The sequence below is a fragment of the Homalodisca vitripennis genome, chromosome 5, assembly GCF_021130785.1.
Source record: "Homalodisca vitripennis isolate AUS2020 chromosome 5, UT_GWSS_2.1, whole genome shotgun sequence".
Taxonomy (NCBI): Eukaryota; Metazoa; Arthropoda; class Insecta; order Hemiptera; family Cicadellidae; genus Homalodisca; species Homalodisca vitripennis.
Window position 1 is genome coordinate 177,912,237 of NC_060211.1, and position 120,474 is coordinate 178,032,710.

At 35.7% G+C, this 120,474-nt stretch overlaps 1 protein-coding gene across 3 annotated transcripts; it reads right to left on the minus strand.

Moving 5' to 3' along the window:
- Positions 1-15,711: 15,711 nt before the first annotated feature.
- Positions 15,712-113,569, minus strand: LOC124363235 (protein artichoke-like). 3 transcript variants are annotated; one of them, XM_046818405.1, is made up of 5 exons: positions 54,065-54,149; positions 47,857-47,861; positions 41,362-41,643; positions 39,099-39,229; positions 15,712-18,092 (listed from the first exon to the last, which is right to left on the minus strand). In XM_046818405.1, exons 3-5 carry the CDS (start codon positions 41,632-41,634, stop codon positions 16,154-16,156), a joined length of 2,343 nt encoding a protein of 780 aa, XP_046674361.1. In that variant the 5' UTR covers positions 41,635-41,643; positions 47,857-47,861; positions 54,065-54,149; the 3' UTR covers positions 15,712-16,153. The 3 variants fall into 3 exon arrangements, with proteins under 3 accessions (XP_046674361.1, XP_046674362.1, XP_046674363.1); XM_046818406.1 differs by lacking the exons at positions 47,857-47,861; positions 54,065-54,149 and adding an exon at positions 113,509-113,569; XM_046818407.1 differs by lacking the exons at positions 47,857-47,861; positions 54,065-54,149 and adding an exon at positions 103,403-103,425.
- Between the last annotated feature and the right edge of the window lie 6,905 nt (positions 113,570-120,474).

Genomic DNA, 120,474 nt, shown 5'->3' on the forward strand with positions numbered 1-120,474 from the left:
AATCTTCTTAGTTTTAACAAATTTTTGCATTTCTTCCTTAGACAAAGGAGGCCAGTAGATGTTATTTATACAGATTTCTCGAAAGCCTTTGATAAGGTTAATCATTTAAAATTGCTAAAAAAGTTGAATCACTTTGGGTTTTCAACACGACCTGGTAACAGTTTCTTTTCATCTTATCTTCACAATAGAAGACAACAGGTAAAATATTCTGATTGTTTTATCTGAAGAGTTTTTTAGTCCAATCGGGTGTACCCCAGGGTTCAAATTTGGTCCCGTTCCATTATGTATTGTTTCTGTTACAGTATTTATTTAACGATGTCGGAGTTAGTTGTGTTTCAAATTAAGTCGGATTCTTCTTTATGCCGACGATATGAAAATAAAAACGAACGTGTTTCATGAAATTAACTCTCTTTTGACTGTATTAGGCTTCAGAGTGACCTGTGATCGCGTAGTGGTGTGGAGTCACGCGAATAATTTGCAATTTAATGTTAATAAGTTTACTGCGAAGTCATGCGGTACACCAGGCGTATGCCCAGAGATCTATTGATTTTCGCTATCATCAGTATATTGGACATAATTCTTCTTGATTTCACTTCTAAAAATCCCATACTTAAGATCTATGGAGTTATCATTTGGTACTGAAAAATTGTACTGTTTCGTCAACACAATCATTGATAAAATCATGCAAATCATCGGCCTATAGACCCCTGGGATTTGTATGTAGAAATGATGCACCCATTTTAGGCATATTGTACATTCAAACTTCTATACTATCTCTCTGATTAGGTCTAAACTGGAATTTGGATTTAGTGTTTGGTATCCTCATCAACATTACACGTGTCTCATATGATTGAACATATTCAACGATGAAGTTCGTTGAGGTTCTTGTATTTCAAAAGGTCTGGAGATGTACACTTTTTTTTAATACCTTTATTCTCAACTACTATCGCTTTTTGAACATTCACAAGCCTCCATAAACGCAGTGACTTGGGTATGCTTGTCTTCTTACACAATTTAATTAATGTTCGCATAAATTGTGGAGAACTCCTGTCTAATCCAGACATCTAACTTCCTTGTGCCTCCGGACCCGCGCGTCCAGAGTCCAAATTAAAGCGTTATTCAGTCAACACATCAGTTTGCACGCACCAGTCTCGGGCTCACGCTCCTGGGTCAATGTCATGTAGATGCGGCTGGGTAATACTCTACCTCAAACATTGATTTGTGCTCTTCGAACTTGATCTAGGTCTTCTTTTGTCAGCAGAATTAGTGTTTGGTAATGCCTCATCAACATTACCTGTATGTTGAATAAGCTTCAATTGAAGTTCTTGTAGGTTCTTGAATCATAAGGTCTGGATAAGCTTCAAGTTATACAATTAATTTACTACAAAGAATTTTTTTTTGTGCACAATAATATTGAAATTTTGCTTTTATAAAACTAATTTAAATTTTGCTTGGTTTGACTATGTCATAATTAACTTAATGCCTCGCCCGCGTATAAATTCGTATTCTTATATTATGTTACCATTTATTTAAAATGTCCTTCAATAATGCACGCATGATTTATTTGATGCTCTTAATATTGCTTAAAATAATTGTTATATGTACAAGCTTAATAATAATATTGTAAATTGAAATTATTTGTATTTAAATGCTGCAATGTTATTGGATTTATATCTGTTTTGTAGCATCAATATAGAATTATTGAATTATTATATTGAATTATTGAATATATTAATATTGCCACTTCAAAAAAATGTTTTCAAAAATGAGTTTTTTGAATTATTATTGTTTATTGAATATACTCACTTCAAAAAATTTTGAAAAATGAGTTTTCAAAAGGTCTATTATAGTTTTTTATTTACTTCAAACATCTTCAATCTCTATTAATGTAATATTACAATTAGCACACACACACAATAATTACCACGATGTTTGTAACAACACACAAATTTGATACCACCACAAACTGTGGGTAAAACCTGGAATTAAAATAGAAAAACATTTGAAACTGTGATTGTAGCGCATTCTACTGGATCCAATGTAAAACATTCCAAGATGGTCCACCCCTTTAGGAGGAGTTAAGTTCCATACACACGCTCACAAGAAATATAAATATAAAGATAATGAAATTCGGTAGTTTTAAATATGCTAATTAGAAATATCTGTAATTTGATTGTGATAGTGGCCGCTTATTATACTGCAGCCTTTAAATAAATATAATCTAATTCGAATCGTCGTTTTAGTAGTTTAGATAGGTTGTTCAGAAATATCAATAATTCGATTGTGATGGTGGCCACTTATTATACTTCAGCCATATAGGGAATACTTATTTAGTATTTTAGGTAAATTAAATTCTGTTGGCCAGTTCCGATACTATACTGTAATTTTGAATAACTATAATGAAATTCGGTAGTTTAGATAGACTAATCAGAAATATCAATAATTCAATTGTGATGGTGGCCGCTTATTATACTTCTGCCTTTACTTAAATATAATCTAATTCGGGTAGTAGTTTAGATAGGCTATTCAGAAATATCAATAATTCGATTGTGACGGAGGCCACTTATTATACTTCAGCCCTATCGGAAAACCATCTACTTTGTGTATACTCCTGAAGGATTAACAAAAAATATTGTACATTCAATGGCATTTCGAAAAATTAAGTTGTATGTTGAAAAAATATACCTGTTATAAAATAGTTTGTTTCAACTTTTTTACCTTCAGATTAAGTAAGTTTTTATTTCAAACATCCTCTACATTTCACATCACTCATGTTATACTCACACATTATCGGTTGGTCGAAGTGTGATTCGATGTACATGTAATGAAGTTAGATATTGTAATATGTAACTTTTTAATAGACATTTTTATCAAAACACCCCAGATTGTTACAGATTAATCAAAGTTTAAAATTTTCGAATTAAAGACGTGTGTACAGGACAACGTCTGTCGGGTCTGCTAGTAATACTATAAAATATTACAGCAAATAAGCAGTTTATTGTAATATATTGTATTACACCTAAGGAAACGCATGGAAACTATATGAAAATTTTTTTAAGAGATAAATACTTTTTGATTTGATTTCATAATCATGAAACACTCTGCAATGAATGAGGTAGATACACAGCCAAATGACAACCATAGTGCAGATCACATGATATCTCTTGTCAACTCAATCAATTTTGGAACTCTCTGCGATGAAGGAGGCAGATACACGGCCAAATGACAACCATAGTGCAGATCACATGATATATCTTGTCAAGTCAATCAATTTTGGAACTCTCTGCGATGAAGGAGGCAGATATACACGGCCAAATGACAACCATAGTGCAGATCACATGATATATCTTGTCAAGTCAATCAATTTTGGAACTCTCTGCGATGAAGGAGGCAGATACACGGCCAAATGACAACCATAGTGCAGATCACATGATATATCTTGTCAAGTCAATCAATTTTGGAACTCTCTGCGATGAAGGAGGCAGATACACGGCCAAATGACAACCATAGTGCAGATCACATGATATCTCTTGTCAACTCAATCAATTTTGGAACTCTCTGCGATGAAGGAGGCAGATACACGGCCAAATGACAACCATAGTGCAGATCACATGATATATCTTGTCAAGTCAATCAATTTTGGAACTCTCTGCGATGAAGGAGGCAGATACACGGCCAAATGACAACCATAGTGCAGATCACATGATATCTCTTGTCAAGTCAATCAATTTTGAAATTCTCTGCGATGAAGGAGGCAGATACACGGCCAAATGACAACCATAGTGCAGATCACATGATATCTCTTGTCAAGTCAATCAATTTTGGAACTCTGCGATGAACGAGATAGGTAGGCATTCAGATGACAACCAGCATGTATCGGAAAAAATGCTCGTACCCGTCAAGGATCAAAATATTTGAATTGCATTCGATTTGATTTGTACACCACTGATTTTACTACTATTATATGAATAGCAAAGTCAATTACGGTACGTATTTAAGTTTGTAGCAGTCTGGGACTGTGACAGTTATTAGCTGATCATTTTAGATTTAAAGTTTTATAACTGCATGAAATATTGCTTACTCGTAATTAAAAATAGATCTCTTCAATAATATTTAAACCATTGAACGGAGATTTAAAATCCTTTAATCCATCCAGGGAAACGAACGTAATAAAGCAGTGATTCATATATAAAACCTGTTTCACGCCGTCGCTGTTTTGTCAAGATAAAAGTGACAAAAGGTCAGCCTGACAAATGCTCTTTCCTAAATCAGCTCACTCTGATGAAAGCGGACTTTATGTACTGTAATTTAGCATTCGTCAGTTTCCATCACTGAAATTGGATCCGATATAAAACTGCAACATATAAACCTTTTACTACTATTGATTTTAAACTACATTTAGCTATACTTAAATTTAATCTATATAGAGGTATAATAGTTCCTGGAAATTACGAAAACTATAGGGAATCATTTAATTTTGTTTAAGTTGTTTAAGTAATATACGCAATTTTTATTTAGGCTGGTAATTTAATTTCCTACGTTGTTGTATTCAAATTAAAACTCTTATTTTTGGCTAAAGGTAGAGAACCTAACACTCGTCTAGCAGCGATCATTTTTAGTTTGTCCCTACTTGTGTCTGTCTGGAAACATTTTGTAGACCAACTTGATGGTCCAAATTTTCAATATTTACATTATAATTTCACTATTACACCCAATAGACCCGATATTTAGCGTAATGATTCTGTAGATAGATCCCAAAAATATGGCACGATGTCAATCTCATGTGAACAGAGAGTGGTAGGGGGGATAAAGCCTTCGATTGCTCATATTTAGCATGAATATTCTTTAACATAGATGATTCGGATTGGTATTAAACACGTTTTTAGCCAAGGGAGCAGATATTTAAGGTGAAATTTACCATAAATAAAACTGTAATTATGTTATTTATAGAATTTACATAACGTAACACAGTAGTTGACACATAGCATAATACCATAAGGGTTACCGGGGTATACGATGGGATTTCAAACATCATTAATGACAAGACGGCTTCCTCATGTCGGCCTGCCGTTGTGTATTTAGAGGGAGTCGAACAAACTGATTAAATAGAGGCACAGGAACGGCGAGTGTTGGAGTTAGAGTATTATGTCACGCGGATTACTGCTGTTACCGTAAGGGTTACCATGTATATATTGGGAAGTTAATCGTTGTAAAATCCAGACCGTGATTAAGTGTTTATAGGGAGTCGAACAAACTGATTACATAGAGGCACAGGAACGACGAGTGTTGGAGTTAGAGTATTATATCACGCGGATTACTGCTGTTACCGTAAGGTTTACCATGTATACATTGGAAAGTTAATCATTTTTAAAACCAGTCAGTGATTGAGTATTTATAGGGAGTCGAACAAACTGATTACATAGAGGCACAGGAACGACGAGTGTTGGCTGTAGTTTCTGTGACGTTGTTTACTGCTGCTGCTACACGGGACAACAATTTGAATGGCTTTAGATAGGCTCATTTTACCAGACAATGGTAATGTCATTTGATGATAATGTTGACACACTAATTAAATTAGTTCTTGTTACCTGTAAGCTGTAAGTAATTTTTTTTATCAAATAAATTGTACCAATTAAAAAAATATTATTGTTAGGTAATTCTTCTTTATTTCTCTTATATTTGCAGATATAATCATTAAGAAACAAATGTATCATCTGTATGTTTTTTGAGGATTTCTCAGTCGGAGACTGCCGTCTGTTCCGGACAGTAAGGAAACAAATAACTCAGTGTTGACAGGCACGCAGTAACTCAGGGGACAATGCGGGGTCGTCGACAGAGATGAGCCATACTTCCCTCTCACATTTAGCGGAAGAAGGGGAGTGTGACACCAATCTTCAGTAGGTGAGAGCTTTTATAAATAAGACCACTAAATCCATACAGTCTTATTTCAGCTTCCTGTAAGTTATATCATCTGTCCTTGTAATAATAATGACTTTATTAAGAACGCGTTTCGTCAAAGGACGCTACTCTATTTTTTAAAGGCAAAAACTTTCACTAGTAATAAAATAAATAAAACATTTAATCATGTTAGATCACAAACTATTTGTCTACAACTGTCTTAAACGAGGATGCTTTTTTTGTTTTTATAGTTGAGGTAAACCATTGTACTGTTATGGGCCAAATAATAAAAAGCCCTTTTCCGAATTTGTAAGTGGGGGCCTCTGACAAGTGCAATAGACCATTCTGACCAGTAATGCGTGCATGAAAGTTTAATTAATTTCTCTCAGATATTTAGATCTTCTAGTCAAAAGAGTTTTCTGAGCAAGTTTGCTGAGTTTGCCCATCACAGCACTCGTTAATAGACAGCACCTCAACATCTTCCCTGCAAGCGCTAACGAACTTCCTAAAATTTTAAATAAACCACAGAGCACCATTTCGCAATCTAGTAATGGTAGCCTTGCAGTCTTGAGTCAATCTGAAAGCGAAGGTCGGCAAAGCATAATATATGTTTAAACAAATCGTACCACGAGCCACCTCCAACTCTGCAGTCACTGGTAAGATTACATTTAATCCATATAATATTTTTTTATTTATTATATAACCATTTTCTATACATTCCCAACATGGTACATAAAAGAAAATTGAGAATCAATGGTGACTCAATGGTTTTTGATGAAGTGCAAGTAACAAAAGGCTTTCCAATAATAAATATTTTTCTAATCCATTCAGCTGCCTCCCGATCGACGAGTTATAAGGAAGAACTTATCAAAACGAAACATTTATTATTGTATAGTTAGAGCCCACGATCATCCAACCATTTCTCTGTGTTCTCAAGGTCCGAGTTTAGATGCCGAACAAGCTTCACCTGATGGACAAGTTCAAGAACGGTAACTCTGGGGGATGGAGCAGGACCTTACTTGATCGTTCAAGTGTACACCAGAAAAATCTCAGGTAACCTCATTTAACAATACTGTCAGTTCGGTGTAGCGCATCTTACAAACGCCATTTAATTAAATTTGAGCTAACCTAAACAAATAGGATGTAAATAATCTAAAAAAAGCCACCTTCATATTTGTAATATCCACATTTAGCCGACATCAGTACAAAACTGATTGAATCGAAAAACCTGAGTACTGTGGGCGTCCCACGTTCTGACCCCCGTTGAACAGCCGTGTATGGAGGTGGTAGTAGTAAGATTATGAAGGGCGTTTCATTTTTACCGCAATAACAATAATACTATTGAAAAATATTGATAATACATTTCAACACAAATAAATGTGTTAAATATTTATTTTTTTAATAAACGGCACAAAGAGAGCTGTTTTTTTAAAGAATTATGGCATAGTGACACTTATAGACGTTAATATAACAAGTTTCTGTATAATTGTTTTTTACAGTATGGATATTTTAAGCTTATTTAGTTTACAGCTGTAATTTGGAAACACACACAAACAAAATAACAATCTTATTAGTTTTTAAAGATGTAGTACCGTAATATTCTTTAGCATTGTTAACATTCTTCGCGCAATTTTCTTTCTTCTTGCAATTTTGTTTCAAGTTTTGTATTTCTATTTATAAATATATTTTCATGTGTTTCATAAGATTTTAATTAATATCACAAAGCAGTGCTAAAAATAATAATACATTTTTAATAATAAGATGTTAATTTTATTCATACTACTGTAAATTTACACGTACATTAAATTAAATTTTATTATTAAATTTTACAATTGCATAAGTTTTTTACTTATTAAAGAATAGTAATTATGTTTATTTAATTCACATTGCTGTTAACTAATATTACTGCAAATAAAATTTGAATAATTTTCAAATGTCGTGTTTTTTTATTTGTATCCCTCGTACACTAAGCCTTCAAGCGATTGCATTGTAAAATGTTCAGTCTGTATGTAGAATTTTTACTGTAAACATTGAAAGCAGCAGACTGAGTGTGTTGTTTGCGTGGCGTATAATTCGCGAAGTAGCGCCTTCAACTCCCAGGTAGGCCAAGGCTCAGAGGTCAGGACGTGGGACGCTAACAGTATAATCTAGAGCAGTCAAAACGATTTAATAATCTTCATCCTTAGCAATTTAATTTAATTTAATTATATTCCCCCCCCCCCCCCCCCCCCCCCAATATCCCCCCCCCCCCCCCCCCCCCCCCCCCCCACCCCCCCCCCCCCCCCCCCCCCCCACCCCCCCCCCCCCCCCCCCCCCCATTTTGTGTCGATCCGCGTACAGTTATGCTTATAAAACACAATTTTAGATTCGTTCTAGATAGTATTTAGAATTTTTGTACTATTACGTATATAAATTACATTTGACGTTGATAATTTTGTATTCTAACTAAAAAGTAATTAGCTACTGAACGTTTAATTACAGTTATCTGCTTTGTTTGATATATAAAATACGCAAAACTTATGTTGCCAAGTTTAAAAGTATACAAAATTTATATAAAACACACTAACCCAGAACTGGTAATTGCAAGTATCACACAGCATCTGCTATGCTTATTTGATTTAGAGAGCAAAAATCAGTAATGTAGAAAGCCAATAAAAAGCACTAAACTGTATTATATAAATTAAGATTATAAATTTCAGGGATATGGAATGCAGCACAGTTATAAAAAAACCTCTCAATGAATACGATGTATTTAATTACGAAAATATCCTCAGATGCACATCCATATTTAGTTTTAAAAATTCCTGTTAATCAATTAATAATTTAATATTAAAAATAAATTATAGTTTTAATCAGATTGTAAGTAATTATAATGCTTCAGCAGCTAAATGATAAAACACGTAAATTAATGAACTTGCAAAAATAACTTTGTTTCAAAAAACATTTATGCCGTGAATATTAAAACGGCCTAAAGCCAGATGAACTCTGCAGCACGGCTCTTAGACATCTCTCATTTACCAGATTATGGCCCCGGGCTAAATTGTTCATTTGGTCCTTTCAAAGAACTTCCTTTGCCTAACGTTTCTTACATCTTGTTTTACTAAATTTGCCCAACTCCACAAACACTCCGCAAATGTAACTATTTAAAAGTAAACAAACTGTGTTCAGTTACAAAGCGTCCAACTGAGATTCAATAAAAAAACACAATTCATCATGTTGGTAGGATATTGAAACAACTAATAGCAACACAACTAACTTATACTCGTACATTTTATTTTCACATTACTTTTAGGATTTTTTTTATATTTATACAATACTAGGCCTAGTTATGTTGTTAATTAAACTGTTTTAATCCGGTATTCCCATTTGTTATATTAGTCTAAAATTTAATTTCTTAAGTTTTAGAGAAGAATACAGCAATTAACGAGTTATATTATACAGGTACAGTATATTGCAATCCACTTTCCAAAGTGTGAAGTGACACACTTATTTAATTACAAGATATAATACACAAGAGTTTTAAATATAGCAGAGTGTCCTGTAATTTAAAAAATGTATTTTTATCTATTCTTCACGTCTCTTAAAGAGATAAACTGCGAGATACAGATTCATATACGAATATTTTGAGATTGAAATCACTTACCTGAGATTTTTGGTAATATATGTTTTACATACAAATATTATATATATATATAAATAAAATATAATATTATAGAGACAATAAAAAATATAATTATATATATATATATATGTGTGTGTGTGTGTGTGTGTGTGTGTCTTCTAAGAATATACATGTGGGGGTGCCTATTGCGATTAAACTATCTAAGACGTTGGAGTTTGGATCTGAGTTAGAGATAGCGCAGGTTCAAATCATGTCTGTGGCCGTTACACTTCTTATCAGTACCATCGACCTTGTACTGTATCGATTCTCCTCCCTATTCTGTTTAATAACATCACCACAAAGGCCAGTGGCCCATGAGGACGGCCCGAATAAGGCTTAAAAGTAGACTCCTCCTTTATAAATAAAGAATTATTGTATCCTCTATACAATTTAAAGGGTTGTAAAGTCACTTTAATGTTTTTTGACAAATATTGCAGTTATCACAAATTTTAATCAGTTCACACAAAACTCTACGTTGAATAGTTACGGCAGGAAATACGTCGCAGATTTGGCCTTTTGATGTTTTGTTAGTGTCTGGATTGGTTAATGAATGTCATGAAAAGAAGACTTAGCTTTATAATTCTCGTTTTTATCTTATTTTATGCCAATGACTGATTTCAATCACCAAACATCATCATCATTAGTAAAGTTTTAGTAAGATATAAATTATTTATCTCCTATACAGATTGGTCAATAGTGAAAACAGCGTTTAAACACACATGTTAACAAACTTATGTTTGTAATTCATCGAAATTTAAACTGAATACTTCACTGGTTCAACCAATTATGCCTCACATAACTCACTGATGTTTGAAGTTGAAGTTTGCAGACAAATCGTTTCCTTTTGATGAATAAGTACATTATGTCTCTCTTCCCCTTATTAGAAATCTGTCATATTATTTCCAGTTCTTTATCTAATTAAATGACAAATACTCGTATAATCAATAATATAACGTAACATTTGTTATCGTATCAAATATAACTTGGTTTTGGAAATGATTTTGTTCATTAAGAACTAATGATTGTGATAAATATATGGATTCATAAATTTTACATTTCAATACATCTTTATAGTCTACCTCTACTTCTACGTCTGGGCCTCGTATGATTTCTATGTCTTTCTTTATATTTGTATATTCGATGATTATTTGTTTTGAAAAACTAGTGAGGGATATTTTGTTTATGGTTGGGTATTATATACATGGTACGAAAACTCCATCCTGCCTTATCCATATAGAATTTGGGCCAACTGCAGATTTGATTTTGCACACTCATATTATATTCATATATCCTTCATATTCGTGCGTTAGTTTTAGTTTAAGTTTGTGAAGCATTTTGCTCAGGCTATTTTTTCTTACGAGGTTTATTTATCCCTTGTGTTTTAATTACATTATAAATTGAATCCCTGATTTTAAGATAATATGACTTACGATAGTACTAGCTATGTTACGTTTCTGATTAATTGACAATACGTGTGGAGTAACTAGTTTCCTTTCTTCATTGGAATGCTGAGTAGACTATGAATCAGAGTTTTAAAGGCTGCAGATTTATGCGTATGTGGATGCTTGATTGCCATTATTGTCTGTTGTGTTGGGTTTTCTGTATACAGTGTTTAAAACTAAAATGCCGGTTTCTGTAATGGTGATTAGCACACTTACCATAATATTTACTGTAACTATTGGTAATTATAGCTCTATTGCTGTATTATATTATCATCAGTAAATTAATAGTTGGCTAGAAGTTTAGTCAGAAATCTAATACATTATTAAAAGTTTTCCTGTGAGGAAAAGTTAACATAATATTACCTATTGTCTGTATTATGGTATAGGGTTTGTATTTGCATGTTTAAAGTGCCACAGAACATTTATAGGATGTTTCCAGGAAAGCATATCAGTCATTATCACGAAGAAATATTTGTTTTTTTTTTTAGCAGAAATACCTGATGAAGGAAGTCAATTACATTAGTGATGCAAGGAGCTTTCAGTTCCAAAGTCCAGTTGTGACATAATCCCATTATTGGCAATACTTATCGAACTGCTACTCGTATATTCTGTTCCATTGTACTATGGAATAAGTTGAAATATCTTAAAATGTAATCGATATTAAATTTGGGTAACTCAATTGTTCTTTATTTTTATTATACGAGTACTTACTTAAAGTGTTTCAAACATAGATCTGAAATCAGCTGTCAACTAACGCATTATCCTATGATATTAACCAAGCCGGTTTTACCAAGAACAAATCTTTGAAAACATTTTAAGAATATTTGTACGAACATTTAAGTAAACTAGAATGTATCATTACATTTGGTATCACTTTATTAATTCTCAAATTTTTCAAACGTGAAAATGTATACAAGGAAATGTTTTATTTAAATTTCAGATGTATCCAAAAAAAGCGTCAAACGTGATTTTATGTATCAATTCATATTGATTGCAGTTATAAAAATAAAACGTCCTTAAATTCGTATGTTCTTTCATATGAAAGTGAAGGTAATGTTTACATAACTGTTTTCTCAAAGATATTTTATTTCATTCCAGGGCTACATTTTAACAAATTCTGCTTGGAGCAATCATAATTGTTTTCAAAATGTAATCACGACAGAATGATGCTAAAATGTCTCTGTTCTTAACATGAATAATATTAATTGTTACGTTACGTAAATAGTAACTTATATCAGCCAAAAAGTATTCTAAAAAAAATAGTTTAACTTTTATAGTTCTAATATTCCAGACTGCAACTCATAATATGTAAGTTTTGTGACTAATAACTATGCTATATCTCTAGCTAGAGAATACGCTGTTGAACTAACTACAGGGTGGTGCATATGTCAGTTTCCCCATAAGAGGAATTTAAAGGGGTTACAAGTTAATTGGATAAATCACTTTTAGGCAAGTAAACAAATTCATGATATGAAATTACTTACATATTACCAAACAATGTTATAGCAGTTGTGCGAAATGTCCACCTTGATTTTGTATACATTTCATACTACGTCTAAGAACATAATCATAATATATTTTTATATCATTTTAATATCAATAAAGTTTTATCGTTATTAACAAATTCAAATAAATTTCTAATTAGGTTTCTGAGTTCGTCAAGATTTTGCGCTTTTGAAGCATACACAGTCTCCTTTGTAATAGCCACAGTGAAAAATCACATGGGTTCAGATCTGCCCAATCGTTAATCGAATTCATTAAATGTGTTATTTAAAAATATTGAACTGGGATACCGAAATATGCTGGGGCACCATCTTTTTGCTGTCTGACATAGTCTGCAAAATATGGTTAGAAAACTAAATGTTTCTAAAAAGTATTTTAAGAAGATCAATTTTGTTCTTTGGCCAAAACTTCTAAATGATTTACCACAACACATAACAAATAAAACCATTATAACTATATTTAAAATTTAAAAAAAATTGGTTACTTCAACACGAAGTCATAATGCAATTATCAAATATCTCAAAATGAAATACTGCAAATATTTGAGAGCTCTGTTTATGTTATAAGTGTTTTGCTTATAATTAATTTCAGTAATATAAAACAGGATTGGATGAAAGTTTACTAAAAAACATTGTAATTTTTGTTTTTAATTATGCTAGTAATTTTAGAAGTGTTAAAACTCGTTTTTGTTATTTATTTTTGTTATGTATTTGTTTATATTTATTATTGTTATTTCGTATCAGATATTTTTCACTATCTTTTTAAAAATATTTAGGGTAGTGTATGTGTATTTCCGATATATATTTGTATGAAATGTATAAAAGGTGGACTCTGATATTTTAAATTTTTTTTCTGTATTACTAGCCTTCAAAACTGGTTAAGGAAGGCGAGTATTTTTAATAATTGCAAACTGTAAAAATTGTATGATTTTGAGATGGAAATAAATCATATTATCATGGAGTAATCAGATTGATTATGTTTGCGCCAAATTACCCTCAGGAATCTGTCCTGAGGTCCTTGGCGAAATACTGCCCAAGTCAAGGACCGTGAATTATGGATTAAATTGTCCCAACATTCCTCTGGTGTGCTATTATGGAAACCCTGAACAATATATAAGAATGTTCATTAATGCTAAATTAAAATTCAGTGAGTCATGCAGGACAGTTTTCAAAAATAGGCAACTATTTTTTTGTTTGTCTAAATGTGCCTAACAAGAGGCTAAGACATGCATAGGTTTAAGCTATGAGGCTAAGATAACAACCAATCTGGTACGCACAGAACTGTGGTTTACAAAGATTTCCCGTCATAGTCTAGTGTTCTTTTTTATAAACCGAAGCTGTCTCCCACGGCTTCGAACGCTTTATTTAAGATTTGCTCGTTTATGAACACCTTTATTTCAAGTGAATTATATTTCCAATGCCGATGTAGAGTTTGCCTTGTTGCTGCGATTTAAAAAATCTGCCAAAAGTGTATGTGTACAGAAATTGAACACACACGTGTACTTTATTATAAAGTAGTAACAGTCATGCTTTAAGTTCAGCCAGAACTTTATTTTAAATACAAATGTACACCATAGCGCCTTAAAATAGTGTTGGGCTATTAACATACGTAACTGTCTCTTAATTGCAGTTTATAATGTGCAGGCGGTTTGATAACTTTAATTTTTTGCAGTGTCGTCTGGTGGCTAGTTACATCAATAGGCATAGCATTCTAACCTTTTCCGTGGAAAAATACATATACATACAAATTTTCATAATGATCGGTCAAATAGTGTACGATTCTCCAAAAAGTATACAGACAAATATTCATTTGTTTATATTAACCAAATATAGATGGACCAATTCAGTTAAACATTCCTTGACGCCTAAGGTGTTAAAACCTCGACTCAAACTCTTCTTGGCGTAAAATGCTTATTATAGTGTTGCCGAGTTTCTAGTATTTTACTGGAAGACAATGAAATGGCAAAAATAACTCCAGCAGCACTAAGAGTGGAATGTACATGGCTCTGGATGAATGGAACATGATTGATGGATGTTCTATGTTTGAATGTAGTCTTGATATGTGGGATGAATGTAAAATTTGTATTTTAACTAATGTTGTTAGTTGAGCAATTTATTTTGTAGATTATAAACTAATTATTTGATTTGAAAAAAAATCTTTATTTTTATTGTTTTATTAGATGGTGTAGAAGATTGACGTTTAACCTAACTTAAAACTCGTTGTTAATTTTTTAACGAGTTTCTACCATTAAACTGTTTGACGACCCAGTGAGAAGACTGACTCTGAAATTAGCGTAGGATGACTCACGTATGTAAGAGTGACTGTTCATAACTTAAATGTGGTCTTAATGAGGAATGTAGCTTTATATTTTAAAATAAAAAATTAAGTTTGACTTGAAACGTTTATTTTTTACAGCATATAAAAGATATGCTTAGTTTTATTTTATGACCACATGATCTAGATCTCAAAATGCCCTATTAAAAATAAATAGTGATTGACTATTTAATACAGTGATGATTCAATGATAATCCAAACCTGCACCACAAACCTTGCCTCTAGGGGACAATAATGATCTGGAGGTTGTTGATGTAGGTGACGATAATTGGTTGGAGCCGGAAACAACTAGGAGATTATGTGTGAGAAGCAAACGGTTGTGAGAAGTTTAAGGTCATCTGAGGCATATCTAGGGTCAATAGTTTTATAATGGACACGACGTTCACACTGCAATGGGAATATAATTTTTACACACTATTGATCAACTATTTCATAAACATTAATTAATCAGATCTTTAAAAAAATCTAAATTGCAAAATGGATATATTTACAGCTTAAAAGAATTTAAATGAGAAATTTGTCTTTTCCCTATGTCTCGTATTTCGTAAAAGAAGGATTATTTTAAAAAAGAATTACCGCTTTCTACTAGGGGGATTTGTAAGGGTAAGATATGTTTTTAAAAGTAATACCCTTTTACCTTCAGGACCTTGTAGAAATAATGAATTATAGGTCTTAAGTTGAATCAATACAAAACAGTTTCCAGTAGATGCAATAATTTTACCTTATGTTCAAAGGGGCGCAAAGTGGTCAAAATTTGGATTTCTGACTTCGTTGTTTTTGTCTCATACTTTATTTTTAAGTTACTTTTGATGATGATTCTTGTACAAACTGATCCAAACAAGTGGAGAAAGAAAAATGGAATAACTTCCTAAGTATAAAAGAAACCACGTTTAATTTCTTTACAAATAATCTTAAAATACAAACTGCACATTTTATATATGTGTGCACACAGGAAGCTTTACATAAACATTCCATTTCATCCAATATAGTAAATTATAAAGAGTATGTAGGAAAATTTGTAAACATAACTCTTAAATACAAGTAAATGAGTAACGAAAAAAATAGTTACAAATGACAAATCTAAGGGTGACAAACAGGATTAAAATAATATAAAATGTAACAGGAGTAAAACTTTGTGTTAAAAAGGTATTCGCACTAAAACTTTCATAAATAATATCAATTTGTTAGTGTAGGTTACTTCGTTCTTTGTAATATACGATAATTTTAAATTTTAGTTTAACAAATGGTGTGGGTTACAAAAAAATACACTGTTTCAACACGTTATACTACTTACAAAATAAATCAATCTGCGTTTTCAAATATCACTGCTTTTAACGTTGGGAACATTCACTGCCGAATTAGACGGAGGGAAAACATCTTCACTCACACTAGATTGCATTTTAACCAAAGGACCATTAGAGATTCTATTCCATTTATTCATCAAGAATCCTGCAATAACGATTAGAGTAAATATTGCCATACCGACAGCTGCACATATTGAGGGAGAGGGATAGCGCGATTCTTCTTCAGGTATATAACAATCTACAACTAACGGGGCATTCTCAGGTATTTGAAGATCCTGAGTTCTATTCTCTGGAGATACTTTGGACAAAACATTACAGTCCGACTCTCTCACATAGCGGAACCACGTTCTGTTAACGTTATCCCCAAAGTCGGTTCTTCCATGTTTGCGATGAACGATGTGCTTGACAGGTGCTGTCTTCTTGTCAAAATGGCACCACAGACCTTTCTTGCGCTTGCCACCTCTACTCGCGATGTCTTCTGGCATAGTTCTGGAGCCGATGAGAACACTCAAATCTCCCTTCTCCAGCATCGCCCATCTCCACATCTCCGCGATGTTACATCCACATTTCCAAGGATTACCGGCCAACCTGACTCCTTTCAGGTCGCGATTGTTTTTGAATACTCCGGGTGTGATGTAGTTTAACTTGTTAGAACTCAAATCTAAATACTGCAAGTCCGGTAGATTCCCCAGGAATTCCAAGGAGTCCTCTTTATTAACCGTTAGACTGTTGCCTGACAAGAGAAGTTTGGTTATGTTACTAAAAGCATTCAGAGCTGTCGGTCTGATATATGTAAGGTTACAATGGCTGAGATCCAGAGTTTTTAGTCTCTTGAGCTGTCGAGGTAAGATTGATCCCGCGGCCGGGAGGATCAGTGGGTTGTGGGCGAGTCTCAGCTCTTCCAGGTCTGGATACGTGAAGTTGTCCGGGAACACAGTTGCACCTAGGCGTCTCAAGCTGCAGTTGTTGAGTTCCAGTACTTCTAGATTTGTTAGATTTTGAAATAGCCCTGATTCCAAGACTTCTACAGGATTCCCAGACAGAATAAGAGTCTTTAATGACGTCATTTTTGAAAAAGTAGTTTTTGATATTCTTTGAAGATTACTGTTGCTCATATTTAAGTATTCTAAGGTGTCTAAAGGGGAGAGTAGCGCGGTGAACGCATTATTTAGTGGATTTTCAGAAATATCTAGCTCCTGTAGGCCGATGAACCTGTGAAATGTATTTGCCGGTAATCTGGTCAGGCTGCAATTTTTTAGTGATAATTTCTGCAAGCGCGTCAATGGCGCCAAAGCTGCAGATAAGTCGGCAGCCGAGAGACGATTGCTAGACAGTAAAAGAGTTCTTAGGTTGGTCGCATTAGCAAAGGCCGCCTCCGACAGAGGTCCATCCAATTTACACTTTGATAAATCCAAATAATCGAGGTATTGCAAATTATTGCTTAGTGTAGAGGACAACTCTAGATCGCGCAGTTCATTTTCAGCAAGGATAAGACTACGTAGAAACGTGTTATTTATAAACAAATTTTCTGGAAGATTGAAGATTCCTGACCGGCGAAGATCTAAGTATTCCAGTCTTGTAAGCGGTCCCAACACCATACTCCAGTCGATCGGTCCAATTAAATTGTTCTGAGAGAGTTCCAGTCTTTTAAGATGTTCCGTATAAGCAAACACTGCTAGTTCAATGTGTGTGAGATTGCAATTGTTCAGCATGAGGATCTCAAGGCTTATCAAGCTGTCAAAGACCTCTGCCTCTAAGTCTGTCAGCGGGTTGCCAGAGAGGTCCAGCCTGGTGATAGCGGTCATGTTCTGGAAGAACTGATTGTTCAAGCTCGTCAGTCGGCAGTAGCTGAGGTCGAGGTAGTGGAGGGACCGGGAGAATATAAAGGGTCCGTCCACAGGTTCCAATGGATTCCTCTGCAGATCAAGAGTGATGAGGCCATAGTTATTTCTGAAAAAAGAAGAAATTTTGGAAACTTCCTTCAATTAATTACAATAAAAAAGATCAAAACTAGTACAAAAAACAGAAAAGTTAAAATAATGTAAGAGCAAAGTCTCTAATATAGTTCCAAAAAGCATTTTTTTCCACCAGTATTTGATTGTAGTACTTTATTTCGCTTAAAGAAAACTAACGATTTGGGAGGTACTAACACATAGTTTGTTAAATAAAATATTTAGTCAACTTAATAACCTAAACGGAATCTGAAAGAAATACTATTATTATGAACCATAATTTGACCTGCCTATAATATATTATGTAAAAAGAGTAAATAATTGCTGTGAATTAAATGTATATTACTTATCAATACTCAAAACATTTTAATGTATTTGTTCGTAGCATCCTTTATGATTTCCTTCAGTCTGTTTTGCACGACCCTGTATTCTTTCCATATTATACAATCTTTAAATTAAACATAACGATTTTACAATTTTTTGTTTATCAATCACCCTATTTATAGTTAATCATACATTATTTTCATTTTACCAAGGACATATATTTCTTTTGCTACATATTCTCCTTTAGAACTTACATAGTAAACAAATACAACAACTTCTCTACCAAACACTTGACTTTCTCGTTCATGGTGTCAAAACATACAAAATATACCACAATAATGCAACACACTCTTTCCTAAATTATATGTACCTGTACGTGTACATCCTTGACATTTCTTTTAACGATGCTATTCGATTAAAATTAAATAATGATTTCAATTTTAACTCAAAGTACATAAAATCTTGATAAGACATACCGATATGTATCTATATATCTCAGTATGTCTTATCAAGATATATATATATATATATATATATATATATATATATATATCATGGCACTCAAGTGGCGGTCCGTTAATAGGAGGTAAGTGTGCGGGTTCGTGACGGATTGGAGATCCGGGTAACCTATGGTTTGGGCCCTTCCCCTATACTTTGATCGGGGTGATTGGGAACGCTTCGTAGGTAAGCTATAGGCCACGCAACGCGGAAAGAAGTGCTTCAAAATCCGGCAAAAGAAGGAGTTGTTTTGTGGGTTTTAGAGAACTTATTAAATTGTAAATCCGGTAATTCTGAGCAAGTTGGAGGCAAGTAGGAAACTTTTGGATTGTTGGCTAATTTGTTACATTCAATCGTTGCAAGGTTTTAATGAAGAGAGAAAAGGGATTTTTGGAAAATTGGTATGGAAAAGGCATAAATAATTTTGAAAAAGAAGAGGACAAAATCGCGGTAGAAAGGGAGGTCTTAGAAAATCATGAAAGAGAAAGGAAACTAAGAACCTGGAGGTCTGTTCTTGTACCTGAGTTAGAACAGGACAGAAAAAAGCTGTGGAGGACTAAGGCCAAACCGGAGGGCAGAGATACAAAAATCTCAAAAGGATAAATAAGGATTTTGAGAGGGACCAAGATGTTAAGGTTGATAGCGGCAAATACGCGCTACTGAATCTGACAATCATTTTGAAGAGGATGTGAGACTAGTCTAAAGAGCTTACGATCATAAAGGTGTTTAAAAAATCCAATTGGAATATTTGGAAGGTACTTGAATTGGTACCAGGCAGTGATTGATAGAGCTAAAGATGAGTGAGTCATATTGGAGACCCAAGCTGAAGAGAAGGACGCTATCGTTGTGCTTGTACGGTAAGAGAATTAGGCGGAGAAATAGAGAAGGAGTCTCTTAGTTACGGATTCAGCTGGGCAAAAGGTGCTGAAAGTGAAAGGAGTTGGGGGCCTGGTGTTGCCTCCACTCAACATCAAACAAAAAATATTAATGTGAAGAGATTAAAAAATAACTTAAATAATCAGTGAAACAATCAGAATTAGGTCAAACAGTTAAATATGATAAGGAATGGATTCATTGCTGAGACAGATACCAAAAAGGGGATAGAGAAACTTTTGAAGAACGAGGCTCTGTATAAAACAGAAATAAAAGTAGTAACGTCAAACATCAGAAAACCATTTGTCGTGTATTTTTTACGTTTAAGGAGGTGTAAGACGATAATATTACAGAAGAGGTATCCACCAGGAACGTGGAAGGCAGCGATATCCTAGACTAAGATTTCAGGGAGAAATTTTGAGTACGACATTGAATATAAGTAAGGAAGAGAAGGGCCAAAGTGCAAGAAAGAGAAGCCATCTATTGGTTGAGTGTTCAGTTAGATTGAGAAATCAGCTGAGGAGAAAATGAAAGGTGTTCATAGAATGGAAATCTGTAGGATGAAAGATTTTATGCTACTAACGCCAAAGATATGTCGAGTATTCGAATTCGGAGAAGTCCAGTGTCTGTTACTTTTTATAACATATTTACCAGCTTTGCATGTGCCTATACGCTACTGTTAACTAATTATTTACATTGTATTATTTACCATCTAATTTTCACATTATTGTAAAATGGTTTGTACTGTTGGAATAAATAAATAAATAAAAGGAAGGCCCATGCGTTAATTGCAAACGCGAAGGAAGTGTAACAACGAAACATACTACAACATGGTAGGGATGTTAATTGCAAACGCGAAGGAAGTGTAACAACGAAACATACTACAACATGGTAGGGATGTTAATTGCAAACGCGAAGGAAGTGTAACAACGAAACATACTACAACATGGTAGGGATGTTTACTGAACAGTCTAAGAGAGAGAGGAAAAGAGGTACAAGCAACAGATTGACTGTGGAGTGTAGAGTGAGACAAACAAACGTAGGCCACGGAAAATCGTTATGGAGGAAATTTTAAGAATATGTAGGAATATGTAAGGATAAGAAGGAATAGACTTAAAATTGGGGTTGAAATTTGTCAGGAGGAACTCAGGAAAGGAGATCATCATAGCAGGGGAAAAAGATTCGTTTAGTTAGATTTCTAATACAGATGAAAATTTGGCATGAATCATCTATTTTTTGTATTTCTCTTGCTTCTATAAGAATTATATTTTCATCAGAGATTCAAATCATTGAAAATTACGCAATACATAACGATTTATCTAGTGTTGAAATAGTAGTTTAACAAATCTTTTAGTACTGTAAAACGTCAGTGTTACAGATGAAAACTGTAAGTTGAACTTTTATAACTAACATAGTAAAAACGTGTATCAGTTGAAACAAGTGACGTGTGCAGGATTGTTGAAAACTCGTTATTACGTTTCAGAAGTTTGTTGGCGCGGGTAAGGTGTGGTGAACATCACTGCTTAATTAACCAGCTGTTGTACGGAACAGTGCAGACGACATCTGGCTCGACGGTGCTAATTGTGAATACCAGATTGTGTAAGCGCTTAACTCCGCCTGTGTTGGTCTTGCGGCGTTTAATTGTGTTCGGTGATTGTGTCTATGTTTAATTTGTGGGATTGAGACGCCAAAACGTCTCGCCTTCAGCCTCCCCCCCCCCTCCCGCTCATCAAGTATATTGACGAAACGGTTATTCGGTGTGAATGCATCGTAGGCTGTTCGAATATATATAAATTATGAGTTTTATAACAAGATTTGCTCTTTTTAACCTAAATTAGTTGTCTGATTATAAATAAATCACTCTGCGTGTCTTAATTCGTAATAAATCGCGAGACTTGCCAATAAACAAACCAAATGGATTCTGAACCGTCATAAACGTAGGAACAGAGATCTTTTATTCTTCATCAATATTCCTCACATAAATGTATTTGCTTAAATCGAATTTCACCGTGACTCGTGTAATAGGCTGAAAGAAGAACATAAGTATACGTCATTTGTTTATAATATTGTGTCTGTTTAAGTACAATAAGAGTTTCCTCCCGTTGAATGCCATAGTGCAAGACATTATTATTTCAATCGCTGACAGAGTTTCGCAGGATCATGTTGGACTGTTATATTTCAGTTAGATTTATTAAAACCCATAAAAAATCTCAGATTTGACTAATATTTCTTTAAAATTTCTTCAAAACCAAAACGGTGCTACGGATAATTTTGCTCCAAACCTCATTAAGCAATCCTAGGTCCCAATAATGATATCAAAACTATTTATTTTCATTTAAAGGATCCGTGGAATAAATTATATACAAAGAGCAATTAATTTCTATATTTTCTCATTTTAGCCACTGCACTCCTCCCTTTTTATATTCGAAAGAAATTGGCTTTTCTAAATTTTCAGTTAAATATACATGTATTAAATAATATTAATAAGTATATAATAATAATAATTAGCTCGTTACAATAGTTTTAATGTACCAATAATAAATTATTACTGTCATGTAATATAGTTCTTTTCCCTTGGGTCTAATGGTCTTATATAACAAACCAACGTACTGCATTGATAATACAAACTGTAGTCGAAGATATTGTAAAAAAAACTCTCAGCACATATTCAAGGACGTGAAAACTGTGATATTTCCGCTGCGTATCAAATATAGCTTTTAATATCGAAAATTTAATTTATATATCTATATATATTATATATATATATATATATATACATTAATTAAATTTGTATGAATGGCAATAGTCGAATTTGATTTCAATAAACATTGAATCACGAAAAGTACTTACTCCGCCGGGACTCGAACCCGGATCTCTCACTTGCCAATACCAACCATTGCTTACTTTTACATCAATTTACAGTTATTACAGAAGTAATAAAAATATCAAGATTTGTAACAGCCAAATTATAAATATAAAAATTAACAAAATAAAACTCCCCCAACAACAACAAAAGAGAAAAACAACGCAGTAATTTAGTTATTTCTTTAAATGCACATGAAATCAAATAAACACACTCTCTCTCTCTCTCTCTCTCTCTCTCTCTCTCTCTCACACACACACACACACACACACACACACACACACACACACACACACGCACGCACGCACGCACGCACACACATACACACACACACAGCCATTTATTCATAGATTAACTTAATTAAATCGATCACTTTAAATCATTTCCTACCACTCCCATTTTGTTTTTTTTTTTATCTCTTTCTATCATTAATTAATTCCTACAATTCATTGAAAGTCTTTGGTATAAAAAGTTTTCTACTGCCATATTTGTTGTTAAATCTAGCAACAATATAAAAAGTTACGCCTAACACTGTAATTATGTAAGTTTACAACTTTAACTTTATTATTACATAAATGATCTTTAAAAATCAGGTACACTTACAGTTTCTATACTGGTAGATTATTTGTGAACTAGAAATATTCTAAATCACTGTTTAGTTTCATTTCTCTAGGAACAATATTTATAAAAGTTTCAATTTGCAAATGTTCTATTCTTTTAAGAAAGCAGATAGAAGCTTTACCTCAGTGTCTAAATCCATAACTGATTCAAATAAGGCTCAATAAGTTACAAGTAAGACATTGTGTGGCAACACGTTTCTTAAATGGTGTAATTTATATGAATAAATTCTTACTTTTTTACACCCACGATCTATGTGCTTACCCCATTTCAATGTTTGGTCTACCTGAATCCCTAAACATTTAAAACGAGTAATATTTTCTAGATCCTTTCAATTGCACTAGTTTAAAATGTAACTCCCTGTATACAAGCAGTTATTATCATGTTGCTTAATTATACTATTTTGCATGCATATGCTGGTGAATGTACATGCATAACTTTGGACATGCTGACATTGATAATAACGTCATTGGCATGGCACCATGTTGTTGAAATCATGCTGCATATCACTTGCTGCTGCATATAAATATGTTTGTGTATTTGCAGTGTAATCTGCATACCTGTATATTTGGCACATTGGGATTTGAAAAGCCAGTGAGTTAACATATACAGTGTGAGTTAAAAGTATGGATACACTCTGTTATGTGATGAATAAAGATGGAAGGATGGAACTCGGAATATCTTTCTAGGAAATAGAAGTTGTAGTAGTCACTGTTACATTTTTTCCCATTTCCCCAAAATGAGATTTGAAAGCTGTTGATAAAATATGAAGAACAGTTAACACTAGAGCTTTGATACTCGACGTTGAAATGAAGAGTGTTTAAGTGAACAAGAGCGTATTATAACCCTGATCATGCGAGGCTACGGAGATCAGATGAGATCTTAAGGTGAAGTAAGGTATTTATTTAATGACACTTATCCCAATTGATAACCTGTATCAAAATCAGGAGTTCAAAGAACAATCCAAAGTTTCCAGGGAACAGGCAGCGTTAATGACCGCCCCAAATCTGAACTACCAAAATCGGCCACAAACAAAGCATTGTTACTTGACGAACAGTCTGTTGTAGAAGATTTTCATGTCTCAATAAGAAAGTTTCTCTAATATTAGGTACATCTCAAACATCAGTTTGTAAATATTTACATGATAGTGGTTTCAGAGAGTACAAAATTCGTTTATTTCATGAAGTAAGTCAGACCGATTTTGATCTTCGAGTAGAATTTTGTGAAATAATGACCCATAACATTGATAATAATACAATTATATTAAACAACATTGCTTTCTGATATGAAGCAACATTCATGTTAAACGGTAACGACTTTAACAGACACAATGCTCGTTATTAGGTTGATATTAACCATCATTGGACGACAGAGCAACAAGCCGAGCACCCTGAAACTTAAACGTGTGGCTTGTAATTGTAAAGGATCAGTTTGTTAGACCCTATTTTATTGATGGAGACCTTAATACCGAGAAATATACCAAGAAATTAAAAAAAATCATTCAAAACACGTACAAACAAATATGTCACTTATAAAACAACAAGTAACATGAAGAATAAATTAAAAAATCCAAAAAGATAACGAAGAAATTATTAATAAAACGATATTAAATAAATTGATCACTTTATCACATTTCAAAAATACTATTTATGTTATACATTTTTGCCTAATAATCAATGAAAGACCGTCTTTTTTATAATTGCTTGAAGGACATTTCCATTACAATTTTCGGATGGTTGGTAAACCTGACTGATATTTTACTGCACTTAGTATTGGCCTCAGTTGTTTGGTGATACATGTACGAGTAAATTATGCGACAAGGTCACATAATTAAGGATTTTTACTGTGTTTAGATATTAGTGTTTACATAACAAATGACAATTTTTAACGACAACTTTTTATGCGTACGATATACGGTTACGTGTTAAATAAATAATTTTACAATGAGGTAGCACATAAAATATAAATGGACAATTTCTTTGTTTAAAGTTTGTTACTGACGATGGAAGGTTTGACAGAATACTCTGTACGAGTATCCCACTGTAGCCTGTGCTGGTGTGATGTGTGCTTGTGATTATCGTACTCCTGAATTGTGCTGGGACTGACAGAATACTCTGTACGAGTATTCCCACTGTAGCCTGTGCTGGTGTGATGTGTGCTTGTGATTATCGTACTCCTGAATTGTGCTGGGACTGACAGAATACTCTGTACGAGTATCCCAATGTAGCCTGTGCTGGTGTGATGTGTGCTTGTGATTATCGTACTCCTGAATTGTGCTGGGACTCACATTCCTGTGAAGTGGCCTGTGAACACCTGAACTGGGCAGCTTTTGGGTATGTTTGAAGCCTTTTCTGTCCCTTCTTTTTTTATTTCTGTTCTTTATTTTTGTATGTTTTAATACCTCTTTCACTTGACGGAGAGGATAGATTCCAATCTTCAAAACGTTTTGTTATACCTTTTTTAACATATAACGGTGGCAACTGTCCGAAATCCTGTTATCCTTTCATAAACGATTCAGTTAATCATTATTACTAACTATCTGTAAAGATTTTTCACGTTCCATGTTAAAACGCACTGTAGTATTTACAATCACGTAGAATGTATAATATAAGACAATCATTTCAATTCCTTAATGGCTATTTTTATTTATTTTTATGTTTCATGAAAAACTAGTACTTAAATAATTAAAGGCTACAAACATATTGATATGTTTCTTGCCGACAAAATTTAAGATTTTGAACATAATGTTTATTCTTGAATGAAAAATAATGTTTGTATAACATTTTTAAATGAACAATATTAAAAATGTGTTTAATTTTATATAAGTGATTTGTTAAGTATATTTTTTTAAATGAAAGAAAAGATATTATTTAATAAACATAAATGAAGAGGCGCTTCAGACATTTTATTTTGGGTGGGCACACACACACACACACACACACACACACACACGCACACACATATGATGGACAGATTTGTAAAGTTTATACTCAAAATGGTGAGTTTTAAGACCTTCCTGGGGTCAAATTTAGTTTTCTGATGTTTTAGAAAAATTGCTATAATTATAAACATTTTTGAAAAATTAAGATTTGTTCGTTACTTATATATTATTCATATTGATATATCTACATCATCTTTACATCTAGTTCAGAACTTGAAATGGATAAATAAACGCAAACTATAAATTAGGTTTTTATAATTGAATCCAATATTATTAAAGTACCGTAATATAAATCAAACATATTTACAATAACCAGTGGTCAAAAATAGTTTTACAATGTTTTAAGTTAAGAATATGGTAAGAAGGGGAGTTCAGTTCATTTCGAAACAAATTGGAGTCGTCTTCCTTTTTTAGCTGCAAACTCATTTACAACTGGTTTTGAATCCATCAATAAAGGGAAACTTAACTTCTTTTGTATTGAGATAATTGCAAGATTACTCAGTCGTTGACCTGTCATTGATGCTCTTAAGTGGTTATACGTATCATTGTTAAGAAGCTCCTTTCTGCCGTGGCTGTACTTACAGGTATTACTAAAAATGTAGCAAAGAGATCCTTGAGTTCTTTGAAACATGGCCCATGCTGCATATTTCGCTGTAGGCACTATAAGGATCCTTACAACTTGAAAACCTTGTTTTTCCAAGCTCACATTGTGTATGTGTAGTACCCTGTCTCTTCTATATGAAGAAGCAGCTGCATACAGTACTTCTGCGTTTAAAAAAGTTTCAGAAGTTGGATCACACGAAGACATGGCCGAAATAAAAGAAATTTTTTCTGAAAACCTTCTTTTCATTTCATTTGAAATATTGTCTAGAATGGCAAAAAATTAGCTCTCATCTTTGTTTTTTTCAGTATTTGCATCTTTTGCGGCACTTCTGCCATTGCCAATAGTCTTCATTGTTGAATAGTCATCTAGTCAGCTTGAAACTTTCTGTGTCCATGAACGAAATGCACTTCCCGTTACTTCATCTGGTTTCATATTTGCAATTTTAACTGCTTATTCGTAGCACTCTTCAAACTGGTTGTCAGTCCGGAAGGATGACAGGGTTGACATGGTAGATTCAATAAGTTTAAGGCTTTTCCGATGCTAACTGTTGAAGATTGGAGTTGGATAGATCATTGAAGTATTTTGTCTAGACAGATTAAAATGATAATGTTACCAAAAGACGCAAGGTGGCATAAAAGTACTTTTGCCTATGCAGACTCCTTTTTTTTGTCGCTTGCGACACATTTTGTAAAGAACTTACAACAGAGGTGATTTCAGTTTAAAAAATGTACTCCCTCATATCTGGAAACCCATCTTGTGTCTCATTACTGGAGTACAGTGAGTGTTTATTACTAGTTGCTGTTTTCTTCTTTAAATAAAATATTTTCTGCCGTAAAACAGATGAAGACTGAAAAGGATAAATAGGAAAATAAAGGAAAATAGATTGAAGGAGCCCAATCGTTTCATCGACGCTACGAACATTTTTGGCAACATCTACAAGGACGAATTTCAGTCTGTGAGCATGTCAATGAATGTATGGACAAGGGATTTTGGATGGCTGTCGAATCAGAGCTTGTAGGCCATTAAATTCACCTGACATGACACTGGCTCCTTCAAATAATCAATTGGCTAACACAGTTTTCAATTTTAAGCTGCAAAAGTACTAAAAACTTTCTAATTTTGTTAGCCAAGTACTATGCATTTAGTTCGTGCACTTGAACTCAAGAAATCGTTCTTTTACTTTAGAATCGTGAATATATCTGAAGCAGACACTCATCTGTTCGCAGTGACCCTCATCATTATTAAACTGTTGCTGCATGATTTAATTTCAGAAATAATTTGATCAGTAATTACTTTGCTAGTAGCCAATAATCACTACCAGCATAACTGTCTACTTAGCCAGTGCATCATTTTGTATAATTTGTGATGTATATGCTTCATTTGGGAAGCTTTTAATATTTTTGTCTAAGATTTCATTTTCAATGCAGAGAAGTCTTATCAGTTCTTTTAAATTTACTTTGTTTAGTTTCTTACTTCCATTGTTAGACCTTTTGGTTTTAATATTAATTTCGGAATCAGCTTCTCTATCTGACACAATAGAGTCACTATTTTCTTCTCTATCGTCGTGATGAATTTAACTTTTTTTTCTCGAGTTGCTTTGAATATAAACAAAACATTGACGCTTGCCGGGTTAAGACTAGAAATAGTATAGTTGTTTAATCTACATGTGCCTTTCCTGCACTCTTGTGATAAAACTGTTCACCGATGATTTAGATCGAGTTTGGGCAAGAAATAAAAACTATGCAACACTAATGCACTGTTTATAATGTACGGTATTTATTAATAATAATATAATGTAATTATATAGTATTGCGTGTCTCTTACAAAGTATCACATGGAAATATTGTAATGTAAGATACTTGGTAATTTGGTACTAATACACTGTATAAAACAAAACCAAACTATGAATTTGTGTTAAATACCAGTGAAATTGCACAAGAATGTACATAGTTTCTTTGACCTTAATAACCTGATGAAGAAAAAAATCGTAATTTATACGTAAAATTTACACTCATACGTAAACCACACGATCTAGGTTAGACGACAATCGCCACTAGGACGCGCCCCTCCATCCCAACAATCGACAATGTCAAGAGCGGAACTTGTACTTGCTACGCCTGGTTCATAGAAAAGCGGCTAGAAGACTACAATCCCATTATCGATAAAGAGTGTTGAGTTTAGGGTATTCTATTAAAAAATGCCATTGGCGTAGAAATAACTCACTTACAAAATAAAATAAAGAGAGAACAACTTTAAAAACCATTCACTTAAGGATTTATTCCCTAGATGAATACAACTTTTTGGAACTCAAATAGGCGCAATCAGTAATTTCAGTAGAAAGAGGGGCTTTGGCCATTTAAAAATATCCGCGGGTGGGGGTCTCGTGGAAGTACATTAAATAAAAATACCATTTTACGCTAATCTAATAGTTTATTAAATACATTTGAAGTATTACAGGGTCTGAGACCTGTGGTAGCGGCAAGCGCTCAATAGCACTTGGGCTTTTCTAAATCATAAATCATGTTTTTGGCTTGTTCAACACAGCTACTATCACTATTCATCAACAAAAGAACGAAAAATGGATTATTTCTATAAAGATTTCAACAATCAAATTTTATATAATTAGCATGAACGACATCTACAATTCTTTTTTACTTAGAAGTTTGCTGAAACAACATTCTTGACCTGCTATGTTCTAACCGGCAAGGATAGGAGATATTTCAGTTTTTTTTTTTATTATTGATTGGTTAAGTAAAAAATTAATTCCTTATAAGTGGAGGACTGGGTCGACCCGTTATTCTGTCTATGATGTTTGAGAGTAAGCCTTACTACAGTTGAGATAAGATACAGTATTTCACAATATTGTATACAACTGTCACACGCATACGTGTGTTTTTACCTGCCACTTTCTAAAATTACATGTGTTATCGTGTTTATTACGTTGTTTATTGTTTAATAATTAAAAAATTAAAAGAGAACCACTGTAAGCATCTGGATCGCGAGTCTGATCCTAAACTGAGTATTAGGATAGGCAGTATTTCTACCAATTTAGTCACTTATTCCACTTCCCCAATCCAAACCCAGATTATTATGGTATTTTAAATTTCTTCCCACCTTAAATCGTATATAAAGATTGAAAACATCGTCAACACAATAATACCGAACAAATTGTCATGGACTGAAATTAATTTTAGAGAGAGAAATCAATAGACAGACACCTAAGGCTAGGCTGGCCACATTCCTGTGCGCTCATCAGTATGGGGGTTTAGCCGCTCTCCCTAATTAATAATGGTATAAACTGCCATTATTTAATTTTATATTGGTAATATACATAATAAACGTCAAGGATCGTAAAACTACATTATAAATAAGTAAAACTTTTAAATACATAAAGGTGTGAAAATTTAAATTGTTTTCCAAACATTTTCATTAGGTACCGGTCACAGCAGACTTCACGTGATCTGGAACGGAAACATCATCATCCACCAGCCCGTCATCATCCATCAGCCCGTCATCATCTATCAGCCCGTCATCATTCATCAGTCCGTCATCACCCACCTTGCGTTATACAGTATCAGCCAATATTCCACCGTTAACTTTACTGACGCCACGTGTTGCGGCTTTGCGGTTTGTATGTGAAATTCTTGGCTTATTAAAAGGTGTTTTATGGTTAACGACATTCATGGCTTCCTCACGAGTATCACGGCCTCATGGGAATCCTGCATTAGTTACAAAATTTGCTTACCCATAAAATATAAATTATCTCTGAGCTCTAGGAGTGGAGATTGTAACCTCCAGAACCCTCTAGCAGCGCCACCGTGAACTGACTCACAACACAGGGACAGGACACAAGATTGACTTGGCTACAGGAGACAAATGTATGTAGTACCACCTTTATACATATTTAGCCGTTTAAACATAATTCTTACTGTTCTTAAAATTCTTTTAATAAGAGCTTAAATGATCTGTGCTATTTGTAACTACGATGCGTAAACATGATTTTACAAACAAAATTTTGATTTTACAAACATCACAAAAACACCAAAATCATGATGAAGAACTGTGGTGTAAAACAATGATTTGTCGTTTAGCGGCCTTCACTGATTGGGAAATGGAATTAGAAATCCATAATAGTTAAAACCTTTTTCCTGTTATCTTGAATGCCAATGTAAAGTGTTAAACATCTGTTTAGTGAGTATATTTCATTTAGATACAATGGTTTTTTTACTCTGTAGGTAGGCTTATTTTCTTGCTTTAAACACGTACAAAATTACTTATTTTTTGTATTGCTTAGTTATAAACCAGTTTTATTCTTATAAATGTTTCTATATCTCCTAAGGTTTCATGATGGCGGGTGGCCAATGTCTTGGAAAAAATGGTTATATCTTGTTATTAACGGGTGCCCCTTGCGCTGAGAATGGGGCAACCGTTGATGTCTGTCCCGGGGCAAAAATAGTACATATTAAGCAAAAGCTTTCGGGGTATATGTGGCTTCCCAGTCGAAGCTTATCTTCATTCATGCTGGGACAAATAATCTGGTAAATGGGTACAATGGGGGTGCTGGATATAATGGTGGATGGGCAAAGAAGGCTGCTCTCCACAGCATGGCTGATCTGCTGAGTGTTGCTAAGGGTCAGTTCCCTGAATCTAAGGATCATCTTGAGTGGAGTCCTGAAAGCGAGGAGACCATCAGCAACTCCATCCATTTATCTTTTTAACGAGCAATTAGATCTCATGGTGCAATAACTTCGGTGTGTGGTTTTTGTTGACGCCAATGACTCAATAAAAAGATATCACTTGGCTCGTGATGGTCGTCATCTTAACAGAACGGGGAACCATCTTCTCGGCAACTTTATTTTCTTCTCATATTCAGGAGGGAGTGGATGTAGTGCCTCCGGTGGTTAGCTCTGTACCTCTTCCTCTAGCGCCTACTTCTTCGGAGACCGCAAGCCTTGGACGGTCATCCCTCTTTGAATGTTTTGCCTTCAGTGGCCAGCTCTGTACAACCACCAGCTCTCTATCTCCCACCTTGTCGGGAAACGCCGTCATAGGCCGCCATCTCTCTGCAGATTAGCCCATGTGAACATTCGTTCAATTAACACGGGTTCGGTGAGCTCTGCTCTGTGGTTGAGGATTTTAACTTTGATTTCCTGGGTATTCTCAGAAACCTGGCTTACTCCTGATATGTCTTCGGATTGTTACAGTTTGAAGGACTATTCATATTTGGCGTTTTGATAGGACTGCGGCCCTGGCTTGCCTTCAAATGGCGGAGTGTCGCCGTCTACTTCAGGAAAGATTCGATATGAAGCGGATCTATCTTGATCATATTGATGGCCGGCTGGAATACATATGCGTGTTGGGAAAAGTTTCAGGGATTACGCTTTGTGTCTGTGTTGTCCTACAAGCCTCCGAATATCCCTTACTCATGCTTTGCTTCTCTGTTCCCACGCCCTCTTCATTGACATGCTCTCTCAAGTTGATGAGGTGATTTTGATGGGCGACTTTAATGTTGATCTTCTTGGGAACAATAAGCCGGAGTTCAAGTATTTCAGGAATCTCTTGGCATCGATGAACCTTGCTCAGATCGTCAATGAGCCAACCCGCGAAAACAGACAATACCGCAGCCTTGAATTGATCATATCATCGTTAGGAATTCCCTGAGCAACATGACTGTTTGGTGTGGTTGACAACGTCTAAGATCTTGGATGGTCGAGGCAAACGTATCACTGACCACAAGTTGGTTTTCTGTGACTGCCCTTGCAAGACTAAAGAAAGAATGAAGGCCAAAGTTCATTTCCTACAGAGAACTGTCAAAAGTGGATCTGCAAAGGTTTTTCCTCAAGCTTTCCCTCCATTGAATGGCATGGGATTGAACTTCAGAGTGATGTTGACGATGCTGTGCATATGTTAACCGCGGGAATTATGCAGGTATTTGATGCATGTGCTCCATTGGTAAAAAAGCGTGTGACCAAAAGGAAGTCGCCCTGGCGAAATTCAGAAATAATGCTTCTGACATGCACAAAAAACCAATTAAAAAAAGATTTACTTTGTCGTAATGATGCACGTGCGAAAGCGGCATACTGTAGCGCACGCAATAAACTCAATTTACGCCGTTAGAAAGGCGAAAAAAGATTATTTTGCGGCAAAGTTAAAGTGCAGTGACTCAAAATCTTTCTGGGCAACCTTGCGCGCAGGAGATCTAAAGGTGGGCACTGCTGGCGGTTCTGTATCGGTTAATATTTCCCCGGATGAAATTAACCGCTACTTTTGCTGGCTTGGGCGGCGATAACAGTGTAAACCCGGAAAGGCTCGGTTTTTATAAGCACGCTACTTTCGAAAAGGTGCAAGATAAATTTCAGTTTCGGCAGGTGAGTGAGAGTGGAGGTAAAACACATTATCAACAGTATCTCCACAGCGGCTTTTGGCATTGACGGAATTTCAATCATCACGGTCAGAGCAGTTAGTCCTTTCTGTATCGGGGCTATCACCCATATCATTAATCTCTCTCTCTCCTCTGGCCGATTCCCCTCTGGATGGAAAAAAAAGCCAGGTCATCCCTCTTCCCAAAAATAGTAATCCTGCTAGTGTGTCCGAGCTTAGGCCCATTTCCATTTTGCCAGTTCTGTCTAAGGTATTGGAAAGAATTGTGACAAATCATTGGTTTCCTTCCTGGAGTGCAGCGGTGTTTTGCCCGATAGTCAGTCTGGTTTTCAGGAAGGATTTCAGTACGACATCTGCTCTACTAAGTTTGACAAGCCAACTGTTTTTCCGCCAGGGATAAGAATTTATGTAGTAGTTTTAGCTGCTCTTGATTTCTCACATGCATTCGATTCAGTGAATTTTGATATGTTTTTTGGCTAAGCTGCATTACTACGGTTTTTGATCAGGTTTCAACAATGTGGTTTCGCTCTTATCTGATCGACAGAACCCAGGTAACCAGGGTGAATGATCGTCTTTCAGGGATTGCTCTCAAGGAGTCAGGGGTTCCTCAGGTAGCTGCTTAGGTCCTATTATGTTTCTATTGTATACTGCGGATCTTAATCTTGAGTTATCCTTCTGTTCCCTTTACTCCTACGCTGATGACACTCAGCTTGTGTGTGTCATATCCTCCATTACAGTCTTCCTTGGCAATGCAGCAGATTAATGCTGATTTGTCGAGGGTCAGGCTCTGGGCTGACGATCACGGGCTTCAGTTGAATCCAAGAAAGTGTTCACTTGTTAATTTTTATACCCCTCTTCAAATGCAGTCTCTCTTGGCAATGGACCCTTGGGGAGTTTCCTTGGGAGGTTGTTTTACTTTGTAGGTTTCAGACACAGTAACAATCCTTGGCGTTACTTTTTGACAAGCAGTTAACCTTCTTGAACCATGTTCAAAATATCAATCGTGGTGTAATGCATAGGTTAAGAGTGTTGTTTAGGTTTAAGGGTTGCTCCAGGAGGAATTGAAACTGAAGATTGTCAAAGCTGTGGTTTTCCCCCAGTTATTGTTTTATGCTCTTCCTGTATTATTGGGGGAAGATTGACCCTTGAGGGTGCGGTCCTGATTGATAGGTTACAGAACTCTGCTATAAGATTTGTGTACGGCCTGAGAAAATTTGATCACGTTAGCCAGTATCGCCGTACAGCAAGATCCTCCCGATAAAGTACATTTTCAAACTCCAGTGGCTTGCCTTGTTCACAAGGTGTTGCTGACGGGAAAACCCTCTTACCCTCAGGGGGATGCTACTGACCCTGGCTGAGATTAGGGACTGCCACACTCGGCAGGACGCCACGCTGGAGGTGCCCAGGGTCAGGCTGGAGATGGGGAGGAATGGATGGATTTCGATACTTTGGCCCCCCAGATATACAACAGTGTCCCTCACAGTCTAAAGGATTATGGATATTCCTCGCTTAAGGACAATCTCAGACTGGCTTTGGAGGAGAGTGTTTCACCTCTAAATAGGTGTGTAATGTATTAGAGGTTAGATTAGTTTAATTTTATATTTCTAGATGATGATATAGATTTGTATGTGCCTTAATTAAAAATGTATGACTTCAGTTATTTTGAAAAACAACAATGTAATGTTTGAAAATCGCTGCAAATAAAGACGTTATTATTATTATGCACCGTAGCGCACGCAAAACCAAAGAGTATTTTATAATCCATTAGTCAGCATCTAGAAAGCGCCATAGCAAACTTGGGAAGAACAGAAGCCACAAAAAGAACCCGATTACGCTAGCGATGCTTGATGGTTATCAGGCCTTTGAAGCTATCAGTTATTGCCTTAGATGTTGGAAACATTTATCATGATGGATATAGATAAGAGGATATCGAGTGGATTTCATCATATCTGGAGGACTTATGCGACGCCAGGTTATAAACCTTGGGATTGAAACATCCGAGTTCTATTTAAGAGGCGTGGGATGCCTCAAGGTATCTGCCTTGGACCTATTTTGTTAAATCTGTACACTTCTGTACTTCCCTAAAATATGTAGAGAATTGCCCACTTCATCTCTAAAATCAAAATATTTTTTATTGCAGCGATAATATGAACATTGTATTGTCAAACGTCAATACGAGGTTTCTAAACTTCCAGGCATTCCTACACACAATACACATTCATACATACAATTTTACATTCACGCCTCTTTCATTCATCGCCAATGCAACCCACTTAGTACAGCAGAGTCAGTCTTCTAATTGGGCGGTCTCCCAGTAGAATGCCAAAAACTCACCCGCATTATAGAGTGCTTGAGACACCAAGAAGCGTTCGAGGCGAGTCTTTTAACACCTTAGGCATTGGGGCATCTTTAACTGAATTGGGCAGTCTGTTGAGGAAATGCACACCCGCTTGCAAGGATAGGTGTTCATAAACTACCGTTCTGTGTCTCCCAGTAGAGTAGTTTGCTCTGCCACGCGTCTCATACATGTTTATGTCTTGGCCTCTGGTTAAAGCATATTTACTCATACAAAAGAAAGTTGTTTCCAAAATGTAGAGGCACGGCAGAGTCAACAGCTGCTATTTCTTGAAAGATTTCCTGCACAACTCTCTAAATTTGATTTTGACGATTACTCGAATTGCTTTTTTTAGTCTGAATACTCTTTGAAACTGAGTGTTTGCACAAGCTCCCCAAAGGACCACTCAGTAGGCCAGATGGGGGTAAATTAAGCAGTAATACGCCGTAATCAGTACCTGAATCGGAGAGTATTTGGCTAAAGATTTCAAAACGACATGCCTGAGCAGATATTTGCGCAAACATGGTCAATATGCTCAATCCAATTCAGCCCTCGATTAAGGTGCATTCCTAGGAATTTTGAAGAGCTGACTTCTTCCAGTGTGTAGTCATCTATCAAAATGGCAGGCCTACACTGGTTGCCCGCAGTGCGTAAGGCAAAATTCAAAACGTTGTTTTTTCAAGAGTTTGTTGTTAGATTGAGGTTGTGGAAGTATTGGACACAAATTGTTGATGTCAAAAAAAGCCTGTTGTTCCAAAACTTCGCTTGAGATTGCATTGAAAAAGAGAGTCGTATCATCGGTAAACTGCATCAATTTTCCATGCAGAAGCGATGATTTTATGTCGTTCACGTAAAGCAGGAAAAGCAAAGGCCCGAGGATAGACCCTTGAGGGACTCCATATCTCAGGTCTATTGGTTTAGATGATTTATTTGATATTTGGACAACTCAAACTCAAGAAAACAACTCTAGACAGATGACTGCCAATTACTCCTGTCTTGTAAACCAAAGCCAACAGCGGATGCTATATTTCTGGTCATTGCTGACCTGCACAACATTTAAAAAAGCTCTGAAACCTAATATAGCCAAATGCTGTGTCCATCATCTAGCACCTCATAACCCGATGTTTGCTCTTACCGTGACTGATATCGAGGTTAAGCTTGATAATAAGAGTTTGTCCGTTTGCGACAAAGTGAAGACACTCGGAGTCTTCTTAGGTAAAGATCTGTCTTTCTCTGATCATGTTACTCATCACGGTGTACAGAGGCCAATGGGAGGACTGAGTGTCTGTGCAGGTCTCATAAATCTGCTACAAGAGTGAACATTTACTGGACAATTAGGCATTGCTCCAAGTAGTAGTTTATTATTGCTATCCTGCATATAACAATAACTACAGGTATTTCTAGGGAGGACGATCAAAGAAAACAACGTCTACAAAACACAGTCGTCCGCTTTATTTTCTTATTGCAAATATATGATCACGTATAGAGACGCTGTCGAAGTGTTCCAAATAGGTACTATCTCCAATATTTTGACTAGTTGCTTACAAATGTCTGATTATGGTGAATAATTGCGTTGTCAAATACTGATTTGTCATTTAGCGGCCTTCACTGATTGGGAAAAATAAATAAAACTCCAAAATAATTGAAACCTTTTTCCTGTTATCTTAAATGCCAAAGTCAAATTTAGCTCTGCTTACACACGTTCATAGGAACCACAATACCTTTGTAAAAAGCTAACGTTTCGGGATTAGGTCTCAGAACATAGCACCCGTAACGACGATCAGCTCCACTTTCCGCGAGTAAGATTGAAGCTGGCAAGAAAGTCTTCTCTTACTTTGATCCGATCATGTATAATAAATTCGTTGTGTGTCTAAAAACACTGACCCAAGAATCATTTAAACGTAAGTTAAGGGAGTTTGGTTTTTATTACAATGTTTTAGCTTAATAAGTAACGACACTACTATATTTACGTAACTATATTTAAAAGAAAATAGTAGGATGTCGGATATTTGCTATTGTTATACTCATATGTTGCAAAAAAGTATAACATTAAGTTCCAAAGATTGAAATATGCCTCCTTATAATATTTCAAAATACTCTAATACACTAATGAAACTAAAAATTGTGGCAAAGAACTTTAGTCCGGTAAAATAAGGATGCAACCTCGGAATGAAAGATAATAAGCTACAAATTTGCATACGTCTTTATTTTGATGGTATAAACCTTACCTCAAAAGTCTCATATAATCACGTGTACGCGACTAAGATATTTAAGGTCAAAGGTCACGAAAATCATATATATATATATAATACATATATTAAATAATAAATAATCATAAAAATGTAATAATAAAGATAATAATAATAACAATAATAATAGTAATATGTAATAATAATAATAGTAAGTGAATAATTAACAATATAACTCATTTATTTATTGTATTCTACTGGCTGACCTCGCATTATCGTATATACAGGTAAGCGGTCTCTTTGCGCTGTATCTCAAAAATGGTTGAACGTACATAAAATTACTTCAGACAAAAGTTGAAGAGAATTTTTCGTTCTACAATGTCTCTAACAACCTTCAAAGTCATTTAGCGTAAGGGAAACGAGATATTTGCAAAAAACTGATTTTCGTGACCTTTGACCTTAAATATCTTAAGTCGCGTACATGTGATTATATGAGCCTTTTGAGGTAAGTTTTATATTATCAAAATAAAGACGTATGAAAATATTTAGCTTATTATCTTTCATTCCGAGGTTGCATCCTTATTTTGCCTTATTTTACTGAGTTATGACACTCAGAAGTATACGATACCTGATAGATGAACGACGTAATGGCTAGACTGGTGAGAATGGTCACAAGCGATGGCACTAAACATTTAAAGCCAAAAAACGCAGTGTCATACTTTTTTGTAAAATATTAGGCCTACTTAGACTTTTACTTAAAACCAGTTAAAAATGACAAGTGGTCAAAATAAAAGGCATTTCTTCTCTGAACATTTAAATTATTATTACTCTTTTAATAGTGTGCTTTTAATATCTCGTAACATGTCCAGAAAGTCGCCGAAACAAATTTTTACAGTCTACATCAACATTGTGAAAATAATTGTGAGCATGATAACTGCTGAAATATTATATATATAAATATTATATCATATCTATATTTTTAATCTAAACACTGTACAGATAAATTGAATGAGTTTGCTACCCATTTTTAAAGACTAGTGAACAATATAATTAATTGCAGTAATTTGTAGCCACCTCAAACTAAACTTGTTACTAGCTTAGTACTTACACATTGTTTTAGTAAATTTGTTAGTAATACTCAACCATAAATTGTTCCAAGATGTAGATACACATTATTGCAAATTTTAATCTCTATTATTCCACGATATAACTCAAAAGTGAAACATTTTATAAATTAATAGTTCATTTCAAGCAACGTTTATTCTTACTCACTTTTAATACTCATTATTAATTAAGTATTAGTTAAAACAGTGATACTTTGCTTCCCATGCCACAAAGATATTTTCAACATATTTATGTTGAATGCTATATGACTTACATAAAAGCATCCGGATGTATCGTGCGAATATTGTTGGAGGACAGGTCAAGGTCTATGAGGTACAACAGACTGGAAAAGTTCTCTTTGTCGACCATAGAGAGCGTGTTCTCAGCCAGCAGGAGACTCCGAACCTTTGCAGAAGTCAATATTATAAGACAAGAATACAAGGTCTTTAATGCCAATAAAGTGGACATTAAAAAGTATATTTTTAACAAAAAGGAGCCTGGAAATCTCTATGTTAAAACTTTACCAGAACCGGACAGTGACTACACCACACCACCACCAGACTGGAAATGTTGTCTTTGCCAATTTTACAGAGCATATGTTTAACCAACAGCAAGCTCAAAACCTGTAAAATTTAATTTTTAACTTTTCATTTCAACTCAAAAACTATGAGGTACACCAGACTGGTTGTTTCTCTTTGTCTGTCAAATAAAGCATATTCTTATCCAACAAGAGGTTCCCAAATCCATCCCGGGTATAGTATCCTATATTTTCAACTAACAGAAGACTCCAAGTCTATAATATAAAGGTGAATAATCAACTGTAAACCACATCAAAACAGAGTGATCGGGTTGACTTTGTAATTCGATAACACTTTATAAAATAAACATCTCTTTTTGACATTTCTCAGATTGTATAAAAATTTTTACGAAAATAAATGTATATAAATAAATAATAATAATGCATTGTGCAGTGTGCAAGCTTGGTTTGCTACAACACTGATATTCTAAAGCTGCTACTCGTACTTTAATACTTGTATATGCTTACAATCATTCATGATGACTTCAGTGCTTACACAGAAATAGTATGTTTTACCTGAGGCATGGTAAATGCAATTGTAGGGGTTCAATTTTATACCCCGTTTTTTTTTTGTTCTTAAATGATAAAACGTTTATTTTGACAAGTAGGTGTGTCGATTTATTTTTTTCGTCGATAGTCGTCGTCGTCATTCCATTAGAAGGAGTCGATTTGAGGTTAGGGAACCTCTCTACTCGGGGCAATGCAGTTAGCCGGAGCTCCGATGTGACCGCTGCAGCGTCTGGCGACGACTGACGAAAACGCGTCTCTGCGCATGACCGGCTGGCGGTCTACTTATACAGCCGATCCGGCAAGGGACAGAGAGTTTTTGCTTGCTAACGTCGTGGAGTGAAGCCAATTCGAGGAGAAGAGTTTTCGCTTGCGGACGTCGGTTTATGAAGTCTGAAGTCGAGTCGAGGAATACGAGAGCCCTGTACGAGAGAATACGCAGTCGGCATATATCGTCTTTTGGTGAGTCACCCCGAATTGTAATCATTAATTTAAAAACAGTACGAATATTGAATGTTGAATATAAAAAACTAGTGCTGATTCGTTAACCTTGAATTCTACGGAATCTTTGAAAAATTAATAATTCGGTGCGTAGTATAGGTTATTTCGTTTAGTGACAGTAGTGTATCTATTAAATATAGATTCTATTACCTTTCACTACCTGCCCTAGTTTGCAAACGCGTATTTTGCATCCTATAAGCCGCGTAGGTTTTATTTCTAAACGTCACATTTTAGAACGGAGCATTGACAGTTCTAATCGACATTTATTTACGTGAAATCGCGAGACATAGAACAGAAAACTGTGATGATATCGTTCTATTGAGGAGTGCGAATAACTGAATTCGCTCTGAACGAGTCTGAGATTTTCTGTTCACTCACGTTTAACCTTGTGTATCATATCGATCTCTACCAGCGTACGGTGAGGGCGCGGGTAAGATATAAATAGCTATAAGTCGATATCACAACCCTGGAATAGAACCCAGCACGACTGCAACTATCAGGGCAGACGATATAAAAAGCGATTTCACCGAAACACCTCACACAATGACAAATATAATGTGTCTGAGTGACAGTTGCAATGAATAATAAAAATAATTTGTTTTACCTAATCTAGACCGAGGATCTCAGTCTTCAACCCCTAGGGCATTAACCATACCAACCGAATACACTGTAGGGCACGTTTTACCTAATCTAGACCGAGGATCTCAGTCTTCAACCCCTAGGGCATTAACCATCCCAACCGAATACACTGTAGGGCACGTTTTATCTAATCTAGACCGAGGATCTCAGTCTTCAACCTCTAGGGCATTAACCATCCCAACCGAATACACTGTAGGGCACGTTTTATCTAATCTAGACCGAGGATCTCAGTCTTCAACCTCTACGGCATTAACCATACCAACCGAATACACTGTAGGGCACGTTTTACCAGATTAGATAAATTTAAATTTACCTTAAGTTCTGCAGGAAATGGCTGCAGCTCATCCAAATTGTTTGCATTCATATTTAGCACATAGACGTTGAGGCTAAGACCTTCTTCCACGGTCGGAATGCTAGTTAGGTTGCTCTCGGAGCAATCTGTGACCCAGTTGATCCTGAAGTAGTGACAGTCACAGTCATCAGGACAGTCCTGGTCAGGTAGGTCGGTTGACACCAGGACTGTCATTAAACTCACCATCCACAACACTCCCCACATCTTTGTTTTGTCCTGCGAGTGTGTCGTCATCACATCTTTCTGCAACATGTCAGATTTTAGATGAGTGATATACCTGACGCTTCGATGGATTAGACGGTTATGATGAGTTAATTTAAATCTTTCCTTCATAAATGGTACTCATATATTACGTGAGATGTGAAGAAAAACTGGAACAAATTATAAAAATATCATGCAAACAATAATGGAGTTTAAAGAATTTTATAAAAATGTGCTGAATCCTATACTATACAGAGTTATAATTCATAAAAACTTGATTCGTAATTCTTTCTTAATAAATAGAGATAGCGCAAATGCACTCACCGTTTGATCCTTATATACTAAAGAGATTTAAAAAAAGGAACATTGGGGTGATATTAATAAAAAACTTATGAAGTATCTGAAGATATGATAAGATTTTTCATTAATAAGCTAAATTGGATTAACATTAAAAAAAATCCAAACCCTCTTCAGAATTCATCAGGGAAAAAATTTACTATAAACTGATTTGTCGTAATCAATACTTGAGTTCAGAGTTTTTGGAAGAATTTAAAGATTCAGTTGATTGGAATAGTATTATGGATCGTGGAAATTATCCTATACAATTCTCTTTTGAAATATGTTGCTGATATTGCAAAATTTAAAGAAGGAAATCCTGAATATAATGAAGTTGATCAATAATGCGATAATCTTAACAAATGTTATTACAGTCTTTATAAAACTTACAGTTCTCTTAAATTTGTTTAAAACATTTTGAAATTGTTTATGAATAAATGATGGTATGAATAAGGGTATTTAGGCGATATTGAAAGGGATATTAAAAAGTGTTCACCAAATAGGAAGCCAAATTTCAACGAGCTAAATAGAAAGATTGAGTTTAATATAGATTTTTGAAATAATTTTTACTTGTTTCAATTCCAGTTTTATATTTGTGGAACTTTAACAAAACAAGATGGTTAAACATATCTTGGAACAAATGGTGTTAGATTAACTGATGGTTTTTTACCATTTTTACTCTCTAAATTGAAGTAAGAAAACACAATAAATTGTTAGAATAAATTAATATAACTAATGACAGTGACTTATAAAAAAATATAAATTTTGTGGTTTAACTTTGCAACTAAACAAAAAATAAATGTGATTAATACTGTCGGCAAGGGCACATAATTTCAGGTGTTATCAACTTCAAATATAGAAAAAATGTTTAAACTGCAAAAATTAAGCTCTGCTACACCAAGAGCTGTTACTGCAATAACTAAGTAACACTGCTGGTGCGTTTTGAACAGTTTTAATTTATTTATTTATAATTTGTTTACTACATCATATTTGCTCTCAATTTTAAATAACCCTTACAGGAATAGGGTGTCAAGAATGAAATTGTGCAGCAGTGTCGCCTGAGAGAGCGGTCCAGTCTCTATACAATAACAAGATAAGCAGCCCAGAGAGAGTGGAAATAAGGCTGTGTCCCCCTGGGATTAGAAATCAGATTCCAGAAATATTGACCTGGAAAGTATGGGTAATAGTCTGGAACCTTTTTACGTTTCTTTGCGTTATCTCTGTATTATTTTAAAATATTTAAGTTGACTTTTTGCACATATTTCTTTATATAAGGCTCGTTTGTAAATTATTTGGAAAACTACGTATCTTTTTAAAGGCCTACACAAATAATGCTTTGCGTCAACAACAATAGCAGCTTATACAAAAAAGACAACATGAAGACTTTTTGTTTTGTATAGACTACTCGGCGAGGGCACTAATCAGTTGTTTGGAAGTCAGATAATGTAGAACATTTAATTGGATAATATCAGATGCATCATAATCGCATACACTATTTATTTATTGTTATATATGACAGCGTTATAAAGATAAGATAACCCATCGAATAGCTTATCGAATTAGCCAGTCAATCATCTGATTGTAGTAAAAAATTAAAACCGTATCAAATTATACAAACACACACACACACACACACACACACACACACACACACACACACACACACACACACACACACACACACTCACACACACACACACACATAACAACTACATAACTTGTTACATAAATCACAACAAAATAATCATAGTAGTTACGAAATTTAATAATTGTTCCTATGAAATGGAGTTGTAAAACAAAAATTGCTATGCAATTTTCAAAATGTAATACGTCTATTATGCAACATATAAATATCTGACCACTTTTGTTTGGTATGAACTATTACTTCTACTGCTATGAAAAGATATTTTCGATGATAATTATAATAATAAACCTACTTGCTGTAATTTATTATTAAACCGTAAATACGTTACCGTTTATTGAACACTGAACAGGTAAGCATATTGAAAATAATTTCGGAGGGAACACACACACTTGGTTAAGTATGTTAAAATACACAAAAAACAGGGGATCGGTGATATTCTCCCGGGAAGTTATTGAAAATTAAGACGTCATAAATGTGATCTACATTTTGTGTTTGGGCTATATTATATATTCATGTTTAAATTTCTGTAGCACTGTAATGGTAGTGTGACAGTGCTACAAGCAATGGCCTGTAGCTATCTATTCAGTAGCCCACTTACTTACTCTGGGGCATTATGATAAGTACTTTTCAACATATTAAGCCAACAAGCCAAAACGGTCCGAAACTTTATCACTTTTTTACATTCAAGTGTTTAAAAAAGCAGGTTTTAACAATGCTCTTCGAATGGAAATGGTCACTGAATCTACTAAAGAGTGATGAGGAGTTCATCAAGAATTCATTTGACCGATCATGATTACATCAGCCTACAGCCAGTCTTTTTTTTATTTTTTAAACATAATTAATTATATTAGTAGTGTAGTCTCCAAAAGTGTATAGTTATTTATATTCGTAACAGTCCCTTTTAGTATAAAATTTCTTATCACATTGAAGGAGGAGCTCTTCTTATTGGGAATACTATTTTCTATTATTACCTATAAAAGAAAACTTAAAATTGTCTATTAACAGTTTTATGTATTGGTGTGTTCAGCTCAAATATAGAAAACTAAAAATAGAATATCTCTCTATTCGTCAAATCAAATCCGTCAAAATAAAATTTTCCTCGTGGTAGCAATTGAAAATGTTGTGCATGACTTTTTGAACCCGACCTACAGAATACAAAACCACCCTCTGTTCAGGATATGTATATACAGTATAATACGCAGTCGCTTAACAAGGACAGAACGCCATGAACTTATGGACCAGTTATTAAACTAAACCGTTGCGATGTAGGGTAGGCTGGGGAATTCCGCGAACTTAAGGGAGGACAAATTTTCTGATTATATTTTACCTGATATAGTCTCTAAAATATATTTTCTAAGGAGTGACATACATTAGCTTCGATATGAAAACTCCACAAGCTCTCATTGGGTAATGGGGTTGGGGAACATGAATAAGTGTTAAAAATAAAATTAAACCCCAAAAGTAGCTTGACATATTTTATTTACAAAACTTATATTTTTATTTTTACTATTATTTATAAATAATAATCTAAATAAAATAATTTGTAAATTGTAGAAAAATATAAAACATACAAAAGATTGGTGTTAAAGTTAAGAAGTGTAATATACGAACATTATTTGCACAATGTTATCTTCTTCGTTTCTTTTTTTATGCTCACATCGCATTCATAGTCTTCAGGACTTTACCAGCCGCTACACAAGAAGTGTGCTTGAAAACCACACTTTACCCATCGGAACAGCTTTTCATTATCTTTTCCAAATTCGTCTCAGAAAATGCATTTTTTCGTTACTTTTTCAATAAATTTAAAATCAATGTTATCGAGCTCGTTGTTGTAACACACTTAATTCAATGATAATTCAGACTTTTTTTATTCCAGGAAGGATTGAAACTTTACTTCTGCTTCTTGTGTGAACGGTTATGTCTGTCTTCCTGTTTTAAACTCAACTTCCGTGTTAATTTCTGCTTTGCTGGATGATTTGGTAGACATTTCTTTTTGTTTAGCTTCTTTTTAATTTTTCTAGCTTCTTTTTGCAGATTCTTATTCTCGCTTTGTTTATTCTTTTCTTACAAAACCTTCTAGATTAGAGGGCGGGTACGAAATTCGAGTCCATTTTTCGATTTGTGCCCTTTTTGGTTTTATTGATGCATTTTGGGATCGGAGCCATTTTGTACCTTGAATGGTACAAAGTCAGTACAAATTTTTGAAGTAGAGGGAACTGGTGAGATAACACGTACCTTCTATTAATGATCCAGAATCACCACAATTGGTTGAGTAGAAACAGCGGGTGAAGCATCAGAGCACGTGCCTGTAAAAAAAGATTTAGTATCGTCAATTACAACGAGTTCTTGATTTTCTTCTGCTGGAGCAAGTCCTCGTCAGAACATTTATCTGGGTCAAACGGCACGATACCTGCACTCTTAAAGTCAGGGATCGCATTGCGTATTGTGGCTACTTTAGGAATATGCTTTGTTGAACAAACTATTAATATCTGCAATAGTAGTTTTTCTGTGGGCGTTTTTAACTATGAATAATTCAAACTCCCTTGAGAGCGCTTCTTTTAATGGGCAAAAGAAGCTAATATCTAAGGGTTGAAAACACTGACTGGTGTGAGGCGGGGTTGAAACCACTGTTATGTGATTTTTTCTACAGAAGTCGTAAGCCTCTAAGGAGATGTGACTTCCATAATTGTCACAATCAAAAATACTTGGTCATTTGGGATTCGTTGAACGTAGTCTATGAAATAACAGGAACAATGGTATACTGCTCCAACAGGACGACCTATCTGGAAATGAGCTACCATTCTTTGTCGAGAATAGATTATCATAGATGACACACAGCTGCCAGCTGCGTTAAGGGGAGCGGGTCGTTCCTATCCCGCGCATGTTAAATTTACAAACTTTAGGTAACATGTATTGTCAAAACTAAGTAAGTTACAACCTTCAAATTTTTTGTAGGCAAAGAGTACTCCTTTATAAACATCTCTTGCAACTTTAGTAAAAAAAATCTTTTAAAAAAATTTTTTTAGGAATTTTTTAAATATTGTGTGTAAAAAAATTATTTGTTTTTTTAGATAGAATGATAAAAGATGCAACACCATTTGGAATTGCACTGTTCTATATGCATACCAAATTTCAATTCTCTAGCATTTATAGTTTTTGAGATACATGTACCTTTATATGAAAAAAAAACCAAGTTTCCGGGAAATGTCCGGTAAAGGCAAAAAATGACTGCTAAACTAACCTTTTGCTGCTAAAACATCCCAGCTCCGTACTCAGGGTAATCTGGGTCTTCATTTTCCTCTTCTAATGCAAGTTTTCTTTTCCTCCTAGCAACTCTAGCCTCCTTGGTTATGTCTAAAGCAGATTTTTCTGCCTTTTTCAATCGTATTGTATCAAAATTTCGCAATGCGGCAACAGACTTCTCGCTCAGTTTGATTCCTAGCTTGTTATACACATCCAATTTGCTGGTGAATCCATTATTAAAAGTTAAAACTGCATCATATATGCCAAGTTTTAGAGTGTTTAGCCTTACAAAAACATTTTAGGCCACCTTAGACCAGACGGCATTGTTTGAAACTTTCGTTCTGGTTTTGAGTCTTTTGGTCAAGGCATTTTTTTAGAAGATCCGGATTGGCTAAATCTCTATAAATTTGTTTGATCTGTACCATCACTTCATATGGCAAATTGTGTGACTTATGGCTGAAAGTCTGATGTAGGGCTTCGGCTTTATTATAACCGCACCACGACTCCGGCCCCTTTGGACATAGGCCTTGTTGCGGAGTGTCATCATTCGATATTTTGTGGAAATAAGTTGCCCACACATTTTTAACCATTTGTTGAAGATCTGATCCACCTATTTTTTATAGCTAGGCCATAATATTCTTGCAGCTTGTCTATGTCATTATTTGTTAGCCTATTCTTGCCCCCTATTGCTCTATTATCTTTTAGTTTTTGTTTTTCCCAACCGTTTCTTCAATTCCCTTAGTCTGCTCCCCATTCTCTATCTTGACATGATTGACGCATTCCAGTTTTCTTACTTCTACTTCATCTCCATATGGCTTATCGTCAACCACCTTTTTAAAACCATTGCTGTCACCATCTCCTAAGTATCGTACATACCGTACATTTCGATCTCTGGACTTTTCGGAAAACATCTAGGGCACCCGCAACTTCCATGCCGCCACTTGACCCTTCGTAGTTTTTGGAACATATATGATCAGGTACTATTTTTTTTTTTATTTTCATGTACAGTGCAGATTTGACAGTATTTGGACATTATGGAAACATCCAACACCTTGCCAGTATCTAATGATGTTACGCTGACAACCCCATTCAGTGACTTGTGTCCCCTCCTTTGCCAAGACCCATCTAAACAAACCGTAAAATCTCTTTTTGACGTTTCTTCACACTCATTTACAGACACAGCTTCCTCAATTGCCTGCTTCATACTTTCACTAGCACAATTTTCAACAGCCTGATATAATTATGTTACTACAAGGTCCTATTTTTTTGAGGTGGTAAAGGTAAGTCTAATAATGAACACAGAATGTTACCTGCACTGATACCTTTTCCGATCGTTCTCATGCCGTAAATAAATTTCAAGTTTACCTCATATTTTTCCATTCTCATTTTTTTTTAGAGTTGTAAAAATTAGTTGATTCCAAACAAACACACAAAATTTCAGTTCAATATTCACAGCCAATCCAAATCTTTTCTATCCGTAGTACAAAGTTCTATGCAGTCTTCGCTAATCGCAGAATTTACATTTTACAAATTTTTTTAATTGCTCACTAAATAAACTAAGATCCAAAATAACACTACCCATTCCAGTTCCTTCATAATTGTCATATTTATCAAAGGACAGTTTTTTTAGAAGCAGAGCTAATGTTTGCATTAGTAGTAGGCCTAGGGCTAGGGCTAGCAGAATCTGTTTGGGTAGGCCTAGATTTAGAGTCCAACTTACGGTACTTGTTTCCTCTAAACTCACGTTTAGATTTAGTTTTGTAACTAACCTTTGCTCTTGGCATGGTTATAAGAAGTTGTAAAAACACTTCAAGAAACAATACACACTCCTAATCTACCACTAACTATGAAATAAAGTGCAACACTTTTAGTAAAACACAATTATCCGACACAAACACATATAACATAAACCTCCTAAGCATATCAAAACAAATAAAGCAATATTCTTTCTGTCATCTGTATTCCCAGTTGTCAGTACCAGGTTGACCAACAGAGCAAAGCCATAACATACTTATAACTAACACACATGATATATATGATTGTGTCAGCCAACATCTTACGAACTGCTGCAAAAAACTAGTGAACATCTTTTGTTTGTGAATTTTTTTTGGTAATTTATAAATTTATTTGAGGATTAATACTTACATATTTTTAAAATACACACTTTAAACTATTAAAAAATGCAATAAAAAATTTTTCAAATTTTTTTTTAATTTTCATCGACCTGCTCCCCTTAACTGTGATAGTTTCCCCTTTCTCCACCGAAGTCGCACAGCCTGCCCTTTTTTGCCCCTTTTATCATAAATTTTGGCAGACTGTTTGGACATTTGAAATCCCTGTTTCATTCATACTGTATATTCGGTGAGGGAGGTAAAATTTTAATTTGGAAAAATAAAAAGACCTCCTCCCAACAGAGAGCTCGAATTCTGTTAATGCTAGTATTTTCGGTATCTCTAAGCTTTACTGCGGGATTTCTTTTAGTGATCAAGTAAAGCTAATCGTATCCAACTACGCCTTGGTCTGTATTAAAATTGTGTCTAATATGATTCATTTTGGCGAACTCAAAATTCAGACGGCTCAATTCTATGCGGGTAAACCCGTAAAAAAGATTGGTTTAAAATTGATTTTCGTCCTAATGCTGGAACTAAATCTCTATTGTCAGCTATTTTTAATTTGGTACGTAATGTGGATCCTCGAATCACAAATTTCTGCCCCGCTTTTCTTATGGCACTTCCATTTTTAATGGCTTTCAAGACAGATTTTAGTTGATCATGAGTCCAGCTTTGAACCTGCGTTGTTCTAAGACACGTCCTCGGCATCCATAATGATTAAGAAAATTGTAAACAAAATGTGTGCATCTTGAAGCATTCGGGGGAATATTGCACATGGCGGCAACGTGCGCGAAATTCCCCAAGACAAGTGCGCGGAATAATACCGCGTCAACACTGCTAACCTAAAACCTTTTAAAGTGAATAGTACATAAGCTAAACGTACAAGTGCAAGATTATGTACAACTTACTTTATATGAAGATCATCTCACTTTCAGTGATAGGACTGAGTAATCACACTTCGAATAATTTGAGAAATTAACAACGAAGTAGTGAAAAATGCGTACACTTGCAATAGCTAAAATGTTCAACTACAAAAAAGGCGTCCCGCTGGTGTCTGTCTGGTGGTGGTTGGTACATCATCTAGGCGCTAGGTTGCAGTACAAAACAGAGCTCATAAACTGTTATCGCAGCTCTTTATGCGCGATATTCCCCCAGCATCCCCTACATCTCTACCTTCCAGATCCTGGCGATCATCCGAGTGCCCAGACCACTCTTGAAAGAAGACAGTGTTGGTCCGGGTTAAGTTTGCGATTATCTTGACGTGTGATCAAATCTAACCTAGTAATCTAACCTGTTTAGAGCACATGCGATCTAGTTACTAGGAATTACGGCCCCCAGCACCGATTGCTCTCCCATAACCCCGCGCATGGAGCACAAGTATAGCAGCTCATGTGGCTGTAGGCCAAGTCAATCAATAAAACAGGCAATTAAATTCTACTTGGCTTGGAGTAACAAAATCATTTACTTCTGTTAGTCTATTAAAAGTTTTACAGCATTATAATAACTTATCAAAATTTATACTTTCTCATCATGCCTAAAACCATGTTTAGAGGTTGTATTTAAAAAACATTTTTGCGATAGGATTCCCGGGTAAGCGTACACTCCTGCTAAGAACTGTGGCTATATCATTGTAAAAGGAATAATTACGTACTTTTCTCGTGTTTCAGAGGTTGTGGCCCAATGGCTCTCCAGAATTTCCACTAATTCACTACATAGACTGTTCCTTACAAACAATATATGATGTAAAGAACTTAATTTCTATTATTTATTAGATATGCAAACAATAAAAATTATTGATGTATTGATTCATATTCTCTAAAATGACATACAATTCCTAGCTTATGCTTATGAAGAACCAGCGTAGTCTGTTTTACAATATTCACGAAGCAACGGCGTACCGAATTAGTTATAAATAACAATTATATAATGTGTTATACCCATCACCAACATAGCGCCATGTAAAGTACAAAATTTAACAGATGCTATATAGCAGTGTTTTCCCTGACTACTGGTGCTTTAAGCCAACGCGAGCTTGTAGTTACAAATCGGAGACGATAATCCTCTTAACTCAGCGCTCGCGTTGCATTGCCATCGCCGCGGTCTTGCCGGTAATACTCGTGTGACAGCCTTGAAACTCCCGATCGCTTGATGTCCTCTTGGCCAAATTAAATGTGGTATTTCTATAATTTTCCGAGTGTATTTATATTATAAATTTAAATCTATATGGAATAAAGTTTCAGTTTTAATTGTAAATATATGTTATAGAGGTTATAATATTAGGAGACCAAGTATGCATTAATATTTCTCCTTTTTGTATGCAATTTACAAAACTTCCTTAAATATATTTCTTGAAATGTTCAAGAATTCTTTTGCTTATTTATCTCCTTGCATCGATACCGTTCAACTTTTTCTCAGGTCAGTCTAGCGTCCTAGACGAGTATTACCGTTAGCTGTATCATACATAAATATCATGTCAGCTCCTGAAGTCAGTGGAACACCGCAGGAAATGTTGAATGGGTAGGTTGTTGTCGACTTGGAAATGATTTGTAATACAGACAGGACGCTAGACGAGTATTACCGTTAGCTGTATCATACATAAATATCATGTCAGCTCCTGAAGTGAGTGGAACACCGCAGGAAATGTTGAATGGGTAGGTTGTTGTCGACTTGGAAATTATTTGTAATACAGACAGGACGCTAGACGAGTATTACCGTTAGCTGTATCATACATAAATATTATGTCAGCTCCTGAAGTCAGTGGAACACCGCAGGAAATGTTGAATGGGTAGGTTGTTGTCGACTTGGAAATTATTTGTAATACAGACAGGACGCTAGACGATTATTACCGTTAGCTGTATCATACATAAATATCATGTCAGCTCCTGAAGTGAGTGGAACACCGCAGGAAATGTTGAATGGGTAGGTTGTTGTCGACTTGGAAATGATTTATAATACAGACAGGACGCTAGACGAGTATTACCGTTCGCTGTATCATACATAAATATCATGTCAGCTCCTGAAGTCAGTGGAACACCGCAGGAAATGTTGAATGGGTAGGTTGTTGTCGACATGGAAATGATTTGTAATACAGACAGGACGCTAGACGAGTATTACCGTTATCATACATAAATATCATGTCAGCTCCTGAAGTAGTGGAACACCGCAGGAAACGTTGAATGGGTAGGTTTTTGTCGACATGGAAATGATTTTTAATACAGACAGGACGCTAGACGAGTATTACCGTTAGCTGTATCATACATAAATATCATGTCAGCTCCTGAAGTGAGTGGAACACCGCAGGAAATGTTGAATGGGTAGGTTGTTGTCGACATGGAAATGATTTGTAATACAGACAGGACGCTAGACGAGTATTACCGTTAGCTGTATCATACATAAATATCATGTCAGCTCCTGAAGTGAGTGGAACACCGCAGGAAACGTTGAATGGGTAGGTTGTTGTCGACATGGAAATGATTTGTAATACAGACAGGACGCTAGACGATTATTACCGTTAGCTGTATCATACATAAATATCATGTCAGCTCCTGAAGTGAGTGGAACACCGCCGGAAACGTTGAATGGGTAGGTTGTTGTCGACATGGAAATGATTTGTAATACAGACAGGACGCTAGACGAGTATTACCGTTAGCTGTATCATACATAAATATCATGTCAGCCCTGAAGTCAGTGGAACACCGCAGGAAATGTTGAATGGGTAGGTTGTTGTCGACATGGAAATGATTTGTAATACAGACAGGACGCTAGACGATTATTACCGTTAGCTGTATCATACATAAATATCATGTCAGCTCCTGAAGTGAGTGGAACACCGCAGGAAACGTTGAATGGGCAGGTTGTTGTCGACATGGAAATGATTTGTAATACAGACAGGACGCTAGACGAGTATTACCGTTAGCTGTATCATACATAAATATCATGTCAGCTCCTGAAGTGAGTGGAACACCGCAGGAAACGTTGAATGGGTAGGTTGTTGTCGACATGGAAATGATTTGTAATACAGACAGGACGCTAGACGAGTATTACCGTTAGCTGTATCATACATAAATATCATGTCAGCCCTGAAGTCAGTGGAACACCGCAGGAAATGTTGAATGGGTAGGTTGTTGTCGACATGGAAATGATTTGTAATACAGACAGGACGCTAGACGATTATTACCGTTAGCTGTATCATACATAAATATCATGTCAGCTCCTGAAGTGAGTGGAACACCGCAGGAAACGTTGAATGGGTAGGTTGTTGTCGACATGGAAATGATTTGTAATACAGACAGGACGCTAGACGAGTATTACCGTTAGCTGTATCATACATAAATATCATGTCAGCTCCTGAAGTCAGTGGAACACCGCAGGAAACGTTGAATGGGTAGGTTGTTGTCGACATGGAAATGATTTGTAATACAGACAGGACGCTAGACGAGTATTACCGTTAGCTGTATCATACATAAATATCATGTCAGCTTGATGGTTAAATGGGTTACCTGCCATCTTAAATAGAATAAGATCAATTTTGACTAATTGTGTTCGTACTACTGAAAGTAACAGACGATAACTTGCCAAAAATATAAGGAAGTGACTTACTTATCTGACTTGATTGTTGTTCTAATCAGCTGAGTCTTAATATGAAAGCAGATTTAAACTGTTTACATGAAAGTTAAGCCATGCAGATTGTTTATTATAATATTTTTAATATTTAATAATTTATAATATTACTTGATTTTTTTTTTTTCAACCCAAAATATTTTTTTATACTACCTAAATACTTATATCAACTTTTGAAACTAGAGAAATACTGTAATTTTTGAAAATTGGAAAAACTTGATATGTTACTAGGCAAAGAAAAATTCTACAACTTTTGTATCTCTTGAGCGATGTCAGTAAATGATGTACCGTTTGGTTTTTAATAAAATGTTTAATTTTTTTGTAATTCTAGTACACTTTTATACAGGAATTAGTTTTTAAGAAATTTATCATAAAATATTGTTTCAAGCCGCCGTTTTGAATTTTGTTGACTAACAATTTTCAATTATTTAAAAATTGACGATATTTAATAGATTGACTTATTGTTAAAATTGTAATTTTCTAACTGTAATAGTTGTTTAGAAAAACATGGAACTTTTTGGTTTTTAGGCCCCAGGAACAACTTCCTGAAATTTTTCGGTGTATTTCAGTTTCACCCTGTACAGATATATATATTATATAAAATTTTATTAGTAGATTGGCTATTATCTTATTAGTAATAAGAAACGTTCAAAGCGAACTTGAGTAGGTAGTACTGCAAGATGTGACACCGAAAATATTTAAAACATGTTATTGCCTTTGCATCACTTAACTTTCTGAGACACGAATAGGGTATCCTTTACTTCTCTGTTACTAAATGGAGTTTAAAAGATCCAGTAAACTTTACGATTTTTAATTCACCACATTTCAAGCAAAAAAATATCAGAAATTATGAGGAAATATTTAATATGTAGAAAGCGAAGAAAACGATAGAAAAGGCGCTAACAAAACTGATCTTCACATTAAGAGATCGCCCTTTAACGTATATTTGTTTGACTGGAGTAATGCTAGAGAAGTTTCCCACAAGATGACGGGTTATTGGATTTTAAACGCACCGTGAAACCACACAATGACTTTCATCAGGTCTAGTACCAAACATTCCCTACTAATTCAGAATTCGAATGCTAGTTACTTTCAACCTAAAGTGTTATTACGAGTTGAAGGACGTTAGAGACGTGCAATAATTGTCGAGTAAGAGTTCTATTGAAGGTTAAAAATATATGAGTCGTTTCCTAACGCTAGGTACTTTCAACATAAAGTGTTATTGCGAGTTGAAGGAGGTTAGAGACGTGCAATAATTGTCGAGTAAGTCGTTGTATTAAGGTTAAAAATATGTAAAAGTCATATTCTAGCGCTTCTATACCATTAGAATACATAAGGTAACTACAAAAACCAGTCGCAATAAAAGGAACTGCTATGAGAACAGACCATGAGTATTTTAACTATCTATCTATCTATATTAAATCTTTATATACATATACATTACATACGATTGTATTAGTCAAATTACAATTATCTTATTAGTTAATAGATAACAATTTAAATGTGTTATTATTAAAACCATTGATGCAGAAAACATGCGGTTATACAAGGTCCGCGAAGGTTTGCGGCGGCGGCAGTTACAACGGGTTAAGCTAGACACATAGCGGATTATTGTTGCGCAGATGTTTCGGATTATCGGATAACTTTGCTTATTTGCCAAAAACGTACACTAGACGTCGGTATAGTGTCCACCAAACAAACTACACCTCATTTCAAAATAATATTTGGATTTGTTCCTTTACAAGCAGTAAAATGTTACCATTAAAAATACATAACCTTAAAAAAAGTATATCATTTTATACAATTATCATAGAATGCAATTATTACGATTAGTATTCAATACAACCCCTCTATAACCATTCTCATACAATCCCTACAAATGTATATAGAAAAAACTAAAAAACCCTCTCCTACCCAAACTTTTCCACCTTAATAACCTAAATAAATAATAAATAAAAATATATTTTTGTTATAAAGCGTACTTCTGCATCCTTTTGTTTTGCAGGAAAACTTTTCATAGACCTAAACTATTACTAACTATAACTAAAATAATAACCTTAACTATGAAACTGAAAAAAATAATCTTAAGAATAAAATAATTTATGATAATAAAAGCTTCCATCAGATACTGAGTACATATTCTTTCTGTAGCTTTAAATTTCGAGCATTTAGGCACTTTTAAATTACAGGATAAGTCATTGAACAATTTGTTGAAAAATAGGAAACAATTTTGCTACCAATTTTCACCGTTAACCATGCAGCAGGCTGCACCCTGCAGACGGCTTCCATTGGCATCAAATTGGCAGCATTAAATAATCTCGATAGGCTTATACATTCTCTTCTCTTCCTATATTGTAGACAAATCGCATGGAGGTTTTTTAAACTTTTGTATGAGGGCCAATATCCTCCCTCGAGAGACTGTTGCTGGATGCAGGGAAGCAATAGTAAAAACAGGAAAACCCAAAGAGCGTGCTTTTAGCAAATTTTGCTTTCTGTGTTAAAATACATTTATACCTGTAAAAACTTCTAAGTCTCTCCAGAGCTTTCTGACTAGCGTACGTGACGTGGTCAGTACATGTGAGACTACTATATAATATTAACACAAGCGTTTTGACAACACTGTTCACTTTCAATTATGTGTCTTCGAGAGAGAGAGAGAGAGAGAGATAGAGAGAGAGAGAGAGAGAGAGGGAGAGGGAGAGAGAGAGAGAGAGAGAGAGAGAGAGAGAGAGAGAGAGAGAGAGAGAGGTGGTTGGCCGAAGCCCAGCGGTCCCTCCTCCACCCCTGGTTTAAGTCGGAGACTTATTCACCAAGCCGCTTTCCTGAGTTCCTCTTGAGCCTTCCTCTTGATTACTCTTGATCCTCTTCCGGGCACTCTTGTTGTGCCTATCCAACACACCTCTCCCCTCACCTAGCACTTATGTACTAGGATCATCGGAATTTTGAATTCTTCTTTCGTTTTGTTTTTATCAGCCTATGTTCTTATGCTCCTCTTCAAGCTGCTTGCTGTCTTCCGGCATTTTCTAGGTCATGCTTCTTACTCCCTATCCGTCTACACATACGTGAAAACTCCAGTGCTGATACTTTACTTCTAAAAAAGTTTATCTTTTCCCAAGCCCACATCTTCCGTCGGAGGAGTTCCTTCAAATCTCTCCGTTCTTCTTCGTAGAACCAGCACTCCATCAGCACATGCTGAGATGTCTCCAGCTCTCCGCAGTGGGTGCAGCGGTCATCTTCCACGAGGTTAAAGCTCTTCAGTTTGGCCTTAAAGTTGCCATGTCCACTCACGAACTGTGTGGTGTAGTGGTCCGTCTCCCAGTGCACCTTCTTCCTGATCCTCACATCCGGGACGAACGCAAATGTCTCTCTTCCTTTAGTGCTTCTTTCCCACAACCTCTGCCATTCGTCAAGTGTTTCTTCTCTTCTAATCCCCCTGCTCTAATCCTCTCCCCGCTGTCTAACCCTTCCTCCTTGTCCCTTCTTCGCTTGATTCTTTCTTCTACCATCAGGTCTAGCGGGATCACTCCGGCAATCACTCTCACAGCTTCGTGGGATATTGTGCTGTAACACTTGATCACTCCCAATAGCATCTTCCTCTGCAGGCTCATCAGCTTCGACCTCTCTCCTCGTCCTCTCATTCTTTGCCCCCACATTTCACAGCCGTACAGGACCATGGGCTCCAGCGCTCCGATGTACAGTCTCCTTAAGTTTTCACACTTCATTCCATGATTTTTTTTGCCAGTCCTTTCAATTTTCCAAAGACTTTCATAGACTTGTCGATCACCTGGTCATAATGCCCTGCAAACTTCATCCTGCTTCCCACTACTACTCCTAGATATTTTGTCTCGTTCGAGCACCGGATTGTCACATCTCCCATGTTCACACGGATAAACCTTTCAACTAACTTTCCTTTGAGTAATACCATCACAGTCTTCTCCTTCGAGAACGTCATCTTCCTTTCTTCTCCCCATCCTGTAATAAGCTCTAGGGCTCTTGTCGCCTTCCCCATGAGATCTGGGCTCGTGTTGGACTTCACCAGCAGCAGTCCGTCATCCGCATAAGCTCTCGCCGAAATACCCTCCTCAAATGGCAGCCGTAGGAACCCATCGAACAGGATATTCCAGAACAGAGGGCCCACCACTGATCCTTGGGGGCAGCCTTTTGTGATGCTCTTGCTCACCTCACCGTTGCCAGCTCTCAGCGTCACTGTCCTCCCCCTAAAGTAGTCCCTCACCAGACGGTAGATGTTGTTGGGGCACCGCCATCTTACCAGCACCCTCAGGATCTCTGGTCACCAAGCGGAGTCGAAAGCTCCGGAGATGTCCAGGAACAATCCAACGACGTATTTTTCCTCAGATTCTTCTACCTCTCTTCTCATGTCCAGCAATGCATCGACTGTTCCCACACCTTCCGTGAAACCATACTGAGCAGCATTCGTCCTATTTTCTCTCTCCATCCAATCCTTCATCCTCTTCACGACCAGTCTTTCCCCTAACTTTCCCAACACGGGTAGGAGGGTCACCGGCCTGTAGGATTTGACTTTGCTCGGGTCTTTATCTTCGCTTTTCAAGAATACTTTCACTATTCCTTTCTTCCAGACGTCCGGAAACCTGCCTTCTCTCAGCATCTTGTTGTACAAGTTCAGCAGCGTACCTTTGATTCGTCCGTACATCCTCTTGACGACTTCGCCCTTTATTCCGTCATATCCCGGTGCCTTCCGGTCTTTCATTTGTTTGACACATGCGGTCAGCTCTTCCTCCGTGAAGTCTTCCTCATTTGCTCCAGTGCTCTCCTCCATCATCCCCCCTCTAACTTCTCTTTGTTGCTCAGTGTCTTCATCCTCCCTATCGTCCGGTAGCAGACCTTCGATCAATCTCCGTAGAGTGTCTTCCACTGTTTCTGTCATCGTTCCATCTTCCTTCTCTAAGCTGACCAATTCGATATCCTTCTTTATCTTCTCCGCAACGATCTTGTAAACCTTTCCCCATGGATCACCTTCTTCGTCTGCGATGAGCTTTTCCCACATCTTCCTCTTCTGCTTCCTGATTTCCCAGATGTATTCTGTTCTTGATCCGGTAAACGCTCTCCTGTCAACCTCCCTTCCTGTTCTTCTCCAAATCCTGCTCTTCCCCCTCATCTTCACTCGTAATTTCTCCAGATCTTCCGACCACCAATAGACCTTCTTCATTCCTTTAGTTGCCTTGGGAAACTGGTCCTCCATCAGGTTCAACGTCATTTCCGTGATTTTCTCCGCATGAACCTCTGCTGTAGTCATTTCCAGTTCCATGTCTTCGATACTTCTACGTAGCGCCTCGTCAAATCTCGTCCAGTTCACCTTCCTCAAGCAGTACGTTCCTAGTCTCTGCTCGTTTTGGTTACCCCGATTCTCCTGATCTGATATCACCTTCATTGTGATAAGTCTGTGGTCACTCAAGGTCTCTTCCTGTACTGTCCAGTCTTTAATCCTGCTTGAGATATCCCTCGTCGCTATCGTCACATCTATGTTCGACTTGCCTCCCTGTGTGTTCTCAAAGGTCATCCACCTACTAAATTTGTTCAGCACCTGAAGATCCCAAGCCGAGACAACGTCTTCTACCTTGGACCCTTTTTCATCTGTAGAACCACTGCGCCACAGTCCTGACCTCGCATTCAGATCCCCTCCACATAAGACTTCCTTGTTTCCTTTCTTCCTAATTATGTCCACTAACCATGTTAAATGCCCATCAATAGGTTCTGATGGCCTGCAGTATAGACTAATCACTTGCATCGACTTTCCTCCTTGTTCCAACCTTACACTGACGCACGTTCCGCTTGTTTCACCTGCGTTCATGATTGCTCCGATCTTCTCATTCATCACACAAATTGCACTCCAGATATCTTCTCTTCCACTCCGGTCATGAAAAACTCTGCATCCAGAAATCCTCACTCTCCCACCCACTATGTATGGCTCTTGGACCAGGAGAACATCAATCTTATCTAGTAAACATCTCCTAATGGCTTCATCCATAGCTACCTTACTCCTACCTAAATTCCACTGGGCAATCCTACAGTCCATAATCAATCTTATCATTATTCCTCTTAACGGCCTTCTCGTACACAGGACACCTCCTTGAGCCTGCATCATGATTTAGGTCCCCTCGACCTTCTCTTTTGCAGTTGGCACAACACACTGCTTCTTTCTTCTTCTTATTAGGGCAGTCTTTATAGTCGTGTTCCTCCGCACAGTATGAGCAACTAGGTTTCAGCGAAGTGCAATGCCTAGCAATGTGCCCAAATCTCTGACACTTGAAACACCTGGCTATGTCCACGTAGTCCTTCACCCTGCAGCACTGCCACTCCACAAAGATCTTGTCTTTCATCCTTAGCAAGTTCCTAACTCTCACGGAGCATTCCACTACAATATGATTTTTCTTCCCTCCAGATCTTGCATCCTTGTACTTGTGTCTCACCTCGAACTCCTGTCTGAACTGTTCCTGCTCGATTTCACTGCCATGCATATTCCTGCTGAACACTTCTTCTTTCACCTCCTCTTCGGTCAGTTCAGCGTTCACATCATAAATCATTATGACGGGCTTCTTCTTTGTCGGTTTCTCAACCTTCAACCCTGCCTCCAAGAGCGATTTCTGCTTTATCAGGTTCTCCACTCCTTCTTCGTTCTCTGCCTCCACGATCACTCCGTTCCTGATGTTAATCAGTCTCCTAACCTTTAGGCCGATTTCTTGTGGCTTAACCAGTCTCATTAGAGTGCTTTTAACTTCTTCACTCTCCTTATTCTCACTCTTCACGATCACCAGTTTAGGTGCTGGCAAAACAGGACCTTTCGTTCCTGAGATTTTTGGCACTTCTTTCCTTCCCAGTGCTTGAGCAAAGGTTGCCCGGTTCTTTGGCTCACACGTTTCTTCTCTCACCTTTAGCTCCTCCCTGACCACTGTCCTTAAGAGCTCTGCCATGCTTTTTCCTTTTTCTTCTACTCTTGTTTCCAAAATTACTCTATCTTCTCTAGCCCTTACGATCTGCTCCTGGAGTTCACTCAAGTACCCCTGAAAACTATTGGCATAGGTTTTCTTCACCATCTTAACAATTTGCGGTTGTTTAAACCAGTTCTGCATTTTCAACAAGATCTTTCCCATATTTTCTAAGGGGTCTCTTCCAAGTTCCGACTTCTCCTCGTCTTCATCCTCATCCTCGTCTTCCGTATCCTCGACTCTCCTGTTCTTCGACTGTCTATTATCTGCTTCATTAGGACTCCTCCTTGTCCTTTTCTCCATTCTTCTCTTCCCAGCATCTAGTTCTGAATCTGACTCCTGTTGGCTGCTGGTTGCCGAGATCCCTCCTCCCTTATCCAACTTGCTCAGTTTCCTCTCTCTTGCATGCTTCTCCAAGAACTCCCTCTCCACAGCTGCAATCCTCTGCGCCTCCTCCCTTCGTCTGTTCTCCTCCTCCTCCTCCTTCTTTTGTTGGTTTTTTTATATTCTTCCATAATCGTTCCCACGAGTAGCTAGGGAATAACAGTCCGCTCCTCCAGAGCCCCGCTTAGAGAAGTAAGGCTACATTTTGTGAAGGGTCGCCTGGTCCCTCACAGTGTTCCACTAGCGACACTTGTCTTCCCAGTGCCATTCATCCCCTCGGCATGGTCCTTAGGATTAGGAATGTAGACGGATTTGAAAAGGCTCCCCTTTTCGCCGACCGCCCAGCGTCGAGGCTACTTGCGCCAACCTCTACTTCAGTCTCCTTCAGAGTGCCACGCCCATTACCCCGCTCAACTGGATACGGGGATAGGGTAGTGACACCCCGTTCTAGGGGTACAGCGCCTGAAGTACGAGCTGTACCCGCCTCCTTCCCCAGTTAGTCGCCTCTTACGACAAGCAGGGGACCGCTCCAGGCCTATTCTCCAGATCCTCCCCGAACCTGGTGGGGGCAGAGAGAGAGAGAGAGAGAGAATCTTTATTTACAAATTCCTTAAGATTTTAAATGACGTTATATTACAAAATGTAAAAATATTTGAAGATTTTCATTCAGATTAAAGCTTCTCCAATTCAGAAATTCAGCAGCTATGTAGAATCGCCGCCTTTTTGAGAAGTCTTCAATTTGAACCGGATCAGGCAGCTTCTTGAGCTCCTCGGGGAGTGTATTGAAGAACTTTACTCCAAGGTTGGTAAGGGAGATTGTAATTATCTCGTGTTGCGGCCATGTATGTTAACATTTTAGGCAATCCCCTTTTCATTGATAAAATAATAACTTCATACACAAATAAAGACACCGCGGTGAGAAAATTTCCTTCTCCGGAAAAACTATCCTACAGCTTTCTCTCGCTTCCAGCCCCGCCATGAGTCTCAGATTCCTTTTCTGGAGAATCATTACTCTTTCGAGATTGTTTATTGAATAGCTAACACACAACACAATTCCATATCTCACACTGCTCTCAAACAGTGCATTGTAAGCAACCATCACAGTCCCCGGAGTAACTATTGTAGTAGTCCTCCTGATTGCAGAAATGGCACGGTTAAGATGGTGGCAGATGGAATCTACATGTTCTCGCCAGGTAATATCATCATCAATTACTAAACCAAGATGTAAGATTGAATTATGTATTTGAAGATTAGGAAATTCACCTGTATCACCCTTTCAAGAGCATTATTCAGTGCTATAAAAGAATAAACTTCCAATCTTTCCAGACATTTGCTAGCTGAAACTACGACTGTGTCGTCAGCGTACATGAATTAGCTCCCGTAAGGACTGATTTGGGAAGGAAGATTGTTTGTGAAAAAGGTGAAAATCACAAGCCCAAGCACTGAGCCTTGGGGCACTCCTCTTGATATTGAACGTTGGCTGGATCTTATGAAGGTCATTTCACTTTTTGCCACACGCTGTAATTCAACGGCTTGATATCTGTCCTTCAGATAAATGGAGAACCACTGCAAAGCTGCTTTCTTTATTACCAATGACGATACACTCAACAGGATGAGATCATAGTCCGATGCAATCGAATGTTTTAATAAGCTCTAGAAAGAAACTAGTTACATTGCTTCCACTTCGAAGTCTCTCACATCATTCGCCAATAGGTAAAGCTCGCAAGTATTCCTCCTTCAGCTTTCTGGCCTCTGAGTCATAGATGATCTTTCTTGATTTCATATATCTTCTCGTCTTCTTCCTTGGATAGGTTGAATCAAGTACCAGACTGACAAAGTATGTAAATAGGTTGTAGGCCTCCTCAAAATCGTTAATACTCAACAAGTCATGTCAGGATTGATCAGACAACAGTTGTTTTAATTGGAGAAGATTATTGGCGCTTAAGTGTCGCCTGGTGATCAGAGATCCCAGTGTTGATGATCTAGACGTCCGTTTCGTCAGAGGTTTGTGCAGACTGCATCAATTGAAGTGTCAGTTATTCTTCTCGTTGGAGATGAATAGCTGGTAGACTGATTTCTTACGGTGACAGCTATTCTAGTCGCAGGTAGATGTACCCTCCTGATGTCAAATGAAGTAAGTAGCTCATCAAACACAAGCTAGTTTGTTGATTGTTCTAAATGGTTGATGTTAATATCACCCATTAAAACAGTAGATGGACCACCTGCGGTAACTGAGCCAAGTCTTCTCAATGACAGAAAGTGCCCGCTTTGTAGCACCCATACCATTCGAATGTGGACGGTAAACTCCAACCAAGATCAAACTTATTTTGTTACTTAAACTTATTCTGACAGCAGCTATCTCACATATAAGGGGGTGCTTATTATTTATATTTCTAAGTTAATAGTTTCGCTTTGCAGACTGTAAATTTTGTAGATTGCTCCACCCTCCATGTTGCATTCTCTTCCATAAGCAGCAATTAGACTGTAATTAATGAGCCTAGTATTTTTTATTTCTTCTGGTGATTGTCCATGCTCTGCTATTATAATAAAATGTGGACCGATGGGTTGTAGAATATGGTTGAACTTTCAATCTCATTCTTGATTCTATCTATGTTTTAATGAAGCACGGTTATGCTTCTCGTTTTCTCCGTGACCGGTTTACGAATATTCTTCGTTGTTGGGGTTTCCATTTGTGCTTTTTCATTTTATTGAATCCTAAAAATTATGAATTTTAGGAAAATTCAGGATTTCTGGAGGTGAGGTAGAGGAATTTTGTGAATCGAGGTCGAGTTTAGCCAAGTTATCATCACCAGCCGTGTTATTTAAGCTTGCAAGGGAAGCCCTCTCGAGTCCGCTATACGCTTTACTAAAAGGAGTCTGAGGGTCTTCACGGTTGATATAGAACTCTATGTAGTTGAAGAATTATTCAATAGTTTCTTCAGGTTTGCGTAGGAAGGCACCAACTGGAAACCCTCCATCTCGTCGACGAGCAGATATGGAGGTAATATTAGGTGTCAAGGGATAAGATTCTGAGATTTCCGTATGTGCGCAGGGATCCATAATCTGATATGAAATGTTAGTGTCAGATACATTATTGTCTCTCTTCATTTTTCTTGAGGTATACTAATTCTGGAATAAACCATGTCTTCCAGAATTCTTAATCTATTTTTTAAAGAAATAATTTCATCTAGGCTCACCAAAATTTTATTTATTTGGGAGGTTTCTTCAAATGGTAAGTCTATGTAACATGTATGGGTATCGTCCTCATATTTTGCGTCATTTTTGTGTTTCTTGGGTGAGGATATTTCCTTTTCCAAAGCCTGAATGGTTTGCTCAGACGCGTTTATCAAACTCATTTGTTCTTTAATGTCTGTCTTAATGACATTTCTCTCTCTCTATTTGTTTTTCAGATTCATTCAATTTGGAAACAAGTTCTTCTTGTTTTTCTGTCAAACTATTTATGTCAGTTAAAAGATGTTCTATTTCCGCTTCCTTAATGAGAAGTTGAATTCTAAATTTGCTATTTCTCTTTTTAACTCGTCATTCTGGTTCTGAGTTAGATGAAGCTGACAGTAGTCGGCGTATTCATACACTCTATGTGTAGCCCTTGATTGTGTATCCTCCTTCATTCATAATTATGGATTTACCGGTGCAACGTGGACTACCCTCCCCCACACTGCACTATGTAAGTTTTATTGTATTTGGTAGCCTTACCCCGGCGACACGACAGAGCGGCATCGTCATCTGCCTTAGTCTCCGTCAGGTGATCTACGGTGTGAGTTTTTCTGGTGATGTCTAGTGAATATCAGAGGTGCAAGGCTGATATCACCAATGATGTTAACTACCACAACAGACCGATGAATGATCGACTGTGGGCCTCAGTGGGCGAGGTAGTGAATTGATTATATCAGAGGTGCAAGGCTGATATCATCAATGATGTTAACTACCAAAACAGACTGATGAATGATCGACTTATCCTGACTTATCAAACTAACAAACTCTTCAATATTGTAACAGCAGAAATCCAACAAAAAACATTTAATTTTCAATTTAAAAGGTATTAAGCTAAGTTGTTGGATATGGTTTGGTAACAAATTATACAGTTTTTTGCCTATTTCTAAAAAGTTTGATTTAGTGGAATGATAGTTGTACTGATCTAATCTAAGCATATTACAGTTTCTTGTGAAATAACCATGTACAGAACTATTAGTTGGCACAGAATTTAAATAAGTTTTTACATACAACAAACATTCCAATATAAAAATAGAATAAACAGTTAAAATCTTAAGCTGTCTAAAATATGGTTTACAGTGAGTTCTATTCCCCACCTGACATATAACTCTCACAGTCCTTTTTTGTAATACAAGTACCCATTTTACATTCCCATCATTACCCCATACTAAAATTCCATAGGTTAAATGGCTATGTATATGTGCATAATAAACAGCTATTAACACTTCTCTATTAACAATTGATCTTAACCTACACAACATAAAAATTCCTTTAGCCATCTTTTTACATAACATTTCAATATGAACATTCCATTTCATATTAGACTGTACATAAACACCAAGAAATTTAATATTATATATATCAACATCATTTCTTAAACTAAACATAAGATTTTGGGTTTTACTCTGGTTCAAACATAAAGAATTTGCTGCACACCAATCATTTACTATTTGGTCAACACTTAACAGCACACTATCAGGTAACAAATTGGTATCTCTTTCAATACTTATCTGTAAAGCAAGATCATCAGCAAAAACAAATGATCTCACACAATCCATTTCAAGAGAAGCAGACAAATCATTAATATATATTATGAATAAAACCGGGCCCAAAATTGAACCTTGGGGCACGCCAGAAGCTACAGGAAGATACTGATAGTAACAGTTATTGTAACGTACTGCTTGATGCCTTAGAGAAAGGTATGATTCTACAAGTTTTACAGAACTGTTATCAAAACCATAGAAAGTTAACTTATTTAATAGTTTAGCATGTGATACAGTATCGAAAGCCTTAGACATGTCATAAAACCTACCATACATTTTGTTTTTCATATCTATACCATATATACAGTCCCTCATAAACTCTACAATACCTTTACAAGTCCCTTTATTAGATCTGTAACCGTACTGACAATCAGAAAACAATAAATTACCCTCAAAATACTTAACAATTTGACTATTTAACAGTACCTCCAAGACTTTGGATATAACTGAGACTATTGACACTGGCCTATAGTTATTACAATCTGAAACTGCGCCAGACTTATACAATGGCACCACTTTAACCCACTTCATACACAGCGGAAAGGTTGAACTTTGTATACACAAATTAAACAAATAGCTAAGGACTTCAACAATGAACGGAGCAGCTAATTTTAAAACTAAAGAATTCAGACAGTAAACATCCAAGCTTATGCTGTTACTTAATGAGTGAATAGCTTGATAAACCTCCTCCCCTTTAACACAACTAAAACTAAATCTATTTACAGCACACACAGGCACATCTTTGGTAACTTTACTCAGGTATTTTGACGTACTCTGATTTGAGTTTGGAATACTATTTATCACAGAAGTAACATTATTTAAAAAGGCAACATTAAACCCATCTGAATTACAAGTTTCATCTTTATATCTATGGTTAACTGCCTTATCATTATTGTTAAGATTCTCATTGATAATTGCCCAGACAGCTTTAGGTTTGTTGTTGACATTCAGAATTCTATTAAAATTATGTGTTAACTTAGCTTCTTTTATTTTGTTTTTATACATATCTTTCAAACTTTTATAATAATCTCTATCATAAGCAGAACATGTGCGTTTAAAGTCACTATAAGCATCAAGACACTGTAGTTTAAGGTCACTGAGTTTCTTATCATACCACTTAGGAGTACCTAGTTTTGGTTTTTTACAGGCACATACTTAACAGGAAAAGCAATATCAACCCTACCCAAAAAAACACTGAGAAAATAATCAAATTTTTCATCTAGAGTTGTTAAAGTGTACAAGTGCAACCAATTCACTTTTTGAATCAACAAAGAAAAGTAACTAGAATTTAGACTATCAATAGGCCTAACTAATTTTTTACCATTACCCTCCTTAGGTCTATTATAGGCCAGTCGCAACTTACTTCTAAACACAAGTGCGCAATGATCAGATACAATTAAGTTCTCTACAGACACAGACATGACCCTATCAACATGAATGGTTGTGGCAATGTTATCAATACATGAGCCCTTACTAGCATCCATCATATTAGGCCTAGTTACATCATATACTTTTAATGAAAGGTTAAAACTTAACAACAAATTTACAAACACAGTTTTTTTCAAATCGGAACAAAACATATCAACATTAAAATTTCCAGACAATATAATAGATGCATTAGTTTTGTTTTTGTAACTCAAAACACTTAAAACATTGCTTAATTCATCAATGAAAGCATCAAAATTACTGTCATCAGGAATGCGGTACAGTTCTAAACAAATCAAATTCATTTCAGGAATAAAAACAGCAGCGAACTCACAAGTATGTGGAACAGATAAATTAACTATGTTACTAAGCTCTTCACTTTTGATACCACTCCTGATAAATACAGCTACACCTCCCCTCCGTCCTGACCCTCGACAATAACAGCTAGCAAGGTAAAAACCAGGAATAGAGACGTGTTTGAGCTCTTAAAAGCTCAACTAGTGTTCACAAATACCCAGTTCATCAGTGGTGTGCTTTAAATTCAGCAAATTAACCTCATCGACTTTCCCCAATAGTCCCTGTACATTCCAATGCACCGAAAAAAACATCACCAGTCACTGATTTTGAGTCGCTATTCACTACGTACTGCTGCGTGATAGGCTCCCCTGAGTTAAAAAAATATCATTATGCACGTAAGAGGCATCGTTACCAGGCCTAGGCTTTCCAGAACTAACTTCCGCAACAGGATGTCTTCTTGGCGCTCGGTACTTTGCTACTATGCAACCCTGCGGCCACAGATTAGGATTCATGAGTTCATCAGCCAACTCAAGTGGGACGCCGACTTTAAATGAGCTGTATGTGTCATACCTAGTATCCAACTTATAACAACCATAGTCGGCAGAACCGTTTAAATCCTTCAAGTAGGCCAAAATTTCATCTGTAGTAACCAAAGGGTCAAAGCCAGATAGAAATAACCAGAACATTCTCTTAACAGTCTTCAAAGGAACGCTGCCCTTTGATTCCAAAGATCCATAAATAACCCTATTTCTTGTACTTGACTTCAAGACTTTACTATAACTATCCTTAGGCCTATCTTCAGTGTTGATAACTTGAGGTTTAGGCGCAATCAGATTAAAATTTGATTCAATTTCAGGAGGCTGTACTAGGTCTGGCCTAGGCCTACCTCTGCCACCCTGTGAGTTATATCTACCGCGCCCACCTCTAATGTAGTCAACAGTTTTCCAGCCTCTAGTGTACACATTCTTTGACATTAGTGGAACAACCTCAGCTTGACCATTATATTGATCACCCTTACCATCGGAAGTTTGCTGAGACACTGATTGATTATCTAACCTTAAAATAGGCTTACTTGAACCAGAAAAGTTTCCATCACTATTAACCTTTTTTAATACTTGTACTTCATCAGACAACTTTAAGTGTTTTGCACTCATTTCTTGGACTTTCCTGTTCATTTCCAAATTGTCATTCACAACTCCTTTAGTTATTTCCATCAGCTTCTTCATAGCCTCATTTATAGCCATGAAATCCTCAAAATCACACACTTTCTTCAACAAACGGTCTATCTTCTGGGAGCAAGTATCACAATACTGTGAATTGATGATATCAGAGGTGCAAGGCTGATATCATCAATGATGTTAACTACCACAACAGACTGATGAATGATCGACTGTGGGCCTCAGTGAGCGAGGTAGTGAATTGATGATATCAGAGGTGCAAGGCTGATATCATCAATGATGTTAACTACCACAACAGTCTGATGAATGATCGACTCTGGGCCTCAGTGAGCGAGGTAGTGAATTGTTGATATCGGAGGTGCAAATCCGATATCATCAATGATGTTAACTACCACAACAGACTGATGAATGATCGACTGTGGGCCTCAGTGGGCGAGGTAGTGAATTGATGATATCAGAGGTGCAAGGCTGATATCATCAATGATATTAACTACCACAACAGACTGATGAATGATCGACTGTGGGCCTCAGTGGGCGAGGTAGTGAATTGATGATATCAGAGGTGCATGGCTGATATCATCAATGATATTAACTACCACAACAGACTGATGAATGATCGACCTCAGTGGCTTTACCAAGTGGGTAGTGAATTTACAAAGTAAGTTCTGCTCGTATTACAGATTTTGTTACAAATAAGATAAGGTTTTTAAAGTATGTTGTGCGATTATCCAAGGTAGTTGCAACTGACACTGCCTCAGATACAAAAACCTCTGATAATAATCGAGCTAAATAAAAACGCACTCTATAGAGAGAATAAAATTTAACTATGGTAAAAAAGTTATTTACTAAAAATTACAATTACCAAGATTCACTGTGATGTTTAAAATAAATACCTTTTCATACCGAATGCAGGTTTGATTGTTTCATCGCCAGGATATTACTCATTTTTTAATTGTTTTCCCTTGAATTTATTATTTAAATGAAAAAGATGAGATTGCTATAGCCCAAAAATAACAATACGTGAAAAGATTATACTACGCATTGTTTACTCTAATGTTTACTGTAAATTATAGCATTTTTAAACGAGTTAACGATGAAGAAAATTTATTTTTTAGTAAAGTCAATAATTGCAATTGAACAATAAACAAAATTTTAAAATAGGATACCTGTATATATGGGAATAAAAATTTCAACCCTACGCATACAAACAAAGCTATATGTCCTACAAGTTATTTTACTCGCCATAAAGCAGGTCTACTAAAAAGGTATGGAATAACGGAGCACGATTTTGAAAAAAGTCGTACTTGATGAATTTTATCCACACTTGAAACATGATTACATAAGGTAAACATTTATAAATTTACAGGAAGTCAAACCTCGATTAATTGTATACAAAATATTAGTAACACTTATGTAAAAAAGCTTTTCCAATGTTCTGGTTCTGTATTACACCTTCCAGGCACACAACGTATGAGGAAAAGTTTTTCCTAATAACCTTGGGTTGTTTTGTGGCGCTCTTAGTAGTTGTACTGCCACTTCTCTAAAGAACTTAGCCTCTTCATCACTGATCCCATCTCTTTTCCTAAAAACGTTGTGAAAGAATGTGATTGCTTTAATAATATCTACTGTATTTTCCACCTTTGTTACAAATGGAATTGACAAAACGTTAAACTTAGATTGTATACTACCATAGGAACATTCCACCACCATTCATGCGTCATGCATATTTACACTCGATACCCACCGGTGCACGATCCACCACGGAACATGTGAACAGATACAATGGATATCCATTTGGTTTGTAGTAGTGGATAGCCAGAAATTATCATCTTCTGGATTAGTTTTAGAGTTTTCAAATTTTGTAAGTAACGATTATAGAATACTTATATCAATTAATTGTAATGAAAGAAAAATTTCATAAATATGCTTATTTCTTCAATTTTATTTTATTCATACTAGAATCAGAGTTACTCTTCCATTGTTTACAATAATAATGGATAAAGTTCAGCCGGCTGGGGTTGATGAGTTCACGGTTTCTGTTTCTTCATCTATCCAAGGACAATCTATCCTAAGAGTGAGAAATTAAATTGAGGGTTTGTCGGTTAGTCATATCATAAAGTGAAAAATTATCAGTAAATTGAAGTTGTTTCATTTATTTTCGACTGGTTTTGCTTGACGTTGTACAAATTTAAATGCAAGCCATAATAATGTTATAGTACTATATATTATTCCAAGCAATAGATGCCGCGGATTGGTTTAAGCAAAACCAAACATTTATCGAACGAAGTGGATGGCGGGAACTTAGTTCGTCATGTTTTCATCTATATTCATTCGTAAGTAATGGAACATTTGTCTAATATGTTGTATTAGTATTTGGTTTAGGTTTGAATGGATTTTTTTTGTAAGAAACTAAAGTGCAATCTAAAAATCAGGGTATACGAAAAATAAGGTGAGTAAAAATGTTAACCTGTTCTTGTCTACATTATACAATACGTATATTAATTACTCTATTTTATATAGGTTATCTTCCTAGGTATGGTTAGCTTTGCATAGCCTGCAGGTTAGCTTATGTCTATATGGAAGAGCAATATGTTTATTTTTGAATTGATTAGACACATTTTTAAAAACCTAACCTAAATAAAAGATCGTCATATCTATTTTTTAGTTAACTTCTGGTCATGTAGACTAAAATAAAGTAATTTTGAAGTCAGTACTTTTGTGTTCTAAATTTAGGATACTGAACAAATTAAATCTATGTAACAACCATTTTTACTTATATGCAGGTTTCAGTAACAATAATTATCACAACACATAATTTATTATAATTTACATTAATAACTAAACTTCATAATGTTACTGATATCAGAAATAATAATATATTCTGTCGGAAATAATTTTCAAACACCAAACAGATGGTTATTTTTAATACGTAAGTAATATTATTTTCTGATATTCTAGTAACAGATGTTGAAACCATCTCAATCCATTTTTTATGGTTGCAGTATAATAAGTGGCCACCAATATAATTAATTTTAATAATAATTAATAATTTCCTATATTCATGGTTATTTAAACTACCGAAACCAAAATTTTGAACTGAATCACGTTACACGTATTTTAAATGACAGTATTGGTTAGCTGTTTTTATTTTTGTTTTGAGGTTCGTTCGTTTTGCGATTTAATTTCAGTTAGTTTTAATAGTCAAAATTATAAAAATGCTTTTCGTTTTGTGTTACTGAATGTGAGAAAAAAATTAAAAAAGGCAATCCTAGAAGTTTATAATTATTTTTATTTCTTCCAAGGTTACTTACTTTCATATTTTAAAAATTTTTTGACAAATAACTTAGGATAAAAACCACCGAAGGAATCTGTATTGTGATATATGTGTATATAAGCTAACTTGGAGGGGCGACTGATAATTGACATGACTTTCATACCAAACTACTTAAGTGCTGTGTCGTTTATAGTATTCCTTTACTGAGACGTAATAACAGGTTCACTAATGCAAGAAGCTAGAATTTTTTACTTTCATTGGGTTTAATTAAAGAAGATGGAAGGTTATATGATTTAGAAGAAGTAATCCACACAACTTTATTTTTGTCCAAAGGTATTGCAAGGTATTGCGTCTCAAGAATGGCAATTTCAAATTTTCCATTTTCAGCAATAAACTAAACAGAATCCATACATTTCAATTATAACTGAAATCTATTCTGTTTAGCATTTTTGTTAAACATACTGTATTTTCAATGTGGCATGCAATTTTAATAATAACAGTTAAACATCTTTTAAAATTGTTTTCTATTACGATGTAAGAGTATTCACAATGGAATAAATAGCTCATTTAACATTTCCTGTTTCAGTTGAACAAGGGCCCATCCATTTACATTCTACAATTTCAAAACTACATAATCTAAACATTTATTATTCAAGGCTAATTGACCCAATAATAAGAAACATAAAAATTCATCGATCATTCGAAAATGGCGTCCTACGGGGCAACGGAAGGGATGTAATATTGAATAAACTACAAAAGTCCAAGTATGATGTATAAAAGCAGCTTATAATGCAATGACGACAAAAGATTCGTAATGAGACAATGAGTGTGGGCGTAATGACATCACATCCTCTACTACGTGTTCAGACCCGCTTTATTGACTCACGGCTGACCACTGATACAACTTAGAAGTAGAACATCCACAACATATACTGTAATCTTTTTGAGATATTATAAAAGCTGAAGTACTAACACATAATGAGACAATGAGTGTGGGCGTAATGACATCACATCCTCTACTACGTGTTCAGACTCGCTTTATTGACTCACGGCTGACCACTGATACAACTTAGAAGTAGAACATCCACAACATATACTGTAACCTTTTTGAGATATTATAAAAGCTGAAGTACTAACACATAATGAGACAATGAGTGTGGGCGTAATGACATCACATCCTCTACTATGTGTTCAGACTCGCTTTATTGACTCACGGCTGACCACTGATACAACTTAGAAGTAGAACATCCACAACATATACTGTAACCTTTTTGAGATATTATATAAGTACTAACATATAAGTATATAAGTACATATAACATATATAAGTACTAACACATAATGAAACAATGAGTGTGGTCTACACACATTCCATCCTCTAGTACGTCTGTAACTGAATCAGATCAGAACTTAACGAAGTATTACCAGTAATAAGTAGTCACGAGGAAGTGGGCTCTAAACTTAAGCAAGGTGATATCAGTAGTAAAAATGTTCGTGGTGCTTCAGTACTCAGTGATAGAAGTGGGCAGTGGGTAGAAGCTTCTAGCATCGGAGCTGAACCAACGTGCTACTAGTAGTAGTTAAAGTGAACATTGGAAAAGATGGTACTGCTTTCTGAGCTGAAGACTTTTTAATGATACGCAGCATTGATATTTTTCAATTTTTACTTCCTAAATATTATTAACGTGATGGCCTTCGATTGAAACAAAGTGACGATCTTGTATTATTTTAAAAAATCTCCTTTTATACATACAGAGTGTATACAGAGTGTTTCAGACCACCCGTCTCAAATGTCTATCAGTCAAACGTCTAACTGTTGAGAATTAGTTTAAACATCATCTTAAGATCTTTGAATCCTAAACATTTTCCCAAAGAAAAGGTTTTACTATATTATATTCGTTTGAACATGGCGTTTTAAGGTTTATTTCCTATAACTAAAGGGGTTTTTTTATTCGTGCTACTCCTGTGACATAAACCCACACCACAACTTGTTCGATACTTCATGACACAAGATTTCAAATGATATCATACTTGGCTGTATCTTTGAAAATGTTTCGACCACTGTAAAATTATCAATTGTAAGGGAGAGTTTTAAGCCTAAAAAAATATACACTACAAATTATTACATCAACCGTATGCTTAAGCCTCGCTGCGTTCTTAGTGTACACAGAAGTGATCTGAAGTGGTCTGTGTGTGGATTATACAACAGGATTCAGCTGTGTCTAAAACACAACGGCAAGTTCTACGCGTTCTGTATCGTTATATACGTAGCCTATCACGAACCCGGTAAACGTCTCCCCTAAATTATATATTTTTTATTAATGTAAAAGTTTGATGATATTAAATCACTCCTTATTAAAATACGTTTCCTTTTATTCTTCTAAAAGATTGTAAATCACAAACTCAGGTGTTCGTAGTTTAAAAGAAAGGTTTCCTGAAAACGATTCAACAGAATATGTGTGAAGACACTAAATAAAACCGGCATGTTAGAACAATCATCTCATCTCTAAAGGTTAGTACATATTTCAAATGTAAATGGGCACCTACACTATTCAAAATCAGAGAAGTTTATAGCATAACTAACTGGGAATAAATAGCTTATAACATGTAACCTATACTTTATGTTTTAGACGTTTATTAGTTGGGCCTTTTTAAAAAATACAAACAAGGCAGGTTAATTATTTGAAGTAGTCTTAACTTTTTATAATTGATCTACGATTTTTGCAGTCAACCCATTTGCAGAATATGTTTATAACAGATTATTCTGTGTTGCTGGAAAAAGTGTATTAAACATGTGATGTCAATTAAGAACTAAACATTTTCCACATTTATCTGCGCTAAAGTAAACTAGGGGTATCATGATACACAGTAGAACTGGTTGTAAGAATTTATTGTGTTGCCATTAAGTACTATATTTACTATTTCGAACATACCTATAGTCTTGTTATTTTATATACTGTAACAGAACCCGTCCGTAGATTGTTTACAGAAAAACTGAATCAAGGGTATATTAATTATGGAGAAGCATTGTTCACAACAATTTGAAAAACCCAAAATCGTAACGATAAACGCTCTGCGGTATTTCAACCAGCGAAGAATATCGAAAGCATTCAAGCACTGAGACCTTGTTGGGAAATTAGCGACTAGGTTCTAATAAGCAACAACATTCCAAGTTCAGTCTGAGAGTGGACCAACAGATTATTAACCCTGCACATTGAAGTAATACAACATTATAGATTATACTTGAAATATATACATGTTAAATATTCTAATAAGCAACAACATTACAAGTTCAGTCTGAGAGTGGACCAACAGATTAGTAACACTTCACATTGAAGTAATACAATATTATACATTATACTTGAAATATATATGTAAAATATTTTAATAAGCAACAACATACCAAGTTCAGTCTGAGATTGGACCAACAGATTAGTAACACTTCACATTGAAGTAATACAATATTATACATTATACTTGAAATATAATATACATGTAAAATATACAACATTATATTTGAAACTGAATGGTCTTACAAAATCAGGCAGCCAATACCAAGTTGTTCATTGATTTAGAATGTTAAATAAAAGTATGAGATTTGGCAGTAATCTTATAAATATAAATGAAGTACAAATTATTAATCGTAATATTGATAAAAGTGTATCATGAATTACTACAATCTAAAGGCAATCATTATTTGTAATGCAGTAGATTTCCATCGCATTTAAATTAAGCTTCGACCAAAAAAAACATTGCTTGGAATTATATTTTTTCAATATAGTCCAGAATATACTTTTACATTGTTTATAAGATTTAAAATACTGTCACTAAAACTATCTTTCACTAGATTAGTGGTAATTTAGGAGTTACTTTGAATCTGCAAACAAGATATGGAGGATAAACATGTTGGATCAGACCACCAAGTGTAAATAGCTCTCTTTTACAGAAGTCACTTATATATCTCGGGTCTAAGTTTCTAACAGTTTATCTGTTTACTTAGGAATTCACTAATAATGAGAACCTTAAAATCTGTATCATGGTCTGACTCTTGGCCCTTTACAGCAAGTCGTTTACTGTGCTAAAATAGTCATTGATTAGGTTTTTCTTCAAAAAAACAAATAAGAAAAGATAATATATGATAAGGTACGTTTAGTTATTCCTCTAAACTAAAAATATGTTCTACCGGAAACCAATTAAAAACGCTAAAAGCAAAAGAGTACCGTAACTATTTTTGACTAAAAATTAATTTAGAAAGAGACATGACAAATTATGGTTAAAATAAGTAAGTTCGAGAGAGACAGTGAACAAGATAATAAGAGATGTTATATGATGTATATGATAGCGCATATGTGTTTATATTGAATGTGTGCTTGTGAGCTTCCATGGGTCCAGAGCCGGTGTACGCGTGTATGAGTGTTTGTTTGTAAATATCTAAAAGAAACGGATATCGATTAATTTATGTATGTGTTTTTTAATTATTTTGTTGCCTGCAAACATAGCATTATATTATGGTGCATTTAGGATGGTTACGAAATAATTGTATGTGCAGAATAACATTTATACAGATAATTTACGGTAGTGTGTACATAGGCTTAAAAGAAAATTGTTTCTCTTCTTAGTGGACGCAATTATTGAACCGAAAAACTTAATTTTGAGACAAAACTGACTGTACACCAGTTTTATAGACTATTATTTATTGACGTGACAACGTCTTAAATTAGGTTGCGGCTCGGAGTCACTCATGAAAAAGTGTAACGCCCGGTAACGTTACGATGCCCGTCCAGTGGGTCCGCCGCACGGGATCCGCACGGGATAAAGCAGATAACTGTGGGTCCGCCGCACGGGATAAAGCAGATAACTATGTTTATTCGTGAAAATGTGGAGTGCTTAGATTCGTCATTTACAACAACTACAACAATAAAGGTAAATAATTGTACCCCGATATTTCATTATCGTAAACTATGATTGATTGATTGATTAATTGTTAGATTGACACAAAAGTTGAAAAACTGAGTTTATAGGTTATGTCATACTATTGACAAATGTTGATAGTGTTAAGTAAATTATTAGTTTAAATCACTCTGCAATCAATCGTAATTCAGTCGATTGAGAAGAAACAGCGCGTATTGCTAGTCAAACATTTAAAATAACAAATTATAACCTCTAACCTGTCATAACAGTGCGACCAAACAAACGAACTAAACCGACCAATCACCACGCGCGGAGTTAGAATTTAACTGTGTTTAGCAAGAATTTCAAATTCCAATTTTAGTAAATGTTTTATTCAACTTTACCATTTACAATAACAAATTTTAATTAATTTCAAATTATGTAAAATGTTTTAGTAAACAAAATATATTTCTATAGTTAAAATTTGTGCAACTCTTATTTTCATTCAATTCCTTGTTCCTATTGTGCAATTTAATAATATTCATATCAATAAATATTCTACCAAGAAAAAAGACGTTGTCACGTAAAATCTTCGCCCGTAAAAACCGACTTTACAGGCAACCATAATTTTTATAAAGCACTCACTTTATGCTGTTATTGTATTCCCAATGCAAACTGTAAAAGGTTTCATTCTCATATTAGTGTTAGTTGCTTAATACTTTTGATATCCTTAAAAAGAATTCCTGAAGATAAATATTCTATGTCTTAAGCCATCTACATTACGTATGCTACGAGAATGATGCAAGGCACAAAACAGATTATTATGTTTTTAAACCAATATTAATGTATGACACAGGTAAGTACCATTCACTCCAAAAATATCACTGTAACTATCACACCTCCTCAATCCCGACACGATCCTCACAGACATTTCACTCCAACAATATCACTGTAACTATCACACCTCCTCAATCCTGACACGATCCTCAAAGACATTTTCTGGAAATCAAAGATTCTGTTACATAAACAGGTGTCACAATAATTCCAAAATGCTACCAGAAAACTTAACCATGAATGAAAAACTCTCTGGTCATAGAGTAATAAAAACGGAAAGGAAGCAAAACTAGAAAGGCATCTCAGAACAAAAATAGATCTGTTAAGTTTTCATGCCAACATATTAACGTAAGAATATATAATAATAACGTAATCAAAGCATGATCCCAGAAATTTTATAAGAGGCCCACTATTCATAATATTGCAACCAAGGAAGTTGATGTTTATTAGGTTCATTGACCTATGTGATAAAAATTGAATAGTGTAAGTTTATTTTCAATTAAGGAAAGACTTTACTGTCGAAGATCCATTTAATAAGCATGTAGGACGTCGGTGCAAACGTTGCAGATAAAGTGAATCACCTCTTCAAGGCTAAAGATTACGTTTGTTTTATTGGTTAAGATACTACCCCAATAGTAACTCAGACAACCCCCGAACCGGCAAGCTGTTTTCGAGTAGTGTGCTTAGTATACAGGGTGTTAATTAAGTCCTAATACGCCTGGATATATCCCAAACGGATTGATATATTGTTGTACAACCTTCACTATAATTATTAAAATAACTTTTTTGGACTTTTTGAATGATAGATAAATTCCCTCCCCCCTTTCAAAAGGGGGTTATAGGGATAACTTTAAATTTTTAAATTGCAACCCCTGTATTGTGACATATTATTTTAATGGTCCGTTTAATATAAACACAATGAAATCAATAAAACCTATTAAATCCTTTGAAAAGGGACGGGATTGATTTTATAATTGAAAAAAATCCAAAAACGTATTTTAATAATATGATTAAAGTTTATCGATTTATGGATTAATTTATTAATTATTTTTATTAATTAAAACATATGTTTTAAATGTGAACTTACATATATTTATTACCACGTTGTTTTCAAGAAACAGGATAACACTTTAATATGAAATACCTTTCAAAATATACATGTTTTATGGTAAGTAACAATTCAAAATTCTTGTTGTAAAATAATAAAGGATGGGGTGTAACAGGAAAAGTAGTTACATAAATAAATTAAACATTATGAATGACCAAAACATCCCAAATTTAGTTTGATATTAGGGAATATATAGTTTTGTATTGGTGATGTTATACATAAATTATTTTCAGTGTCTTAACTTGAAGTAGTTCATAGAGTCAAAGAATTACGGTTACATGAAAAAATACAATTATTTATATCCAGTCTTTAGAAATAAATTGCTGTATGATATTGTTATTTGCTTAACTCATAGATTTTTATATGTATTCTACTTATTTATAGCCGTATAACTATAAACAGCAATTACCTAATAAATGTACCAATATTTGGACTAACCTATACGTAGTTGACTAGTCTTCAAATCCCTAATGTCACCCCGCTAATGTTTTGTTGATCTAATCCTTATTATTGCACAAAACACATCAAAGTTCATTATTTACAAATCAAAACGCCTAATTCAACAGATAATAACCACTAGTGTAACATATTTTACTTTCCAAAATTTATAACAAACCGTAAGAGGAAACTGGAACCGCCCGAGCTAAAATGGCGTGAACGAGTCTCAAATATACGTCACAATTAACATAGAAAAATTAAAAAAAAGCATTAACTTGTTTAGCATTTCTTCCCGTTTCCAATGTTTTAGCAATATCGACATTGACCAGTATAATTACTATAATAAGAGACGAGAGTGAGAGCACTTCGAAAGCAACGTATGTTCCGTAGACTGCCGGTTGAAGGGATTAAAACCACTAACGAATCGCACAAACTAGAGTGACGTATATCACAAACAACATAAAATAAAACATTTATTTATCTATTGATGATTAATACCAACCTAGTAGAACATTGATTTATTTTTGTATAGTGTTCACGAATCAGAATCACAAATCGTGTGTTAATAGAAATAAAAAGACCTATTTTTAGGATTTTTTAGTTTTTTTACAAAGCTAATAAATGTCCTCTGCCTCATAGTGCAAAGTTACCTGACTACATGCCTCCATGTATTCTTTATGCGGGTATTGTATTTAAAGTCAGAAAATAATGGCAATAAAAATGTCATATGTCCTTAAGAAACAGAGTCTGTAGAACAAAGCCGTGGTCGAAATTGATCATAATTATAAACATTACAAGGCATTCCAAAAATGTAAAAATGGAAACAGCTTAATTTTTAGTGATGATATCAGTTTAAGGATAGTCAATAGTAATAATAATCTGGCTAAAACATCAAATTATCCTTATGAGCTAGTCCCAAACACCTGTTATTTTCTGTACAATCCACGTATTATAGCATTATTGTAGCTGTAGTAACAAACACCTGTTACTTTCTGTACAATCCGCGTATTATAGCATTATTGTAGCTGTAGTAACTATATTATCTGATGTGCGCCAAATACGCATGAGCTAGACCCAAACACCTGTTACTCGAATTCTTGTATCTCGAGAAAGGCTCCAATTCTTCTATACAATTTTCACTAATACTCAAAATAATGATTTCAAAATGTTTTTTAGAAGGTATCGGAGAATCTATAAGAAGGTCATAAGAGCTGCAAAAGCCTATCACATCAATAGAGCCTTGGGTACCTGTGAAAATTTTTCCAAAACGGCTTGAAAATAATTAATAACTTTTCTCGAGATGGAAGTTCCAAAGAATCCTCAGTCTCACGGAGGAGAGACTGGGGTACCTTTTGCGTCCATGGCTTTGGCTCCTGTGTGTGAGGAGGAGGTAGCACGTGTCATACAGAGACTACAATCAAAAAAGACCAGTGACGCCAATGGGATGTCAGTGTGGCTACTCAAACGCTGCTTCAAGCATATTTTGAGTCCTCCAACAAAATTGATCAATTTTTCATGGGAGACTGGAAGTTTTCCATCTCTTTTAAAGACGGCCAAGATCACGCCAATTTTAAAAAAGGACGATCCTTGTCTCACAAGCAATTATCGTCCAATCTCAATTCTTCCAGTTTTCAGCAAAATTTTTTGAAAAGCTTTTCTACGAAAGGCTTGAAAGCTTTCTGGAAAAATTCGAAATTCTGAATCCAGAGCAATTTGGATTTAGAAAAAACAGATCGACAATTGATGCTGTGAACAATCTTTTGGACAATGTTGTCGATAGTCTGGATAGGCGAGAACATGTGCTTAGCATATTTCTCGATCTGTCCAAAGCCTTTGACTGCGTGCACCACGAGACACTGTTGCACCAGTTGGAGAAATGTGGCATTCGAGGTCTCCCGAATTTATGGATCTGTTCTTACCTTAAGGATCGACATCAGTGCGTGGAGATTTCGAACGTCATTTCAAACAAAAGTAAAATAGCCCACGGTGTTCCTCAGGGTTCCATCCTTGGGCCTCTCCTGATTTTGATTTATGTCGGCGGATTGAATTCAGTTATCCAGCATGGAAAACTGGTTCAATATGCCGATGACACGACTCTTTGTTTTAAAAGTAAATCAATACAATAATTGTAAATCATCTCTTTTATGGAACTGAACACATGCATTCAGTATTTCACTGAAATGAATGTAAAAACAAATCAGTCTAAAACAATTGTAGTAAATTTCGGTCTTCGTCAGCATGATCGAGTCGTGCGTCCGACCGTATTTATGGACAACAACCTTCTCGAAGAAAATAATTCCACAAAATTTTTGGGAATGATTCTGGACGAAGGACTGACCTGGAGCGATCATGTTGACAGGGTCTGTGCTAGAGTTACCTCATGTATTTATGCTCCGCGCAATTTAGCAAAATTTTGTTCCTCAGATGTTTTAAGAATGGCCTACTATGGCCTAATCCATCCTCATTTTGCGTATGGAATAAGACTTTGGGGAAGTTGTGCAAAAACAAAATGGAGCGCGTCTTTAGACTCCAGAAAAAAGCTGTCAGAATCATTGAAAATTTGAATTACAGAGTCGTGTAGGGAATCTTTCAGGGAGTTGGAATTGCTGACTTTGCCCTGTCTATATTTTTGAGGTGATCATGTACTGCAGATCAAGGTGCACCTTGATTCGTGGCAGTGACGTTCATCAATATGAAACTAGAGGCAGGGACAACTTTCGAACTCATCAACGCTGATTGACATTAGCTCAACATCTACCGCAAGAAGTTGGTGTCAGATTAATCAACAGGCTCCCTGAATAAATCAAAATTTCCAATAATCAAAATCAATTTAAAACGCGTCTCAAACTCCTATTGGTGTCCAAGGCTTTCTACTCTGTTGATGAATTCATTATAAGCCGCTGGGATATTTGAGAGTGCTGGATCTGAGGTCAGTGCGATTGTGTCTTGAATGATTGTATGAATTGTGAGTATGAGGTTGCGTGAATGTGTAGATAATATCGCGTAAATTGACAAACTATTGACAATTGCGATACGATGTAAAAATTTTTAAAAGAATGCAATAAAGAGATTATTATTATTATTACTTTCTGTACAATCCACGTATTGTAGCATACCGCCTTCTCTTCTGTTGACTCTGGCAGTGATACTGCGGGCATTTTTTGTGATCTTTCCTGTGCCTTTGACACCGTCAACCATCAACGTCTCCTGGACAAGATGGAAAGGTACGGTGTCAGAGGCATCCCTCTAGAGTGGTTTCGTTCCTATCTTTCTGGTCGCTCTCAGTTTGTTGAGATCACCAACAAAGGGGGTAGGGGTAGGTCTGCTCTCTTACCGGTCAAGGTTGGTGTGCCGCAAGGCTCAATTCTTGGCCCTCTTTTATTTAATATATACGTGAATGACCTTAACTCATCTGTGAGGGGCCACTTGGTGCAATATGCGGACGACACCAGTGTACTTATTCAAGCTGACACAGCTCAATCTCTTTCCACCGAGCTGGCTTTTTCACTCAAGAGTCTTAGTTCTTGGTTTTCTGCTAACTATTTATTTCTCAATCCTGAAAAACCCTCAATAGTTCACTTTAGACCCCACAAGAATGAGAGTGCGTTAGTTACTCTCCTTGACAATATACCTATCGAGCATTCTTCAACGGTCTGCTTCCTGGGACTCCACATTGATTCCAGATTTGATTGGTCAAATCACATCAGTCATGTCTGTCAAAGACTTGGTGCCAGCATTTACTCTTTAAGGTACCTAACAAGTTTTCTGTCTAGAGATACCGTTAGGCTAGTGTACTTTGGTTACTTTGTGCCCATTTTAACATATGGATTGATTTTCTGGGGGACGGCTTCAGATGGGTTGATCGGTAGGGTTTTTAAACTGCAGAAGAGGGCTGTTCGACTGATGTGTGGTCTGGGTCATCGTGAGAGCTGTCGGGAGGTTTTCCCTAGGGAAAGCATAATGACATTGCCATCACTTTATATATATTCGGTTGCCACATTTACATTTAAGAACCTTCAATCCTTCCCATCATTTAACCACGTGTATTATACAAGAAACAGAGATGCTCTAATCATTCCGCAACACCATAATAACACATTTAAAAAATCAATGTCATATATGGGCCCTAAAATTTTTAATGCTTTGCCTTCTATTATCACAGCGTGCGAGACTGAGACGTCTTTTAAAAACAACTTTAAAAAATACCTAATAAGACAAGCATTCTACTCCATTAACGAACTGGTGAGCGGTGCTCCAGCCTAGTGGACGATATAGATAAGATAGTTTGTACGTAGTTTAAGTTGTAATATGTTATGTTTTAAACTGTTTTTAACTGTTATGTAAATGTGTGATGTTGTATTCTTCTGTTTAGTATTAATCGGTTTTATAATCTCTGACCATGTTCCATGCATGTCTCATGTCAATGAACAATAAAGAATTTGATTTGATTTGATCTTATGTGCGCCAAATACGCATGAGCTAGACCCAAACACCTGTTACTTTATGTACAATCCAGGTATTATAGCATTATTGTAGCTGTAGTAACGATATTATCTTATGTGCGCCAAATACGCATGAGCTAGACCCAAACACCTGTTACTTCCTGTACAATCCAGGTATTATAGCATTATTGTAGCTGTAGTAACGATATTATCTTATGTGCGCCAAATGCGCATGAGCTAGTCCCAAACACGTGTTACTTTCTATATACAATACAATACAATATACTTTTATTGCCAGAAACAATTTTAACATTGCATAGCATGCGTCACATAATAATAATTGTATATTCATTAAAATAATGAAATGTCTTATGCTAACGATTTAGTTTTTTAAATATCGTAAACAATATCGATTTTAGTTAACAATAAAAGTTGTCAAGCAGTAAAATTAATATATAATAAAAATAACTTTGGATGTCAGCGCCCCTGTACTACCGCACATTGAAGCTAGTGAGATGGTCCATGAATTCACCAACTGTATAAAATGAATGAGACACTAAAAAGTGTCGCAATGTAATTTTGAACCGATTTAGATCATTTATTGATTTTATTTCTTCAGGGAGCCCATTTAGAAACTTTATGCCGGCTTGAGAAGGAAGTTGCTCGTATCTTCTCAATCTATGCTGAGCAGGTCTGACATTTTCTCGATACCTTGTATCGTAGTTGTGAATGTCACGACCTCGAACCATTTGGCTCTTAAAGCGACAATGTACAGTAGTCTCCAGTATATACAAACATGGCAATGTTAGTATTTTGAGCTCCCTAAATGAATTTCTACACGACTCTCTAAAGTTTAATTTAGCAATAATTCTAATAGCTCTCTTCTGTAAGACAAAAAGTCTGTGGAAGTCGCCATTTGAACAGCCACCCCACAATATAATACCGTAGGATAAATGTGGGTGGACCAAACCGTAATATGCAATTTTCATTATTTGATCTGAACAGTATTCGGCAAGACCTCTCAAGAGATAAATATTACTTGATAGTTTCGCACAAACACTGTCCACATGGTTCCTCCAAGTCAACCCTCTATCGAGGTGTATTCCCAGGAGTTTCGTACAGTCAACTTCATCCAGGACCTTGTCGTCCAACATCACAGTAGGTCTGTACTGAAATGATGCAGTGCTTCCACCAAAAACCATGTAATTTGTTTTCGAACAATTAAGTTTCAAGTTTATGTTTTCAAAGTATTGTGTACATACATTTAATTCTTCGTAAGCTTGAATTTCAACTTGAAATTTTGATTTGCATGTGAAAGAGAGAGTCGTGTCATCTGCATATTGGACTATGTGTCCTTTATGAATCTTTGAATTCAAGTTGTTTACGTACACCAGGAACAAAACTGGTCCGAGGATGGATCCCTGAGGGACCCCATATCTAAGACTGGTTGTACGTGAAAATGAATTTTGAACTGATACTTGTTGTTTTCTATCGGAGAGGTATGACTGAAGCCACTTTAGCGGCAAACCTCTAATACCGTTACTGTGCAATTTGTTGAGGAGAATGGTGTGATCCACACAATCGAAAGCCTTAGTCAAGTCAAGGAAAACGCTGAGCGTTACTGTTTTCTTGTCTAAGCTATCAACAATCAGCTCAATTAAGTGCCCAAACACGTGTTACTTTCTGTACGATCCACGTATTATAGCATTATTGTAGCTGTAGTAACGATATTATCTTATATGCGCCAAATACGCATGAGCTAGACCCAAACACCTGTTACTTTCTGTACGATCCACGTATTATAGCATTAGAAGAAGAAGAAAAAGTGTTTGATTTAAAACAAACCAGTTGAATAATCAGGTGCCAAGCATGGAACCAAGTATAAAAAAACACTCTACAGCAATGATTTATGGGCCGTCTGCTGGGTTGGCTATTACAACGTGAAAATTTCCAGTATTGTTCATTAATTAATAAAGATTATATTACTAACTATTTTAACAAAAACAAAACATAAATTAAAATATTAATTTGCATTAAATTTAAGAGTAAATGTAAATTAATAAAATACTAATATAGAAACACTTTAAAAAATATTAATAATAATAATGAATAATACACAAAGTTGCAATATTATTACTGCCTTCGATAAAACTATTGTAACTGCAACCTATAACTTGCACACAGTAATATAATTAAAAACATAAGAAATTTACAAGTTTTTCATGTTGTATGTTCAAATAATAATATCAAAGTAATGTGTGACGTGATAAATGTGCTAAAGAGTGGCGAGGTGGTTTTCAATTGCAAGACATTAAAATTTTGAATTAAATAAACGTTTTTTAAAAATTAAATTCCTGTACCAAATCCCATCTTATTCCAAGCCTCTTTCATAAACCCCTACAAGATCCGCCAATCCCCCTGTGTATCATGCTAATATAGTCATCCCAATTCAAGAACCTAGAATCAAATCAAAACGTTCTAACTTCGATCAAAATCGGACACTTACACACAAAATGAAAGACTGTTTCATTTTGCTGAAAGTTACAAAGAGAACAATCAAAGTTTCCTTGTTTTAACCAAGTTTAAAATTCAAGTCGACTAATTCAGCTCTTTACTTGTCCTTTATTTGTCCATGATATGGTAGCGATATCATACCCGTCATGAAACAAACTCCCGTTGCCGAGGTCAGGGTCAAGATCTAAATATTGCCGATGATAAAGCTATGTTATCGCTCTTCCAGCACAATCTGCCCACCACCTGCTTCTTACGCCCTATGCCACGCTTATCAGCTGTGATTTTAATTCATTAATATTACAAACATCTACTTCGACGTCACAATTTCTGCCATAGGCTTTCCATTCTTTATACCAAGTTAATTTTTCATCAATTATTTCTTTGCTAAAAAATGCTATCTGTTTTCATTCATCCGCAGAACTTTACAAATATAATTTAGATTCAATTTCATGGTATAATAGACCAACCCATCTAATTTTGTTTCCAGGTAGACCACGTGCGGTGTATTATGTGGGAGACGTAACATTTTCTTAATAAAAAACCTCAATACAGATTCTACCACTTCACTTTCGAGGTATGCCCACACCTGTGCTCCATAACACAAAATAGATCGTACCACGGAGTTAAAACACAAAAGCTTAGCACTTAGTGGCACCCGTTTATTGGTTATTAAGTGGGTCCAAACTAAATTTACTGCAGTTTTCGCCACCTTAGCTTTTTGAGTTAAATGGGAATTCCAGAACAGTGTGCTAGTTAATACCATACCCAAATATTTGTGCTCATTGGCCACCCCAATCTTGGTACCTTTAAACCACCATTTATCTTGCACTCTCGGGTTGCCACTTTTTCTGAAAATCTTAATCATAAGATTTCAGATGCCACAATAGGTTTCAAGTCTCTTAATCATATGTTGCAAACCTGGAGCCGTGGGAGACAGAATTACAATATCATCGGCGTAAAGGATTACATTAACTCGAACACCACCGAAGTTACAACCCCCTTCTATAATATCGGTCAAATCATTAACAAATAGTAAAAACATTAATGGACTGAGAATACATCCCTGCCTGAGGCCTATTTTAGTATAAAACATTTCAGTCACTCCATCGTTACACCACACGCCTACAGTTGTGTCCTTATAATAATCATCTAATATGGTTAATACGCTAGTGGAGACTCCTAAACAGGGTAGTTTAAATGTTAATAATCGTCTATCAACTGCATCGTAGAGAAATCAACAAAAAAACTATATAAACTATATAGTTTTCCTTTATTGTTATTCAACTGGAGGTTTACCATGCAAGACAGATTGAAAATATTGTCTACAGTGGAATATCTTTTTCTGAAATTCTGTAATAATATTTATCTTATTTACCCATTCATACAATCTATTATTCAGCAAATTGGTAAATATTTTTGCAATACAATCAATAAATGACGAGCCCCTGATATCACCCTTCTTATGAAGAGGGAATATAATAGATATTTTAAAGCTAGCAGGAATTATGCCCTTTTTAAAAATACTATTAAAAATTAGAAGCATTCTATTTATTAAACTTCAGGTGCATTCTTATAAAACTCATAGGGTACTCTGTCATAACCAGGTGCTTTGTTTACCTTTACCTTGCTCAATACGAAAATTAATTCCTGCTTTGAAAAAACATTATCAAGAAACTCATCGCTACAATAAGGCAGTGCGTGTTCCACTATGGGACCAGTCACAAGTGGATTTAATAAGGTTTTAAAATGCCTCACCCACTCACTCGATGGAATGTTTCCTACTTTATTTTCATTTTTCACCTTAAATCTATTAATTGCCATCCAGCATTGCTTTGCGTCTGGTGCTTGATTTAAATTATGTACTAAGCTATTAATATAGGATATCTATGTCTTTTTTTCTATACAAATAATCTTAAACCGTTTTAACTCCTCTAAGTAATTGCTTCTAACATCAGGAGAATTTGACTTCCTAAATAAATTTAAAAGACAAAAAACACGTTTCCTTATATTTAAACACTTAAAATCAAACCATGGCTGCTTCCGTTTTAGTTGAGAAAAATTACCTCTTGCCCTTTGTTGTGAATGGGCAGAATTTGTAATACAGTTAACAGCGCTATCTACATTCTCTTGAATGTTGTCATATACTGGGACTGTGGCATTTAGCTGATTCACTTTATCTTTGAAATAATTATTGTCGCTGTCCGTGCGTTTAAATTTTGGTAACAGAGGGAGCACACTATCCCCCTCTCCGACCACGACGACCGTAGAATCACCCCTAAAACTTAACTCTATTGGCAAATGGTCTGAACCAATGTGACTAATAGGCCTAACTTTAAAGTCGCTGACTAAATTTAAACAATAAATTGAACAAGTAGCTAAATCTATTACAGAGGATCCCATAGGCCCTATAAAAGTAAAATCATCCCTTTGTCACCAATTGACCGACCATTTAGCACAACTAATCCATTATCTTCAAACAAGTCAAAATACGCTTAAACCCGTTCATTTAAAACTAAATCTTTTGAAACTTTGTGATCATTAATAAACGCATTGTCCGATCATATTAATTCTCCCTCATAAAAAGCCTGTTCCTCACCTATTCTTCCGTTCAAATCCCCCATTGCAATTAAATTATTAATATATTTACAACTTAAAAAATTTTGCAGTTTTCAAAATTCATGATCCCAATTGTTATAATTTAAGTATATTGGTAGTAACGTTACAGTGTTAGTCCCAAATTTTATTTATTTCAAGAAGATTATAACTGTCCGTAAACACAACATTGAAATGATCTGATTCATAAAACGGTTTATAGATCAGCATTGCAGACCCCCCAATATTCCTCCCGAACCTATAGGCAGAATCAAAAATAATTTTATGATTTGGAAACTATTTACAATACTATTCTGCTCACTTTGGGAAACAAAAGTTTCTAATAAACTGCTATTTTGTAACTACTGACGAAATTAATAACACTTACGTCAGAAAGCTTGCTCTTTAGGCCACACACATTAAACACACTAAAACCTGGCACTTCAACATATTAGCATTAGCCCGAAGTCCCGGCGCCCGCTTCTCCTGTGTCCTAGGATTGGCGTAGTCCCCTCATCGGCGATTGTTGCCGTCGGCCTGAAGCGTTGTTAACACCCTCGGTGAAGGTTTCCGCTGACTCCTCGGTCGGCCACCGTCATCCTCACCTTCGAACTTGGTCAGGAATTCAGTGAAGTCGTGTCCTGTCAACTCGCTTAATCTTTTAGCGCCGTCCAGGTGCCCGGATATCAGCTTCCCATCAGTCCAAGAAAATTTGATGCCGTCAATGGTGACATGATCGTGATATAGAGGTATCTTCCGTCTCCCCGTGACTCGCTCCACATCATGTCTTAGTTTTACAAGCCGTGCTCTTTTGTCTCGTTCCTGTTGAGGGTATTCCCTGTGTATTGCATAAGGCGTACCTTTCAACACACTTCACACGGGACATTATATAGTGAATGTCTTGGTCATCCAGTATATGAGCGATGATAACAGCCCGGTTTCTGCCAAGTGGGTGAGCCCTATTGATCCACATTTTGTCGCTGGTTCCGAAATTTTTGGAACAGAACTTCTGCACAACGTGTCTGCAGTGTGCAGTTTTATCATTAAATTCCAGTCCCTTAAATTAAATTATTTCTTCTTGATCTACTCTCAAGATCCAGAAGCTTACTTGTTATAGTGCTTTGTTGTCTTCTTAGATCTCTAAATTTGTATTTCAATAGTTCGTTTTCAGTAACTAAGGCATTAATTTTTTCTGTCAAAACACAGAGATCGTCTCTTGTTACTAGATTAGCCGGCTTTTCATCAAGTAACTTACTAAGCTCCGCCATTAGCTGCTGGGATGAAAAATCTCCTACCTTATCCATTTCTAGGTTAGGTATGTCCGGTGAAGAATGAGCTCCTTGACGATTTAAAGGTCTAGAAGATACCGGTGAACTCGCCGAAAAATGACGAGTTTCCTTGCTCATAGAATTATAAATACCAAGCACAGTGACTGCAGACAAAATACACCGCACATACGCACGCCGCAACCGGGCAACCAACCGACACACCGACAAGCTGACCGCACACTAACTGGCCGAATAAATAAACAACTGGTCGGTTTCTTATCAGAATTAGCGATGAAACATGAATTACTGGTTTATTAGAAGGATTTACGACAAGCGATATGCTTGAAAGGCTTGTCATACATATATTAAAACTAAAAATTGTGAAGAACGACGGAACGCTTGAGCAAACTAATTGAAGCAGTGTTGCCAACTGTATTACAGCATTATTGTAGCTGTAGTAACGATATTATCTTCTGTGCACTAAATACACATGAGCTAGACCCAAACACCTGTTAACTTCTTTACAATCCTCGTATTATAGGATGATTGTAACCGTAGTAATGATGTTATCTTTAGTATGCATAATACGTCTGAGCTGGCCCACAAACTTCTGTTACTTTATATACAATCCCCGTATTATAGGATGGTTGTAGCCATAGTAACAATGTAATCTTTAGTATGTACAATACGTCTGATCTAGTCCTAATCATCTGTTACTTTCTGCCCAACCCTAGTATTATAGGATGATTTTAGCCGTAGTAACGATGTAATCTTTAGTTTGCACAATACGTCTGATCTAGTCGTAAAAATCTGTTACTTTCTGCCCAACCCTCGTATTATAGGATGATCTTAGCCGTAGTAACGATGTAATCTTTAGTTTGCACAATACGTCTGATCTAGTCGTAAAAATCTGTTACTTTCTGGCCAACCCTCGTATTATAGGATGATTTTAGCCGTAGTAACGATGTAATCTTTAGTTTGCACAATACGTCTGATCTAGTCGTAAAAATCTGTTACTTTCTGGCCAACCCCCGTATTATAGGATGATTTTAGCCGTAGTAACGATGTAATCTTTAGTATGTACAATACGTCTGATCTAGTCGTAAAAATATGTTACTTTCTGGCCAACCCCCGTATTATAGGATGATTTTAGCCGTAGTAACGATGTAATCTTTAGTATGTACAATACGTCTGATCTAGTCCTAAACATCTGTTACTTTCTGCCCAACCCTCGTATTATAGGATGATTTTAGCCGTAGTAACGATGTAATCTTTAGTATGTACAATACGTCTGATCTAGTCCTAAACATCTGTTACTTTCTGCCCAACCCTCGTATTATAGGATAATTTTAGCCGTAGTAACGATGTAATCTTTAGTATGTACAATACGTCTGATCTAGTCCTAAACATCTGTTACTTTCTGCCCAACCCTCGTATTATAGGATGATTTTAGCCGTAGTAACGATGTAATCTTTAGTATGTACAATACTTCTGATCTAGTCCTAAACATCTGTTACTTTCTGCCCAACCCTCGTATTATAGGATGATTGTAGCCGTAGTAACGATGTTAGGTTTTCTGTTCCATATACTTATAAGCTAGTCACAAACATCTGTTATTTTCTGTACAATACTCGTGTGATAGGATAACTTGTCGTCTAGATAGTCCGCTTACACCGTACACATCAATATTCCACAAGAATGAAACTGATAGGCTTATAATATCTGCACATATTGGAAAAGTATATTAAACATTGTGAAGTATTAAAAAATGGAACACTTATTTTATATTACTTTTGGGTGTTGGTGTAGGCAAGAATATGGCTGAGTATTTTGAATTCAAATTAAGAACTTAGGAAACGATATATTCTGTAAGTAATCTCCCGAGTTGGTGCGTAAAAACTTATACTACGTAGGAGTTGAGCAAAGTCTAAATGGAATGCGATTACTGGAATGGAGTAAAGGAGTTCGTTATTTGCATAGAGTAGGTCCCCTCTCGTGATAGACAGTCTGCCTCCCCCTCCCCCTCTCAGACATTAACTCCACCAGTTGACTTTTCTTATGGGTGTGTACAGGAATGTGATGCTTTATAAAATGTGAATGTTAGTACTTCGATATTAGGTTTAGGCCTATTGTCCACACACATGCTGATCTAATGAACGAGTAATACCATTTGTATATATTAGGTGGATTAGAAATATTAAAAAAAACATATTGTGCCAAAATTTTTAAAATTTAATATCAACAGGCCTATAATAAATAATTTTAATTTTATTAAGTAGGTACATGTTTTGAAATAGTGTATATGGTATATATGTTTTCTTTTATGTTCTTTTGCGTTTCACAATGTTTTTGTGTGATTGGTTAAATTTTATATAGATATTATTTATGTGTTACGTTCGTTAACCCCATGAAGAAGAGATTAAAATATTTATAAAAGTAGCTTAAATTACAACCGGATTTTTAATCAACAGCGTTTGATAGTCGATAATGGCCTTGTCGATAATCACTTGCAACATGTTTGATCAATACGTAAGTGATTAGACCTAGAAAGTATCGCCAACATGATTTTCCAAGATAAGAAGGAAGATTAGAGTTAGCTCTCAAAAATATTATTTCATTTTACCGTCCGTTCATATAACAAGATATCAAGAAAGTTTCCCCAATAGGACACGAGAAGACATGAAGCCGTTGGAAACTTAGAAGTTGCCGCCACGAGTTCGATAACCCAATAGAAAAGTTTAAGGATTCTCTCATCGCAGTGACTTTCAAAAGTTTCAAGCTCCTTGTGGTATTTTACAAGTTTAACAGGGAAAGGTAGTAGAATGGGAACAGTGCCACCTGTTCCTTTCCATAATAGTAATTTTATAATATTTCTCTACAGTACTTTTTATTTTATATCATAACAGCTTTGTTCTGGTAATGTTTTACATGTATAAACAAAGCCACGTATGAAGGCCATATTGAACACGTCATGTATCTTCCACGTTGTACGTGTAACGCTAAAGGATGGTAATTTATTTCAATATCATTTTAATTGGTACCAGGAATTAGGTTTAAAATTAATTAATGATATAAGTTGAAATTAGACACCCATTGACATCACAGGTTGTTTTAATTCAGTCTCTATATAACACGTCGTCACACACAGGAGCCACATGCTCATCAAAGCCATGGATGCAACCGATCCCGCAGTCCTCCTTCCACGAGATTGAGATGTTGTAACTGAAGGATTCGTTGTAGCCACTAGATTTTTCTAAATTCCTCCAAAATTGATCTTCAAGAATCTTATTGTAAGCAAAATTTTAATAGCAAATGATTTGAAACATTACTTGGATCCTGTATCTTTAGAGTGGTCACTAAACTATTCTCCTTGTGGTGTTTGCTGCTGCGAAACCCTGATCAGTTCTGAACTGTGTTAGTTTCTTGTCATTAGTTTTTACTACGATGAAACACCGCCCTGAGCAGTGAGACAATTTGCACGTTCAAAGGCAGTTGGCGGTTGAGGTAAATTAACAAACCCTGATCATTTCTGAACTGTGTTAGTTTGTTGTAATTAGTTTTTACTACGATACGACACCGCCCTGAACAGTGAGAAAATTTGCACGTTCAAAGGCAGTTGCCGGTTGCGGTACATTAACAAACCCTGATCAGTTCTGAACTGTGTTAGTTTGTTGTCATTAGTTTTTACTACGATGCAACACCGCCCTGAGCAGTGAGACAATTTGCACGTTCAAAGGCAGTTGGCGGTTGCGGTACATTAACAAACCCTGATCAGTTCTGAACTGTGTTAGTTTGTTGTCATTAGTTTTTACTACGATGCAACACCGCCCTGAGCAGTGAGACAATTTGCACGTTCAAAGGCAGTTGGCGTTTGCGGTACATTAACAAACCCTGATCAGTTCTGAACTGTGTTAGTTTGTTGTCATTAGTTTTTACTTCGATGCAATACCGCCCTGAACAGTGAGAAAATTTGCACGTTCAAAGGCAGTTGGCGGTTGCGGTACATTAACAAACCCTGATCAGTTCTGAACTGTGTTAGTTTGTTGTCATTAGTTTTTACTACGATGCAACACCGCCCTGAGCAGTGAGACAATTTGCACGTTCAAAGGCAGTTGCCGGTTGCGGTACATTAACAAACCCTGATCAGTTCTGAACTGTGTTAGTTTGTTGTCATTAGTTTTTACTACGATGCAACACCGCCCTGAGCAGTGAGACAATTTGCACGTTCAAAGGCAGTTGCCGGTTGCGGTACATTAACAAACTCTGATCAGATCTGAACTGTGTTAGTTTGTTGTCATTAGTTTCTACTACGATGCAACATCGCCCTGACCAGTGAGACAATTTGCACGTTCAAATGCAGTTGGCGGTTGCGGTACATTAACAAACGTGCTCAGTTTAATCTGTGTTAAAAATGTAACATTTTCAATAGTGGTTTAAAATATCAGATGACTAAGAACTCCATGACGTGACCAATCTTGAATTTTAAGGATCACCCACTCAAGAAAAAAAATGAGTTAAGATTGGTATTTTGATAGTAACTTTATTTCCATACAATTCTAAAATTTCCAAAACATTACATACTCAATTAAAGTACTCTTTCATATATGTTACATATGTCAATCATTATCGAGTCACAACTTTCCGAATTATAAGCGTTAAAATTTGGAGTTTGGTTTGAAAATTGCCAAAAACCGGTATTTTTCTCCTTGCCATTGATATATTATGGAAGTTATTGTTAATAACCGGTTTTATATGTACAAATGCAGAAATTAACAAGCTAAGTTTTAATATAATTCCTGTTATTGGAGCTCTATCTTTTTGTGATCCTAGAATACAGATCAAGAAAGCTTTAGTCTTGATTTGTGATTTAAACTATTTTGTTTAATACTTTGTTAATGTTATGATTAAATCTTTCTTCAGTTGAGGACTTTAGGTAAAGTTTTTTTAAGTGCTTACTTTAACACGACATTCCTTTCAAATAAACTTCATATAAACTGAATTTGTTGCCGAATATTTTATTATTACAGTAGAATAATTAGATAAAATATTATTAATTAGTTGAAAAGTACAATAAAATGACAATTTTAGAACCTAATATTTCAAAGATTTCCCGGAGGGGTGTGCCCGGCACCCTACTGGTTAAGGGGGTGTTTCCATAGCCTACACAATCATGACAACTGTGCACTGGACACCTCCCAGAGAGGATTTCTGGGTGCTTCACTGCAATGAACGTAATAGGCGTATCATAAATATTGTTTGATAACAAAAAGCGACCTTCAAATATTTTAGTTTTTTATTATATTTAAATGTTTCGGGACAAGATTTAGGAACAAAAAATTACTGTAGAACGAACGCAAAAGGCGTACCATAAATATTGTTTGATAACAAAAAGCGACCTACAAATATTTTAGTTGTTTATTATATTTAAATGTGTCGGGACAAGTTTAATTAACAACAAGTACTGTAGAACCTACGCCATAGACGTACCACAAATATTGTTTGATTTTATAAAGCGACCTTCAAATATTTTAGTGTTTATTATATTTAAATGTTTCGGGACAAGATTGATGAACAAAAAGTACTGTAAGTACAATAGACGCACTATAGATAATGTTTGATAAGATAAAGCAACCTTGCAACTTTATATATGTTTATTATATTTAAATGTTTCGGGACTAAGTTATGGTCACTCTAGCATTATTAATTAACCTCACAATATACTAACAAAATAATTAACAGATTGAAATTTAGAATATATACTCTGTGTGTGAGACTAAGCAATGTTGTTGATAAAATATTTATGTACTCTTGTTAACCTCTCTTTTAATTCACATAACTTTCCAATATATTTTGTTTATTACTAACTAGCTTAATATTCAATAAGTTTTGAGGATCTGTTTTATAGTATATTAGAATTTGTAACTCGATTTTTAGTATTCATCCTTTTCTTTCAAAATGTAAAAGTCCTTTTTACGAATGACTCGATGTAATTAAGTGCTACAAAATCTGAGTTCGCACTAGTCTAATTATTTGATTTTTGTGACCAATATGTTCTCTCAACATTGACTTAAAACTTCGAAACCATATACAAAATAATTAGAAACGAAGGTTGATTTGGGTTCTAATGATGATGTTTGATGAAGTTACGTCGACATTTTCTGTACATTTACGCCGATTTTGGAGTGTAAACAATTTATATAAAGAAAGAATTACATTTACCGATAACAGTACTATTGAAATTCAGAAACAGAAACAAACTGACAGAAAAAATACATGTACATTGATAGAAACAGTGCAATTAATAACAATAACTATAATAGACGGAGATACTCTTATTCCTTCAGTGTAACATCCAACATTGAAGGATTTCTTTTAATTGATGAAAACGTTTCGCTATTTTATTCTTTGTTATCAGGTAGAAACCAAATTTTTAACTTAATTCGTATCAACACTACAGATTCTGATCAACTCAATTTTCTAATCTTGTTTCATAGACGGTTTTACAGCAAGTTGTAAAGTTTACTGCAGTTGTGTTATTTACTGGATGCACATTGGAATTGCACTGTTGCCAACTCTTATATAGCGAGCTAAAAAAACTTGTTTACACAGCTTTTCCAAGAATTGTGATACTAAAATAAAGTTTAATACGTCAAATACGACCTCCTCACCTTACTGTTATAACCTTCATACTAGTTGCTGTGCTATACTGCATATTTAGTAACAGAAAAACTTCAAAAATGATGGACGTGAGTGTAAGATAAGGCCTACAGAATAGTTCACCTCCACCTAACTAATTGTTTAAACTATGCAAACTGTCGTTACACGCGAATGTATACTAAAAATTAATAACTTATCCCAAATGACGGTATAATATATTTCCAGATCCGAGTTTGGTTTGGAATATGAGATTTAAAAACTTTAATCATGTATAACTGAGTGGATATTATACTACATCAAAATTGTAATAGTGCTAAACGAATTAGAAATTACAGTTCGATATATTACCGGAAAGTGGTAAGCATATTCCACTTCGGAATGTGATACAACCTGGATCTACAAAATATATCCTGAAATTCAAAGAAAGGACTTTGATTGAACAATTGAACCAGAGTTTTGATACTCGGATCTCGTCTGACGTGAAGTTTTATAGCAGAAAACAAGTATAATTGAAAACATCACTTTTTCATCGGTCTTCTATAAAATACCAAAACAGATGTTTATGGTAAAGAAGACTAGTTTAGAAGCATAATATTAAAATTATTTACAATAATTTGATTTAAACGAAGGCCAACTCTAAGATAATAACATTACTTATGTTATGGAAACTAAAAATAAATTTTAAACACTAATAATGACTGTGTACACTTCCAATAGTTCAGAGCATGGGATAGATACACTAGAATTACCACTTTCAGCTAAATAATCAATCTTCATATAATTCCTTGACTATTGCTTTTATGAGACAGTTGATGTTAAATGCGTTACGCTAAAATATATTTTATGGAGAAAATATTACTGTTTGATGCGTGTTTACACTGACCGACAAAACTCGAGTCAGATCCAGTTCCGGCATCTAGAGATATGTTACTAAAAGTAGAAGCTAAATCTACATTTAGTAGCATATAATAGCTAAATCCGGCTCTGCAAATTTACCGACCCGGCAACCGACAAACACGGTGACGGCTACAAGGATGAAGTTCTTAAACAGAGGCTTTGAGGGGAATATTCACGTAGGCCTACTCAATGAATGGCGTTGGAGGCAAAAAATGCAAGATTAAAGAAACGAATAAAACAAAAACTGTGTCTACTCCATTCTTCTCCTGAAATATGTCAACCCAATGCCACATCCTCACATCACAGAAGGAAACAGTTTACTGTAATATTCAGAGAATAGAATCGAGAATAGAATCGAGAATAGGATCGTACTGCTTCGGTTTGGCCTGTGTGTAAGAAAAGAACAATATTTCCTTATACTATGAATCCCTTCCATTTCACACACTACTAATATTGTCGCGGTTGTCGACCTAATTATTTCTTAATGAAAATGCTTCTGTCAAGAAAAACTAGGTACTATACAAAATAGTTTCGATTCCAAAGTGAATCAAACCTTTTTAGTTTTATACTGGGTTGGCTGCTACAGCAGTTGCTAGATGTGGGGTTACTGCTAGCTCATCAAATACAGAGCTCCTAATTACGTCAAACAAGGATTATATTGTATGCACATCAAACCTTGTTAGTTTAAGAGTGGGTTGGTTGCTAGAGCAGTTAGTAGATATGGGTTACTGCTAGCTCATCAAACACAGAGCTACTAATTAAATCAAACATGGGTTATATTGTATGCACTTTAAACCTTGTTAGTTTTAGAGTGGTTTGGCTGCTACAGCAGTTGGTAGATATGGGTTTACTGCTACCTAATCAGACACAGAGCTTTTAATTACATAAATCATGGTTTATATTGTATGCACTTCAGTAGAGCAGAGAAGACAGTGTAGAGTGAGGCTCCTACGGCCCGCCACTTAAACTCATATAACCAGAGATATGTTAGGTTTCCAAACCTGACGGCCGTAAATCTTTAAGTACTAAAATTTTTACATTAGCGCTGAACTGTTCTAAATTTGATTCTACATATAAAAGTTTGATCTAGCCTACGTTTTTGTAAAAAAATATTTCTCTATGCCCAAAACATTAAGGTAATTATATCTATATTTTAAAATTAACTCTAATCTACTGCTCCATGTGTAACCGTAAACCATGTTCTGACCTTTATCCTGTAATATGATTTATCTTGTATTGCCAGACTAGAGTTGTAGACCAGATTTAAATAAAATTTCTATATTTGTTGTCATATAAATAACTCACAATTTTATATTATTTTGATACAAACATGAGGTGTAAATTCATAAAATATATACCAAATATCTCGTAAAGTCTTGACATATCAGCATTACTCTATTGTAATACATATTGCATTGATTATTCATGCCTACTATTAATTATGGTTTTTTACTTTTTTAATAAATAAAAACTAAATATAAAAATTTTACACAGGCAAATATTTCTTAAGATCTGCTATTTTTGTTAGTTGTAGAATACTGGGAATTTATATTTCACATACGTTTATGGTTAATTTTAATACGCGTGCACATAGCGAAATGTGTGAAAATATTTTCAGGAGACATAATTAAAAACTATTAAACAAATCACTTTTACATTTAATTTTATATTAAAATAACAATACACATATATTATATGTTTTCGCATTTTATAGTAGTAGTAAGACACTTTTACCCAATAGGAAATGATGGGTGTCTCATAATTTATCGCTTAGTTTAGGATATAAGTTTTTCGAAAGAAAATAAGTGGAGTTCTCAATCCAAAACTACAAAACAAGAATGAGACGTTATTGCCAAAAGTTAAGCGATATGCACTACTATAGACCGAACAACAACCAACTTCTTAGCTGTTCCCGACTATAGTTAGATACTCCTGGCTCATAAGGCACGGCGCTCCTACAGTAGTTACTGCTGGCTCACCAGACACGGCGCTCCTACGGTAGTTACTGCTTGTTTACCAGACACGGCGCTCCCACAGTAGTTACTGCTTGTTTACCAGACACGGCGCTCCCACAGTAGTTACAGCTGGTTCACCAGACACGGCGCTCCTACAGTAGTTACTCCTGGCACACCAGGCACGGCGGTCCTACAGTAGTTACTGTTGGCTCATCAGGCACGGCGGTCCTACAGTAGTTACTGCTGGCTTACCAGACACTAAGCTCCTACAGTAGTTACTGTTGGTTCACCAGACACAGCGCTTCTACGGTAGTTACTGCTGGCTCACCAGGAACGGCGGTCCTACAGTAGTTACTGCTGGCTCACCAGACACGGCGCTCCTAAGGTAGTTACTGCTAGTTTACCAGACACGGCGGTCCTACAGTAGTTACTGTTGGCTCACCAGGCACGGCGGTCCTACAGTAGTTACTGTTGGCTCACCAGGCACGGCGGTCCTACAGTAGTTACGCTGGCTCACCAGACACGGCGGTCCTACAGTAGTTACTGTTGGCTCACCAGGCACGGCGGTCCTACAGTAGTTACTGGTGGTTCACCAGACACTAAGCTCCTACAGTAGTTACGCTGGCTCACCAGACACTAAGCTCCTACAGTAGTTACTCCTGGCTCACCAGACACGGCGGTCCTACAGTAGTTACTGCTGGCTCACCAGACACTAAGCTCCTACAGTAGTTACTCCTGGCTCACCAGACACTAAGCTCCTACAGTAGTTACTGTTGGCTCACCAGACACGGCGGTCCTACAGTAGTTACTGTTGGTTCACCAGGCACTAAGCTCCTACAGTAGTTACGCTGGCTCACCAGGCACGGCGGTCCTACAGTAGTTACTGTTGGCTCACCAGGCACGGCGGTCCTACAGTAGTTACTGCTGGCTCACCAGACACGGCGGTCCTACAGTAGTTACTGTTGGTTCACCAGACACTAAGCTCCTACAGTAGTTACTGCTGGCTCACCAGGCACGGCGGTCCTACAGTAGTTACTGCTGGTTCACCAGGCACGGCGGTCCTACAGTAGTTACTGTTGGCTCACCAGGCACGGCGGTCCTACAGTAGTTACTGTTGGCTCACCAGGCACGGCGGTCCTACAGTAGTTACTGCTGGCTCACCAGACACTAAGCTCCTACAGTAGTTACAGCTGGTTCACCAGGCACGGCGGTCCTACAGTAGTTACTGTTGGCTCACCAGGCACGGCGGTCCTACAGTAGTTACTGCTGGCTCACCAGACACTAAGCTCCTACAGTAGTTACTGCTGGTTCACCAGGCACGGCGGTCCTACAGTAGTTACTGCTGGTTCACCAGGCACGGCGCTTCTACAGTAGTTACTGCTGGTTCACCAGGCACGGCGGTCCTACAGTAGTTACTGCTGGTTCACCAGGCACAGTGGTCCTACAGTAGTTACTGCTGGTTCACCAGGCACGGCGGTCCTACAGTAGTTACTGCTGGTTCACCAGGCACGGCGGTCCTACAGTAGTTACTGTTGGTTCACCAGACACGGCAGCTCCTACAGTAGTTACTGCTGGTTCACCAGGCACGGCGGTCCTACAGTAGTTACTGCTGGCTCACCAGGCACGGTGGTCCTACAGTAGTTACTGGTGGTTCACCAGGCACGGCGGTCTTACAGTAGTTACTGCTGGTTCACCAGGCACGGCGGTCTTACAGTAGTTACTGCTGGCTCACCACGCACGGTGGTCCTACAGTAGTTACTGGTGGTTCACCAGGCACGGCGGTCCTACAGTAGTTACTGCTGGTTCACCAGGCACGGCGGTCTTACAGTAGTTACTGCTGGTTCACCAGGCACGGCGGTCCTACAGTAGTTACTGCTGGCTCACCAGGCACGGTGGTCCTACAGTAGTTACTGGTGGTTCACCAGGCACGGCGGTCCTACAGTAGTTACTGCTGGCTCACCAGGCACGGTGGTCCTACAGTAGTTACTGGTGGTTCACCAGGCACGGCGGTCTTACAGTAGTTACTGCTGGTTCACCAGGCACGTCGGTCCTACAGTAGTTACTGCTGGTTCACCAGGCACGGCGGTCCTACAGTAGTTACTGCTGGTTCACCAGGCACAGTGGTCCTACAGTAGTTACTGGTGGTTCACCAGGCACGGCGGTCCTACAGTAGTTACTGCTGGTTCACCAGGCACAGTGGTCCTACAGTAGTTACTGCTGGTTCACCAGGCACAGTGGTCCTACAGTAGTTACTGCTGGTTTACCAGGCATGACACAGGTTGCTACAGTTGTTAAGTCTAACATGTATTTTATTACTGCATATGCATTTAAAACGTTGTTTGTTTTGTAATTATATGTAATGCTAGCTAGCTACTGGGAAATTAAACGTCTTAGTTACTTTTTTATAATTTAAATTGATTTTAATTAATTGGCACAATTATTTGAAGAAGTGTCAAATTATTTATTATTATTATTTGTATTTTTGACTGATTGTGAACCTGTGTTAATAATAGTGAGCGATGTAAGAGATGGATTACGAACTGTAGTTTTCTAAGTATGTATATATATATATATATATATATATATATATATATAAGTATGTTAAGTATATATATATAAGTAGGCTTTACATTGTATAAATTGAATCTGTTCTTATTTTACAACAGTAGCCCCTGTGATATTGAACTATACAGTATAAGGCCAAGGCCCATAACGTTTGTTGTTTACGTACATAGGTGAATGCCTATGTGACACGCATTACGATTATTCGGCACCCTCACAATCTTCGGGCCACAAGTTTTAATTTTAAATTGTATATTTTTATATAATGTCATTATGGTAACAGAAATATATGGACATCTGCTTATGTTCAGTGCTACATCAATCGGTAACGCTAAAATACTTATATTATATATGATTTGATCTGTACCTTATGTGGAAAAAAGCCCAACATGAGATTAATTAATATAAGTTAGAATAAATAAATAATACAAAACATTTTGACGTGCATAATTCAGGTATTACAACAAATTAGCAAATGTCAAATGTGAACTTAACAACACTAACACAAATTATATTAAAATAAACTTGATAAGAATGACAATAGCTAATCTTGTAATAACCAACCAGTGCACAATACTCAATAAAATTCTTTATGACAGAAAGAAGTTAACGGTGTGGGACTTTTTAAATAGACTTTTTTTAAAGACCACTGAAGTTCTCTTACTTCTGCGATTTATTAAAAAAATGAGTTACATGTATTTGTAGTTGTAATAAGCAGATCAGACGATTTATTATAAAGGTCCTTGAGTGTATGGGTTTTCCTGTTTTTACAATCTTGTTTCGATCTTTTACACCACAAACAAGCACATTAGTTAATAACAAGAAAGAAAAACAGCCTTTTCAAAACTTATTTGTAACTTGGCTAGTACTTGGGTTAAACTCTGTGCTAGCAGGAATATAAAAATATATATGGTGTAGGGCCTATATAACAATAATTTTTCCTATTTGCATGTACGATTAAATTTTATTTTTTTACATAAAAATCCGTTTTGTTTAATTTAATTCCCCTGTTGTGACGATGACAATGAATGCTGAGAGTCTAATAAATATTTTTTCAATACAAATCGTTCAAGAATTTAACGTATGGGTTAACTAGAAGTTTTGCAGTTTTTCTCTCTGATCAATACATAAATAAACATTGTTTCACTTAATTTGTTATGTGCCAACTATTGCTATTGAAATAAAATTATTTGAAGTTTTCTGATTACTAAATATGTTATGTCAACATCACTTTGTTGTTCAATTCCCATATTCCATGTCTTTTTAATCTTATACAAACAAGATAATTTGGATATTAGACAAATATAGTGAATAATATTAACCTTTTTTTGGAACAAAAAATACATTTCTTACGTTAATTACATTTTATGAAAATACTAGTGCAATATTACCTGTAAATAACTAAAAACATAAACAAATGTAGAGAAACACTGTCAAAACAACATAAACAAATGAAACAATCACTAACAAACTAACACGTTTCATACCATCAGAAGAGGTCGGGTCAACTGACTGACAGTGCTACCAACTTACCGGCACGAGATTGTCCTGTCACTGGCACCGGTTATCACGGGTTAATACGTCACAGTTCAGTTAGACCGCCTGTGTTCTAATTCCATGAGATGCCGGGTCGGTTCAAATTATTCCATCAGTCAGTGTTTACATCATTACTCTCGGTTTAGATATGAGTGGGTTCTTTGAACACCAATGTCGTTGTAATTTAATCTCATTTACGTTTAACTGTTTGGATTTAAAGTTCTTAAAGGAAATCCATCCAAGCCCATTTGAACATTTGAGTTGACCTCGCCGGGAATTGAACCCTTGGCCCCTGTTAGAAAATTTATTATATTATTTTACATTACTAAATATTACTATTAAATGATTAAATATTACTATGAATATATGTTATGACAGGGCATTTTTGTTTGTTTGTACACTTTAGTATATAAAACAGGGTTAACTTTAATTAATCTAGTTTTTTTCTTAAAACTCTATCAAACATAATTTCTTTTATATCAAATCCTTCAAACAGTTTTTTACTACCGGTTGTAGTGAAAAATCATACAACGTAACTTATGCTAACATCAGGAACATTAAAAACTGATTCTAGTTTTCTTTTAAAAATATATTTTTAGAAATGAACTCATGGTTCTTTGCGAAACGCGGATTAATGATTAGTGACGAATGATTAGATTTATATAATATAGAAGGATATAATACATTTCATTGTTGTAATTGTGTTATGTGGCTAAACAAATAAATACGACAAATCTAAGCATTAATTTATTAACAGCTGATACCCTAGTTTTTAAAATTAAAATTCAAAACTTGTTTTAAATATTATTTGGATATATAGATTATTTAGTTTTGATAAAATATTTTCGTGGAATTCAATAAAACATTTTCAAACTAGCCAACAATGCCGAGTTGATTAGTGATTTAAATATAGATTTACTTGATAGTTCATTATGGAAAATAATAAATGGAATAACGGGTAATTATACAGATAAGAACGTTGACCGAGTAGAACTAGATAACTCTATGATTATTACGGATTCTTTAATCGTATCCGAAGAGATAAACAAACGAATATTTTACTACAATATGAACAAACCCAGATAGCTGTGGAACTCTTTTTACTAATTTTGGTTTAAATAATAATTTTAATTCATATTTTATCAATCCTACAACAGTTATTAAAGTAGTTGAAATAATAAAAAGTTTAAAGAATAAAACTTATCCGGTTTTTACGGTCCTATGTGTCAGTAACGGTGTCAGTATTTTCAAAAATTTTAGAATAATTTCTGAAAATCAGAGTTTTTAATTATCTTAATTTGATAAAAAATCATTTAGTAACTACCAGTACGGCTTTCGAAGGAGATTATCTACTGAGGATGCGCTTTTATCCGTCCCAGACATGGTTTATGGAAGTAAGAACGGGAAGTAAAGGAACAAGGTTGTTAACTACAATGTTTTTTATTACAAAATTTTGTTAATAGAAATGGAAGCGGCAGGGATTAGAGGAGTCAGTTTATAGTAGTTTCGCAGTTTCTTGACGGGAAACAGCGAGTGAGAGTGAGGGAGTCTGTACGCTCAGCCCTACCCGCCACAGTTGGTGTGCCGCAGGGTTCGGTAATCTCTGCTACATTGTTACAATATATTTCAAACTCTTTCACAGAGGACTGTATCTGCTAAAGTTTAAAAAAAGCTCTTTAAATATCTTCGAGTTACACTTGATGAAAGACTGAATTGGGATAAGCACGTTAATTTATTGCATCTATCATTCTCTGACTGTGCGAATCGGACCTGCCAGCGACTTTTGGGAGCACTGAGACTCCTGTACCGTTTTATGGATGACAATCTATCATTCTCTCAACATACCAATCGGATCTGCCAGCAACTTTTGGGAGCACTGAGACTCCTGTACCGTTTCATGGATGACAATCTATCATTCTCTCAACATACCAATCGGATCTGCCAGCGACTTTTGGGAGCACTGAGACTCCTGTACCATTTCATGGATGACAATCTATCATTCTCTCAACATACCAATCGATCTGCCAGCAACTTTTGGGAGCACTGAGACTCATGTACCGTTTCATGGATGACAATCTATCATTCTCTCAACATACCAATCGGTTCTGCCAGCAACTTTTGGGAGTTGGTTTAGGCTCACATTACGTTTCATAAACGACAATCACTATTCACTGATCATGCTATATTATCTACCAGCGAGATCAGAAACGTGGAGTGTTCCGTATTGTTTTTGGTTGAACATTATATAGGCAACATTGAGTTCTATGGTGTTTCATGTTTCTCCATGGAGCTGCCTAAGGTTTAGTGAAGATTATTACATCGGTGTCATGAGTACCAATAATGGCAACAAGAATATTGTAGAGTAAATAAATTTGTAAAAAACGTGACTACAGTCATTTTACATTTTAAAGTTTGAAAATGTAACGTATGTAACGAGTTAACATTGTTTGATTGTCTGTAAAATACTTTCATTGTTTTTTAGGGTCCTTCAATACTCCACTTTATTGGTTCATCTACGTCGGACCAAGGTTGATTTTTGAGGATGGATTAAATTGTAAACTTAAACACATACGTTGTATGTTTCTTAACTATCACTGAGGATTCTTGCAGATTTCCTCCTGTGTCTGTTTGTTTGCCCATATTGTGTGTGTGTGTCTGCTCCTCGCTAGATATTTTCAGAACGAAATGCGATACGGGTTTTACATTTTGCATATAAGCTCATTTCTACATAGGCAACGTCGAGTTAGATTATGTGCATGAGAGTCTGTCTATGGGATTTTAGTGAGCGTTTACGAAGTAGCATAAATTTCGACAGGATATTTCGAAAACAGTTTCATCTGGATAACTACAATTTTCAAGAAACTTCATTTCTACATCATTAAGAATAGATTCGAAAATGGTTCATGTACATCCATAATATTCGGTTGAGTTTTATTGAGAACTGCCACTCATTTGACAGGCATCATTTGCCTTCTGTCTATATGGGTGTTATAAATATTGGTTTGTGTGATTGTCTATCTATCTGCAGGAAACTTCTATAGTGTAATGAGTTATAGATGTGGCATGCAACTTCGGTGAAGCTTTATTACGTCACATGTGGTCTGACGTACTCCTTTCTTGTACTAATCCATCTTTCTATCATTTACTGACCATGTGATTATGTGTGCCAGGAAACTTCTATAGTGTAATAAGTTATAGATGTCGCATGCAACTTCAGTGAAGCTTTATTACGTCACATGTGGTCTGACGTACTCCTTTCTTGTACTAATCCATCATTCTATTATTAACTGACCATGTGATTATGTGTGCCAGGAAACTTCTATAGTATAATGAGTTATAGATGTCGCATGCAACTTCAGTGAAGCTTTATTGCGTCACATGTGGTCTGACAAGTAATAAAGACTGTTTAGAATTATTTTAATTGGTTTTATGTTTTATAATCTTCTTCTTTACATTAAAATAAAATTGCCTTTATTAAAATCTACTGATTTTCGTTGAAAAATAGAAAGTGTAATATATTATATATATAAAATAAAAATTTAATTTATCATTGCCCATCTTTAACAAGCTTTTTATCTTAAATATACTCTAACTATATGTATATATTTATATTAAAATAAATAACTGAACCGTACGATCATAGACTGTTTAGTTAACTAATTCTATGAAGATAAATTGATCACCAAACACTTTTTAGAAAATAACATAACAGAGGCCATAATCGTTGCCAAACAATCTAAAATCTTTAACTTTCAGTTAGGATTAAGGTTTCCTCAAGAACTTTTATAAAACTGTGGATTGAAACTTTGAAATAGGGATACATTTCTAAGCTGTTTGAAACAACAAACAGAACCTGATTACAAAGATACCATTAAGCACTCTTTTTGGTTTTCAAACATTCTCCAATCCATTATCTCTCAAAAGAACTCAACGTAAATAGAAACCTTCTGGCTTGTTAAACAACTGCGAGTATCTCAGTAGTATAGGTAACGTAACTAACTTTTGAATGGAAACAAAGCAAAATATTGGGTTTGTTTATAAATATTCAGTTATCCAATTCCCCTGACACCGTAAGAGCAGGAGAGAGAATGTCACGTTCACATAATACAGTTGATCCAATATCGCGAAGGCGGTCCTCCTTTTGTAGTCTCTCCTACTTGATATTGTTTGCTATTTGCGCTTATCAAACATATATGTGTAACAAATGACGGATATTTTAAATGTAACGGTAATTTATGTGCCGTATTCAGGAATGTAAACAGTTTAACCTGTTAGTGTACTCATTTCAAACGACATAAAAAGTCTCTAGGATTGGCTTGTGAATACATACTAGCGTTATAGAGAATCTTGCTTGTGTACTCGCCTACTCGTTCAATAGGGTTGGTTTGTCTGTGCCTACTGGTGTTATAGAGCATCTTGCTTGTGTACTACTCCACTCGTTTACTAGGGTTGGCTTGCGTGTATTAGTAAAGATGGGACTCATACCGATGATCCTGAGGAGACTTCAGTGTTTACTGAACACACTTCCCAAGATCTTTCCAGACCAGTGAAACAGTTGTTAGTGAATGCCGGCAAGAACCTAGAGAGAGCTCGTCTAAGGAGGACTGGAACTGTGCGAAAATTATCATCAACTACTACTAGGGGAGATAAAATGGGCCCTAGAGTCTTTTAAACCATTTAAATCACCAGCTACTAAGGGCATTTTTCTTGCTCTCCTACAGTTTGGACAGCTCTACTAAAAGTCTCCTACCTCTGCCTCTACTACTTTTTAGAACTAGCCTAGCGACAGGAGTCATACCCTCATCTTGGAGGACCTCTCGGATTATTTTTTTATCCTGAAGTCAGGTAAACCCTCCTACGAGGCTGAAAAGGCTTATAGACCAATAAGCCTAACATCCATCCTCCTCATGACCATGGAGAAGGTTCTGGATGGGTATGTAAGGGACACAGTTCTCATCAACTGTCCCTTACATGCACATAAACATGCTTATCAGAAAGATAAATCTTGTGAAACAGCCCTCCATTGTTTGGTTGCAAAGAGTGAGCAAGCTATTGTACAAAAGAAAATTGCTATAGCGGAATTCCTGGATATAGAATGATCTTTTGATAAAATGGGTACTCACTCTATAGTGTCTAAGCTTACATCCAGGGGTACTGAGAATACTGTTTTCAGATTGATAAAAACATGATTAGTAGCACAAGAGCAGAGGTATCTCTGTGCGAAGTCACAAGAAAGGTCAAGACGTATCGGGAATGTCCAGAAGGTGGTGTACTATCACCGAGCCTGTGTAACATAGTTGTGGATGAATCACTCTAGACTCTGAATGAACAGGGCGTGTATGCCCAAGGCTACGCAGATGATGTTGTCATACTCATTAGGGGCAAGCATATGATTATGTGCTTGGAAATGATGCAGAGAGCACTGTCCATTGTGGAGCGATGGTGTGATAAAAAATGACATGCACTGAATTTTTCGAAGGCCGTCATGATACCATTTACAAGTAGGAGGAAACTGGAAATCAGTCCTATGTGGGGGTCAGATACAGGTAAACAGGGAGTTCAAGCATATAGGAGTCAATTTGGATTATAAAATAACCTGGAACAGTCATCTGGAATAAATAATCAGCCAATGTTGATTATGTATTCCATAAAATCCTACATTGCTGATACGTGTGGTAGGATGCACTTGGGGTTTTAGACCCTACATGTCACATTGACTATACACCAGAGTTATTAGACCAATCAGCCAATATCTGACTACATTGGTGATACGTATGGTAGGATGCACTTGGGGCTTTAGACCCTACATGTCACATTGACTATACACCAGAGTCGTTAGACCAATCAGCCAATATCTGAGTACATTGGTGATACGTGTGGTAGGATGCACTTGGGGCTTTAGACCCTACATGTCACATTGACTATACACCAGAGTCATTAGACCAATCAGCCAATATCTGACTACATTGGTGATCGTGTGGTAGGATGCACTTGGGGCTTTAGACCCTACATGTCACATTGACTATTAATACACCAGAGTCATTAGACCAATCAGCCAATATCTGACTACATTGGTGATACGTGTGGTAGGATGCACTTGGGGCTTTAGACCCGAAATGTCACATTGACTATACACCAGATTCATTAGACCAATGATGGTGTTTGGCTCATCGGTATGGTGGTCAAGGGTAAAGCAGGTGGCTGCCGCAAAAACCTGTCAAAGTTACAGTGGTTGGCATGCTTGGGTACAATGGGAGTAGTGCCAACCGCTGCCATGGAAGTAGTGCTAAGCCTCCCACCCCTTGATATATTTGTCATAGGAGAGGCTCGATGGCTGCTTACAGACAGAATGAGAACTGGCATCATCACCATGCTAGCAAGCACTCCAAGATCTCTTAAATTCTCAAACTAGACATTCTAGAGATACTCTCTGACAGAATGTCAAATGTTACGGGCTGGGAAAACCATTTCTCGTCAACATTGTTGAAAGAGAGGAATGGTCAAACGTTGAGCCTGTCTACATGAAAAAGGCTCTAACCTGATACACGGACTGGTCGAAGACTATGAGCCAGACCTAGAACTAGCTTAAACTTTTGGCTTGGGAAACTGGCAACTATCTTTTAGGCTGAAGTTACAGCCCTTGCAGAATGCCCAAGAATTAATGTGCAAAGAGGCTACAAAGGCAAAACTATCTACATTAACTCGGATAGCAGGGCTCATTTGCAGGCCTTGGCCAACCATGACTGTATTTAAAAGACAGTAGGGGAATGCCCTAAGGTCATAGGATTTCTGACGAAAACCAATAAAGTTATTATAAAAAAAGTGCCCAGACATAGGGAATCACAGGTAGTGAAGGGGCAGACAGTTGATCCAACTGTCCTCTTACTGGTCCTGAACCAACGTGCTGTGTTTCATATAACTTAACACGTACATCAGTTGCCAATTGGGTGTTTAACAAACGCATTACAGAAAAACTGAAGGGACGTACAAGCAAAGCGGATGTTAAATGGACCATCAAGAACTTTGCAGCGGATCTCCTTAGAAAAAGTTGAACGGAGATCCGTAAGATGGCTGGTTTTATCACAGGTAATTGGATATTCCGAAGCCACCTGAACAGAATAGGTATTCCGGTTCAGGAAACACTCTGCAGGAAATGTGGCGAGGCTGACCAAAAAACAGCCGAGCACGTCATATTTGGATGTCCGGCATTGCAGAGCAAACCCTCGAAGTCCCTAGGTTTTCTTAGGCATACGTAAGAGGGGTTGGAACAGGTAAGCATTGTTCAGAAGATCTCGTGGTTTCTGTAAAGGCTGAGAGGCAACTATCAGGCCCAGGAAACCTGGCCGTCTGTAAAAAAACGTTTTATCTTGTTTCCTAAAAACTCTTAATTATTATCACATATTAATTACTCTTGTACTCAAAACATAAAACCTCAAGTCATTGTTGTATGCACTTGTCTTATATACCATCAAAGATTACATAATATGGAACTTTTTCACGCTTACTAACAAACACTAACAGAATGAACACATCAAGTCAGCGCTTATCGTGTGGAAAGTGTAATCACATCCTCTATCTACCCATATTATGGTGAAGGTTTCTTCTCGTCACATTTGACTGGTTAACAGAATCTACATCCTTGGTCAAGTTTTTCACAGGTTTTATGAATTCCTAGGTGTCCTAACATTGGTGCATTATGATATTGGGCCAAACGTCCTTAGGAACAACCTTTTCTTACTTTATCCGCTATTCTGACGGTTCTGATCCATCAGTTACTGACTTCCATAATGTTATGTTTCAACTTTCCACAGGTATTCCTTTTTTGGTACTAACCTACTATCCTATAAAAAACTGGCCATTACCACATCCACATGGACCTCATTTTTATAAGCAGTACATCTTTACAAGAGATACGGTACATCGTATCTCTACATATCTATGTACAAATTTCAAGATTATATAGATTATACACTTTTATATAAATATTGCTTTATCTACAACACTTATCTAATTTCCTTTATATCTAATTAGGATTGAAGTTTTTTATTTGCATAAATGCTTTTTGATCTCAATCCACATATTCTTCTAAGATTTTGCTTTCAAGACACTAAGTGAAAATTAAAGATAATAACGGTAAGGCTATGCAGAGTAATACGATTTGAAAGATTATTTTTCAGAACAGGGTTTTAAATGCCTTAGATATAAAATATGATAAAATAAATTATTACAAAAATTATTTACATTTCCTTGTTGTTGAAAAACTAAAATTGTTATAGATATATAAATATATTATGGTTAAATTAATGTTTTAAGATAAAACTTAATAAATGCCTTTATAATATTTTAAAAATCTAATGGTTTTCATATAATTTTGAATCAGTTAATAGAAATTGTCATAATAACTGTGTTCACAGAGTAAATTTGGCAGTGTTTTGGACAAACATTACGAAGAACTATGAGCGTATACTAAAGAATCTTAGCAAGTATGCAGTTATTTTACCAACTTTCTCTGATCAACTGGAACGTTCTGATACCATATGTGGAAAATTCAAGAAAACAAACAAAACAGTTAAGTACCGTACATATTGGATGTCTGAAAAATCTTTTGTTTAGATTTTTTAATATCTAGGTTTTTTGTTTAGCAACGTAAAAAATTATCATTATATTTCAAAAACAAAGTTTTAAGGCTCTCAAAATTTTATTGTTTGGACCAGAGCCCCACAACACAAATTCGTAGGTAAGATGTGGCTAAATCAGACCATAATATGCCAACATCAGTACTGATTCGGGCCTTAATTGGCTAAAGACGTCATGACATAAATGCCTGAGGCTAATTTGGTGCAAACTGAGTCGATGTGCACATTCCATGTCAGTCCTTATCAAGATGTATTCCAAGGAATTTATTGGATTGTGTGTTTTGTAGAATGTAGTCTGCCAACATTATGGAAGGCCCAAACCAGAATCTTCACTTTGCAAAGAAAAGTTAATAGATTGGTTTTTTAGGTGTTTATTGTGAGATTGAGACTTTATAAGTGTCGGATACAGTGTTTCAGATCAACAAAAGCCTGTTATTTAAACAGATAATCGTGACTTCGGCATATTACATGAGTCTTCCATGCAGTAGTGGTGACCCTGCATCATTGACATAGACAATACATTATCATAGACATTATTACGTACAATACTACACGTACAAAGGAGCCTACTTCTATATAACTTATGTGATTTTGTATATCTAAAAATCTACAGTAAAATTTAGATAGTAACTTTTTCTTTAATATCTGTATTTCAATATTTATCAAGCACCGCATACTTAATATTCGCCAAGATGTACGGCTAAAAGTATATTTTTACTAACTTATAATTTTATTATCTGGAAGCTCATTCGTAAACAAATACTCTGTACTGAAAAGCCTATAAATGAAAATAAATATATAATGTTGGTTAAATTAACTGTACATATGCATTTGTTGTCATATAGTAATGTTTACATACAAAAGTGTATAACATATAATAGGCTATTTCAATGAATAAATGTGTTTACAGCAATGAATTTCTTACGGAAGTTTTCATCAATAGGCCAGTGGGGCGGAAGTAAAATCTCTCCTTAGTACACCTCTAGGAAATTTCATGTCTCTCTTCCATGGTCTTTTCTCGGTGTTAATGAATTAGTCTGTCAATCAAGACACATCCTTTTATACATAACACGCAAACATAAAATTTGTGTAAAGTGTCTAGTAATAGGGTTTGAATCGCAAAAAGTACTTTCTCCACGGGACTCAAACCTATATTAGATATGTATTCATGAGTGGTCTAAGAATCGAATATCAATATATTTGTCTCAAACATTTGTTTTAATTTATTTTTCTAATCTAAAAAGTATAAAAATAAAAATGCATTTAAAATATTGTATCAGAGTAAAAAAGGGTATTGAAAACGAAATACAAAACGTGAGACATACCAGAGGAGCGAGCACACAGTAGCGTAGCAGAGACAAAAAGGAAGAGTTCAATTTAACTCGGTCAATGGTAGAGCCAGTAATATGTCAGGGTCAAATTATACTAGACCTCTCGTGACTTCTGAGAACTCACTCTCAATATGTCTCGTTTAACCACAGTTTGACCGAAGAAAACACACGACTATATTACTGATATTACAATTTATTGTTAACGTCTGAAACCAAGAATATCTTGATGAGGTTGGAAGCTCGATCACAGTACTAATGTTCCTCAAGGTGTCACAAAAATGGAATTCATTTTAAATGTAAATATTTTGCTTAACTAAATGTATAAATAATTATTTAAATTAATATATTATTCCTTTACTTTGGGTGCTTACGGCACAACAGAAATTTACTATATGGCACTGTTTGTAGGTTTATATCACTATTTATAATTAATACTTATTTATTATTTTATTGTTATTATTAATATTATTATTTAAATAATGAAAATTAACATAAAAACGCTATTATCTTTAAAGATAATAATAATAATAATATCCTTTATTGCGTGAAACAATTACAATATTGCATGGCATGCGTCAACGTAACTATATAAAGTAGATAAGTACATCAAATAAATGATATTGGTCAAGGTAAATACATACAATGCAATACGATTCTTGTATGTACCAGAACCGGGGATTTCGTGGTTGTTAATTTCAAAAAATTTTTCATCCCAGCGGCCCATCATGAACTCATCAGTTGAGTAAAAATGCCTTTGACATAAGAAAATGTTTTAGTCGAGTTTTGAATTTTTTTGTTTCATTGAGTTGTTTGACGCCTTCAGGGAGCCTATTGATTAGTCCGACTCCAACTTGAGATGGTAAGTGTTCGAAAGCTGCCGTTCTGTGCTGTTCGACTCGAAAGTTATTCCTGCCTCTAGTCCCATATTGGTGGACATCCCTACCCTGCACCAACTCGCATTTAAATCGGCAGTACAAGGCCACCTCGAGAATATAGAGACAGGGAAGGGTCAGCAATCCAAGCTCCCTGAAGGCATATTTGCACGACTCTCTGGGGTTTTTAATTTTGAAAGAATTCTTACGGCTTTCTTTTGAGATCTGAAAACTCTTTCAAATCTGTATTTGGAACAGCTTTCCCCACAATCTCAAGCCCATATGTCAAATGTGGATGTATCAGACCGAAATAGGCCATTTTTAATACATCCAACGAACAAAACTTTTGCAAGATTGCGCAGGACATAAATTCCCGAAGCGACCTTAGAGCAAACGTTTTTCAATGTGATCGTCCCATGTCAGCCCCCGATCAAGGTACATTCCAAGGAACTTAATGGAGTCCTGTTTCTTCCAGAAGGAAATCGTCCACCATCACCGCGGGTCGAAGCTCTTGCTCTTGTTGTTGCCGAAGGCAAAAATGTATGACGTTTGATTTTGAACTGTTTGTTTTCAGATTGATTCTGGAGAAATATTCGATGCATGAATTCAACTCAATGAATGACTCCATTTCAAGGTTAGTTTTTTGATTTTGATCTGATGCAGAGAGTCGTGTCGTCAGCATATTGAATCAATTTTTCCATTCTGGATTGCAGAATTCAATCTGTTGACGTAAAATTAGAAAAAAGGACTGGCCCTAATAATTGATCCCTGTGGGACACCTTAGGGCATTTTAACTTTGCCTGACAAGACACTCGCAATCTGCACGCACTGCTCTCTATCTTTTAAATAAGACGAGATACAATCGTGCGGCAGTCCCCGAATACCACTGACCACAACTGGTGCAACAGTGTTGCATGATGCAGTAAAGTCAAAAGCTTTAGAGAGGTCGAGGAATATGCTTAGCACGTGCTCTCGCCTCTCCAGGCCCTCGACAACATTGTAAATGACATTCGTTACAGCATCGATTGTCGACTTGTTTTTTCTGAACCCAAATTGTTCGGGACATAGAACCTCGTAACGATCAAGAAATTGTTCAAATTGTTTGAGAAAAGCTTTTTTCAAAAATTTTGCTGAAAACTGGGAGTATAGAAATTGGACGATAGTTGCTTGGAATGCAAGCATCGTCCTTTTTGAAAATTGGTATAACTTTGGCAATCTTCAATGCTGACGGGAATACGCCTTGAGCAAATGAAAGATTGGATCAGTCGGGTGATTGGAGTCAAGAGGTATTTGAAGCAACCCCTGAGCAACCACGCAGACATGCCATTGGTGTCACTGGATTTTTTCGTTCTCAAAAATCCCGCACGATACGGGCCCACCTCCACCTCACTCACAGGAAAAAGAACCATAGATGAGATCGGTCTCGTCAATGGATCATCGCGAGGGCTATCCGAAAATGAGTCGTCTGGTTCAGCCACAGTTGAAAAAAAATTTTGTTAAATTCACTTGCCACTTCAAACGGATCATCAATTATTTTATTTGTTGTTTTAAGTGTTGGAATTGAAAATTTTGAAAAACTTTGTTGTTTTGTGCTGTTTTTTATAATGTTCCAAAGCGCTTTTTTGAAAAATTGTCTGATTGTCTCAGTTTGGTTTCGACATAGTTGTAGGAAAAAACTGTATGAACATTCTTAGGAGATGCTGATAAGCGCATTTTCGTTGAGGTTGAATGTAAAAGTCTGTAGCTTTTTCCATTCGGATAGTTAAACTATATGTGTTAGTGTTTCTCTCGTTAAAATTTCATAAGCTTGTAATTATATATTGATTTATTTTCAAATTTTCTCTTTGCCATCACGGTAACCCTTAAGACCTCTGTAAAGATTTTCCCTAACCTTCATCCATCATGTAACATGCACCATCATCGAAGTCAATGTTACCTATATAGGAATGGAGCTTCATGCAAATACACAATAAATGGACTTATACACTATGAACTTATTCTTTTTAAATAGCAATCCAAGCAATCCTGAGATATGTGATAGTCACTGGAAGATATTCCAATCTCTCAATCCAGTTTATATTTAACTTTAAAGATTGGGCCCTAAAGCCTGAGTGTGGGACTGTGTTTTATAATTATATCTGAAATCTCTAGAATTTATTACCAATATTTTATAATATTTTATTCAATACCTTTAACAATTTCAGTAATATTTTAACTATTTTAGGTCATAGTGGAGAAATTCTAAGTCTAAAAGTAGACTAAAGCCGAGGTCCTTAGCTTTTCATTTAAGATACTCGTGATAAATTATGGCAGTCTAATATACTTTGATTCAAATCCCAACAAATTCCAGACAAAGCAAAGCGTATGCACCTAACATTACGTTTATAAATGTTAACTGCTTTTGACAGTTAAATAAAAAAATTAATATCACTGTATGTTTAAAATATGTATAGGTTTCTTGTGATCTCATTCTTCTTGTATTTAAAAGGTGATTCAAATCTCAATTAATTTAAGCTAACCAAGTCTGTAAATGGATTATAGAGCTATAAGGGAGTTTTCAAGTCTGTTAGGACGTAACCGGGAGGATTTTAAAATAGGAATATAGGCCTATATGTTAATCAGGGACCCTAAGTATGACCATTTAAAAGTGCAATACTATCGGTCAAGTAGTTTTTACATGATTAAGTACAGACAAAAACATATAGGCAGACACCCTATTAGATATTAGGACCATTAGATTCGTATATAACATTGTAGATTTATAGCCGCTATAAAATTTTAAGCAACAAAAGATATTTTCGTAAGCTTGTTTCTTTTTTATTTAACTGGTAAGTTGAAAAAATGAGAAAATCTATTAAAAATACAAAAAAATTTTTTAAATTATAGTCAAGATGACAAAATATTGTAAATTTAGGACTAAGAAAAAAATACCAAGTTTTGATCAATTTCAACCACTAAATAGAAAAAATGTAAAACCACAAACATTTCACTAAAATTAAAATTAAAAACTTATTTAAGACACAATGAATATATATTTATTTACTTATTTTGCAAAACGGGATAACCATTGTATACTTGGGAGGTGTTATTATGATAGATGTATCGCGTTCGAATAAATATGTTCAAAACCAAGAGTGAGGTTTACTCTTTCTAGTAACATCGCTTAAATCCTTATTTACAACTTAGCCACCACATTGGGATGGGTTGATGTGATATGATGTTGATTTTCGCCCCAGTTCACCTCCCTCTTAATCTGATGTACAGCACCTGGAATCTGATGTTGTTACAAGACTTGAGTCCTGGAATCTGGAACCAAATCGAAAAAGTTAACGACAAAGAATCTCAAAACGAACTATTTACAACGTTTCGAAATCACGAGAACTAGTATATGGAATATCCAGGTAATTGTAATCCTGGTGTATCTCTAAGCTTGGTGGAGTAACTGAGCCTTATACACACAAAGTAGCCACCTCAGTGGAAGGGTTGATAAGTGTGAATGTTGAGTTTAGCTACAGTTCACCTTCTTCTTGATGTGGCGACTGGATCTGAGGCTGTTTACGTTTCATATCAATGAATTTCGATCAATAATTTTTCCCCTTAAGATATCGACATCGTCTTAATGTCTGAGATTTAATTAAACCTTTTGCATGCGATAAAACCGCCAAACTGACTGGCTTTACCCTTTTCCAGGAATGACCACATACAGAAACATTACTCCCAATTCAACCTAATCACCAAATCGCTACAAGACACACTTGACTGGACATCATGACTGTATTTGACCTTACTCATGAAGTGGGCTACAAACAACTTTCTAGCCCTGGACTTTCAAGGCATGATCTCATCTTTTACAAATATAGTTATACTGTTTACTTAACGCACTAGACACTTTATGTGTCGCTACTCAACTTGGACATAAAAGCGGTTATTTTTTGGAATAAACAAAATGAAATGAAAACTGGATGAATATGACTCAACCCATAATAATAAATAACTCGAGACTGATTAATAGTATCGAAGTGAAACTAAAACTTAACAGCCGTCAAATAAATTTCCAAAATGAACAGTAGAATCTCGAATTTACAATAAATGCAAACATAAAATGTAATGACTGTGTTACGATTACATGTAATAAAGTCTTTGCTGGCATCCGTAGTTTAAAGAAGTTTGCTTTGTATTTGCCATTCAGTATTAAGGTGATGCTGGTTAAGACAATTACATTTCCACACTTTAACTACTGTGACGTTGTGATCAGTGATTTGACTGTTGAGCAATAGGACAGACTTTAGCGTGTTCAGAAAAACTGTATTATATCGATTTTTAATTATTGTCGTGACCACGTTTCAGATTTTTTCCATTGGTCATGAAACAACGAGTACTCAGGCAATCCCCCGTATTAGTTCTATTCAGCATTCCGTTATCAAATTTAAAACTCCTATTTGTATGTCCAATTATTTCGATTTTATCACTGAAATTAGTGAACGCCTTCTCAGAAGAGGAACCACTTTACCATCAATTCCAATACATAATTTAAATAAGTTCTATTAGAATAACTACTATTGAAACAGTTTCGAGTCGGGATGATGGCCAGAGCCGTACTACTGGGGGTCCTGTGGGGGTAACGGCCGGTGGTCCTCGCGGCGTGTGCAAGGTCAGACAGTGTGTTTCAGCGAGTGAATTTATGTCCTTTTATTGTATCTCTTACATTTTCATGTTAATCTCTATTTTTCATTAGGAGCTATATTACTGTGTTCGTCAATTAATCCTAATTCTTATCATAATATAAATGAAAAAAATCTTTTTGTTTGTTTTTCTTGTGCGTAAACTACTCAACCGATTGTACAGAAATTTTACATGGAAATTCTTAGTCCCTGATATAAATATTTTCCTTTCAATGATCGTGTCTTCGGGCTACGCCCCACTGGTTTTTAATTAGAAAAAACTCCCGTCTAGGTCTCTAAAGTTGCGAAACAGTAATTGAAAGAGGCTGTCAAAATGTAATCAACTGTTCTGTGTAAAGTTTTTATTGTAACATTAAAACTAAATGTTTCATTCATTTGAACACTATTTTCAATTACTTTTACATTTATAGTATGTCCATTATCTAAGGAGTAACTATATATTATGCCGTTTTTTTTTTAAATTTTCAGCTATTATCTAAGTATTCAACTACCTTATAAAATATCCTTAAATAAATTTAAGATGACCATAATTTGACTCTGAAGACTCCCTTTGAAGTCAGGAAGAACAATCCTACATGAAAGTTTGCTGATTGTTATTTTGAACTAGTTTTTTATGTAAATGTTTAGCTAAATTTGGAAATTAGTAAATATTATATTATATATAAAATACGTAGTTAATATCTAACTAATACTATAAATTATATTTATATATATAATATATATATATATTATATATAATATATATATATTTTATATATATATATATATATATAATATGGTAATTATATGTATACCTGAAATTATTTTATTTTCTTTGCCATACTAGCAAGTTTTAAATATTCATTCTTCGTCACTTTTTTACATGTAATATTAATGTTTATGTGTTTTAGATGGTAAATTTACTACTTAGTTACATATTTTAACTAATTGACCAAGATCCAATTTGTATTAATGTTTTTTTTACATTAATAGAGCATTTCAACTGTTATTCAAACCTAAACACATTAATTGTATATCATATTTACTTAGTTATCACTTGCGGTTCAAATTATTTCTTAAAAAACAAAAATTTAAAAACAAAGATAAGAAATATAAATAAGCATTATACACACAACAAAAGAAAGAGTTTATTTTAAAACAGAAAAGAACTTTAATAGTGGTCTAAGAATAAACTTACTGTAAAATTCTATTTATGAAGTTCTCTTAAAATTTACCGGTTGAACTTCAGAGTCCATGAAACAAGGCAAAATAATAATCCACGATGAAATTTATAAGATATGGGAAGTATAAAATCCAAACCCACCTCAATTATACATTTGACCAAAGGTTCATAAAACCCGGAAAACAAACGTGACCTATAGCGTCATCAATAAACTTACTCTTATCTGAAGAATTCCCGCCTCTGT

Coding starts and splice junctions, on each gene's coding strand:
- LOC124363235 (XM_046818406.1), bottom strand. CDS start 41,634: ATGACGACACACTCGCAGGACAAAACAAAGATGTGGGGAGTGTTGTGG. Junction 39,230..41,361: donor CATTTCCTGCAGAACTTAAG/GTAAATTTAAAT, acceptor ACTTCTGCAAAG/GTTCGGAGTCTCCTGCTGGC. Junction 18,093..39,098: donor ATACATCCGGATGCTTTTAT/GTAAGTCATATA, acceptor TTCTTTTTTCAG/AAATAACTATGGCCTCATCA.